Consider the following 142,752-nt stretch of genomic DNA (forward strand, 5'->3'; position numbering starts at 1 on the left):
CGCCTCAGCCTGGCCCCACGGGAGCTCTGGAGCAGGGACTGTGCCGCAGGGTTGATCTCACCTTGGTTCACAGGTGCCATGTGGACAATGTTGGCTGTTGCCCTCCAGCACACACAGCAGCCAGGGGTGCAGTGACACAGGGCACCCGCAGACCTACAGTGTGCCCCTGGAACAACCAGGGCCTTCAAACATACCAACAGCCCATTTCAAGGCAAAAATGCATTCCCTCCAAAGGGTGTTGGTGGCTGGTCAGAGGAGGTATTATTGGTGTTAGGAGATAAGAAATCAACTCTAGAAAAGATGCTGCTTCTCCAGGATCTGGTGGTTTTGTTTGCAAGGATTTTCCTCAGTATTTTCTTAAGCAAAGCTTACTGGAAAATACTACAAGAGACTCATGGCAAAGACCGGGGAAAGGAAGGAGCAAGAGATGACTGAAGCTGATATTTTAGGCATGACTGGGAAGACAACAGTAACGGTAACAGAAATGGACCATGCTCAAGTCTTCTCTGTTTCTCAGATGCTCCATAGATTCATTTCTGACCAACCAAGGGACCCGATCCTGGGGCCATCAATTCACCATTCCCTCCCAACAGCATCATTAAAAACCATCACAACAAAGTGCTGACAAATCCCCATCACTTCCCATTATAAACCTTAAAACCATAAGATTCAACCTCTTTATTGCTACATAGAAATGTCCATACCTCAAATCTCATTTTCTCTGGGCAAGGGTGAGCTATTTATTGACGTTTTCACAAACCTTTGCTTGACAGAAAATTTTTAAAGAATCATTCAAATAAAATGCCAGATCCAGGAAGAAAGAACCATTTTACCCATCAACACCAGTAATGTCTCCCCCAACCATCCACCCATACGTGGCTGGGCACATCCCTTTCTAGCTTGGAACTGGACAGGTGTGCAACATGAAGGCACAACAGTTCGCTTCAGGTGACTGAAGGCCAGGTGTGCAGGCAGGTGGGCTCTCGTCTTTTTTCCCTTGAGAGTCCATCACTGAGCACAAGAACAGCCTAGCTCATCACAAAACTGTTTTCCACCTAAGTGATGCTTCATGACAGTGGGCTGTCTCCGGGGGCTCCTCTTCTGCACGGCTTGTTTACAAAACAAGATCCCCTATGAGACTGTTCGGTTGCCGCTGGTCAATAAAAAGAGCATCAACCCCACCATCATCTAATCTTTGAAGGTTTTCATTAAAATTATTGATTACTACCCACTGTTGTAAAACAATATTGCTATTTCTTGAATAAATGCCACTTTTAGAACCTGTGGTTTCCACTTCATATTTTTATTATAAATTTTTCAAATCCTTCTGATACGGATTTAACTTCTAAAAGCTATAGTCATTGAAAAACAACCAACACAGAGGAATGAAGATAAATAAATAATTCAGGACCCAGATGTCATTTGCCTTTGCCTCTGTCTGATAACAGCTGGGGCTGTTTTCCTCGTCTTCATTCCTCTGACAAATGAGCCTCCGCCGTCTGTTCCAGGGAGGGGAACGGAATGCATGATTCAGGTCTCCCATCTCATTTGTCTCCCGCCTCGTGGAACCAGAGGCCCCTTTTGTTTTCCAGTAATCCCTGATTAAATAATATTCCCCCTGCAACACTCCTTCTTCAGTCTCTACCAGGGGAGACCAACCTTCGCTGAGGCACTTGGAGTCCCAGACGCGTTATTTAATGACCCTGGCTGATAGGCCTGCAGAGAAATGCTTCAGAAAAGTTTCTGGATGGATGATAATCAAGAGCTGCAGACTCTCAGGGGCTGGGGGCTAAGAAGCCATGTCCAGCCAGGGAACCCAGGAGGCCCCACCTGGTTCCTTCTGAGTCCCTCCCCTCAGCCCTGAGGCTGACCAGTTACTATAGCAACCAAGTCAGCACTGCATCCCATCTCCCAAGTGACATCAGGCCTCTCAGTTCCTTTTGTTTTTCAATTGAGACAAGGTCTCACTATGTTTCCTAGGCTGGACTTGAACTCCTGGGCTCCAGTGATCTTCCCGCCTCAGCCTTCCAAGGTGCTGGACTACAGATGCCACCACGCCTGACTCAGCCTCAGTTCTTGGAGTGTGGGCAATCTGGGAAGAAGAAAAGGTCCCCACCACTGTCCTTTCCTAGAACTGCAACTAAAGCCCCCTCTTATCCTTCAAAATGTCCCCCTATTTCTCCCTGGTGATTTTCCTCCATGAACCACCTATGTGTTTTGTACTTCTAGATACTGAAATCATTTCAGTATCCCCAGTGACTGTGTAAGCTCTGATTCATTGCACCCCTGCAATTGTTCCTGAGTTTAAGTGGGCCCTAAAAATAGCTCTATTTTTCCATCTAACATGCCATTTCCATTTTTCCCTCCTACTATAAGGAAAAATGAAACAGAAGAACCTACAGAAAGAGTAGAACACAGCGAGTATATTGGCTGATGCAAACAACACAAATAACCCTCAGAAAAACACATGACGTGATATGAGCATGATGGCTGCCATTTATGAAGAGCTTCCTCTAAGCCAGGTGCATAACAGATTGGGCTCCTTTGCTTCTCACTGTATCCGTCCACAGACACAAGGTCAAGCTGGGTCAACCATTCCTGGGACTTGGTTTTCCATCTGCAATCAGATCCCCAAATCTATACTTTCAGCCCCAAGCCCACCCACGCTCCCATCCTAGTGCCAAATGGCCTTTTCCACTTGACATCCCAAACTCACCCCCAGCCAGTATTCCAAATTGCATCCACCTTGTTCCCATTTCACCACTGTGCACAGAATGGCTCAAGCGATGACTCTGGGTTCCTATTCATTCTTCCCTCTCCCCACTACCCGCAATCAGTCCCCAAGTCTCATGATTCTCTCCCTGGTCACATCGTACCTGTGTTCTGCACCCTCAGTGCTACTGCGTTCAATAAGGCCCTTGCAGGCCTGGCACAGTGGCTCACGCCTGTAATCCTAGCACTCTGGGAGGCTGAGGCGGGAGGATCACTTGAGCTCAGGAATTTGAGACCAGCCTGAGCAAAAGCGAGACCCCGTCTCTACTAAAAATAGAAAAAATTAGCCAGGCATGGTGGCACATGCCTATAGTCCCAGCTACTTGGGAGGCTGAGGCAGTAGGATCACTTGAGCCCAGGACTTTGAGGTTGCTGTGAGCTAGGCTGATGCTACGGCACTCGCCTGGGCAACAGAGTGAGACTCTGTTTCAAAAAAAAAAAAGAATGAATGAATGAATAAATAAATAAAATAAAGCCCTTGCACTGGTCTTCAATTTATCTTCCTGCCTCCATCTGATGCCCCCAAAGCACCCTCTGTGGTGCCAGGGCTAGTCAGGCCACAGAACTGGTGGCAGATGGTAACTTCCAAAGATGGCCAATCTGTATCCCATCCCACACGCCCTTTGTAGAATGTGATGTCAACATTCCTCCCACCAGGACGGGGTCTTACATAGAACTGCCTCAACTGACAGAATAGAGAAGAAGGGACACTTCCAAGGCCAGGTATGATGAATGCTTATTTTTTGGCCACTGTTTGGGGGTAATTTGTTCACAGCCATAGTATCTGGAACCTAACTCAGCTGCATGAAACCCATCACCAATCCTTGTCCTCCCCAGATGACACTTCAGCCAGGCTGCCCAGGCCCTCTGCAGAATGACCTCCATCCATCTGCCCTGCCCTGACTCTTGTGGCAACTCACCTCTGTTCCTGACCTCCCCCTGCAGGTCCCCATGCACACTGCCTAGTCCTTCTTCTCCCTGTGCCTTCACCCTGCCACCTGGTAAGACCCAGCCTGGGAGGCACATTCTCCATGGCCACGTCCTCTTGCCCCCCACACATGTGCCCATGTCCCCATGCACACACACATGCAAACATGTGCACACTGCCCCAGAGAGAAGGCACACTCCTGCCCTGGGCCCCCTCCACTCTCCAGGCCCGCCCTGCCCAGGCAGCAAGCATGGTCGCCCATTGTACCAAGTAGCTCTCAGAGGACAGGAATGGCCCTCTGCTGTGTTTCCACCGAGCAGGGTGCAAGTGGCAGGTAGCAAGTCCTGCAGTGTTTAAAGAATGGATGAACGCACACTAACTTCTGCGTCTCATGCTGCGACTGTGACTTGCCACTCAAAGCCCACCTCAAGCATCACCTTCTTGACAAGTCAGAGCCAGCCCCTTCCTCCTGACATCCTCCATATAGTGGGGGGGTTCCTCTCATAGACTTGGGAGTCAGATCTGCCACATCCTCCCCCGATCCATTTCTACAACCCCAAAGTTGCCACCACTGGCACCTGGAACTCTCTCTGGCTCTCAGCATGATCTGCCAGGTACAGGGCGGGAAGCACTGGTAGAAGGGCCCACATCCCAGGACTGGACCTCAACCAGCAACAGATGAGGAGCTGGCAGTTAGTGCCCAGCTTCTCCACCCTCCAGTGTCTGAGGGGCGTGCCACACCTTCTCACAGAATCCCCCAGTGGGGCCGGCCCAGTGGTCCCAGTGGATAACCAGAGGTTACCTGCTCATCACACACTGACTTGCCTTCTTTCTCTTCCATGTCTTGCCTCCCCTTTCCCTACTGGTGACTCTTAGGATCACCTGCAAAATAAAGGTCAGAAAGTCCATTTTAAGTTAGGGAGTCCATTCTGAGGTCAAGGGGTCCATTCTGAGGTCAGGGAGTCCATTCTGAGGTCAAGGGGTTCATTCTGAGGTCAGGGAGTCCATTCCTAAATCATGGAGCCAATTCCTAGGTCAGGGAGTCCATTCTGAGGTCAAGAAGTATATTCCTATATCTGGGAGTCCTGTCTTAGGTCAGGGAGTCCATTCTGAGGTCAAGAAGTATATTCCTATATCTGGGAGTCCTGTCTTAGGTCAGGGAGTCCATTCTGAGGTCAGACAGGCCCAATCTAAAACACAGTCCTTGGCTGGAATCCCAACAAGCCACTTAGTAGCTGACTGGGCTTCAGCAAGTCACTTAACATGTTCCAAGCTGCGAGGTCCCGAGCAGGCTGTGGAGTTCTCTGTTGCAGGCACATGGCACCCAGCTGCTCCTTCACCCCTCCCAAGTACAGCTCCCAAGAGCACCTCCCTGACAAACCCTGACATGCAAATCTCTACCTCAGGGTGTGTTTTCAGGGGACCCTACCTGAGACAGACCTCATGATGCTGCTGTGACCATCCAAGACAGAGGAGCCATGGTAGAAAAGCCCTGGAAAATGTTCCACCATTAGCAGTATTATTTTTTGCATTGTCAACACCCTCACCATTAGTGTCCTGTGCCCTGGACTCTGGCCTATGTGTCCTCACCCCCCCCCATTGTCTCCTGCAGCCCTCTGTCCCTCACTCCTCCATGATGTGTCACTTTATAGATTAAAAGGTCCCTAATGGTCCAAAAACTGATTGTGGCTTCCCCAGTGCCTAGGGGGATTCAGAAGGACCAGGGCAGCAGTTTGGCCTCTGCAGCCATGTCTGGATTTCACTTTTGGCTCCTTCAGGCTGTGCTGGTGACTCAGGAGTTGGCCACAAAATAGCAGCAGCCACCAGTGTGACACAGGCTGGCCTGAGGGCTAGGACCCAATCCACTGAGTCACAGGTAACAAAAGGGGGTGAGCTGGATGATCGGCCTCCCCTCTTTTACCCCTTTAGGCCGGGGAGGGGTGTGGGCATTCTGAAAGGACTCCCTTGCTTTCAATCTCTTTTAACTGGTGGTGTCAAGAGGAAATTTTTCTAAAAAAAATTGAGCTGGGCCAACTTGCCACTCAGGCAGTGTTTCTTAGAGCCTTTTGTTCTCCAAGATAAAATCTACTGATGAGTGGTCCAGCCACATCAGACACGTCACAGCCTGCTGCCAAGGGATGCCGTGGAGCTGCCTGGCCCAGGGTCCATGCTGAATCCACGAGTGTCCTCTGGTACACTGTGACCTCACAGGGCAGCCTCCTCCCAGGGGAGACCTCCATGCCAGCCTCCTTGTGGGGCCACCCATCGGAGGCGATGGCTATGAGTCCCACCTAGAGCCTCTGCTCTTTCTCTACGGGCTGGAACAGAGCAGCAGCTCCACTCATCTCATCCTCAAGGTCTCTGCTCTCTCTCACTTCATACTTCCTCCACCCAAATCCAGCCCCCCTGCTGGATCTTGAGAGGATACCCGTTTTTACATGCCACAGAGCTCATCTCAGCACACTGCTCTTCCTCAGTGCCTCCTGGGGTCACTTTGGTTGGGCCTACCCACCACGCATCCAACCCTTTATCTGGGATCTCAGTTGACTCCACCGCTCTCAGAGGTGGGCACAAGACTGGGCCTCGCCAACCAAATTGCTCCATGCGTCATCACAGCTCAGTGCCAGTGCAGTCATTCAGCCTATGTAGCAAATACACATTGGAGCTGGCTGAAAGCTCACTCACTGTATGTCTGACAGTTACTGCTAGATGTCACTGGGGCCTCGCTCAGCTCCTCCCCAATGGACCTGTTCATGTCTGCTTCCCAGCTGGCCTGGTTCAGGCCTCCTCACAGCATGGTAGCTGGGTCCAAGGGTGCGCAGAGAGAGAGAAAGAGAGAGAGAGAGAGCACGCACGAATAATTCAGCCAGGTGGAAGCCATATCACCTTTTATGACCCGGCCTGGGAACTCATATCTGCCCAGATTCAAGGGGAGGGGACATAGACACCACCTCTCTGTGGGAGCAGCATCATTCATGTTGGAAGAGCAGGTGGTCTGTGAAATCTATAATAATGTGGCCATCTTTGGGCAACGCAATCTGCCACCACAGTCACGAGAGACAAGAAGCAGGTAACAACAGTAACATGCAGTCAGTGCCTACCTGAGGCTGGGCACCGAGTGTGCCAGGTTCTGCACAAACTTCACACAGACATAGCAACCCTTTGATCTGACAACCAGTGCCATGGGTTCTATGTTCTCCCCTTTGTGTAGATGGTGGACTTGAGGCAGGTTAATTAACTCACCCAAGATCATTCAGCTAGTAAATGACAGAGCCAGGATTGGAACCCAGGCTGCTCAGCTCCAGAGGTTTCTATAGACCTAACCATGTTCTCGTGGATTCTGAGAAGAAATTACATCCATTACATATAAAAAAGGAACACTAGGAAATGTAGAATAGAACAGAATAATAGGAAAAAAGGACCAGCGCAAGAACATAAAATCATGAAAGAAATCTTAGAAAATATGAAATTGGCAAAAAAACTAAACAAATAATAAATCAATAGAAAGGATACAAAATAAAATTGTCTGTCTGTTGTTTTTAATTCCCAGGGCATAGGCAACAGAGAGAGTGACCAAAATTACAAGAGAAAAGAAAGGAGATAAAAAGTAGATGAGAGAAAGTCATCCAAAAAAATAGAATAACATCTGCAGAGATAAAGAAAACCCATCCGGACTGGAAAGGTCCAAGGATCCATAAGGAACGGCTCCAGGAGTAAGGGGCGTTTCAAGCAATGAGCGGGATACTGGCAAATCTGGTCAACTGGTGGATTTGAGTAAGGCACATTATTATTTTGTCAACAGCAAAAGCAACAAAGATAAAAACAATAAGAAGTTGATAAATCAAGCAATTGAATTACAAGCTCATTATTTAGGATTACAGAAGTTAACTGCCAAAATAGCAAAACACAGCAACAGTTCGATGTCCCCAGGGACCCGGGCTGGGTGGGAAGCAAAGGGCAGGATAAGACACACCTGCTTTTCCTTGGAAACCCATCTCGACTCCTGGATAACTACACCACAAGCGGGAACTTTGGCTTAAAGTTTTTAGTTAAATTAAAGACAGCCTCTGCTTTAACACAGGGTGGAGCCCAGAGAAGTCACCAGACAGAGGAGAGAAACACCTGGCCCTGCGCTGACGGCTTGGACTTCTCCACCCCATGGAGCCGGCCCCCCAGGGGAAACGGGGTGCGAGGCTGGGGAAGATTGGGGCACGGCCAGTTCTCAGGGTCAGGCACCTCTTTGACCCCCAACAAAGACGAGCTTCCTCGCTGCCCTGAGCATCTTCCAGGGCCCACGGCTGGGAGCAGGAAGACGAGACTGTTCTGCCTCCTCCAATCACCCTCTGACCTCGTAGGGAAGAGCTGCGGGATCTTTGTGAGGGGCAGTATCTTCTCAAAACTCCCTCCCCCCATGTGTCAGTGGGCAAAGGGCAGGTGAGAACTGGCTGCCAGGAGCCCTGAGCCAGCGTCCAGAGCTGATCCTGCCACCCACCCATCATGTTGTCCCCTTATACGCTGTTCACCTACTGCCTCGGAACCACCCCGGGGACAAAGTTCCAGTGTCAACCATCTGACCAAAATGCTCGTCAAGAAGCATTGAGACAGCACCTCAGAGATTCTAAACAGCACCAAACACTTAAAAGCTCTGCTGCTTTGAGAAGGCAGAAACATCTACTTTCCCAAAAGGTTTCTAAATTCCCATCCCAGGAAAACACACACACACACAGCCCCTCTGAGAAGCCACCCATCAAGACAAAACAGATATCCTTGGGCTTATTAACATTTCCAAAAGTCTGACCTAGGGAAGGAAGCTTTCCTTTCTTGATCCTGTCTCTAACGGGAGGAAGGCGGCTCTTTTCCAAGGCTAGACCACCCTCGTGTGGCTATTTCTCTGAATAGCAACCCAGAATCGAAGAGCAGGAAAGATCCAGACAGCTTCAAAAAAGGGAACACCACACTCAATAGCCAAGCCTGAACTAATTGCCAGAAGAGTGTGAAATAATATTAAATACTTGATTTCATTAAATACACCTGCAGCACTTTTCAACCCTGGCTACTTTTATCTTGCAGTCAAGAGCAGTGTAGCCACAGAGCAGCAGCATCCCTGCAACTGGTCAGAAATGCAAGCTCCGGGCCGGGCGCGGTGGCTCACGCCTGTAATCCTAGCACTCTGGGAGGCCGAGGTGGGTGGATTGCTCTAGCTCAGGAGTTCGAGACCAGCCTGAGCAAGAGGAAGACCCCGTCTCTACTACAATTAGAAAGAAATTAGCTGGACGACTAAAAATATATACAGAAAAAATTAGCCAGGCATGGTGGCACGTGCCTGTAGTCGCAGCTACTTGGGAGGCTGAGGCAGGAGGATCGCTTGAGCCCAGGTGTTTGAGGTTGCTATGAGCTACGCTGATACCATGGCACTCTAGCCTGGGCAACAGAGAGAGACTCTGTCTCAAAAAAAAAGAAAGGAAAGAAAGGAAAGAAAGGAAGAAAGAAAGAAAGAAGGAAGGAAGGAAGGAAGGAAGGAAGGAAGGAAGGAAGGAAGGAAGGAAGGAAGGAAGGAAGGAAGGAAGGAAGGAAGGAAGGAAAGAAGGAAGGAAGGAAGGAAGGAGAAAAGAAAGGAAAAGAGAAAAGAAAGAAAAGAAAAGAAAAGAAGTGCAAGCTCTGGCCTCGCCCAGGGCCTGCTGCATCACAGCTCTGAGGCCAAGGCCCCGGCATTTGGGTGTCAGCAAGTCCTCCAGTGGACTCTGACACACTCCCTCTCATCTGAGAACTGCTGGCAACAGTTAGGTTTATTACTGCCTGTCACTGCCTGATAGCCAAGGCACTGCCCCTTCAAGGGACCAGGAAAACTGGCGATTCTCCAGAAGTTTCAATACCGAGGGACAGTCTTGCTCCTGGGCTTGGGTGGGGTCCCTAGCAGCTCCTGAGACCAGTACTGAAGTGCAAGCCACTCACCTGGGGGGTGATCCCAGGAGCACCTGCTGGGTCCCCGTGGGGACGTGAGACAGGGCAGGGAGGAGCCATACGGAGTCAGCACTGGGGGTGCCTGGGCTCCATCCCCGGGGAGCGCTGGGCTGGTGTAAGGCAAGTCCCAGAGATGTCTCGCCTGTGGCACAGAAGCCGGGGTATTCACCCTCCAACTAGCCCCTGTCCCTGTTGAGGGCAGCTCTTGGGATTCTAGCTCAGGCATTCCTGCCCTGCTCTGGGTAAGGTCCGAGTCTGTGGCCAGAGAACCCCTGTCCAGGAAGGAAAGTGTAGAGGTGCTTCCGCTGCCTGCTCTGCCCAGCTCCCCAGGTGGCCGGGGAGAAGGGAAGCTCTTGCAGCTCACTGCTGAGTTCCCAAGACTATGTGATTCCTCATTCAAAGCCCACTCATCCAAGGCCTCTCTCGAGTCCCCTCTTCCCTGGACATCTTGGTGTCCCCAGGGTGGGAGCTGCCTCTCTGGACACACAGCGCAGCCCACAAATCAATTCATCATGCAACAACTCTGCTGACTCAGCAAAGCAGGGGCCAGCCTCAACCCTGCATGGCCTGCTGTGCCCCCACCTCAGGTGGGGAAGTAGGACCCTTCCACAAATGACTAAAACTAAACTAAAACAAATGCCATAAAACGTTCAGAGAGGGGAACATCATAGTTCCTGAAAGTGGGGATGGCGGCAAAGAGAAGGTGGCGTCTGAACTCACCCTGAAGGATGGAGGGAACTCGCTGTGCAGAAATGGGGACAGGGTGCTCAAGGCAGAGGAATGATGTGAGCAGGAGGCTTGGAGAGAGGGCAGCCTGAGGCCTGGGCAGGCAACGAGGATTTGGTGTGGCTGAAACATGGGAGAGGGGGAGAGGAATGGTGGGAACCCCACTCACGGGTCTAGGACAAGGGGAGAGACATTACAGGCTGAGAGCCATGCCCTGGGCAAATTCCTTTGAGAAGCATGCTTGGATTCAGGATTAGAAAAGCCAGAATCCCAGTTAGGAGAGGAGGGTCAGAGGACACGCAGGTGGCGTGTGCAGGCGGCCCATGAGCTGAGCCTTGGGGGAAGGGGGATCTTTTTTTCTATTTAATAATTTATTGAAGTTCACATAACATAAAATAAACCACATAGTGGTCCATAAACTGAACAATTCAGTGGCATTTAGTAATTTCATAATATTGTTTACCCTCTATCCAAAACATTTCAAACATTTCGATCATTTCAAAGTAAAACCTGTACCCATCAAGCTGTTTCCCCTCCCTGCCCTATCCCCTGGCAAATACCAGTCTGCATTCTGTCTCTACAGATTCGCCTATTCTGGATGTTTCACATAAATGGAATCATACAATAGGTGACTTTTGTGTCTGGCTTCTTTCCCTTAGCATGTTGTCAGGGTTCATCCACATTGTACCATGTACCAGTATTTTTTTTTTTTTATTTGAGACAGAGTCTCACTCTGCTGCCCGGGCTACAGTGCAGTGGTGTCATCATAGCTCACTGTAACCTCAAATTCCTGGGCTCAAGTGATCCTCCTGCCTCAGCCTCCTGAATAGCTGAGACTACAGGCACATGCCACAACACTTGGCTAATTTTTCTATTTTTAGTAGAGACAGGGTATCACTCTTGCTCGGGCTGGTATCCAACTCCTGAGCTCAAGCAATCCTCCTGCCTCAGCCTCTCAGAGTGCTAGGATTACAGGCGTGAGCTAGTATTCCATTTTTTATGACTGAATAATATTCCATCGTATGGATATATCACATTTTGTTTATCCATTTATCCATTGGACATTTGGATTGTTTTCAACTTTTGGCTATTATGAACACTCATGAACGAATACTTGTTGGAGTACCAGTTTTCAATTATTTTGGGTATTTATCTAGAAGCAGAATTGCTGGGTCATATAGTAACTCTACATTTAGTTTTTTGAGCAGTTGCCCTGCTGTCTTCCACAATGACTACACCACTTTACATTCCTACCAGCGGTGTATGAGGATTCCAATTTCTTCCCATCCTCACCGACACTTGTTTTTTTCCATTTTTTCACTCTAGCCATCCTAAGGTTGTGGAGTAGCACCTCATTGGGGGTTTGATTTGCATGTCTAGCAAAGGACATTCTTCATAGAGGAAACTAAGCAGAGCAGGCCATTTTACAAGGCCATCTTTCCCTGAGGACATCACATTTATAAATGGCATGCCCTCAGCTGCAAGTTTGGCTCACTGAAGTCAGAGGTCACAAGACATCTTACTTTTCCTCTGTGTCATCAGCTTTGGCTTAATAAGGTACACAGCCCCTCCCCAACCAGATCTGCTTGCATGGGTGGGTGTCTGATGGAACAGCCACCTTAGAGTCACCAAGTGGTCGCCTGTGAAGGACCTGAGTGTGCTGGGCCATGCAGGGGCTGCTTGTGTAGCCACTTACGATGCCTACTGTGGTTCACACCATCAGCGCCTGCCCAAGGCCTGGGACTTCCATTTTTAGTGGGTTCCAGCTGATTTCCAAATGCCTAACGGCCTTTTTCCCCACGGGTCTGGGAAAAAAAGCTTCTGCACCCCTCCTGCCAGACAAGAAAAGGACACCCTCCCCAGCAGCCCTCAACTCTTATGAGTCGGTGTGTAAATACCCCAGCTCCCTTACCCATAATTCTGAAGCATGTTTTCTACGCTGAGTTTCATAACATGATTAGGCTGCAGTCACCCAGTGATAGCTGCCTGAGTAATCCACCTACCCTTCCTCTGTCTCAACTCCCCACATCCCTATACCTTAAAAGACCAATGACTTGCATCGAATCCCTACTCCAAGTCTGCTTCTTAGAAAATCCAAACTAAAACATGAACTTCACACACATTAACTCATAAAACCTGCTTAGAAGCCAAGAAATAAGACTGTCCGTGAGAGTTAAAAGCAAGACATTGATTGGGGGAGACATATGCAACGGCGTCTTTAAGAGAAAGGAGGCCCCTGGCCACACATGAGCTCTGATGTAAATGAACGGATTGAGGTTATCTACTACCAGAGCATGGGAACACACAAAAAGAGGGCTGAAGTAATTCATAGGGCAAATGTGGGCAGGGCTGGTGGGAGGGAGCTGTGGGCTCCCTGTGGGGTATCTGATCTACCTGGTGACACTTTCCTTACTGGGAACACAGATCCTTCAGGCCCTGTTAGCACTGGGGCCATGACCATCTATGTGTTTCCTTGTCCTGCCTTGCAGCAGCTCCGCTGCTCCTGCTCACAGAGAGACCATGCTATTGAGTCCCTGGGAAGCTGGTTCTGGCCATAGCTGAACCAACCAACATCCTGCTCTGAAGTGCACCCTTGTGCCCTGATTCCTGTGACTCTTTCTCTGGCCAACAGAGATTTTTCAGAGATTAAGACGGAGCCAACCTCAGGATTGTGGTGGCATCACCTCATGTGTTCAAGGTTCCTTTAGCAGCAAGTGGCAAACCCAGTTCATAGTGACATAAATTTAAAAGGAGGTACTGTCAGCACTAGCCTCTACCCTGGAGCCTTGGGGCAGGACTGCAGCAGGGACTTGGAGAAGGACAGTAATGAGTAAAAAGTCTGGCTCTCTTAATGCAAAGCAGACCATAAGAAATTTAGTGGGTTAACAGGACAACGATCGTTTCTCTTGCTCACAAACCTATCACCTGCAATGCAGGCAGGAGTCAGCAGGGCAGGCTCATTTCTGCCCAAACAAAAGATCGGAGGGTCTATTTCCAATGTGACCACAGCTGACAATTGGGTGCTGGCTTTGATCACAGCACAGTGCTGGGTTCCAAGGACGTGCACACCTAAAGACAGTGGCACAGGCTGTTTCTCCTTTTATAGACCAACCTCAGCAGCTAAGCAGCACCATTTCCTCTGAGCTCACATAGTCACCAGGCTTCCTGGTCCAAGGCAGAGGATGACTCAATACCCTCTCCTGATGAGGGGGTGGTAAGGTGAGGTTCTGCAAGAGCAGGTGGGACTGGAAATATTTTTGTGGCCATTTTTGGAAAATATAATGTGCCATAATAAGGAACAAAAAACCACCAGGCATCAAGGCAGTCACATGGGAGTGTGTGCATGTGTGTGAATGCACGTGTGTGAGTGTGTGAATGTGAGTGTGCATGCGTGAGCGTCTCAGCCCAGCTCTCCCCTCTCTCCCCGCTCTTTCTGGTCACACGGCCTTTGCCTCTGCTTCCTTCTGTCCTGTCTGTGCTCACGGCCACAGCTCAGCTCCTCAGCTTTGAGCCTGTTCTTCCTGCCTTCCCAGAATCCCTTGCCCCTTCCTTTGGGAGCAGCACCCCCACCTCATTTCCTTTGGGAAACTTCCCAGTGAGTCTTTCCCTCAGTCTTCCTGGCCAGCAGGTGGTGGCACATGGCTGGAGTTGCGTCAATCCAACTCTCTCTCCTGGGAATTGGACAGGCGTGGAGAATCTCAGGGGCTGGAAGCTGGTAACAGCTCCATCCGTAGAACACAGCTCTGGAAGCACCTGCTGCCCAGGCCTTGTTCCCAAACCCCAGTATTTAGTTACACAGAAGTTCTGCAGCCATATCTGACCCCTTCCGCAACTCCAGATGACTGGGTGCTGAGCTGGGGAGAGGGCTATCTGGGATAGCAATGATCCTTATAACCTTCTCAGACAAAGGACACCATCTCAGACTGGGCAAATGCTCTAGAAGGTGCCTCCTCGATGCACTCCCGTTTAATGTCTACGGTGTTCACACCGCCATGTTACAGACACAGTAACCAAGTGACAGAGAAGGCAGAGCTCAGATTTCACAAAACACTGTCTGACCCTATAGGTTGTGATTCCCCCTAGGCCCTTAGAGTTCCCCTAAAAGTCAGGTACCCAACTGACCTTCCAAAAATGCAGCCCTAATTCACCCTGACCTAGCAGCAGCTCAGACAATCCTGATGAGGCAGAGAGACTGAGAGGTGTGTTTTTTGTGGCACTGCTTTAGAGACACAACTGCTCAGCCATCGCTGTAGATCAACTGGCTCCAAGTCACGCAGCCTCTCATGGCAAACAAATGCTGTTAAGCTTCTGCCCTGGGGAACAACACTGACAGTGGGGGGGGGGAAGCTCAACCCTGTGTTTATGGAGTTAAAGATCCTTAAGTCAGGCCATGGTCAGAGCTGCCAGGGACTCTGCCTGTATGACCAGATGCACCCTTCCTCACTGGACGGACTCCATGCTGCAAATGGGACCACTGGCTCCATGGTTGCTTAAGCTACTGGGCTCATCTTCAGAAGGTGCCCATGTGATTTGGTGACAAATCCTACCAATTTGTCAATACACTTGTCCCAGTTTAAAAGCCAATTGTTGGAAGGATTGTTGGCAAATAAGGAAGTTGCTGTCCATGCAAAATTATTCAAAGCACAATTCTGCTCTCTGGATGCTACTTCGTGCTCAGACCCGAGTGAAGAACTTTCCGTGCATTGTTCCTTGGCTCCTCACAAGCGCTGGAGGAGATGGATATTATCATTGCCTCCATTCCATAGAGGACGCAGCTGAGCCCCAGAAAGGATAACTCACTTGCCACAGTCACCCTGCCAATACTCCAAGCCACGCTAGTTAAGTTGCAAGTAACTTTATGCTTATGACCCACTTTAGTATAAAAAATAAAGGGGATTTCTTGGCATTTGTAACTGGAAAGTCTAAACTCAAGAGCTGATTTGATTCCCAACACAGTCATCAAGGGTCTGATTTCTTCTCATCTTTCCTGTCTGCTTTTATTGGCAAGGGGTTCCCCCTCAGGGTAGCAAGATGGCTGCAGCAGCACCATCCACACAACAAGGTCCAAAAGGGAAAAGAGAAGAAGCTCCTTTCCCAGAATCCCCCAGCAAACACCTTTTCCCGGCTCAGTGATCCTAAATGAACTTCCCACCACCCTCAGCTGTGCTCAGGGCATACAGTGCCAGTGGTGTGCCCCTTAGAGCCAGGGGCAGGTCTCTAACCTCCCTAAACCCTAGGAACACAGAGGATATAAAAGCTCGTGTTGCCACCAACAAAAGGGAGAGTGAATGCTGGGCAGGGTGCATCACTACTGGAAGGTTGTGGAGCAATGATTTGAACCCAGGCCTATCTACTCATTCCAGTCAGGCACAATTTTAGATGCTGGAGACACAAGCCTAAAAGGTCCCTGCCCTCCTACCCTTCTACTGCAGGCTCTGCTGCCTCTCAAGCTCTACATTTTTAAAAGGATTTGGAGCTGGAAAGATGTTCTCCTAACCAGCTTTTGTAGGTTTGAATTGATTCTGTGACTCCAGGGTCACTCAATTCCTGTCTCTTAGCCTCGTCATCTATAAAATCAGGAATAACAATACCTCCCCCAAAGAGTTATACAAAGGAAATGAAAAGGGCTTAGGTGGGAAATGAGGAAATCCTTAAAAGCAGCACAATACCCAACCTACTGGACAGGCGGTAAGTCAACTCTCATTTCCTTTCCATTGATGCTGTCATTTGGAATTTTGTACAGTAAATCCTAATATCACTACCACGGGGTCTATAAAGCCATTTTAGTGTGACTACTACTCCAAAGATGCTCATTCACCCTCTCTACTCAGCCTCCAATTTGTCTTTTTAATAATCCAAACTTTCCACCTACTTAACTGAAGTGGGGGAGTGGCCTAAATAATCCACCCAGTATTTAAACTTGTCCTGAAATCTGAGGCCAAGTGTTCTCAGGAATGCAAGTAAAGGGAGCCAGAAGGGCACCAAGAAAGTATAGGTTAAACTACATTTAATCTAGCCACACTCAGAAGGTTCTCCTGGCTTTGCAATGAATCATTCAGCCTCAGACCAGCAGATGGAGCTGAGAATTCTGTGTCTGAAGAAATCAAGTTATCAACTTTTTGAGATTTACACTTTACAGTTTCTCAAGTGTCCACACGAAATGGTTCCTTTCTGTTGAGCCTGTTGTTCCTAACAGTCAGTAAAATTTCAGCCCTCATTCCACAACAGCTGAAATACAGCTCCTTTGGACGCTTAAGAACAGAATCACACCACCAACCTATCTCTGGGCCAGAGCTGGAACCCCTCAATTCACAGGACACCAGACGGTAGACTGCCATAGTTTCCCTTTGGCATCCTTCTGTCAGTTTCCAGCCTTACCCACATCCTCAACCTCACCATCACGTCTTCTCTCACTTTCAGTTATTACGCTTCCATTTGATTAAAGTTGGTTTCCCTCTGTGTCCATTAAGATGTCAACTCTAAAAGGCTTAACCTACAAAGAATATGATCGGCTCAGGTGCTTGACTGTGAAGACCTCCGCAGGGGCTCGGCCGACCTCCCGGAACAGTGGAGTTAAACATCCCCGGCGCCCCCCGCGGGACCTCCTGGCGCCCCACATGCTGTGGCTGATTGAAAGCCTTAGTGGGATCAGTCTGCTGTTTCTCGTGCTATTCTGCGGCTGTTTCCCGTGACTGCATCAAGTTGTTAAATTTCATGACTCTTCTCACTAAAATCACTCCAATACAGGTGAATGGGAGGCAACCACCCCTTCCCCACCCATTGCACGACCTCCACCATGCTAAGTAGAGCCGACCCCAACCCCAGTTCCGGAGGCGGAACCTGGGAGCTGTCATTCAATCACGGATCCCACCTAGCCAATCGCGCTGGAGTCTGTAACCTAGTTGGACCAATGAAAACTCGAGCGAGGACCCGCCGGGGTCTTCTGGGAAGGTGCTACTCCGGAAGCCGCCGCCTCCGCCGAGCCACACCTGGGCGGAGCTAGCCTCCGGGCCCGCCAGCCTGCTGACTGACCGAGCTGCCAGTCACCGGGAGGCGGAAGCGGGCAGGGCCGGGGCGCTCGCGTCTGTGCGGACCCCGGCTGGCCGCGCGCGGGAACCGGCGTAAGAACGCCGTAACGTCCCCGGGCTCAGGAGCCCTGGCGACCGGGCGGAGCGTCCCGGGAGGAAGAGAAGAGGAGAAGGGCGGCTTGTCCCGCGTCCCCGCCGAAGCCTCGGCAGACCCACCCCGTGACCCGGGCCGGCCCCCCTGTGGAACTGTGGCCCGCGCCGCGGCCGGCGCCGCCCTGAACGTCACCGCGTAGGTAGGTCGCCGCCCCGCCCGGCAGCCGGGGACTCACGGCCTGCGCCGAGGGCCCATGAGACAGCCCACGTGCATCCTCCACGCCCTCCCGGCATTGTCAAGAATGGGACGCGGGTTTGCCATTTGTCCACGAGGTACCCTTGCGGTCTGCATTAGGGTTTTGCTTGTGCAAAAGGCGTGGCAGCAGATTTGTTTTTTGAGGAGGAGAGGAGCATCCGCGCACGGAGCAGTTTTCGGGCGGGAAAGTGGCCGGGAAGAGCGTGCTTCTGTCAAGTGTTTGAGGAAAAGCGACTCTGCCAGAAATGAGGCCTGCGCAGCTGCGGCAGCTTCTCTGGTCCCGCTCCAGAACTCCACGGTGTGGGCCGCAGAGAGAAAGGGGCGATCTTTACAGCCTCTTATTTACTCCACTTATTTCACAGTCTTACTCTTTCTCTTTCTGATTTGACAGACACGGACAGGCCATTAGTCCTGTAGGTAACTGAGAACCAGAAGTGGGGGTGGTCATTTTATCGGGTATGGGGGGCGTGCCGGATTGTTAGATTGCGGGACGCAAAATGCGAGCTGGGAGCAGGGCTGGAGAAGAGGGGCGTCTCTGAAACGGAACTGAGGTGATGAGGTGCTCCGGGAGGGAGAGAGGAGTGACGGGGAGGTCGGGTGCTTAGGAATTCCAGCGAGAGAGAAATGGGGCCCCTGGAAGGAATTTCCAAGCCAGCAGTCCTGGAGTTGTGTTCCTAAAGACTTGATTTCAAAAGTGCAGGAACTTATAAAATAAGCAAGTAAAAGGACAGCATAGTTTTGACAAAATTTTCAGGACCCCTCGTGTTCTTACAGGTGATAAATCGGGAGTGTACTTACTTTCGTGGCCTTGGTCCAGCTCTAAGTTTCCCTTTTCTGGTTTGTAAAACTGTTACAGTATTAACCTCCTTATCCATTTGTGATGAGGTTTAAGTGAGATAATGTATGTAAAGCACTTAGCAAAAACAATCAGCCCTCCTTATGCCTGGGTTCTGCATCTGTGGATTCAACCAAATGGATTGGAAATATTCAGAAAAAAAAATAATTCGTCTGTACTGAACATGTACAGATTTTGTCATTATTTTCTAAACATTATAGTATAACAACTATTCAGATGGCCTTTACATTGTATTAGATATTATAAGTAATCTAGAGATGATTTAACACATTAATGGCCATGAGAGTTGTATTTAACTCCCTCTAGTTTTGACCCCAGGGCCATGTGAAGGATATATAAAATCTTGATGTTCTTATTGTTATAATTAGTATTGACAATTTAATTCTAAAGATGTGGATTAAATGAATAGAAGTCAATAAATTTAGTTTTTCTACGTATGTTTACCTTTAAATTACAGTTGAAGTTTTTATTCCATTTTCATAATAAAACAGTGTGGCCCCAAGAAAAAGTCTCTGATTTTTCTTGTGTGGCCATCAATGTGTAAAGTATATGGGAGGATGTGCATAGGTTATAGGCAAATACTGCACCGTTTTATATCAGGGACTTGAGCATCTGCGGATGTTGGTGTCTTTGTGAGGTCCTTGAACCAATCCCCCACGAATATCAAGGGACACCTGTACCCAGTTCAGAGTGTTTATTGAGGCTTAACTTTGAGGTCCTTGCAGGGAGTGGAAAGACCAGCATCTGAGATTGCCTCTGTCTAGGACCAGGCTTCCTCCCAGCTCCTCGCTGGAGGCAGTGCTACCATCTTTGTCAGCCCCTAAGAGTACCCCTTTTCCAGCCCTGTGTGGACTCTTATCTTTTTCATAAGCTGGTATTTAAGGAAGGAAATGGGACATTTCAGCTGAAATTGAAAGTCTTGAATTCTTTCTCTTGTGGCATTATAGCTCCATGGGATTTATCTGGTGGATGGGTATTAGCACCCACAGAAGCTAGGTGTCGTCCCTTCTAATTCACACTCATCTACCAGGTTTGCTTCTTATAGCTTATCATGGGGATTATGGCCACTGTTTTGGTCCTGTCCTCATGGCTTTTGTTGTTCTACCCTCTTAAGAAGCCTGCCTTCCCTTTGCCCTCCCAGTCCCTGTTGGGTCTCTCATGACAGGCTTTCCCAGACTCACCAGCTGACGAGCATATTTCATTGGTCCAACTGGCCTTTATTGGGCTGATGGCCCCTCTTTCCTTCAACTTGGTCCACTATCTTTACTCAGGGGCAGTCACACCTGTTCCAAGCTTCCAGGAAAGGGTGGCCTTCCTAGTCAAATGTACTCTATTTTATAATAGGAGATTTTTAAAATTTGTAGTACAGTTGGCTCTCCTTATCTGCATGGTGCTGGTTCCAGGATCCTTCATGGATACCAAATCCCATACATGCTCAAGTTCCTCATATAAAATGGCATAGTACAGTTGGCCCTCTGTATCTGTGGGTTTTGATCCACAATTGGTTGGTTCCCCCAATGTGAAACCCAATAGAGAGGGCCAACTGTAGTATGAACATGTAGGTATCAAGTTTTAACTGAGCACTTCATGCACACTTTCTCATCTAATTCTCATATTACAACTATGCCACAGTGGTGATATTCCCTTTTTACAGTGAACAAACAGAGGCTTTTACAGTTTGTTACTGTTTTGCCACTGGTAGGAAAGGAAGATTGTTGCATCATCAGAGCAGAATGAACTTTGGCATTCACATGTGTTCTTTTCTTCCTACAGCCCCTGGCTCCCCAAATCAGAGGAAACACCCTAGTGGAGGTCTGTGTCCACAGAACCAGAGATGGCGTCCGTGGATTTCAAGACCTATGTGGATCAGGCCTGCAGAGCTGCTGAAGAGTTTGTCAACGTCTACTACACCACCATGGATAAGCGGAGGCGTTTGCTCTCCCGCCTGTACATGGGCACAGCCACCCTGGTTTGGAATGGAAATGCCGTTTCAGGACAAGAATCCTTGAGTGAGTTTTTTGAAATGTTGCCTTCCAGTGAGTTCCAGATTAATGTGGTAGACTGCCAGCCTGTTCATGATGAAGCCACGCCAAGCCAAACCACAGTCCTCGTTGTGATCTGTGGAACAGTGAAGTTTGAGGGCAACAAACAGCGGGACTTCAACCAGAACTTCATCCTGACCACCCAGGCCTCTCCCAGCAACACCATGTGGAAGATTGCAAGCGATTGCTTCCGGTTCCAGGACTGGGCCAGCTAGTAGGAGCAACAAAAGCTGCTATGCTTCAGCCCCAGCTCCGTAGAGACACTCACATCTCAAATCTCGGATGTAGGGTTCACACATTCATTTCAGTGTTGCGGGGACACTGCAGACTACACTGTGCTAAGGCTGAACTCTTTGGACGTTGCTCAAGTTCTAGGAGTACACTTGTTTGTCGTAGTTTCCTTTTAAAAGTAGTAAACTTTTCTATTTTTCTATTTGCCCAGTGGAGACCTTGATTCTGGAAATTCTGACAAATAATATAATAATACAAATGTTGCTACTTCCCTTTGCCTGATGTTTTGACTAGGTTTTGAGGAGGGAGGAGAAAAAGGAGGATTAAGGGCAAAAAGCTCCTGCAGAGGTGTGAGGTCCAGGGCTGAGCACCTACCCTAAACACAGGCATGCACACAGGTGACCTGGAGCTGTGGTTCACAGCTCTCTGCACATTAGACTCCCTTGGGATACTGAAAATTACCTATGCCCAGGACACACTCCAGACCAACTATGCCCAAAGTTCTGAGGGTAGTACTGGGCATTAGCATTTTTCCAAAGCGGCCTAGTTGTCTTAATGCGTAATTCACCTTGAGGTACATCAGAATCACCTAACAGATATCTGGGCCATACCTTAGTACCTTAGCTGTGAGTTAAATGATGTGAACAGATGAAAGACTAAAAAGTTAGCTAATAACTGCTTATAAATGAAGCAGTCATATTAAACTCTCTTATAAAGAGAAAGTGAGCCTGGGCAACATAGACCCCCATCTCTAAAAAAAATTTTAAAAATGAACCAGGTGTGATGGTGTGTGCCTGTAGTCCCAGCTACTCAGGAGGCTGAGGCAGGAGGATTGCTTGAGCCTAGAAGTTCAATGCTGCAGTGAACTATGACTGCATCACTGCGTGACAGCAACACTCTGTCTCTAAAAATAAATAATAAAAGAGAGAAAGTGACCGAGCATTGATCCTAAGAGGAAGAAGCACTGGGGTAGTGGGGGTGGGGAGCTCATCAGAATCAGAAGCTACTTTTATGGGCCCTAGAGGCCAACCCTAATTGCATTTCTCCAATGTAAAGAAAGAATAGAAAACCCCGTAGAAGGTTCCATCATCCTTGAACCAATAGATGACATCTTGTAACCCTGTGCCTTCCCCAGACTTTGATAAGAGTGCTAGGTTTGGGGTAGGGAATCAGGAGATAAGACATTGAAACGGGAAATTAGGTAAATTCAGTTTCTAAGTTCCATTTAAAGAGTGGCCAAAGGAGTTATACTGACTTGTGCATAGCAGGCTGAGACAAGCAGTTCAGCTGAGACATTAGTAAAATGTGCGTGAGGTGCCAAAGTGAGGCTCCAAACCAAGATGTAGAATTGTCTGAGAAGCCACACTGTCCAGCAGGAAGACCTGCAAGGAAGGAGAGAGGAGTGGGTGGGGAGGACCCGCAGAGAGTGGTTTGGAGGGAGATGCTGCTGGGTTTTGAATCTCAGCCCCTCCCAAGGGGCAAGTGGGGACACCGCCTTCCTTACCTCAAGCCTGGATAGCACTCCTTCCTGGACTCTCTGAATCACATTGGCCAGAGATGCCTGAGGACAACAGGCTTCTTAACCCCACCCCACATTAAATTAGCAGGAACAGGTGTGTACCCTCCCAGCTTGCAACAGGCCAAATGCAGAAGATTGATTTCCCAGTGTCCGGGAATATCTGGAATTGAGTTAACATGGTTCACAAGGACTTCTCAGCTGTGCTCACTGTCCATTTCACACACCCCTGCCCCTCCCCCATTTCTCTTCAGCCAAAATCCTCCAAGCCACTGTCCCCTTCTCCCCGAGGCCCTGGCTCCTGCCCCTCTCACCACTGCCCAGACCAACCTACCTCTGCCCTGCCAGAGTGGCCTTGCTTAAACCCAAACCAAAGAAACCAACAGACCTTGCTGTCACCTCCTCCTGGCCACTGGGTCACCCCTGAGCTGAGGAGCAGGCCCAGGGACCTCGAGAAGTGAACTCAGAGAGTGAAGCGCAGAGAAAGGGAGATGTCTTCTCTTTTTTCTATGTGACAACCTTTTTTTTGTTTGTTTTGGACCAGAAAAAAAAATGCACTTGACATTCTTTTTGAGGTTAGTCCTTATTGTACTTTTACCCCAAATCATGTATCTTCATTTGTGTAATCTCTATTTTGACTTCTTTATTGTTATATCTTAGCCGAATTTATAAACCTTGATTCTGCTGTAATCTGTATTTCACTTCAGGAAAGACAAGATATTTTAAAAGGTCGCCATGCTGCCTTGTTGGAAAACTGCTGAAAACAGTAAGAGTAAAATTCGTATTTTGCCCGGTTGTCCTTATGCTCAGCAGTGACAGAGACAAGGACAGAGAAACTGGACTCACATGCAGGCTTCCGGGGCTCCCCGGGACCCGACACTCCTCCCTGGCTCCTCTTGCGTCTCCACCCCCACCCCCCCTGGTCGCGTGGGGTCTCTGCCCTGGAGGGACTACGCAGCAGGAAGCTCCTAAGGATCTGTCCTGAAGACGGGGGCTTTGGGAGCACAGCTTTGTGTCCCCAATGCTGGAGGGCTGGAGGCACACCTCCAGCCAGAATTCTTGGCCACAGAACAAAACCTTTAAAAATGCCCAGCGCAGGCCGGTGTCTGTCCTCCCCGCCCCTGCCCTTCTCCCTCTTGTCCCTTGTTGGAGGAGGAGCGGGGGCGGGGGAAGGAGGAGGAGGGAGGGGAAGGAAGGGGACGGCGGGTCGCGGGGGCCCTCCCACCTCTCTAGGCAGTTGGGGCGGGGCTGCGCCCGGGCATCACCTCCGGGGTCGCTGCTGGCAGAGGATGCGGCACCCAGGGAGGACCCAGGGCCGCCTGTCCCCAGGCCCGGCGCCCGCGTCTGTGCCGCTGGCTTCCCGCGCCCACGGCTCCCCACCGGCGCCTGCCACGCGAACAAAACGCGTAATCCAGACCTTGCTTGCAGGGGTCACGTTCTGGCCCGGGCGACCACCGCACGACGAATAAGGACAATGGGTGATGTCTGTGAAGGACGAAATGGAGCAGACTCAGGGACAGGGCGGCCGAGGAGTGTCACTTTGAACAAGAGCCTGGGAAGCCATTGTGAGAAGGCGAATTTTGAGGGAACACTCAAGGGCGGGCGGGCGCAGCCTGGGACAACTGGGCCGGATCTCCAGGCAGAGGGAACGGCCAGTGCAAAGGCCAGGTGCGAAAAGGGAGGGCAAGTGAAGGAGGGAGGACGACAGCGTGGACCTAGAGGACCGGGGACGGTCCTGCTTCCTACCCTTCGAGTCTGGGTCAGAACCCCACATGGGCAGGCCCGGTGAGGGGACTATGCGCTGCGTCCCGAGTCCCCACCTATCGACTGCAAGAGGCGGGATAGGTGCACTCTGTCCACGCCCCGACCACTGGGAAAGGCGGGACAGGTGTGTGCCCGCCCTAGCCTCCTGCCGGCCACCTGGAAAGGCAAGAAAGACAAGTGTGCAGGGCTCATTCATTCTTCCTACACATCCAGACCAAGTGGCTACGGAGCAGGTACTGGCCAGGTGGCTGGTCTCTGCAGGCGGGGGTTCCCACCTGAGGAAAACTCAATGTCCCCTGCCATTCTGTCCAACGTGCTGTCCCCCAAGGTCCAGTCCCTAGGCCACAGCACCCCCAAGGCAGCCTTTCCCAAGGAGAGCCCCACCCAGCTAGGGAGGGCGTGGTGATTGGAGCAGGCCAGCGGGAGCCAGGCAGGGGCCCTGGGCCCAAGTAGGGCAGGTGCACTTGGCAGTAGTAGGGAAGGGCCCTGTTTCAACCCCAGTTCTCCCCCTACCTCCATCATTCCTGAGATTACATGACAGTCAGGCAAAGGTTTTCAGGAAGCTGGGAACGAAGTTCTGAATTTTAGAAATGTTTCCCACTCCCACCCTTTGTCTTAATCCCAGCAATAGAATACCTTGAAATAAATTCTTTCTATGATGTTTATATTTGAAGCCTGTCAAAACAAATGAAAGGGAATAAGATTTATAAATCTGGTTTAGAAAATTAATTATAAGGCAGATCGAGCTGAAGAGTTTACTGGTGGTTCTTTTTTTTTTTTTTCAACTTTTTGTAAAGTTCAAATTATTCTATCTCAAAAGTTTATTTTATTTATTTATTGAGACAAAGTCTCACTCTGTCACCCTGGGTATAGTGCCCTGGCATCAGCCCAGCTCACAGCAACCTCAAACTCCTGGGCTCAAGCGATCCTCCTGCCTCAGCCTCTCTAGTAGCGGGGACTACAGGCATGCGCCACCATGCCCAGCTAATTTTTCTATTTTTAGTAGAGATGAGGCCTTGCTCTTGCTCAGGCTGGTCTCGAACTCCTGAGTTCAAGTGATCCTCCTGCCTCAGCTTCCTGAGTAGCTAGGATTACAGGCGTGAGCCACCATGCCTGGCCTCTACCTCAAAAGTTTAAAAAATCAATTGTGCTGAGGAGTGATCACAAACAACAACCAGTTCCAGTTTTTTTGTTTTTTGTTTTTTTTTAATACTGGCCCAAGTCCACAAACCTTATGCTATGTATTAAGGGAAGAGGAGGCATTCCTCTTCTCTGTGTTTCACCCTCTTTAGTTCACTGCACCTTCCAGGTCCTCGAGGGGTGACAACAAGATCTGTTGGTTTCTTTGGTTTGGGTTTGATGAAGGCCACTCTGGCAGGGGAAGGGGTGGGCAGCAGGAGCAGAGGGCAGAGGTGGGTTGATCTGAGGAGGGGTGAGGCCCTGACAGGGTGGAGTAGGAGGGGAGGAGGAGAAGGCAGAGTGGCTTGGAAGATTTGGGCTAAAGAGAAATGGGGGAGGCAGCAGAGGGGATTGAAATGGACAACGAGCAAAGCTGAGAGGTGTGTGTGAACCATGTTAACTGAAGTCAGCATAAGAGCCTTGTGACCTTGGCCCTGTCACTGGCCTTCTCTGGGTTTCAATTTTCTATTTTATAAAATAGGGCTAAGGCTGGGCGCGGTGGCTCATGCCTGTAATCCTAGCACTCTGGGAGGCTGAGGCAGGTGGATCGTTTGAGCTCAGGAGTTCGAGACCAGCCTGAGCAAGAGCGAGACTCTGTCTCTACTAAAAACAGAAAGAAATTATATGCACAACTAAAAATATATATAGAAAAAATTAGCTGGGCATGGTGGCATATGCCTGTAGTCCCAGTTACTCGGGAGGCTGAGGCAGAAGGATTGCTTGAGCCCAGGAGTTTGAGGTTGCTGTGAGCTAGGCTGACGCCATGGCACTCTAGCCCAGGCAACAGAACCAGACTCTGTCTCAAAAAAAAAAAAAAAAAAAATGAGCATTCTGTTGGTCCCATCAAGTCACCTGACCTAGTTCCTCGTCAACAGATGTGGACATGGATGCTGCCTCTTGTAGGAGAAGCTGAAATACTTGGCAAAGGGGGTGTACACACCTGATGTGAGGAATGGAGACCATCAACCATCAATATAACCTACTCCAACCCCTAATGCATTCCTTGGGTACAAGATGGGAAGGGTTTACTTTAGGAGTGTGACTCTGCAACTGAGACTTCACAGTACTAGAGGATCCTACTAAGTTCCCCAAGAATCACTTGAAGATGAGTTTATTCTCTCAGGTTAAGAGGAAGAGTCTGGTCAGAGCTGCTTTTAACTGCTTTGGTCAGCCTGTAACACCAGCCCTGCCTCTCCTACAACCTTGCCAAATTAGGGCCCTGTCTCTCCTTTGTAAAGAGCAAACAAAACTGCAGAAGGTTGCTTTGCCCTTAAGACACGTGGGTGGGACTAGGTGAGATGAGGGACCTAGGGTGCAAAAGTTAAGGGTGCACTGCTCTCAGGGCCATGCAGGCACAGGGTCAGCACATAAACCTGAGCTAGCACACCTCTTTTAACTGTGTGCCTTAAGCCAGGCATGGTGGCTCACATGTGCAATCCCAGCACTTAGGGAGGCCAAGGTGGGAGGATCACTTAAGCTCAGGAGTTAAAGACCAGCCTGAGCAAGAGTGAGACCTGTGTCTACTAAAAATAGAAAAAATTAGTCAGGCGTGGTGGTGGGCACCTGTAGTTTTAGCTACTGGAGAGGCTGAGGCAGGAGGATCGCTTGAGCCTCGGAGTGTAAGGTTGCAGTGAGCTATGATGACACCACTGCACTCTAGCCCAGGTAACAGAGTGAGACCTTATGTCAAAAAAAAAAAAAAAGTGTGCCTTAGGTGTGCCACTCACCTCACCCTAATGTCAGCCTTGTTTAGACAACAGAAGCAATCCTGTGACCACTCACTGCCACGTCCATGTAACAGGTGGGAAATGGGTTGGGCTTGAACGTGGGCGTGGTAATGGTAGTGGAAGGAAGCTTGTGAAGAAAGTTGTTCATAGTATCCTGAAGGATGTCGGTGAATTGGGGAACATATTTGCTACACAGGACAAAGCCATTTAAAGGGCTTCCAGTTGGGCTTGGTGGCATAAGCCTGTGATCCCAGCTACTCTGGAGGCTGAAGCTAGAGGACTGCTTGAGCCTAAGAGTTCAAGGATACACTGAGCTATGATTGGGCCACTGCACTTGAGCCTGGGCACAAGAGGGAGACCTAGACTCTAATTAATTAATAATAAAAAGGTTCTATGAATCAGTAAAAGGCTTAATAAAGTAGAAAATTTGGAAAGGGACTCATGCATACAGTTACAGAAATATAGACTACTGTCTGACATCAGCAGGCTCTCTCTCTCTCTCTCTCTCTCTCTCTCTCTCCATATATATATATGCTTTTTTTTTTTTTTTTGAGACAGGGTCTCACTCCGTCACCCCGGCTAGAGTGTAGTGGCATCATCATAGCTTACCCTAACCTCACTTTTAAAAGGCATGTTACAAAGGAGGACCGTGATGGATGCTGTGCCAATTTCCCTGGAATCCCACTTTGTTGCAGGTTTTCAGGGGATTGAACACGTGCTCTTCTAACGGGTGGATGGACATCCTAATGGGTCCCACTCAGTCAGAGTAATCCTGTTGCCCTTGCAACAGTGGCTGGTTCAGGGACCTGGGCCAAGCAATCAGAAATGAAGAGCATAGACAAAAAGAAAATTGGGTTCTTGGTGGCTTTGATGTGCACAGGACTAATCCAACCCAGGCCTATGTGCCCATCCTCTGGGTCTTATGGTTAAGGGAGCCAATGTTAACTCCCTTCTAACATGTAGGACAGTTTGATGGACCTTTCTAAAACTTGCAAAGTTGTACAACTGATATGAATCATCACTTTTCACTTATCCTAGTGATAATGGACCAAAACATTTCTCTGTTGCCAGGATCCAGAAAAAGGAACATTGCTGCTCAGTTGCTGGGGGGTGTTGATTGGCACAAACTCTTCTGAGGGCAAGTGACATTTTTTAACTTATAAAGCAAAGGTATTTCTTTCTTATGGTTATGGAAGCTGAGAAGTCCAAGGTCAAGGGGCCACACTGGTGAGAGTCCTCTTGCTGTTGGGGACTCTCTGCAGGGTCCAAAGACAGCACAGGGGATCATGTGGTGAGGGGGCTAAGCATGCTAGCTCAGATCTCTCTTCCTTTTCTTATAAAGTCCCACTGCCTTCTCTGGGCGATAACTCATTAACCCATTCCTGAAGGCAGAGCCCTCAAGACCCAATCACCTCTTAAAGGCCCCACCCCTCAATAGTGCCACATTGGGGATTAAGTTTCAAGGTGAGTTTTGGAGTGGACAAACATTCATGCCATTGTAAGGATCAAAACAGTGACTACTCATTGTAAGCTCAATGTAAGGTCACCTACTATTATTACAATTTAGGGAGCTGAGTTCATGGCTATCAATTTGTTGAGTTAGGTGTGAAATTTAGTTCACACAAGGAAGCATGTGGGAAGGAGGGAGCTCCTTATCTCCCTTCAGGAGTGAGGGCTGGCTTTCTAATTCAGTTTCTAATTCTTAGTTTCCTAAAGTAAATCTGGTCTAAGCTCTTCCCCTTAGAGGGCTCTGCAGCCAACGCAGGAAGCATAACAATTTCACACCAGTGTCTGCAGATCAGCCTCAAAAGCAGAAGGGAACCGGAAAAGCAGAGGCTGACTGTGACCTCAGCAAATGCAACATGGACTCCTGCGGCCAAGATCAAGCAACATTTAAAAGTCACATGCCCTGGCCCCTGCAATTCTATTTCTATGTATATTCTACAGATGCATGTGACCACATATTCATACCACAATCTTTATACAAGATCATTCTCCGTAGCATTCTTTGTGATAACAAAATAGTGAAAGAGCCCAAATTGTCCACCAATAAGAGATTTTTTAAACAAATTATATTTCCCATAGGAGAGATTATTGTCCAGTTTTGAAAACAGGGGCAGAACTTTATGTGATATGAGTGACATAAAACAATCTTTGAGATTCATTGGTAGTCAGAATAGCAAAGTTCAAACTCTTTGTAGAATATTAACAATGACAGGCAGCCCAAACAACATCTCAAGAACTGCTCAAGGTACTTTGCACTATTTTCAACCTCATTTGACACATGAGGTAATTAATTTAGGAGTTTTTTTTTTTTTTTTTTTTTAAAGATGACATTCCAATAGGCTTACTATGTATGCATGGACTTTCTGGAAGGATTGGCAAAAACTTAAAGATACCTATCTTTTGGAATTAGCTTGTAGGATTTTAATGTGCAGACAAGGCATTTGCTGTTGTATGTTTTCCTTGACTCTTCATTTCTTATACAGTGTGCACATCTTGCTACTTCAATTAAAATCTCTTTAAAGAATTAGGACTGTGTTTTTGGAACCAGAAACGAAGGGCATTCTGGTTGCCAGGAGTGGCGTCACTACGTACGGAACAGCGCAACCCGAGTCTGACCGGAGCAATGGAGAAGTCTTCACGTAGATCTTTCATTGAAACATATTAGGGTGTTACAAACATATATACATCTTAAGAATCACCAACGAAACTTGTGAGAAATGGTTTATCTTAAAGTTGAGATAATCTGCCCAAATGTAAGGCAAGTAAAGGCGTGTAATGTGCTAAAACTCAAACTCTCGAGTTGCTCCCCAAGCTGCCCTAAATATGCTTAAGTTGACCTGGAATTTAACCTATTTTGCAGCATTTTGGAGCCTTGGAATGTGCACGTTAGAAAAACCACTCAGGAGAATGAGGCGATGTCCTTTATCTGTTAGCGCCCACACCCCTACCGGGGCGCCCTCTCCCCACCCGGATTCGGGGAGCGGGGCCTGAACCCCTCTGCGGGCTGCTCTTCCCTCGCTTAGGCGCTGAGGCCCCCACGACCCGGATGCCGGGCCCTAAGCGGCTCTCGGAACCCAGAGCGCCCTGCGGACAGCTCCCGCCCGCCGGACTGCCCGAGGGTGCGGGGCCCAGCCGAGTGGGAACGTTGGGGGGTTGACAGCTCCTCTGCACAGGAGCGGGGTGAAGCCACAACCCCAAGCTCCGCCGACCATCAGCCGAAGACCGGGAGGGCGAGGGTCCCCGCCGCCTCAACAAACACATGGCCGCAGGTCCCCGCCTCAGGGATGACGGCGGACGTCTTTACCCTGTGACCTCTCAGGACCAACAGGAAGACTCGCCCTGCCTGCTGGAAACAGCGGCAGCGCGCCCCACGTGACTGCGGCGCCCCAGCTCCGCCCTCCGTCTCCAAGGAGCCCCGGAAGGAGCCAGCCCTGCCGCCCTGGCTGGGCGGGGCTGGACTCCAGGGCAGCCAATGGGCGGCGAGGATGACGGAGCCTGAGCCGCCGGGCCCCGCCTGCTTGGCGCCGGCAGGTGGGGGCCGGCCGTGCACCCAGTGGGCGGGGCGTTGGGGTGGCGCGTGTTTTTGCATTCCTCCTAGTGCAGTTTAGAATTTGATACATTTCTCATGAAGTGATTGGCACTTAGGTTGATTCCACACCTTTGCAATTGTGAATTGTGCATAGTAAAAGAGAAAGCACAGAAAAAATTTCATACATTTCTTTCCAGTCTATTTCTATAGATTTGTTTTTAAATCGGATCAGACATACGTAAAATATTGTAGCCGTCTTTACTAATAATACGGTAAGCATTTCCCCAAGCTATTAAACAATTTTTAAAATGTTAGTTTAATGACCATATATTTTAGTGCATGAATATATCATGAATTATTCAGCCATCTCCTTATGGGTTTCCAAAGTTTTACTAATACACGTGCACTGCACTGATTGCCCTTAGGTAAAAATTGCTCACTCCTGTTTACTTCCTCAGGATGGCTAAAGGGTAGGAACAGTTACGTGGTCATTTAATATTTAATTTTTTTCCCTAACTGCCCTGAGATTGCATTTCTCCTGCAGAGTTTTGTGGCATCAAACATTACGTTTAACTTTTTTTGTCAGTTTGATATAGATACTGTTTTATCATTGTTTCTGTAATATTTCATTGTCGGTGAAGTCTGCCATTCACACTCAAGTGAATTGTCTTTTTTCATATTCTTTGCTGGTTTTGTATTGGGCTGTTGGTGTTTTTTCCTTATTGATTTCCAGAGGTTCTTTGAATAAGCTTGATGTAATTTCCACCTTAAAACCTGATCGTGTTTGTTAAGTCCCTGTAGCATTTCTAAAGGGAATTGAATATACAAGTTGTGATAATCATATGCTGTTTCTTCACTTGGTGAGGCATTAAAGCTATTTTCACACCTAACTAAAGCAGTCCTTTCAGCACTAAAACACTAGCTAATGTAATCATAACGCTGAACCCTAGCTGCTCTTTTTCAGGCATTTTACTTTTATGTCTGCTTAGACTTCTAATACTTTCTAAATACGTAACCCCTGGGAACCAGGCCAATCTGGTTCAACTTTCATGCAACAAAATTGTGAGTTGTTTTTCAGTTACCACCTGATTGCAAGCTATGTAACCTGAGCATGCCCAGATGAACCAAGCATGCAACCATGGGCAGAACCTAAGTGCAGGGACCAAGGAACAACACCAAATTAAGAAGCTAGAACTTCATGGCAGGATCCATAATCCAGTCATACTGAGCTCTGGTATCACCCCCATCATATGATCCAATCAGATCATGCCTCATTACTCTCTGCCTATAAAACTTGTTCCAGCCCAAAGCTCAGGGAGACAAATTTGAGAATTTTCCCCTGTCTCCTTGCCAGTTGACTTACAATAAAGCTTTTTTCTTTTCACAAAAGCCAGTGCCATGGTATTAGCCTCTATGTGCATTGGGCAGTGAGCCCTTGCTTCATAGCAAACATTTCATGGTCTAGTAAAACTGCACATTGGTTTGAGCTTGGAGGATGGAAAGACATCAGAAAGTGACATCACTTAGCATAATGTTTTCAATGTCCATCCATGTTGTAGCATGTATCAGAATTTCATTCCCTTTTTACGTTAAATAATATTCCATTGTATGATTAACCAACCTTAAGCAGTAGTAAGCCTTGGCCTAGTCATAGAATTTTCTCAATTTTTAAACACTTAAAAAAATAGCCAACTCATTTATATCTGTTTTTCAGATAAGCTGAGACTATGGCCCTCTCTTACCTCTAACGGATGGGCTTCTGGAAGCCTGTGAATACTTTGAAATTGTGTGCAAAATTGCATATATGTTTCTTTTTTTGTTTTGGAAAGGCAGTCCATAATTGTCCATTAAGTTCTGACAGGGTTGTGCATAAACTTAAAAAGCTGGTGTTGATTCCTAGATATGGCTACTGTGATCGTAAGGTGACTACATGGATTCCTCCTGATGATGGCAAAGACAGCCCCTTCCCCTGCCTCTTAGGCTCCACAGAACATCTGGAGTGTCACACACAGCAGGTGCCTTTAATGCATTTCTCTGGCATTAAGGAAATGAAACAGAGGTGGATGACAGGTGTTTTATTTCTTCTTATTCATTGCATCTGAATGGAATTTGGCCAGGACAAGCAGGAAATGCTCATTTCAAATGTAGTTGTCTCCAACTTGGCCTTGCTTAGGATGGCTCAATAGGTCCCATATCCCAAATCATCATACACACGAGAGCACCAAGAGGCAAGGCTATCAATCAGACAGATGAGCTGTCAGCCAAAGGAATGAAGAGGTTGCAGAAGACGAGAAAGCCTGGGTGTTCCATGGCATCTGTTTTGAAGTTTCCAGGGAACTGAGTACACTGAAGGCACTAGCAGCCCATCAGCCTGGGATCCCATGCAGAAGACAGATGAGTGGCTGGCCATTCATTTATTCATTCATTCATTTAACAAATATTTATAGGGCTCCATCCTGGTTAGGGAGCTGGGGTCGGCACTCCTAGGGAGGAGACAATTGAATGGAGTCTGAGGTCACATGTAGGAATTAACTGGGGGAATCAGAATGGAGTGTGCAAATGGCCTGTGGCTAAGGGTTGTGCAGCCACTGCTGGACCTGAGCCGTGGCCAGGGGAGTGTAGAGGTGAGAGATGCTGGTGCAGTCAGGCAGGTGAAGGCGGACCTGGCAGGCTCTTGCAAGAAGCCCCATGGTGCCTGCAAGGTGTCTGACAAACCACAATTCTCAGTGATCACTTTTGGATTCATGCAATGGAAAGATGTGGGACTTTTAGAATATTATCTAATCATACCCTCTCTCTAATTCCCTTTTGATTTTCCACCCAATTTGACAAGAGACACCTCCCTTGTTCTGCTGTAGCGGGGAGGCAGTCTGGCCTGGGCAGAGCTGGTGCTATGGAGGTTTAAATCCTTGCTCTGTGCTTGCTCCTTGCACTGTGTGCTAAATTTGTTAATCTCCCTGTACCTCTGCTTTCTCAGCTGTAAAATGGATATAATAATACTACCCCCTCTTAGAGTTTTGTGAGAAGAAATGAGTAATGTGCTTCGAATGGTGCCTCACCCATTGTGAGCATGAAACACCTTTTTGTTCTTATTTACATTATAAATTATAATTAACACAAGACTGGGAACTGGTTTGGAGGAAGTTGCAGGGAGGCGATGTGTTTGCAGGAGGAAGGGGGCGGGGGCGTCTTAGATGCAGAGAGGAAGAGGAGCAGTCCTAGATTCCAGAGTCAATTCTTAGCACAGGTATCTGGGACAAACCCCATCCTCTCGGAACGCAGATAGCATCAAGACATCTTCCTGAGAAAAGGGACTGAGAAAGTGACTGCCCAATGAACTGCAGGGTACAGCCAGGGCAGGAGGAGAGAGGAAGAGGCGACAGGTGTGGGAGAGAAACGAGAGAGCTTATATGAGCAGGATGGAGTTGTTCTGAAATGACCAGAGGTCAACCATATTTCTTAGCTGCAACAAAGGTGGTAGAGATTATATTAATATATGGGTTTTTCTGGATCAGAAGCTAGAAATTAGGGCAGGGGACAGTTGGTCAAACTTGCCTGTCATTCACTGTGGACAGCAGCTGACCCTCTTTCCTAGCATCTCGGACTTCTGTTTACAGCCAGTGAGGGAAGGTGTGTGCAAGTCACCTGTCATGGTGGCACAGTGGCCCTGGCAGGGCCCAGTAGAAGCTGCAAAGCAGTAATGAGGAAATTGTGGCTGTGCTGAGCAAGTGACTTGTGCTCAAGGACACACGGCTACCAGGGAAAGCACTGCTTCGAGTAGAGGTTCTGGGCTCCACATGTCCGTGCTCTTTTCCACGACACCACACTGCACCTACAACGGTGACTTCTTTTTGCTTTTAATTGATTTGAGAACTCAGATCCCTAAAAAAAAAGAGCTAAATTACGGTCGTTAAAATTATTTTCAATTGCTCCCATTCTTCTGGTTATTTCTTTTTGTCTCCTCACAGACAGAATGGAGAGATAGAAACTCCTCCTGAGGCTGGAAGCTGCTGTCTGCAGGCTTCTGAGTGCCACGCTCCCTGTGTAAGCTGGGCCACCGTTGTGCCCTGGCCCAGTGAGCTGTTCGCCTGGGTCCACAAAGCATCCTGGCTGCTTCAAACATTACTTTAAGGGCCTTTGTTTCAGACATGAGATGTCAGGCATTAAGAAATACGCTATTGTAGATGACATTCGCACAGAGAAATGTACCTCGTTTCTGGAATTTGCCTACACTACAGAAATTGAGACTGAACCAGAAAAATTGCACTGAATGAGACAGGTATCCCAGAGACAGGAGGGCAAGGATTACAGGACATTTGTGAAGAAATGCAGGAAGGATGCCAGGCTGAGATTTGAGCTTGGGTTTGCAGCAGCAGGTATGTGAAAGTAGTACAGCCTCATGGGTCTCGGGTCCAGGGATGGAAAAATTAGCCTGAGAGATTCTTCACCAACTGTAATGTCTCCAGGGAAGAGAAAACTGTGAGATGTGTACAAGTAGAGAGCTTGTCGGCAGGGAGCCAGCTCTTGGCTGGGTGCCCAGCGCACCCCGATCTGAATGGCACAGTGGGACCCAGTGTGGAAACAGGAGTGGAGGCAGGCAGGAGGCAGCCACAAACACACTGGACAGAGTTGCCCTTCCCTTTGGGGGAAGCCCGCTTAAGTCCCGTAACTGAACTCTCAGGTTGGGATGAAGAACCAGCTCCCTCTTGGAGAACACTAACAGGAAAACACAGGTGTGAGGGGAGGCTGGCTGTCCTCTCAACTCTCACCAGGGAGAATGCCCACAGGATCAAGGTCCTCCTCTGCCCAGAGCTCTCTGACAAGATGGTGTCAAGTGTCCTGTCCTCCAGGTCATGAAAAGAATAAAACTCCCCCAGGCAGGTCTCTCCTGTGACACAGTATGGTTTATTTGAACCCACGCCAGTGAGAAGCCCCATGTATGTATAGCTATTGTCCTGCCAGTTTTCCAGAGTGATCTGCCTACAATACTGAAGTAGGGGACAGCACTGGGTGTTGGGGGTGGGAGGTAAGGAGAGAGAAAAATAGGGAGAGTTTTAAGAAGGATTTGTCCTGTAAAATTTGGATTCAGTCAAGAAGCTCCACTCAAGAATCCAGAAGGCCACATGCAGCCCCCAAGGCCACAGGTTCCCCACCGCTGGTTGGCTTACTGCTGGAATTGCTTAGTGAAGAACCACCAAAAGAGATAAGATAAAACATTTAAATGGCAAATAAAAAATATTTGTTCAATCATCAGAGAGCTGATATTTATGATTTTAGGATTTGCCTGCTGGATTCATCTATTTGTGAACATTACCGTTGGTAAATCAATGAATTATTAACTAATATTGCATTTATTTTTGAGAAGTTGAGCTTGTACCATTCACTTGAAAATAAATAGAAAAAAAATCTGATTTTAATAAAAAATTTTATTAAAATTTCTATATTGTAGAATAAGTTCAGTAAAAAGAAAACCTCTTCCATTTATAACAATATTTGAATGCAGTATAATGTACTCATATGGGAAAGTTTGACATTTATTTTAAAATCTGTTGGCTTAGGAACTTTTGGGCGTAAGAATTAATTGGCAGCATAGGTTTAATAGGATTTCTGTCCTGAGAGTCTATCTTAGTGCAAAGAATTTTCAGATAGGATCAGAAAGTGACAGTTAAAACAGGGGAAGCGCAAAGAGAACAGCACAAGGTGAAGATGTTTAGAGGATATGGGACAAAGGAGTCTGCCCTGGAATAAGACAAGAGACTCGAAAAATGGAGGGGGAAAATTCCAATTCATTAGTGAGAAATTTTATTTTTCTGTGTAATTCACTCTTCATTATTTATATAAAGAAGACTGCTACTTCTCAATATTTCTGCTGCTAAATTTATGGCTGCCTTTATACTTTTCTTTACCTGTTGACTCTCCTCACAAATTCTAGGTGGGGATCATGTATTTCCTTGCATGCTTCTTAGAAAACTGTAACCAGTTCTCCCTGGTCTGTCTCTGGATAATTTTCATGTCTCCTTTGTTCTGATGTTCTGCAATTTCATTACATTTTATCTAGATGTGAATTTACTTTTATCTGTCTCAAATGTGACAATTTTTATCTTTTTTCAATTCTGCAAAATTAGCCGTTATGTTTGAATATTGCCACTCAGTCTCTATTTTTTTCTTCTTAAATTATGCATATATTAGACTTTTTTATTTTCTCCTGCATCTTTCTCAATCTCTTATTTTTTTTATAATTTTTTCATCCTATCACTGGAGCTTTTAATGTCAGTGAATATATTTTAATGTTCAGAAGTTTTAATTTAGTCCTTTTTCATCTCTGCTTGCTTTTTCTTCTCATTCTAGTAGGTTTAAATCCTTTTAAGTAATGAAAAAAAATATTTATTTTATAATCTCTTTAGAGTTTTAGTATCTGAGGTTCTTAGAAGTCTAACCTACTGTTTGCTATAGTGCTGCCTTCCCATTCATTCATGGAAGCCTATTCTTCTTGTGTTTTGCAATTTTGGGTTGTCAGTTCATCTACAAAAAACTGAGCCCTCCGAAACCTGAGCTGGAGTGTGCCCCTCCCTCCAGAGCATTTTACATTTGCTTCTACGGGTGCCCCTGGGATATTTCTGGCCAGAGACCAGGTTTTATGCTAATGTTCACCATCATAAAACTAGGAAAAAAATAAAATATTGTAAAACTTCTGGAGAGAGAAGTATTTTCTGAGCTCAGAATCAACAGAAGAAACACAAAAGACTGACTAGTCATCAAAAACTTAAAAAATTCTCTGTCAAAAGAAAAAATATATACAATAATTAAGATAGTGTGGTACTGACATTAAGGACAGTTACATAGATCAATTGAATAGGATTTGAGAGTCCAGAAATAAATCCTTATATTTAAGGTTAAAAAATTTTTAAGAAGGGTACCAAAACAGTTTGATGGAGAACAACAGTCTTTTCAACAAATGGTGCTGGACCAACTGGATCATCACATCCAAAACAATTAAGTGGGATTGCTACCCCAGACCATGTATAAAAATTATCTCAGAATGGATAGATCAAAGACCCAAATATATGAGCTAAAACCGTAAAACTTTTAGGAGAAAGCATAGGAGCACATCTTCATAACCTTGAATTAGGCAATGGTTTCTTAAATATGACACCAAAAGCACAAGCAACAAAAAATAAATTGGACTTCATCAAAATTTTAAAAAATCTTGTGCTTCAAAGGACAAGGTTGTCTTTTCACAAATGAAAGTGAAAAGAAAACCTACAGAATTACAGAAAATATTTACAAATCAAGTATCTGATAAGGGACTAGAATATAAAAAATATAACAGAATATAAAATCTAGAATATAAATGTAAAATATAAATATCTAGAATATAAAAAAACTTACAATAAAAAGACAACCCAATTTAAAAATGGGCAAAAGATCTGAATATAAATTTCTTCAAAAGAAACATACAAATGGCCAAACACTTACGTAAATAAGGATGCAGATCACCTTTTTGTATTTTAAAACAAAATCATGAAGTAAAAAAAAGTTTCTGGGCCTGCTAGAGTCACAGGCGAAAAACAGTATTAGTTCCAATTTCTTGAAATCATGGAATACAGATATGAAGAGTCTGCCTAAGCAAAGAGGACTATCACTACTCAATTTTCAACTATTTATTAAGCACCTACTGTGTGTAGGAAGCTGGCTCCTTTGGGGAAATATAATTAAAGAAACAATCTCCCAACCCAGAAATCCTCTCCACAGAGGTAGTAAAGAACTTAAAAAAATTTTTTTTGGTCTGTTTTGTTTTTATTGGAGATGGGGTCTTGCTATGTTGCCCAGGCTAGTCTTTGAATGGGCCTCAAACAATCCTCCTGCCTCAGCCTCCTGAGTGAGCAGCCAGGATTACAAGCATGCACCACTGTGCCCCACACCACTTTTTAATTGAATAAGCATTAAACTAGAATGTGATGACATCACAGGCAATCCACTAAGAGACTGCAAAGTCAGAAATCTCACTCTTTTGTATAGCCAAGCAGATACAATCTACTACATACACGTTTTCAAGATAAAACAGTAATGAGTTCCAAAGTAAGATAACTTGTCAGTTCTATTCATAATACATCTAGTTAATTCTCTCTTTATCTGGTAATTGGGGTGATTCTCAGTTCCAAAGCAAAAATTAACTTCTCATACCTTTGTGACAGCACATAGTTTTCCAACTTGGAGGAAGGGGTCCACTGGAGTTAGTTAGGCTCTTAGCCTCCCACCCAAACTGGGAGACAGCAGTACTATCTACCTTCATATCTGATTTCAAAGAGATGGCTCCCAAGTCCTAGAGAAAGGCATTTCTAGGTCTTAAAGGGGACAAAAAGGCCAGCTAGTCTTCAAAAGGATTTATACACATTTCAAAGAGGAGAAAGTACTTAACAGTTATTATCAGTTTTCTAAAGTAAATATTCAAAGAAAAAGGAAGGTAAAAAAATCCCTTATATTCAACAGAAAGAATTAAACCTCTCATTTTTAATTTGTATTTGCCCTTACTCTCCCCAACCATTACCAATACAACCTATTGATAAGACAAGGCTGAGTTTATTGCTGGCTGCACTAAGGGACAACAGGACCTGGCAAAGTTTTGGCAGTGGCCCGGAGCAGGAAAGCAAGCTCAGCTTTACTGAGAACTGCAAGTGTAATTTAAGGCAGGTCTTGCAAGGCGGAGTTTTAGTTAACATTGAGTAAGGATTGGTGAAGATACCAAGACTCCGCTCCAAAGGATTCAAGGAATTTTAGGGCTTGTGCTGTGTTTTCCACTCAAGAGTGGATGTGTCTCTGGGTAAGTTCCCTAAGGAACAAACCATCCTCCTGGGCCGGAGACTCCCAGAAAGATAAAGTCCTCAATAAAGACAGCAGGGCGCGGTTCCGGCCCCCGGCGCGCCAGATCCCGCAGCAGAGCCGGGACAGTGCGGGGAGCAGAAACGCCGCGGTGCCACGCCCGGCCGGTTCTCCGCAGCAGCCGTCAGAGACCGGTCGCCAGGGAGCCCGTGCCTCGCCCGAGCCCGCCGGTGCAGCGCCTGCCTTTCCACGACGGTCCTCCGTGTGGCCGCGGCGCCCTTTGGATGCGGCTCGTCCTCATAAACCCGCGCAGTTCCTAGTAGGAAACCAGCCACGCGTAGCACCCCGGCTGCCGGCCAGGAAGTTGCCAGGGCCTAGGGACCACGAGCCAGGAATGGACAGAAATGTGACCACGCGAGTCAGACGCTCACGTGACCTTCTGGGACAGGCCCCGCCCCCACCGTAGCATGCCGCAGGGCAGTCGTCGTTGGCTTCTGCGCAAGCGCACGCCTTGCCTCGCGACGGGTGACGCAATTCAGCCAGACCTGTTGGTCCCGCGGCTCCAGTGTACGTCAGATCACGTAACTCTGCCCGGCAGGCCTGCGCAGCCTAACGTGCGCGCGCAGGCCCTTCCCGGCCCCGCGAGGGGCGGAGCTGGGCGGGGGAAGGGCGGGGCCTGCGGTGGCCAATCGGCGGCGCCCGCGCCGGGGGCCGTGCCCCGCCCAGCCGGGCTGGCAGTTCCTACCAGCCTGGTCCAGCGGACATCGGCGGCGGCGGCGGCGGCGGGGACGCCGGCGGGGAGGTGAGTGCGCGACTCGCAGGGCCTGGCCCAATTCCTCGCCTCTCGCCGCCGCCTCCGGGTTGTCCGCACGTGCCGGCTGTTACGAGGAGCGGCGGGCTCGGGGATATGGGGGTTGGGGGCGGCCCGGGGCTCGAGGGACAGGCCGGATCCACGCGGCCCCCGATGCCCCAGTCGGGGAGGCAGCACGTCCGGCCGAGGAGGGGCTTGACTCTAGTTGCAGCAGTTTGTTCTCCGTGTCGTCTTCCGAGGGGCCGAGGGGCGCAGGGGGCGGCGAGGTGGCTGCGGCGGGGGCTCGGGCCGGGCGGGGGCGGTGCCGTCAGAGCAGCGGAGGTCCGCAGCTGCTCCCTGTGGCTGTGGACGGGGCTGCGGAGAGCACGTCTCCGCGGAGGGCCCTGGCCCTGCGAGCCCCGGGGACTCGAGGGGCTGCCTACGTTAGTACAGATGCTCCGCGCACTGGATGGCGGCCGGAATGCCAATGAGCGACAGTGGGGCACGCAGCTGTCACTGGGTGCAGATAGCCCTGTCGCCATGATCAATGCCCGCTGTGGTAGCCAGGCAAAATAGGAAATCGTGCTCAGAACCCGCTTTGTTGATTGCCTGAGAAGTCACTGCCCTGCTGCCTGTACGAAGGCCCTCTTGGCAGAGGTTTGGGGAAGTCGAGGCCTGTGGTGAGTATAGGCATCAGGCTGAGAGAGCCCTCTGTGGCCTTTTCTTCCCAGGCGGGGCCTGGGATCACTGACAGTCCTCCCTCTCCCCTCCATATAGCCTTTACTCTAGCTTTGTGAGTATTCTCACAAAGTTTACTGTGGAGTATCCTTCTGGTGACGTTGCTCCAGTTTCCTAGGTATTAGTTTTCTAGTTGACCTCTCAAGGAACAGTCTTTTTCAAGTTTGGGGGGACTGGTGGCTGTGGGGAGCAGTATCATTCATGGCACTAGAGAAGGCGAGAGGGGTGGGACTGGTTTTCAGGAAAGATAATGACAAGTTTTGTTCTAGACATACTTGATCCGAGGTGACAGCTAGGATCTGGCTGAAGGAGGAGAGAAGGAAGGCAGGTGCTTGGAATGGGTGGAGGCTTTGGAATCAAAGTGAATTGGAAGAGGAAGGTAAATTCAGGAGCAGAAGGTCAGGGAGAAAGCACATATTCAGCGAGTCTGTGGAGAGGGCAGAGCTAGCAAAGCAGAAGAAATGAAGATGGGGTGGGGTATCATGGAGGCCAAGGAGAGGAGGCCTGGGGTGTGGTGGGTGTAATTGGCATGCCCACTGCACTGGGAGGAGGGGTAATGGTAGCTCTTTGCATTTGATGAGGCTGAGGTGAGGGGTTTGTTGAGATGTTTGGGTTGAATGCAGAGTCCCACCAGGCCCAGGCTCAAGTCTGAGCCAGCCACTTGCTGTTACCTAGTTAGTTCCTCACCTGGGGAATGGGCATCACAATAGCACCTCCACCTGTGCGAAGGAGGCCAATAACAACTAGCCAGCAGGCTTCAGGCTCAGCTGTATGCATTTGATGTGCTGCACTCATGGAAGCCTCACAACAACCAGCCAGCCTTCTTCAGAGGAGAGAACAGGGTCAGAGAAATTAAGTTACTTACTCAAAGTAGCACAGCCTGTAAAAGCTGTGGAACTTGCATTCAGTAGAGTAACAGTTATTCAAATTGTGAGGTGTTTGGGGTGTTGGAAATGGTGATGGATTGAGGAGGACTTTCTGGGAAGTTTTCCTCATGCAAAGTAGTTGTTTATTTAGTTGGTGGTTTTCAAAGGCAGAAATGATTCTCTAAGGTTTTCAGTTTGCTCCCGGATGGTGTCAGCCGTGTGTTTCATTTTAACTATCTGGTTTCCTGATCAGAGAATTAGACATTATTGTTGCCATAAATTCTATTAGAGTTGTGGGGTCTATGTCTGTAAGCAAATTAGTAACCTTGATAAACAAATCACTGATTTAATGTCTTTCACTAATCATAGCTTTAATCATTTGTGTTTATAATTGGAGAAAATCTTAGCAATATTCTACTTTTTCATCCAAATATTATCCTACGAAAGTGCATCAGGAACTTCACTTCAGAAAACTGTTAAGAAGTAAAATGTGATTTGAATACTTGCACGAGAAAGCTAGGTTGTTAATGAGTTTATATCTTCTCAAGTACTGAAGTAATCCTCATCATTTTTATTTTATTTTATTTCTATGGTTCATGGATGAGATAATTCTTGTTTTTGTTTTCAAAGCTGTCTTTAGAAAGAAGAAAGATGGAAAGTGGTGCAGTTCTGCTGGAATCCAAATCCTCACCATTGAACCTTCTGCATGAAATGCACGAGCTTCGGCTTCTCGGTCACCTGTGTGACGTGACAGTCAGCGTGGAGTATCAGGGCGTCCGCGAAGACTTCATGGCCCACAAAGCAGTGCTGGCAGCCACCAGCAAGTTTTTTAAGGAAATGTTCCTTAATGACAAGAGTGTGGATGGTACTAGGACTAACGTCTACTTAAATGAAGTGCAGGTTGTTGACTTTGCTTCATTTCTTGAGTTTGTCTACACGGCAAAGGTACAGGTGGAAGAAGATCGGGTGCAGCGAATGCTGGAAATGGCTGAAAAGCTGAAATGTTTGGACTTATCAGAAACTTGTTTTCAATTAAAGAAACAGATGTTAGAGTCCGTACTTTTGGAGTTGCAAAATTTCTCAGAGTCTCAGGAGGTGGAAGCGGGCAGCGGCTCCCAAGTCGGTGTTGCTCCAGCGCCCAGGGCCACCGCGGCCACAGAGGATCTTCACTCCAATGGCCTTGCGGAGTCCTCAGACTCCTCAGTAGAGAGAGTCAGCAATGGCATGTCATCAGACATGCCACCGAGGAAGTCCAAGGAGAAACTAGACAAGAAGAAAGAGGTAGTTAAGCCTCCCTACCCTAAAATCAGGAGAGCTAGTGGAAGGCTGGCTGGAAGGAAGGTGTTTGTGGAGATCCCGAAAAAGAAATACACGAGAAGACTCCGAGAGCAGCAGAGAAGCGCAGAGGCTGAGGTGGCGGACTACAGGTGTCCGCAGGCCCAAAGCCCGGACAGTGTAGGGACGGAGGTGGAGCCAGTTGAAAAAAACGAGGGGTGCTGTGCAGGTGCTGAGGTAGAGGAAGTGTTGCAAAAAGCGGGGGTGGAGGAGGAAGAGGAGGAGGAAGAGGACGAAGAGGGGGAGAAGAAGAAGAGCAACTTCAAGTGCACCATCTGCGAGAAGGCGTTTCTGTACGAGAAGAGCTTCCTGAAGCACACCAAACACCACCACGGGGTAGCCACGGAGGTGGTGTACCGCTGCGACACCTGCGGCCAGACTTTCGCCAACCGCTGCAACCTGAAGAGCCACCAGCGCCACGTGCACAGCAGCGAGCGCCACTTCCCCTGCGAGCTGTGCGGCAAGAAGTTCAAGCGCAAGAAGGACGTGAAGCGGCACGTGGTGCAGGTGCACGAGGGCGGCGGCGAGCGGCACCGCTGCGGCCAGTGCGGCAAGGGCCTGAGCTCCAAGACGGCGCTGCGGCTGCACGAGCGCACGCACACGGGCGACCGGCCCTATGGCTGCACCGAGTGCGGGGCCAAGTTCTCGCAGCCGTCGGCGCTCAAGACCCACATGAGGTACGTCGTCTCGGAGCCACCCAGAGCTGGCTTTGCCTACGGTGTGGCTGGCTTGTGTACAGGGACTGTCTTTCTAGAAGTGCCTGTGGAGAAATTGAGCTTGGCCTGGGATTTGGCCCTGGTGGCCACATCTCTGGGTGTCTCACTTCATTTGTCCCCTCCAAACTTTGGGTGACTACTCCGAGACAGCTTTAAGCTCTCTTTCCAGGTAGAGAGCTGTGAGAGATGGCTCTTCTTCACCTTCTCAGAAGCCCCTAAGTGTTGTCCTCCTAGGACATGTCCTTTTAGCTCAGGCCTGCTCAGGTGGAGCTGCCCTCCTGCAGCAGAGGGCTGGACAGTGGCTTCCCCACAAGGCCCGCCTGCCTGTGCTGCAGCCCAGGGCTGTCCCCTCCTTGTGACGTTCACAGTTCCTGCCATGGTTGAGGAAGAGTGGGGCCGAATTACTTTTCTCTTTTCCTGACTCTTCATTGAGAACTTGGGTTCTGTGACCATCTGGGTCCTATAATCCCATTAAAGATCTCAGTGAGATGCCATTGAGGGTTTGAGGACACGTCTCTGGTCATATCTGTTCTCAGGGCTTGGAAAATGTGCCCTCTGGTAAGTGGAAACTCCAGAATCAGGATGGACAATATTTTCTGTTTGTTAATAGGTTTTGAACTGTAGGTGTGTGGTGTTCAGTTTTAAAATAAGTTTCATTATAGTTCTCAGTATTAACGCTTGAAATTCCAACAAGCAGTTTTCTACTCTGTTCTAGACTCTGTTTCTAGGCCAGTCTTTGGGGAGGTAGCATGGTGTTCATCATCTTTTATTCTATATAATTAACGTTAAAAATACTTAGGAAGTGCTCAGTAAATGACAGTCGATTGCTACTTCACAGTAGTTGTGAAATTAAAATGCTTAGGCACACTCCTCAGAAACCAGATTTCTTCAGCATTTTGAGAACAGTTCTCTTTTCAGGAACTGGTTATGTCATATTAGGAAGTGATAGCAAAATTTTTGATCATGTGGCACTTTGTCAACAATAGATCCATCCTAAGGTGTTTGTGGGTGATGGTATGAGAAAGCTTTACAAATGTTAGTGCTCTTGAGTGTTTTAAACAATCTGAAAAGGCATGGCCTCTGCATGTGCCTTACAGCATAAACAGTGAGGCTCCTGAGCAGATGTGGAAGAATGTTTAGGAAATGTGTAGAAACCCATTTTCTTTTGGGATGGAGATAATGGGCCCCAGACCTGTCACTTTTGTCATTCTCATTAGGTCTCTTGGAGTAAACAAGTTTTGCAGGATAGAGTGGAAATTGTTTTGCAAAGTGAGCTTTGAAATACTTTCTAAGTGATCATCTGAATGTTGTACTTTCAGGATTCATACAGGGGAAAAACCTTTTGTCTGTGATGAATGTGGTGCAAGATTCACTCAGAACCACATGCTGATTTATCATAAAAGGTGTCACACAGGTAAATATTCCTGCTGTTGTGATTGAATGTCTTTCCTAGCTGTAGAAGGAAACTGCTTGATTAATTTAGAAGGTGGCATCTACCAAGGTGGTGCAGTTAAAGCCATGCTCTAGCTTTTCCATCTAGTAAGCTAGCAAAAATGAATGAAAACACATCCATTGCCTCCCATGCTGGTGTGCGTGTGGCTGTGGCTTTTACACCACCGGGCAGTAGGATCTGGCTTGTGGGTCTTAGGTATCAAGAGGTATGAAACAGTTTCTACTGTCTTAGCCAAAAATTCCATTTCCAGGAATCTCTTCTAAAGAAATTGTCTAAAATATGGGAAAAGCTATATGCCATTATCCCTCTTCTTGCTATTTTTTATTAACAAAGAATTGGAAACAACCTGATTGTCCAACCACACAAAAGTGGTTCAGTAAACTCTGGTAAATCACCCCCTGGCTTGTGAACTGGCCATTCAGAGTAAGGGCTCTGAACGGTATGAAAAACCATCTGTGCTTGGATGTGGATTTAAAAATGCACAATTAAGCATACAGTTCATCACAACTGTATTGAAAACCTGCATGTAAAAGACCCGTATAAAAGGTGGTAGGTTTATCTCATTTATATTTTCCAAAATCTTTGTGATATGATTTTATTATATGAGGGAGAAAATTTGACTTTATTTTGGTTCAGCACAGTAACCCTGAGGTTGAGAATCTTGTTGTATACAATACAGAAGTGTACAGAATCTAAGTATTCTAATTCTGTAATGCTAACACACTTCCCTTTTTACTTGCATTTTTTGCCCTCACTTCTAAGCACTGTCATACAGGCCTCAAGTTCAAATGCAGGCAAGACAGAGAGGAAGTGTTTAATTATGTGAATTACAACTACAGAATGAGCATAATTGGTATCTAATAGAAGCTTAGGGTTGGGGACAATGTCAGGTTATAGTGAAAGATTGGGTTAAAATTGGTCAACTGATGAGAATAGTCATGTGTTAATATTTTATTAAAGCCAGTATTTTGATGTTTGTGAAATCAGGGGCACACCTAATAATTCGATGACTCTGATTTATGAGATTGAAACCTTTCTTTTGTCCTGCAGTCCGATCAAGTTGATTGGACTCGTTGCTCTAGAACAATTGTACGTGTGTGTCTGTTGTACATTCCCTCTCCTCTGAAGAGGGACTTTCATTCTGGCAAAGACCCACAGACGTGCTCCTTTGAAAATAACCCGAAAATCCCTCCAAACAGAAGTTGTGAAATTACTTTCTTGTTTGGAATAACTAAATTTCTAAAATGTGAGCCAGCTGAACAATTCCTCTTTGAATCAGTTTAACGGAGTTTTTCTTGGGTTTTCCAAGGACATTTTACACCAACTTTCAGCAAGTAGCAATCACCTTACATGAATAAATGTTGTGTAATGGTTTTGACTAGAAAATGTGAGATGCTGCCAGCCAAGGCACTTTTGAGGAGCTTATGTGGTTTTTAAGAGTACAGACCTATTCTTTCCACGTGCTTGTAACGCCTATATTGTTTCTAACATTATTATTTCATCTTTTCGTATAGGTGAAAGACCATTCATGTGTGAAACATGTGGCAAAAGTTTTGCTTCCAAGGAGTACTTAAAACACCACAATAGAATACATACTGGATCCAAACCCTTTAAATGTGAAGTATGTTTCAGGACTTTCGCCCAGCGGAATTCACTTTACCAGCATATTAAAGTCCATACAGGTATGGCTGGAATGTCCCAGGGAAGGGAGTTCAGTTTGCCAAAAAAAAATATCTCGAAGGTTTTAGACTTACTAGAAAAATATTTGGAATGAAGCGTTAGTAGAAAACTTTAGTCAAACTTTTTATGACATAATAACATATTATTACTTCTGAATGTCTTATCTCTGGCTCTGAGAAACTGAAAAATAGAACTATTTATGTGTGTAAACGGGAGACAGCCAGTCCCATTGCTACTTGGAGTTTTTATTGAAAAGGACAGAAAGCTTACCCATGGTATGAATGTTGGAATACAGATGTGGATATGTGAACATTTTAACATTTTCACAGTATGACTAGGGATAATCTATACATGTTAGTATACACACACACATGCACACAAATTTGGTTATTAGAGGATTTGGAATTTTGTCCTCCGTTACTGGAGGAGTCTATAGATGTAATACCTACTGCAGGCACGGGCTGTGGCCTGTTTTTGGTATAAGCCATAAACTCTTGGTATTGTAGGGACAGTAGATTTGTGCCTCCCCAGCACAGCTTTCCTTATGTTGAAATGCTGAGGCTTCCCGGAGCCTTGCAACAGCGTCATTCTGAGTGTATTCAGGATTAAACACAAGAAGTCAAAGAGACCCACCAGCAGTCTCCTCTCCCCCTGCCGCAGGGGAGCGTCCCTACTGCTGTGACCAGTGCGGCAAGCAGTTCACCCAGCTCAACGCCCTGCAGCGCCACCGCCGCATCCACACCGGGGAGAGGCCATTCATGTGCAACGCCTGCGGACGGACGTTCACCGACAAGTCCACCCTCCGGCGGCACACCTCGGTAAGCAACGGGGTGGCTTGTTCCAGAAAGAAAACAGTTGGCCTTAGATACACAGAACCCCCAATAGAAACTCCTACCATTCCACAAGGTGAGTAGAGGAGACAACAGGTATTTTCTGTTGAGTGAGTACATTCGGGGTGAATACAGTGGAAAATTAGGCCCTAAGGAAAGCACACTCCATGAAACATACTTTCTGACAGTGAGGGTCTGGGGTAGGCCAGTATTTGACAGCCAGTGAAGGGGGTTTCACTGCAGTGGAAACCAGACTGAAGTTGGAGAGGGACTGTTGTTTTAAAAGTTGCACTGGTTCAGAGACACGTTTGGTGACTTTTGTTTTGTGTTCGATTTGTAGATACACGATAAGAATACTCCATGGAAGTCTTTCCTTGTTATTGTAGATGGCTCGCCCAAGAATGATGAAGGGCACAAGACTGAACAGCCTGATGAAGAATATGCATCGTCCAAACTCTCGGATAAATTGCTGTCTTTTGCAGAAAATGGCCATTTCCACAACCTGGCTGCAGTCCAAGGCACTGTCCCCACCATGCACGAGAACAGTTCTGCAGACACAGCCTGCAAGTCGGACAACTCCGTAGTGTCCCAGGATGCCCTGCTGGCCACCACCATCAGTGAGCTCAGCGAGCTGGCTCCACAGACAGGCTCGATGGCCACACAGCTTCACTCTCTGACTAACATGGAATAGAGCTCGAAGTTACATGCCAGGAAGGTCCCATCCTGTTAGTCATTGTCTGTGTGTGATAGCTGGACTCAAGATGGTGTCGGGGCTAAGAAAAATAACTGTCCGTGTGCAAAGTTGTGGGCAAGAATGGCCTCTGCAGATTTTCCTGAACTTCTGCTAACTTGCACGGCTTTATCACAGCATTTTAAAAGCTTTCCCTTAACAATCCCGATCTGCATGATCTCAACTACACTTTATCAACAAACAAGCCAGTGAACATAACCTCACGTAATTCTGGTGCAGGTTGTGTGTGTTAATCATTCTAGTGCTTATCTATCTTGATGTTTAGACAACTGCTTGTCTTCATTGCAGAGTACAGAGCATTGATTCAGCTCATGAAATTGCCGTTAATGGTCTTCCTGGTCTCTCAGCCTGCCTTATATTTCCACATGGGTTTACTTCTCTGATACCTACAAGGTATTTTTTTTACCAAGCTGAAATAAAACTGGGGCCACATATTTTCAGCTTTTCTTCCCTTTTGAATTGAAGCAAATCAGATTTGCTGTGGGACCCCTGAATAGGACTGAAGAAATGGATTATTACAGGCATTACTCCCCACCCCCATACATGGGCACTAAAAAAAGTATGACATATTGAACACTTGCAGAAGTGCTTAGAATGATCTCTACTCACAGCACATAATGCAGCTAAGAAATTTGCCATAAGTCAATTTATGAAATGAGGCTGTTCAGTTTCAGTCATTAAAAAATCAGATTAGGTAAAAGCTGTCCTACCAAAGAGTCTAGCAAAACAGTATAGTATTTTTTGCAAAGAGGTGTGAAAAATTAAGCAAGAGGGTACAGAGCACTCGAACATTTGTGTAGTCATTTTATTTGCAAATGAGGTGATTGTGGCAAATCTTAGAACATTGTGTATTAGTATTTTTGCCAGGTTTTTCTGACTTGATTTCTGTAATGTACAGAATCCCAGACTGCCTCATTTCCACAGAGATTGAAATAGGCAAGTATTGCCCATGTCTGTTTCCTTGGGAGCATGTGAGAATATAGCAGAAGGGACCAAAAACCTCAGCACAGTTACCTCTGATTATGCCTTAAAGAGTAGATTGTGAAGAACCAGTAACTGTCTCAAGTGCTCCTTTGGCTGTTTCATGCAGGACTTAATTATCACTTAAAAAAATTCACAACTGAATGGGGACAGTGGTTTACACCTGTAATTCCAGGGCTTTGGGACGTGGTGGTGGGAGGATTGCTTGAGCCAGGAGTTTGAGACTAGCCTGGGCAACATAGCAAGACCCCATCTCTATACAAAATAAAAAAATTAGCCTGGCATAGTGGCACATGCCTGTAGTTGTAGCTACTTGAGAGGCTGAGGTGGGAGGGTTGCTGGAGCCCAGGAGCTTGAGGCTGCAGTGAGCTATGATCGTGCCACTGTGCTCCAGCCTGGGTGACAGAGACCCTGTCTCTGAAAAAAAAAAAAAAAAAAATTGCAATGAAAAGATGATTCTGCTATATTTGCTAAATGTGACATTTGGTTCCTGGGCCTTGGGTATGTGCCACATGCTTGTTGTGAAATGCTTTGATTTACATGTAACCCTTAAACATAATGATTTAAAAAGAAAACCTTGAGGAGAATTGTTTTGTTCACTAGTTGCTTTTGTTCTCCTACATTTTTAATTTATTAAATTTGCTGTGAAAACACTTTGATTTTCTAAGAGGGAGGTACTTTGTCGTAAGTTCCAGGATGAAGATATAGCTGTATGAAGTGAGAAACTTGATGAGGGAAGACTTTCTTCCTAAGTGCTTATTTTGTTTTAACTTATGTTAAATAGTGAAACCACTACGGGGTGTTCAGGCACTTGATAACATGTTTCACACCTGCTCTTGAAGGTCACAGTACTGAATTACTTCAAATGCAGTTAAGCAACATCATTGTATCCTAGTTGTGTTTACAGGACAAATACGTAGCAACTGTCACACAGCCATTTTAATCTTGGTAAGAGGAGACAACCTGCCCAGATAATGTACTGTTTTATGGAATAAAGTCACTTGGATGAGAAGGAGTTTAAACAATAGATTATTTTGTTACCTACTGGAAGAATTTTTGTCTTGAATTTGTTTCTTTAGAAGTTCTAAAAAAAAAATTGTTAGTGTTAATAAATATCTGCTTTGTAAAAGTAGTTTTGCAATTCTATTTTTATTATAATTTAGGCTCTGCAGAAATAAGCTTCTCAATTAAAACAAGTATAATATGCCTAATTACATGAATAATGAAATTTAAAATCAGGGATGCCAGTCTTTATCTCCTACAGTCCAAGGGTCAGACCTGTGGAACTGCTTGCATCCCAGTTAGCGTCCAGCAGCGGCAGCTCGGGAGAAGAGAAATGCCACCCTCTGCTCACGCACAGGCGGCAGCCGGGCCTGTGTGCCTGAGTGCAGTGGAGCTCTCTGCCAGTTTCTTCAATGTAATGTTAAATTAGGCCTCAGAGAGACAACTTTTACTATATACATTTCTCTGTCCCCTTCCTGGGAAGTTAAGTCTGTCCTTGAGAACAGAGAAGCCTGCAAACCCCGGAGGAGACTGGTTACAGAAGACCATGTGCGGCTTCTTGTTCCTCCCAATCCAAGCACAGCTGAGGGGAAGGCCGGCCACCTGTCTATCCCAGGTGAGCATTGGGGAAAGTGCCCTGGTGCTGGCATACTGCTCTCAGAGCCTTAATGAAGGCCATTTAGGAGGCGACTTAGTGCCTCCCAATCATTTTGAGCAAAATACTTTTAGGCCAAATGCCAAAGGGCTCTGAAGCCTTTGGTTTTGCCTTACCTTTTGTTGCACGGAGTTTGAAAAAATGAGCCATGTGGTAGGGAAGACCTTTATTAAAGATGATTTTAATAGAGATGTGGTTTTGCTTTGGTGATTATCCAATCAAATTTAAGTCTGTTGTAATTTAATTTTAACCTGCTAAATGTTTAAATCTTGTCACACCAGGGAGTTCAACATATTTTGGAAATCAAATGGATGCTTGTCCATTTAACTAAACGTGATGGTATTCATGTGCTTAGGAGTAACATGATTTCAGGTTGGGGGAGGGCGCTCGTGCAAAGGACCATGGTTCACAGGCAGCTGGACGGGGCAGATGTGACTGAGAAGGCCACACACGGGTCAGAGGGCCACCTAGCACATCACCCTACCTGAGCCTCAAATCATCCTCTGGCCATCTGTACGGGGACTCTTACCAATGCTGACAAAACCAGGCTTTGAACCCACCAGGTGACTTCTCTTTCTGTTAGGAAACTGAGACGAGACATCTGAAGGATTAGACCTTGAATGATCAACTTCTCAGAATTCCTAGACTGGGATGGCATATTCCACTATTTTTAAAAATCTGCAGGCCTTACGGCGGGCTCTGCTGCCAGCGCTACCTTGGCTGGTTGTCAGCTGATCCAGGCCTGTGGCGACAGTGCACCCTGAGCACCAGCCCCGCCATGCTGGGAGCGTCGGGCTGGGCTGCCTGTGGTCTCCCAGCTTTCTCAGTCGTGGAGCCAGGCAGCCCTGCGATTCTCCGTGGGTGCAGTTAACAGCATTTTGAAGTACAGCGGTTAGATTCTTGGAGGAACGTCTGGGGATGTGTACAAAAAGTGATTTGTCATACTGCATTCCCCCCTAGCATTAGAGAAAAGGGATTTTAATACTAAAGTTGGTGAAAGTGACACCAAATTTGGCAGTCATTGCTATCCAAAACGGGGGAAGAGAGTAAGTGAAAATATTTTCTCTCACCTTAATCTCACCCTAAACCCATCAGTACCTTTTCCAAACCCTTATATTTGCTGTTCCTACTTTGTGAAGAATGCAGAAATATAACTGAAGTTCTTTTTAACTTTTTAGCAATGCCTAGATGAAAAAATTTTTCCCTTTGTGGTAAAAGTATCTATTCTTACCATTTTTATTTTTATTTTTGAGGCAGAGTCTCACTCTGTTACCTGGGCTAGACTGCCATGGCATCAGCCTGGCTCACAGCAACCTCAAACTCCTGGGCTCAAGCGATCCTACTTCCTCAGCCTCCCGAAGTAGCTGGGACTACAGGCATGTGCCACCATGCACGGCTAATTTTTTCTATATATATTTTTAGTTGTCCAGATAATTTCTATTTTTAGTAGAGATGGGGTCTCGCTCTTGCTCAGGCTGGTCTCGAACTCCTAAGCTCAAACGATCCACCCGCCTCAGCCTCCCAGAGTGTTAGGATTACAGGCATGAGCCACCATGCCCAGCCCTCAGCATTTTTAAATTTAAATATTTCATTGTACGAAAACTCTTACATTCCTTTTTAAAAACACAAGTATGCAGACTTCCCCTGGAAGGTGTGTCCTCTTAATAGCTAGGGAGATTTTCTCCCCAAGAGGTCAATGCTGAATAATGTGTGGAAATAATTTCAACACTTTAAACAAGATGCTACATAGTACATCTGTACTGTCAAGACTATATAGATAATGAGGGAATATCAAAAAAACTAACATTAAAAATTGGCTTTGAGTTACTTAGAGAGTCGTCAGTATGCTTTACGACCTGAAATCAATGCTATGACAGGATGACAGGACCAGCCAGCCTATATTACCCGACATGGGTCCTCCCCAGAACTTCAGGCCCCCGTGGTCACTGGGCTTGACCCTTCCCCAGCAGCACCTGCTGCCCCTGTACAGATACCTGCAAAATTACAATAGTGGCCCACACTGCCCAGATAGTTGGGTGGCACTTTCTCGGGGGAAGGGAGTGGCAGGCTTCAGGGTTCCTCGCCTCCCATCACCCAACAGTCTTCCAGCAACCACTACTTCCTCAACTCTGCAAGTAACTGTGGAGCCTGACCAATACGAGGAAGTGATGAGAATGCGAGCTCTGCAGAGTTATGCACGTTAGTGGACTGGATCTACAGATGCAACCTGGGTTTCCTGCTAACCCCGCAGTCTGCAAAGCCATTAAACTGCCCTGAACTCCCATCAAGTGACTGAGGTTCAAACAGCCTAGAGAATATTAATGTGCGATGCCTTAAACTTAATGGGAAAAACTTCAAGAAAGGGAAGCTACTTTTGTTTGACCTGTGTAAATTTGGCAAGACTAGGCAAAATATTACTTATAATTTCCATTTTATTTACCGTACAGGTTCAAATAAAACAAACATACTCTTTCTGCTAAGGTAGATTTATTGGTACATGGTTAGTTTTCATAATGTAATCCCTTGCCGGAGAGCAACTCAGGACTCCGCAGGGCAGGAAACCTGCTGCTGGTCACAGCTCACTCGGCAGTGGGCAGGTCACAGGGGCATGCTGTGCTGCCAGATCCTCCAGAGAAAGTCACAAAGGTTTGTATTTGGACATTTTAAATGCACAAAATCAGAGGAAACAATAAATGTACAAGGCTGGTGCATATACTTTGGTTACAGTGACACCACCACACACGGTCACAACTGTGCAAAAATACTGTTTTCAAATCATTAAATAAAAACAAGGAACTTACACAAGCTATAAAAATGTTGCCACAAAAAGCAAAGCTTTCCTGTAAGAAATTTTAACTGACTTTGACAATGAACCAACCCCACACTTCTAAAGTACAAGACCAGTACCATAAATATTCATTATGTTTTATTCATAAATCGTATCTACAAATCTTGAAGACCTGACTCACAGGCATCTGGAAACATGGCGCTGCCCTACGTCCATGGGACACTGAAAGGAATTAAGTTTGTACACTGTTGTCTGGGCATTTCTCTCATCCTCCTTTTAAACTTTGGCAGGTCTATTCTAGTCATTACAATTACTTTTATTCTTTTCATATGAAATACTATAGATAAAAACTAATTCTTAACCCAGGCCCCAGTCCCAGTGTTTATTTGAATACAAAGAAGCAACTCTCTGACGTATGTTACGCGAACACTGTTAAAAAAATCTCTTCTTCAGACAGCTGTCTGTTAGAGGATTGTGATGAAAGATAAACAGAATTGCCCTAAAAGAAATGATTTGGTTTATACTTTAAGTGGTCAGACTACAAGAGTCTTTTAACAAGTAGAAACAAACTTTTTAAATTAGTGATGCAACAAGCACGTTGGCTGGCCCGTTTAAATGCTCCCCTATTGGAACAGACTTCAAACTGGAAGACTCAAGCTGCAGAACCACTCCCCATGCCCCATTTTCACAAAGGTGTATTTGGCTGGTTGTAGAATATATTAGGTATAGCAACAAGAAACCACTTTTTTCTCTGATCATTTTTCACAAGAGAGTCTAAGAGGGAGTGAAGAAGCACCAACTGGGCACCATTCCAGATCTGATCTTCAGTGACAGTCAAGCTTTCATTTAAGAATCCCAGACCTTGGAAGGAAGGAAGGATTCTCATCAGATTCTAGGGCCCATGGCCAGAGTGTCCTCATCTTTTGGCCCATTCCCTCCATCCCAGTGGATACTGACATTATGGATCTTTCTGCTTTACCAGCCCACCTCACAAAAACCACCACCATAACTATGGCCATGAGTCCTCACGGTCACCTGGTGTGAAACCTCTACAATCTTGCCTTAGCTGGCCCTTTCAGCTTCATCTCCTGCTACTTTCTCTTTCATCCTAGACTGACCTATTCACCATTCCTCAAATCCCCCTCACTCGGCCCTTGGCCTGAGCACACCCAATCTACTTCTGCCCAACAAAATCCTACTAATCCCAGTCGAGGGCCATCCAAAAATGAAAACACCATTCCAATACTACTTACTACCTGACATGACATGGGAAATTTCAGTATCTGTCATTAATGACAGCATCACAATTTAGAAAGAACCACAGGTTATGTCCGGCAACAAATGTACAACATTTGTATCTTTTTTTTTTGAGATGAGGTCTCCCTGCGTTGCCCAGGTTAGTCTCAAACTCCTGGGCTCAAACGATCCTCCCACCTCAGCCTCCTGAGTAGCTGGAATTACAGGTGCATGCCACTGCATCCTGCTTTTAATAAATGCATGTCAAAAACAAATCATTTAACTATAAAATACACACAGAGGAAATTCAGGAAATAAGACCATGTCTAAAGTACAATATCAGCATATAAAATAATAGGATCAAGTTTACAAATCAAGAGAGCATACATATTTATGTAATCAGAAATAAACAGGACAAAGCTCAACACACAAGCTAAGAGGAAGATCAAGTCCCCTTGGAAGCAGTTAGGGTTCTTGCCCAGTTGGTCAAAATGTAAACTCCTGTACCATAGTTACCCCACCTAACCCATCAAATTCAATAAATGAATAAATTAATTACATACATTCTCAAGCTTGACTTATATAATCTATCCAGCCCTGATCAAAACTTATATGACCATGGCACAGAAGACACCAGCTCAGTGTGGCAAAGTGTATGAACATGAAAATAAAGAGCAGGATGTGCCAATTAAAACACTCATATGCAAATATGAAGAAAGGGCTCTCTACTCCAACTAAAAGTGGAAACTATCTCCAGGGAAAGGGAAAATTCCATTTCCAACAGATCTTATGATTTATGTGTGTGCATGTGTGAGTGTGGGTATAAGTATAAATCAATCGAATCCACCTTGACATTCATCCACACACACAAGTGCTGCTAGGAAGCGCTTTTCCTCACAATGTAAGTGATGACGACAGACCCTGGCTGCTCTAAATTTCTGTCATGCACATACACGTTAGCATAACAGAACAATATGAAAAACAAAGAAACTTGTCACTAATACCATCAAAATAATCACAGGAAAACAAAAACATAAATGATTTCTAATGAAGTTATAAACTCATTCCTAATAATTGTCCTAAAAGTAAACACACGCATTTAAAGAATATATCCAGATGCCAACATATAGAGAAAATGCAAAGCATCTATTAGAACTGGGTTGGGTACTCCAGTCCAAGGAAAAGAACATCAAAACACGTGGCAACATTAAACATGGGCTCTGCAAATATCGAAGTAATAGGAATGAGATTCTGAAGTAATTCTCAGAAAACCCGGGGGGTTATGATAAGCACAAAACAGCCCATCACAACCACAGACTAACAGAGGCCTCCCCTTCATCCGTTCCACAGCAACACAGACACGGTGAGCTGAAACAACACACGGGCCATTTGGCTCATATGCAACAAAATTAAGCCACTGAATGAGCATCCCATAAAGATCACTTAGCCCTACGACAAAACTAAAGAGGAGTTAGCTACATGCCACAAAGATAGAGACATTTCATTTTAGGTCTCCGTCTCCTTCTCCATCCCCTTGGATGGACTTTTTGATACGAAGCAACATGGTGGTTAGCCACTGATCCAAGCGAGATATTGAGTCAAATTCCTTCACCTAGTGTAAGGAAAGAGGAACAGGAATTATTGCATGGAAATACATTCAAAACACAAAATAACTGTACCCTAAACTGCATTTATAGTAATAATCCACCAACTTTCTTCATTAGAAATTGTTCACTCCAGTTTATAACTTTCTTCCTTAAAAGTTGTTTATTTTTTCATTATCCTGCTACTGTTTTAATGGTACTAGTGACAAGTTCCTGGGGTTTTGATATTGTATTGGTGAATGTGTGTATGAGAAAAATTCATAACACCCATTAAAACTGGAACAGTGCATTTAATGTGACAGAGGAAACTGGACACTGTGTAAGAATTAGAAAGGAATGTGGTAAATTAATATTCATTGAACGTGGAAAAACATAACTGCAGAATTAGAATGTGTGGAAGCAGAATTCCTTTAACACATTTCAATGCATTACCAAAGAATAAATTTACAATAGGATGAAAATGACTTGGCAAAAAAGTTATTAATAAATAGGAAAATATTCCTTTCTACTATCACTTCAGAGACATGATGAACATGTGAATGGCAGTTATTAAGCAATCTGCTTGAATCTAAACATAAGATGGCAAAAGATGGTAAAACAAAAAAAAGATGAGTATAAAGGAAAAAAATTTTCATTTATCTTAAGCCACAAATATAGCAAACTCTACTTGGTTTCTACATTTTAAATTGTATTTTTAACTAATTTTACTTTATACTTCTTTACAGATCATACTGTTTTTGTTTTTTGTGTTTTTGATCATAGCCCACTGTAGCCTTGAACTCCTGGGCTCAAGAGATCCTCAGCTTCTGAGTAGCTGGGACTACAGGTGCATGCCACCATGCCTGGCTTCGATCAGATTATTTTCAAAAGAAAATATTAAAATGACAAATCATAAAAGTATATATGTGATATTTGCTCTTGAACTAGCCTGAAAGCTAAATTAGTTTTGAGTGTAAGGAAACAGCGCTGAATACAACTGGCATTTTAGCATGGCTAATGCAACTGTCTAATTTGTAGGAGATATTAAAACATGACCTTTGGAAAATACAATGTAGGTACGCTAGAATAATATTCAAATAAATGTTCAGAATTTACACAATGAAAGGGAAAAGATATTTCTATAACTTAAGTCTTCACAGAATGTAATAGATCCCAAAGGCAGAACTTACTGCTTCAGTATAAGCTTCACTGTTCTGTTCTTCATGAGCCTCTAGAAGTTTCTGGTAGCATAAAAATATGAAAAAATTAGTTTTGTAACATGAAAAAGTCCTATTTCTGAATGGATACTTTAAACACAGAAACAGCCTTCGTATCACATTAACTGATATTGCCGAATATCTCACACAATGGGGGAAACATTCAAATGCAAGTCAAGATCCAAGTCAGGAATCTAGCTTTTTTTCACTAATATTTCTGAACTGCCTGTTTCAGAACACAATGCTGTGTTGCTGACTCTAGTGACATTTGAACACATATAGCACAAGGGAAGGAAAATACCGGGTCTCCTCAGCAGACTTTACAGATGAAAACTCCATTGTAAATCCATTTCCACTTAGGAATTGTTACCTGATAGAAAAAGGCTCTTCAAAGTTCTAATATTACTTACTTTCAATAATTTACATTCTCTTGAATCCGTAAATGCTGGAAACATTTCCTCATACTTCTCAAGAGCAAGCTGAGAAAGAAAAATCACTCGTCAATGTCAGACTTTCTGAACTAGGAAACAAAGCTTTTAACATCATATTAGCTTCAAGAAGAACTATCTACATCCTATGTTAGTGTTTAAGAAGTAGGCTGTTAAATCCAACAACAGAATCAGTACAGGAAACCCATTTATTTTGAATTTTCAATTTCAATTAAGAGTGATTTCTAAACCCATTTTTCTAAGTTAGGCCTCTTAGAGAAGGCAATGTGAAAGAAAATTAATTCTAAAAACTCACAGACCAGGTTTCTGTGTTCATCATTAAATGGAGAAGCTCTTCCTTAACACTGTCCAGATTACAAATAAATCACATTTAGATTCCTGCTTGAGGTTGGAGGAAAGAACACTTTTTGTCTTGGGGGGTTTAACCCTGCTCTTCCGACTCTCGACACTGACCACTGCGCCCGCCCTACCTCTGTCTCTCATCTCCCAGCTTCCGCTTCTCCCCAGGCCCAATTCCAACTCCATTTCTGAGTAGTGTTTTTTTTTCTTTCAAGGTATGTTAATCTACCTTTATTGTCTCCCCCTTAGTTCCCTAATTTCTTTCTCTCTTTTTTGGGGGGATGAAGTCTTGCTCTGCTACCCAGGCTGGAGTGCAGTGGCACCATCACAGCTCACTGCAGCCTCGGACTCCTGAGCTCAAGTGATCCTCCCACCTGGCCTCCCAAAGCGCTGGGATTACAGGCTTGAGCCACCGTGCCCAGACCCCTAATTTCTTTAAAGCAAACTACTAAAGGAAATGTGGCTACCCAAAAACTTTAAAAGAATAGCTTTGGCAGCTGTTAAAAGATTACAGCTGGGACATATATCACAGAATTATTATTACTTTGAATGAACCCAATTTAGTCTTGCTACTAAAACCCAAACGAAATGACATCAAGAACAGCAGAGTACGTGCGTGAGGGCTGTTCACAGAGGACTCCTTACCTTGGCATTCAACTCGTCCACTATGAAGTGACAGAGGGCTGCTTTGAAGAAGTAATCCTTTGCACTGTACTTCAACAAAGGATTATCCATTGTGTTTGCCCCAACCTAGGCACAGAAAACAGTTAAATTTAAAAGATTTACCTTCTTATATTAGGCAAAACAATTCTTATCTGTTGCCTTTTAGAAAATACTTACATATCTTATGTTAGTTTAGCTGTGAGATACATTCTTTTAACCCAACACCATATAGTAGAAAATCTTACTAGACAAGAATATTAAATATACAAAGTGCTAACCTGTTGAAAATAATCTGGAAGACTTCTGCCTCCAGAAAGATGGAGGAGACATCCTTTCCCCTCTTCCTCCCACTAAGCACAACTAAGACCATTTAATATAAAACAAATGTCTATGAGTGGTGGACAAAAGAGGGAAGACCAGCTAGGGACTTTAAGGCCCAAGGCAAAACATGATGGTAGGCTCCCGGGTTTTCTTTTTTCTTCCTATACCTATAGCATGGAAGTGAAGAACCAGCAACCCAGAAATGCCAGTAGGTGCAGACCAAAAAAGAGAACAGACAGAAGCCTGCTCTCTCTAGCCAGAGGACTAGGAAAGGGGCAGCCTAGCAAGAAAGAAAACATTTAAATAGTACCTCTCTGCTCCAGCCAAATACAACAGAAAAATGACCTGCTCCCATATCATCAAGGCTAAGAAGGGAGTCGTGGTGCCCATTCTTGCAGGACTGTAAGGAGGAGTCCAGCACCCCGGCCAAGGTGGCCTCAGGGAGGGCCAAACAGGGAGCTGAGGCTTTATCCTGCCCTCCACCCTGCCACTGAGGCAGTGCAGACCACACTAGGAGTTTGGATTCCACCTGCATCCCGCAGGAACAAGGTGCCCCTCCATCTCCCAGCCGGGAGGTGTCAGAAGTGGTCTAGTGGAGGGTGAAGACTTTCATCATCACCAAATGAAAACAACAACAACCCCCGCATGGTGTTGGTGGACACCAGGTAGGGAGCTGGGATGCCTGCCTCTGCCTAGGGGTAACCAGGCCCCCTCAGATGTCAGTGGAGGCCTAGTGGGGAGCTTGAACTTCCACCTCTACCTGGTAGTAATGAAGCAACACCTCAACTTTCCCCAGCCAGATGAGTGTCATAGAAGGCCAGCCAAAAGAAAAGGTTTAAATGAGATCGAGGGTCTCATAACCTAATGTGAAAATGCCTTGTTTTCAACCAAAAAGCATTTGTAATAGCAAAAACACAGGAAGATCTCAAGTTGAATAAAAAAGACAATAGGTGACAATTCCGAGATGATAGAAACGTTAGAATTATCTAACAAAGATTTTAAAGGAGCCCTCATAAAAATGCTTCAAGAAGCAATTATGAAAACACTTGAAACTAATGAGAAAACAGAAAGCATCAACAAAGAAAAAGTCACTGTGAAAAAACCAAAAGATATAAAGAAAAACAAAATGAAAAATTTAGAACCGAGAAACACGATAACATACATCAAAAGTAGGTGGGCTCAACAGCAGAAAGGATGGGGCAGAGGAAAGAATCGGTGAACTGGAAGACAGAACAATAGAAATTACTCAGTCTGAACAACAGAGAGAAGACTAACTTAAAAATGAACACAGCATCACGGACTTAAGGGACTATAAAACAAGGTCTAACTTTTCTGTCATCTGAGTTCTAGAAGGGGAGGAGAAGGAGAAACGGGCTGAAAAAGCACTTGAAGAACTAATTGCTAAAGAATTCTCAAATTTGGCAAGAAACATAAATCTACAGATTCTAGAAGTTTAGTAAAACCCAAATAGAATAAAATCAAATATATTCATATAAGATATGTTATGATTAAACTTCTAAAAACTGAAGACAAAGAAAAAAATTATGAAAGTGGACAGAGAACAACACCTTACCTACAGGGGAAAAACAACTTGAATGACAACAAACTTCTCATCAAAATGTATGGAGGCCATAAATTACACTTTTCTTTTTAAATTAAAGGAAAATAATTATCAATTTAGAATTGTACACCCAGGGAAGATACACTTCAGGAATGAAGGGGAAATCAAGAGATTTCCAGACGAAAGAAAATTAAGAGAATGTGCTGCCAGCAGACTTACCTTAAAAAAATGGCAAAATGATGTTCTCTGAGTAGAAAGGAAATAATAAAAAAATGAATCTTGGAAGATCAGGAAGGAAGAAAGAACATGGTAAGCAAAAATATGGGTAAATGCAATGGGCTTTCCTTATCTACTTGAGTTTTTAAAATTACGTTTGATGGCTGAAGCAAAAATTCTGACTAATATAGTTCTAAATGTATGTAGAGGAAACATTTAAGACAACTGAACGGGGAAAGTAAAGTGAGGTAGGATTTCTGTATTTCACCAGAACTGATAAAATGATGATACCATTGGTTTATGACAAGTTATGTAAATGTCAAGTAATACCTAGAGCAAGCACTAAAAAATCTATTCAAAGAGCTATACAGCTGACCATCGAACAACACGGGTTTGAATTGCACAGGTCCACTTATACATGGATTTTTTTCAACTAAATGAGGATTGAAAATAAAGTATTTGAGGGAATGAGAAATCCAAGTAAACAGAGGGTAAATACACAATTTTCCATGTATGCAGGTTCCACAGGGCTGATCATGGGACTTGAGTATGTTTGGATTTTGGTATATGAAGGAGGTCCTGGAACTAGTCCTCTACGGTACTGAGAAACAACTGTACTCAAAAAACACTACAGAAATCAAGTAACCCAAAAAAATTCTGGAAAAAGAAAACATAAATTAAAAGCAAAGCAAAAATAGAAAGAAAAAAAATGGCAGAATTAAGCCCTAATATGTCAATAATTACATTAAATGGGAATGATCTAAATATACCAATTTGACAGGATTGGCAGAGTGATTAAAAAACAGGACCCAACTATAAGAAACTCAAGAAAATCATTTTAGTTATAATGATACAGACAGATTGAAAGAAAAATAATAGAAAAACATATAAACATTAATAAAAGAAAACAGGAGAAGGTAATAAAGTAGATAGAGTTAAAGAAAATTACTAGAGACAGAGAACATTATATAATGATAAAAGGGTAGATCCATCAAAGAGAACAGCAATCCAAAGCTGCAAAATATGTAAAGAAAGACTGCCAGAATGAAAGGAGAAATAGAGAAACTCACACTTCTAGTTGGAGGGTTCAACACCCAACTCTCAACAATGGATAGAAATACAAAGAAAATTGGCAAGTATATTAAAGAACTCAACAATGCCATCAAGCAACAGGAGCTAATCAACATTTATAGAACATATCATACCACAACAGAAGGACCATAAAATACATACCAAGACAGACCATATTCTGGTCCATAAAACAAACCTCTTTACCAATTTTTAAGAATTAAAATCACAGAGTATATTCTCTCACCACAGTGGAATCAAATTAGAAATCAAAAACAGAAAGATTACAGGAAAATCGCCAGCAAACACATGGAAATTAAATAAAACACTTCTAAATAATCCATGGATCAATGAAGTCTCAAGGGAAATCAACAAATGCAATGAACCAAATTAAAATCAAAGTAATAATGTAACAAAATTGTGAAATACAGTCAATTGAGTGCCAAAAGGGTAAGTGATAGTACTAAAAATGCATACATAACACAGAAGAAAATCAGTAAGCTAAGCTTCCACCTCAAGTACCTGGAAAAAGAAGAACAAAACAAATCCAAAGAAAGCAGAAGGGAGGAATAATAATGAAAACAGAAATCAATGAAAATAGAAAAACAGAGAAAATCACTGTATTCTACCAAATACTGAAGGAAAAATTAACACCAATCCTTTACATACTCTTCCAAAAAAATAGAAGAGAAACGAACACTTCACTTCCTAACTCACTCTGAGGCCAGGGTTACCTTGATTTAAAAACCAGACAAAGATACAACAAGAAAAGAAAACTAATGATCAATGTCCCTTATGAATATATACATGTAAAATCTTCAACAAAATATTAGCAAACCAATTCTGGCACTTACAAAAAAGGATTACGTACCATGACTGTGCAGTAAAAGATTAATCTTACCCAAAGAGAGGTCTGGCTTTTGCCTGTGGCTCCTGGGAAGTAATCTCTAAACCCTTGGAATGTCCAACCCATGGAGGGGTGGAGAATAAGGTTAACCACAAGTGTGGTCCACCATGTCTATGTTACTGAGCCCCACTGGGTTCACATGAGCTTCCATGGTTGACAATACTCTATGTGTATTTTCACACGTCTGTTGGGAGAAGTGTGTGCTGTCTACACAACCTCACTGGGAGAGGACACCTGCAAGCTCCATAGTGGGAACTCTCCTGGACCCTGCCCTCTTAGCCTCTCCTTTGATTGTTTTTAATCTATATCCTTTTGGCTGCAATAAACCACAACTGTGAGAATAACAGCTTTCAGTGAGTCCTTCTTACAAATTGTCAAACTGTGGGCATTCTTGGGGGCTCCCAAAATTTGCAAGACCAAGTAGGATTTATTCCAGGAATGTAAAGTTGGTTCAACATACAAAAAAATCAATCAATGTAATACACTGTATTAATGGAATAAAGGTCAAAAATCATATGCTCAGCTCAATAGATGCAAAAAAGCATTTGACAAAATCCAACACTCTTTGTTAATAAAAACACTCAACAAACAACAAAGAGAAGGGGACTTCCTCAAACTGATAGAGCTATTTACAAAAAACCCACAGCTAATACACACTTAATGGTGAAAGACTGAAAGCTTTTCCTATAAGACCAGGAAGAAGACAAGGATGTCTGCTCTTATCACTTCTATTCAACACCATACTAGTTGTTCTAGCCAGGGCAAATGATAAGAAAATGAAGTAAAAAGCATTCAGACTGGAGATGAAAAAGTAAAGCTTCCAGATGACACTTATATGTAGAAAATCCTAAGGAACCCACAGAAAAATCTATTAGAGCTAATAAACAAGTTCAGCAAGGTTGTAGGATACAATATTGATAAACAAAATTGAATCACATTTCTATACATTAGCAATTAACAACCTCAAAAAGAAATTAAGAAAACAATTCTATTTGTAATAGCATTAAAAAGAATAAAACATTTTGGAGTATATTTCACTAATGTACAAAACTTGTACACTTAAAACTACAAAACATCATTGAACAAAATTAAAGAAGATCTAAATAAATGGAAAAACATCCTGTATTCATAGACTGTCGGACTTAGTACTGTTAGGATGGCTACACTCTGTGATGGTTAATTTTATGTGTCAACTCAGGTGGGCCACAGGGTGTCCAAATATTTAGAGTTATTCTGGGTGTATCTGTGCAGGTGTTTCTGAATGAGATTAACAACTGCATCAGTAAGAATGAGTAAAGCAGACTGCCCTCCCCACTGTGGGTGGGTCTCATCCAATTCATTGAAAGGCTGAATAAAACAAAAGGTTAAGTAAGGGAGAATTAATGCCTGACTGTCTTAGAGAGCTGGGACACTGGTTTTCTCCTGCTTTCATACTCAGACTCAGACTAGAACTTACACCACCAGCTCTCCTGGTTCTCAGGCCTTTGGACTTGATATACCATCAGTTCTCTTGGATCTTCAGTTTGCCCACTGCAGCTCTTAAGACTTCTCAGCCTCCAGATCAGGCATGGTGGATCACGCCTATAATCCTAGCACTCTGGGAGGCCAAGGTGGGAAGATTGCTTGAGCTCAGGGGTTCAAGACCAGCCTGAGCAAGAGTGAGACCCCATCCCTACTAAAAAATATAAAGAAATTTGGCCAGACAACTAAAAATATATATAAAAAATAAATAATTAGCCAGACGTAGTGGTACACGCCTGTAGTCCCAGCTACTCAGGAGGCTGAGGCAGGAGGATCGCTTGAGCCCAGGAGTTTGAGGTTGCTGTGAGCTAAGCTCACACCACGGCACTCTACCAGGCAACAGAGCAAGATTCTGTCTGGGAAAAAAAAAAAGACTTCTCAGCCTCCATAATCAAGTGAGTCAATTCCTTACAATCCTTACCTTTCTCTCTCTTTACACACAAACACACACACACACCTCCCATTGGTTCTGTTTCTCTGGAAAACTTGACTCTTCAAATTGTTCTATACATTCAATACCATCTCTGTTAAATTCCAAACTGGCTTCTTTGCAAGGATTACCAAGCTGATCCTAATATTCATATGAACCTTGAAAAAGAATAAAATCACATTTCCTGATTTCAAAACTTTTCTGTCTCATTTTCTTTTTTCTTTGGGAGACAGGGTCTTTCTCTGTCGTCCACAGGCTAGAATGCAGTGGCATGATCACAGCTCACTGAAACTTCAAACTCCTGGACTCAAGCAATCCTCCCACTTCAGCCTCCCCAGTAGGTGGACCACAATGTCTGGTTAACTTAAATTTTTTTTTTTTTTTGGTAGAGACAGCATCTTGCTGTGTTGCCCAGGTTGGTCTCAAACTTCTGGCCTCAAGCAATCCTCCTGCCTCGGCTTTCCAAAGTGCTGGGATTATAGCTGTGAGCTACTCCACCCGGCCCTGATTTCAAAATTTTACACAAAGCTACAGTAATCAAAACAGTATAACACTGGTAAGAAGATAGATAAATAGATCAATTGAAAAGAGCGCCCAGAAATAAACCCTCTCATACTGGTGAAATAATTTTCATCAAGGGTCCCAATACCATTCAATAGTGAAAAGACAGTCTATTCAACAAACAGTGCTGGAAAAACTGGATCTCCATATACAAAAGAATAAAGTTGAACCCTTACCTGATACCATATACAAAAATTAAAATGGAAAAAGACCTAAATCTAAGAACTAAAACTATAAAACTCTTAGAACAAAAAAGGGTTAGATTTGGCAATAATTTCTTGGCTATGAAAACAAAAGCACACACAATCCAAGAAAAAATAGACAAATTGGAAATCATGAAAATTAACAATGTCTGTGCATCAAAGGACACTAATAACAGAGTAAAAAGGAAACCCACAGATTAGAAGAAAACATTTGCAAACCACATATATGATAAGGGATTTATATCCAAAATATATAAAGAATTCCTAAAATTTACCACCAAAAATAATCCAATTAAAAACTGGGGAAAGAACTGAAATAGACATTTCTCTAATGAAGATACAAAATCAACCAATAAACACATGAAAAGATGCTCAACATCACGAATTGTTAGTGAGCTGTAAATTAAAAACACAGTGAAGCCAGGTGTGGTGGCACGTGCCTGTAGTCCCAGTGACTTGGGAGGCAAGACAACACTTCACACTCATTAAAGTAACTATTATTTAAAAAAAAACCCAGAAAACAGTAAGTGTTGGTAAGGATGTGGAGAAACTAGAACCTTGCGCGTTGCTGGTGGGCAGATAAAATAGTGCAGCCACTGTGAAAAAGTTTGGCAGTTCATCAAAAAGTTGCAACATGGCCCAGCAATTGCAATTCCATTCCTAGGTATATAACTAAGAGAACTGAAAACATACTCCCACAAAAACATTAACAAAACCCAAATGGCCTTCAGTTGATAAATGGATAAACAGAGTATTACCCAGACAGGAAAAGCAGTGAAGTACTGATACATATGACAACGTGGATAATCCTTTTTTTTTTAATAAGCGAGTCCAACATCGTTGTGGGGGAGACAATGTTAAATCAGCTTAACAATAACCCACAACCCTCAGACCAACTCAATAATCCTTGAGAGCAATATGCTATCAAAAGAGTCCAGTCACAAAAGGCCACATATTGTATGACTCCATACATGTTAAAGGTTCAGAATAGGCGATCTACAGAGACAGAAAGCAGATTGTGTTTTCCATGGACTGGGAGAAGGGGAGAACGGGGCACTGGGTTTCTTTTGGGGGTGATGAAAATGTTCTAGAATTAGGTAGCAGCAGTGGTTATACAACTTTGTGAATACACTAAAAAGTACTGAATTGTACTCATTAAAAGGATGAATTACATGACGTGTGAATTATATCTCAATGCAAAAAATTAAGTAAGTTTAATTTAAAAAAATAATTCAGAATGACTTCTGAGGAGACACCAGTATCCTCACCTGCTCATAGATCTCGATGGCTTTCTGGTACTGCTCAAGCTGGGCGGCATATGCTGCCACCTTCAGCAGACACTTGTTAGCTGAGCTGAAATCAAGAACCAGAGCAGAGTAAATAACAGGCCAATGGAAAAATAAAGGATGTGCACATGGGCCCCAGTACACCTTCATTTGACACAGTCAAATATACTCAGAGTATAAAGATCTGTCTTTTATCACATGTAATAAAACCCATTAAATTATATTAGAAAAATAATACTTGCCTATTGGATTCTTCTCCTTTGTAATAATCAGCAGATTGTTCATAATGTGCAATAGCCTGAAAATACATGCATATTTTATTCAGGAACAATTCATTTGTAGAGTTGTATTTAAAAACTACATTTGCATAAGTATTTTTCCTATAAATAAACCTGTTCAACAGCAAACTCTTCACAACCCAGCCTACTTCATTCAAGGAATATTAAGAAAGTATACACCTCTGGAACCCTCTTGGTGGCAGAATGCTTGCTGTCTATCAAAATCTGTTCTCCCTGCCCCCACTCCCAACCTCCCCAGCAAATGCCCAGCTACACTATTTGATCAGCTTCTACCACAGTTAGGGGCAGCCTGTGACTAGTTCTCTCCACGGAATGTAGACAGATATGTTGTGGGCCACATCCAGGCTTAGGCCATACATCTTACTTTGAATCCTTCTCCGGACCTTTTCCAGTTCCCATGAGCTAGAATGGCAAAGACCAAGTCCTGTGACATTGAAAACCACAAACTGAAGATGGCAGAACTCTGTCAGTTGGGTCCCTAAATAACTAAGAAGGGCAGAATGTACCCCCAACCCCAGTGTCCCCACCACTGCTAAACCCACAAAAGCTACACTTTGTTGTTATTTTACAGAGATATGAAGCCCTGTTACACTTTAGGTCTGACTTGCAGCATAGACTACCCTCACTAATACCTGCAGTGTCATCTAGAGTAACGGTGTTGGCTTCAATCTAAAATGTGAGGCACTCAATTAACAGTCAAGTGGACAGGGAACAGAGGTTACAAGCCAGAAAGCTAGAAGCCCTTGTCATGCTGTGGCAGAAGATTTAGTGAAATCAAGCATGTGACAATTTAGAAGGCAGAACACGTGGCTACTGGAGCTGACAACTCTATATGAAATAGCTAAGAGTCACCTGATAGTGTTTATTGCTGTTTTCAGGAAGGTTTTATGAGTGCTGAACTCTGGAAAGAATTAGCTGGTTTGCAGGTAGTTATGAAAGGGAATAGACAAAGTCCAGAAATAAAGGCCTTATAACACTGGACAAATCAACAGTTTCTTTACCCCAAATTATAAGAGATTATCTCTTATAATAAATAAATATTTTAGGTTTTGTAGGCCATACAATCTCTGTTGCAATGACTTAGCTCTCTGGTAGCATGGAGGCAGCCATAAACGATACATAAATGAAGAAGTGTGGCTATGTTCCAATAAAACTTTATTTACAGAAAATGAAATTTCAATTTCATATAATTTTTATGTGTCACAAAATGTTTTTCTCTCAATGATTAAAAAATATAAAAAAAATTCTTTGCTCTCAGGCATACAGAAACAGGGGGTAGGTGTGCAGACCTCTGCCTTAACTTTCCAAGTTTTCTCAGTAAGCCAAAAAGAGGGAGCTAGTGCTAAGCAAAAATCAGATTAAAGTTGCTCCCTTCCCACTCAGGCCCATTAGTTGAATGGCTTCAAGGCAGCCCCTAATGAGTCAAGAGACAGGCACAGAAACAAGAAAACAAATAAAACCAAACAGGCTATGGAACTACGCTAAAAAACCACTTTGGTGGTTGTCACTGGCACAGGGAGCCCCTGAGCCACCAGCTCCCTTCAGGTGGCGCTGGCAATGACTAAGAGAGCAGAATCAGAGCCATGTGAGGCCACAGGCTCAGTGGCAAAGCCGGCATCAGGCTGGTCTCTGGACGGCAGAGCACTTCCTAGAACATTCACCTTGAGCAGTTCTGTGAAAAACAGACACTTGTACTGCATTCAAATGATTATATTTTAGGTCTACTGTTTCAGCTACTTAGCCCACCCTAACTAATATGCTCCCTAAACCATATATTTTCTCAGAATTATTTATAATAGGAGAAAAACTGGCAACAATTTAAGTGGTCAAATATAATGGGCTACTGTGGTATGATTAAAGGTAATGGATGGAAAGTATTCATATGGAAAATTCTTCATGAAATATTAAATTTAAAAATGTAGCTATAAAAGAGTAAGTACACTATGGTCCTCTTCTTGCAAACAGATAGTCACAGAAACAGTCTGGAAGAAAATATTCCTTTGGAACACTTCTCAGAGCTGTCAGGTACACACGTGGGATTAGCTGATGACCATACATCTTCTCCCACTGCAGTGTGAGCTCTGTGAGGGCCGACTGTTCTGCTCCCCATCACACCCCCAGGCCTAGCAACCTGCCTACCATAGTAGTAGGCGCCCAATAAACAGATGCTAAGTGGATGAACACAAACTGCATTGAAAATGAACATCCCATATGAAACTACTGCCAGTATCTTGATTAATTTGGAATGTCCAGGAAAGAAAAGTTTTTCAGTGAATTTATGATTAATCAAAAATAACTTCCTTTGAACTGGCCTCATTCTGAAAAGGGTTTAGCACCCTTTCCCATTGTAATACATGGCGTAAGGTATGAGAACTTCACCAAATCTTTCTATAAAGAGTATAGGATTATATAACTTCATTCCAGGGCAGAGAACGTAGCTACCTATCTTCCTAGTTATTAAAGCACCAGAACTTAACTATAAGGTTAGCTTGAACCATATGTAACTACTATTTTTTTTTAAAAAGCTGAACATTGACAATTTTGTCTACCTTGATACTTATTAAATAATGGCACTGCCCATCAAAATGTTAGAAATGTAAACTATAAGCTACACTTATCGCAGCAAAAGAAAAATTTTAAACCCTGTTTTCAATAATGCTAGTTAAACTAATCATCAAATTCCACAGTTTTCCCAAGTTTTGTCAGAGACTGGACTTGAAAGGAAACCACATCCACTGGGTTAATAGAGAAGTTTCAGAGAAAAGAGACTGGCCACAGGTTATCTCTAGATGTTCACATATACTTTGGAATTTTAACAAATAGTGAAAGTTAACAGGCACAAGCAGACCCTTACATACCACAAATCATCTCATTCTGGTAATTTCAAGGACTACAATAAATATCAAAAGCAGACACAATCACCAATAACAACAGCATACATAAGAACACAGACATTATGACCAGTTTATTATCCTACTATTTAAGTAGACTGCCAAAGGGGTCACGACATTCTTTCTTGGGGAACCTAGATGAGGTTCCCCAAGAACCTCATACATGGAGAATATATGGGGTCCTGAAGTGAAAAACAAGGCCACAATGACTGCACGGTCATCGGTACCTTAAAGAAAATCCAACTTCCAGGGTTCAAGCTTAACAGACCATCCTGCAGGTGAAAGAGCCTTACATAGCCTTAAAGTGGGATCAATTCTTTCACAACAAACACCCCTAGACGGGACCTAACATGAACCTGCCACATACACCTATCTTATGCCACAACTAACAGTGTTAAATCAGGTTCTCCCAGGGATAAAACAGAAATGAGTCATAGTTCCTCTGGATCATTTAAAAGACCATCTAAAGTGTACCCATTTGTTATTTGGTTCAGTGTTTTACTTCATGAAGTAAAAGTAGTAATATAAGCTTATAAAACGTCACACTTCACTGTTCACTAATCAAAATCTGTGAATGAGTCATAGAACAGACACTGGGCAGTAGTACTAAAAGGGAAGAAATTCATCTGTAACAAACCAGATAGAAGGTACTTTTGGTGCAACCGATTTTTCAAACTTCACACACCACTGACGATCAGTTGGTGAGTCCAACTAGGGAAGAGAAGGTAACGATGTTTCTAAACACAAGAGCCCAAATGTCAGGGACCATAACAAGCTAACCCTGAGGGTTCATTGATATTCTGCTTTTAAAAGAATATGCCGCATCAATGAGAGAAGGTACCATCTACTGGCCAATTCACAGAATGGCAGGAACACCATGAGGTAATGGGGTTTCAGAAGCTGCCATGACAAATCACCATTTTTTTTAAAAATAAAAGGAAAAAAGCAGTGTGCCTCAGGTCATTTTACCCACCCTCAATTTTATGGATACCCATGTGCTGGAGTAGTTGCCTAAGACCACGCCCTGGTGGCAGAGAAGGCGCTGCACTGCGGGCTCCTTCCCCGTGTGCTCCTCTGACCGCTGTGGGAGAGCAAGCTGGCACAGCAGCCTCTGCTGGCAAAGGTGCTCCACGCACAGTGCTCGTCCCAAGACTCGTTCAACCTCAGTAAACGTACCATGCCCATCTCAGACACCCTGACCCATGCATCCCCACTCCTGTCCCATCATCCATCTCATACCAGGGAACAAAGGAGGTCCCAGGTTCAGCTCCGTCATCTTCCTTCAGAATATACAGACAACCTTCCAAAGAGATGGTTCACACACACACGCCAATGCACAGGGTGGCCCTCACTTGATCAAGAGGCTCAGAGGTATTCCCAGAAAAGCATGACAATTATATATATGCATATACATATATATATATATTTTAAAAAAACAGCCAAATAATGAACTTTATGTAACAAGCATGAGCAAATTTTATGCTGAATAACCAGAAGGTGGCATCAGCATGAAGTCAGAGTGTGAGCGTTAACAACGCCAATCCAACTTTAGCACTGCCTAAGAGATGCTTCTCTGAATCAAGATTCCATCTGCTATGGCAGAGGTAGTCATTTGTTTATTTGACAAATACTTATTTAGAGCTTACTATGTCCCAGAGTTCTGGGCTCTTCGGACACATCAGTAAAACAGAGGCAAAGCTCCCTGTGGACACAGGTGCCCATTCAGGGGAGGGAGAGAGATGAACACCAGGAATGAGGAGCAAGCATATCCCAGGACATGGTGGGAGGCGACAAATGCAGTAAGAGAGAAAAAGCTGAGTGAGGTGTGTGGGGGGGTCTGGTATGGATTCCTGAGGAGCTGAGGTTTTAATTTTAACTATTAATAGGTGGCCATGATAAACCTCATGGAAGAGGTGATAAATGAGCAAAAACTGAAGGACAGGGGAAGCTGACCGTGCAGACTTGAAGGATGTGAGGAGTCAGCCAAGGGGACATTAGGGGAAGAGCCCTGCAGACAGAGGGGACAGCAGTGCAAAGGTCCTGTGTTCACCTAGCACATGTGAGCAGAGCATGGAGGCCAGGGTGGCTGAAGCAGGGTATGTGAGGAGAGGACAGGAAAAGGACAGAGAAGAGGTCCTACAGGTGTAGGAGCGTGTGGAGCGGGGGCTGTGGGGAGCAACTCAGTGGGGCCATGAAGGCTCTGCAAGGCTCTGACTGTTCCTCTAAAGGAAGAGGGTGCCAACAAAAGGTAATGAGCCGTGGAGAAACAGAATCTGATACACTGCTCACAAAGATCACTCTGGCTGCTCTGTGGCATGGGAGTGTGGGGCGGGCAGGGTGGGGGAAGCAGGGAGTAGAAGCAGGCGGAGGCTTTTGCGGGGATCAAGCACAAGCTGGGAGACAAGGAGGCAGTGACAAGTGCTGAGACTTGGGAGCAGGGAGGACAGTGCCCACAGAAACTGCTCACAGGTCAGATGTAGAGAAAGAGAGAAAGACAAGGAAGCCTGCAGTTTTGCAGGGGTGGGTGGGGGGCCCTGGGGGTGCTTGAGATCAGAATCCAGTCTCAGACATGCTGGGTTGGAGACAGCTGCTTGATACAAATGGAGAGGTCAGCAGGCAGGTGGACACAGAAATCTGGAGCTTGGAGAAAGGTCTGGGCTGCAGTCAGATTTGTGAGTTGCTGGATGACAGATGATACTTAAGGGTGTGATGGCTGAGTGAGTACAGAGGTGAGCTCTTACGTTTCCTTCCCAGGGTGCTCAGTGATAGAGCTGAAGATTTTTTTGGTAATACTAATGTTCTGACATGAATCAAAGAGAGAGCTCTCATGTCTTAGATGCTTCCTCCAAGAAAGTAGCTGGACTACTTAGCCAGCCAGGCCCTGAAAGCCTTCAAGCGAAGCCATCTCTGATCACTCTGCACCACTCAGACTTGACGGGGAAAGAAGAGTTCTCAAGTCAACTTGTCTACATGCTTCACTCATGAGGAACCGTGCCCGTTGCTTACCTTCTCAATGTCCACAAGTTCAGTCTCATAGATCTCTGCAATAGTGATATGGTGCTTGGCTGCGATTGTAAACCTCCCCTGGGGAAAAAACAAAAATCAGTCACTCGCCCACTTTACCTATTTGAATGCCAATCAGTTTGGGAACAGGAAAAAAAAAAAAAAAAGAACACAACTTGAAGCCATCTCAAAGGACTCCACCCCACAGCCGCTCAAGCAATGCAATGTCTTACCATGTCTGTGTAAATGTCGATGGCTGCATTTAAGCAGTTGATAGCCTCTGAAGCGTATGCATTTAAGAAAAACAATGAAAAATCCATTCAGTCAAAGAGGGTTCAGGTGAGCCTGTCTTCATGGCTGTTATTAGAACATTGATGAGGTATAATTTTGGGGTGGAGGGTGGGCAGGTTAGTTAGTGAGAAGCAAACAAATCATGCATAAGCCCAAAGTCATCAGCATGGCTTTGCTCCCAGCAGCTACAGTGTAATTTGGGGAATTGGAGGTGGAGTAATATTGGCTCAGTTTCTCTTAACCTTAAAGTGAGGACTCCAACTGCAACGTGAAATACTGCATTATAAAGAAAACAAAACCATGGAGGTTGTCACCAACACTGATGAATTTTGTCCGCTACAATATAGATGTAAATATATTCTTCATTAATACCATGTATATATACTAATTTTGGAAGATGGTATCCATGACACAAGAAGAATCACTTTAATAGATTCTACTCTTCATAAAGCCAAAAGTAAAAGCACTTTGAAATGCCTGTTCAGACAACTCTTAAGAAAAGTCAACATTTTTTATAATGTTCAAAGATGCTAACTTTTGGTATATTAATATATCCATAAAAGAAATAAAAAATTGAATAGACAATAATGCTAATAAATTATATTAATTTTTTTAAACACTGAGCCAAAAACTTCTATCATAAAATAGTGGTATTTATAATGGTAGCTTATAGCTGACAGCTCCAAATTTATTGCTTTTGGTTTAAAAGAGGAAGCAAAGTGAAAAGGCCTAACTGAAGAATTAGAAATGTAAATAGATTAACAAAAATTAAAGCAATTTCTCTCTAAACTCTATAAAAAAGTGGATTCTTTGTTATAGCTATAAAAATACAGAAACATAAAGAGGAAACTAGCCTATCTATAATCCCACTCAAATTCACTTGTTAGTATTTGGATGCATTTTTCCTTCCAATGTTTTTTTGTTTGCTTGTTTGTTTTTTGAGACAGAGTCTTGCTCTGTCACCCCAGCTAGAGTGCAGTGGCATCATTATAGCTCACTGTAACCTCGAAATCCTGGGCTCAAGCTATCCTCCTGCCTCGGCTACCTTGAGTAACTAGGCCTACAGATGCATGCCACCACACTCAGCTAATTTTTTCTATTTTTGGTAGAGATGGGGTCTCACTCTTGCTCAGGCTGGTCTGGTCTTAAATTCCTGACCTGAAACAATCCTCCTGTCTCGGCCTCCCAGAGTGCTAGGAGCCATCACACCTGGTCCTTCCAGTGTTTTTTAAAATACATTTCTACTTGCACAAAATTTTTTCTGAAATTGAGATCATACAATATCCAGTTTCATGTGGCTCTTTAATTACCATGAGAACATTTTTCAGGTCACTGAAGATTCCTTGAAACCAGGGATTTTAATGCTTGTATCATATTCCAAAATACTGATGTATTATAATTTTACCATTCTACTCTAATTGCTCATGTAGGCTATGTCCAGTTTTTCACTTTTGGAAATAAACTGTGATTAATCTTTATACAAAATCCTTTGAAGAAATCTTATTTCCTTATGATATATTTATAAAAGTTGGGATTTTCTATGTTAAACAAAATAAACTGCTAAAAGCAAAAGGGAGATGCAAAGCTCTCTATGCACATGTGTGGGAGGGAAGAAATTAATGCTTTTAATTGCTAAGTACATTATTCTAACTAAAAAAAAATAACAATTGCAAAATGTTTAAATAACCAATTTCATTCTTCCCTCAAAATGAATACTTTGAAAAACACTTTTAAGAAAATGGATACCGTATGAATAAGAGACTTTTAAACCATCAGATATTATAAACTCCCATTAACTGGATCTTAAAACTCATTATGTATTTAGAAGGGAACATCAGAATTTCTTTTTATGATCAATATATATTTTCACAAAATTAAGATACAAGAAGTCTTAGATAAAATTAAAGGTAACTTCCAAAAAAATTCCCTACAATTCAACATAAATGGAGTTTGAGAAAATGATGTTGACAACTAAAGAACCAAGATTAAATTTAACATACTTTCTCCTTACAAAAGCCCTTAAATGATTAAAGAAGAAAAATTCCTAAAGTCACCAAAATTTCTTTATTTTTCCAAAACACAAAACCTCCTTTTTACCAGGATACAAAAAGGACACCAGCATCGACCTTAAGGTTGAAGGAAACACTGTCTAGCCAGTTACACAGAGAGGGATGTGCTGCGTGCCCTGCCCGTCTTACCTTGCGGGTCTGCCTTTTTGTAAGCGTTCCCAGCGTCCACAAAGCTGGTTGCAGAGTCATGTTTGCTCTGAAGCTGCATGTGGAGCTTGGCTGCCTGACAAAATGCGTTTCCTGCAGCTGAGGAAGAAGACACTACAATTAAACAAAGAGGAACAGGTCCCCCCACAGAATGGCCCATGCTCTAAGTGCTGGACCTACCTAGAAAAGTTACATCCCACTGAAAAGACACATTCCAGTCAGAAGCACATATAAATATGGTCAAGTGCATATTGGGTTTATATAATAATAGCCAGAATCAAGTCAAACAGCAATGAAAGCTTCTCCACTTCAGCCCCAGGAGACCCTCCAAAGTGCTTCTGGGCACCAAGCCTCCCTTCTCTGCCCAGGCCATTCAATATCAATAGCTAAATTCTGGGCTGCTCAATTTTAATCCACAAATATACAATAAACACTAATTAGGGCATCAAGCTACAAGTAATTAATGAAATGTAAAATACTGAGCTCAAGGATAGTTATTTGCTCATTTTTCTATCTTATAGTATCTACTGGACTTAGTTGTCACTGTGGAAAAAATCGCTAATAATGGAGAAAATAAGTTTCTTGAGTAAAAATCAGATCCACAATTTTGAAATACAAAACAGTCTAAAAACTCAAAGTTTTTTCTTCAGTTTACTGCAAAACCTGACGGAATTTTTTTTTCCCCACACCTTGATCTCAGACCTAACTGAAATCTATATGAGGTTTAGTCTGTTTCATCCCATTTAGTGTGAGAATTTGCACGTTTCCCTGCAGAAGCACTGATAGGTCTGGTTGTGGGGTACTGCCCAGGTCTCCAGATATATGAACTAAATTTTTTTTCAGAAAAGGTTTTGAATCAGGGATTTTCTGGAGTGGGAGAATGAGCAAAGGATCCCTAGCAGAGGAGTCGCATGAACAAGGCACACGTACTTGAAGGTAAGAAAAAGCTAGAAGTGGAAGCCAGTGACAAGCCTGTCCCAACTGGAGGAGGGCAACGGAAATCAAGGCTGAAGATGCATCAGGCCAGTTCCAGGAGGGTTTAAGCGTCAACATGAGGAACTTGCTGAGTTCAGAGAATGCAACAAGGCAGAGTGCTTCTGAGAAATGAGTCAAGTGCAGGATAGATAGATGAGGTAGACACAAGCTTAGGAAAGTCTGAAATAGGGACGTCAGTACGATAGGAATGGAGAGGAAAGAATCTGTCCCACTAGGAAAAGCATGATTAAGAGTATAACAAAACCTTTAGGTTCTGAAAAAAACAAAACTTTAGTCATGAAGCAGTACCCACTGCTGATACTAAACATTTGCTTTAAATATCTCTGTGAGAAATAAAACATCCAATTCTGCTAAAGCTTCACCTGAGTCTCTAGAGGTAACCACATAATTTCCATGTGGGTTTCTTGAACTTTCAGCCAAGGGAAAAGAGGCAGTACAAACTCTGGAGAAAGCTTGTCCAGGTTCAACTCTTGCTCTATGCCTCAGTTTCTGATAAAAAAAATATCCAGGCAGTTTGGAAAATGTTTAACCACCAGTATGACATGGATATTGCTAAATGTTGGTATCCCCCAAAATTTCTATCGTTGGAGCCTAATATCCAATATTCAACGCGTATTAAGAGGTGGGGCCCTTCGGGGAAATGATTAAGTCATCATGGCTCCACCCTCACGAATGCGATTAGCGCCTTTATAAAAGAGGTTGAAGGGAGCTTCCTTGCTCCCTTCAGCCATGTGAGGATGCAGCAAGAAGGCACCACCTCAGAAGCAGAAAGCAAGCCATCACCAGACACTGACTCTGCTGGTGCCTTGATCTGGGACTACCAACCTCCAGACCTGTGAGCAATTTCTTCTCTTTATAAATTACCCAGTCTAAGGTATTTTGTTATAGCAGCAGGAGTACACTAAGACAGACACTAAATAATCAGAGTGGGTGCTGGTCCCGGGGTTGTTGGCCACTGGTGAATCATGAGAGGCTGGGGTCCTGAGGAGGGGCCAAGGCCAGCCACTGCCAGGTATAGTGAGGCAGGCATCTGGGGTACTTGGGGCAGCAGCTAACCACCAAGTGGCAGTTTAGGATATATCAGCTGAACAGTAGCTTTGGTGAGCTCTGCTTCAGAAGAATGTAGTAGTAACTTTGACCTCCCAAGGAAAGTGCTAAGAAGGACCTGAGTCAGGTTATACACACGTTGGCCACTTTCACTATTATATGCAAATCTAGCCATTGACCACACCTATGGTTTGGCATCTTTAAATGCCATCATTTCTTAACAACCTACATTCTCCCTCTCCTGTCAGCATTTCATTTCTGACAGTTTATCTATGTTTCCTACCCCAGAACCAATCATGATTCATCCTTTTCTTGCCGAGCTGTAATACCACAACATCCAGGCTCTCTTGGGCTACCTCATTTTCCCAGACAACAGTAAGTGCTTTAGTTTTATATTTTCATGTTCCTACCTTTTAAAAGTAGCAGCTGGCTTACTTTTTCACTCTGAGTACTCACTCCAATCACTGCTAATAAATACCAGCTCAGTTTCTCCGAACTCGGAAATATCGTTAAAAGAGGATATGTTAAACTAAATGGCCTCTGGGAAGTCATGCAACTTCTCAGGCTTAATTTCCTCACCTATAAAATTGGTCTAATACCCATCAACATAATCTCCCAAAAGGTGAGTATCAAACAAATTAGCGTAACCATTATAAAAGAACTTTTAAAACTATAAAGAGATGCAATGGTGCTATGATCACCACCACTGCAACATGGACATAGTTTCAAAGAGTCTAATATTTATTCATTCACTCAACACATGTACTTAGCAGCTACTATGTTGCAGGTACTACCCCGGAGGTACAGCAGAGATAAAACACACAACATCCTGGCCTTCCAGGGTTTACATCCTAATGAGGGCCACCATATAATTAAACAAATATAAATGAATAAAACACTATGTAATTTATTTATTTATTTTAATTTTAATTTTTTTTTGAGACAGAGTCTTGCTCTGTTGCCCGGGCTAGAGTGCTGTGGCATCAGCCTAGCTCACAGCAACCTCAAAGTCCTGGGCTCAAGCGATCCTCTTGTCTCAGACTCCCAAGTAGCTGGGACTACAGGCATGTGCCACCACGCCAAGCTAATTTTTTCTATTTTTTGTTGCCTGGCTAATTTCTTTTTATTTTCAGTTGTGATGGGGCTCTCACTCTTGCTGAGGCTGGTCTCAAACTCCTGACCTCAAGCAATCCTCCCACCTTGGCCTCCCAGAGTGCTAGGATTACAGGCATGAGCTACCATGCCCAGCCTATAATTTATTTTTGCTAGATGGTGATAAGGAAATGGAGAATGTTGCTATTTTTTTAGAAAAAGGGGACGACCTCACTAAGAAGATGACTCTTGAAGGGCCTGAAGGAAGCAGGGAACCAGCCACATTCTGCACATTCTGTTGGGGGAAAGTGTGCAGACAGAGGGAACAGCACATGCAAAGGCTCTGAGGTAGGAGCTGGGCACACAAAGGGGAGTGGTAGGAGATGAGGTCAGAGAAAGGAAGGGGACAGTCCTTGAAAGCCACTGTTAGGAAGTCAGCTCTCATCTGGATTGATATGACCAGACATAACTTGTTATGTTGCTTCATTAAAACAGACTGGGAAAGCACAGAAGCCATGGAGATGTCAGGAAGCTAGACGGAGGGCATCACCCCAGGCAACAGATTATTTTGGGGAAGAGGAGAGGACACACAAAGCCTCCTTAGTTATATAAATGATAAGTGGCCTCTCTGAAGTGGAATTTCCAAAGGTTAGAATATCTGATCACCAGACACAATAAATAATAAGTGGTCTCTTTAGGTAAGATCAATTTTCACCTATGATTATAGGATCTGAACAAAACAAAAAATCGGATGATGAGATAAAACTATTTTCTCTTCCATTGTGAAAAATAAAATATAATTCGGATATAAGTGCATTTAGACAGGTTGGTCAACAGAGTTAGACCTTGACTCAAAACAAACAAACAAAAAAAAAAACAAACCAAAAGATTTTTTTTAACTAAATAAAGTCTTACCTAAAACTAAACTTATAAAAAAAACTTTAGAGCCAGAGGAAACCTTTCAGATTCATCTAGTTCAAAAGTATTTTCTCCTTTGAAATGATTTTAAAGTATATGCCTTAAAAGCAAATGGGGAAACGGCTTGTAGAGGACGAGGGACCCACTTTCCATCCCGCAGCAGCTGTGAGCTACATCCCGAGACCCACGTCCCCTGCTCCAGTCAAAGTGGTCTCTATCTTCACAACAGAAATACCCCATCACCAAGCCACGTAAAGTCTCTTTGCCACGAGGAGGTGAATAAATTTCTCTCTGAAATCAGTGTTAGAAAGAGCCAGCCCCTCTCAGATCAATGAAAAGAATAATCCTGTGGATTTTGTTATGTGAGATCTCACTGGCTAGAAAGCATTACTTGAAAAAATAATGAGTCTTCTTGAGGTTTATGTAAACCCCTCACCCCACTGTCACGGTTCTCAGTGAAATCACAGTTATCTCAGAGCAGGGAATGGTTAGAAATTCTCAACCAATGTTCAGGTAAAGTAAACAAGGCATTTCTATTTATCCCACTAGCTTTCAATGAGTTTTACTCCAACTTTCATTCCTTACGGCACTGTATTTATTTGAGCACACTAGTAAGAAGCAAAGATTATGCTTTCTAATTCCAAGTAATTTTAACTCTAAAAGTTACCACATACCTACTGTATTAGGTGGTTTATAGAGATTAAGACAGACATTGTCCCTGTGCTTGAATTTAAGTCAGGCTTTTAAATTTAGTTCTTTCAGAGCACGCTCTCCTTTAGTTCCCATCCACAGCGGCCACATGAGTTATTCAGTATCATCAACTGTCTCTGGGGCCAAGAGTCTCATTCTTTTAGGGAATACAGTCATTTCCTCCTTCAAAGTGATTTTGAAGTACTTGCCTGAAGAGCAAACAAACAAAAACTTTGTACATACCACTCCAATTTTTAGCCATCTTGAACATATTTGCAGCTCTGGTGTACATTTCACATGCCTCTTCTATTCTTGTGTTTCCACTGAGAAAAATTTAAAAATGAGGTTATGTTTATTTGAACAACCGTCCCCATCCCTAATCCTCCCTCCATCAAATAATAAACATTTAATGAACACTTACTATGTGTCAGACAAGCATTACAGAATCTTAACAGCTGTTCAGAGGAGATGATCTTACTATTTCCATTTTCCAGATGAGGAAACCAAGGCAAACAATATCAAAGTAACTAGCCCAAGGTCACACAGCAAGGATACCACAGAACTAAGACTCAAATACAGATCTGGCTGACCCCAGAACCCTACACCCTTAACCAGAGTCCTTCCCATGTATGAAAACTGAAGTTTTATATCAGTCTGAGTAGTGAGAAGTAAGTTTTTTCGAAGATTATATTGTGAAGGATAAAGACAATTTTACCTTGTTATTTTCCAAGAGTCTAGCACTGTTTATTCAGTCTTAAAAATAAAAACAAAACCTAAAGCCAGATCTTATGAGAAAGTGCCACGCTGTTCTACACTTGCATTATCTGTCAGCTCTGCCAGTGGCAAGCCCTTCTCCAATGTGAAAGAGGCTTCAGGATCCAACCCTACACCCTGTGTAGAAATGCATTTTACAACATTCTGGGAGAAGGACACTCCAATGCTGCTTGCATACATACAGTTCTGGACAGTTTTCACCAGGCAGCTGATTCCACTGAGAGATAGCTTTAGCTATTTAGAAATTTCTTCTTACATAAAAGTCAAAATAATCCTCATAAATTCCCCAGAGTTTCCTAATCCAACCTAGCTTTTACTAAGCTAAGGCCCCTCTATGAAAGATATTTACCAGTCTTATCTATCTAGATAATATCTAGATATTATCTATCTAGATAATAAACATAAAATGGCCAGCAGAAAAACAAGGTGCAGTAGACTGTAACTGTGCAATACACATAGTAAGGAACTCAGTGGCATTATGGACATAAAGACTCAGAGACAGGAGAGGTCAAGGCTGACACCTGACGACCGGGCACAGTATAAACACATGAACATGAGTAAGTGCACACACATATGCCAGGAACTCCAAGCTCCAGCAAAGGAGCATGCAGCTCTGTGTCAACACAAGGCCTAGTGCAGAGTCAAGTCTGGGCATATAGTGAGGCCCAGGTATGACTCAGACCCTAGGCAATAACTACTAACAGTTTGACCCTGGGCTAGTTCTTTACTCCTTTGCACCTAGGTTTCTGCATGTGTAAACTGACGGCAATATTATCTATACCTTTGAGTTATTATGAGAATCAAAAGAAATAACTCATATATAGTTGTCAATGCAGAGCTTGACTCAATCAGTATGGTTATTATAACCTAATCCATGTATTGAAGGCATAAAAGCCTCTGGGAATCAATATACATAAGGAATTTATATCTAGACCATTTTGTTCTTTGTGAACTCTTACAACTTAATAATAAAAAGACTAATCACCCAATTAAAAAATGGGTAAAGGATCTGAATTGATACTTCTCCAAAGAAGATATATTACACATCAAAAGATACTCAACATCATTAGCCATCAGAGAAATGTAAATCAAAACCACATGTGTGATATTATTTGGGTCTTGCTAGGATGGCTAGAATCAAAAGACAGGCAACAGCAAGTGTTACGGAGGACATGGAGAAACTGGAACCCTAGGAGTAATGCAAAATGTTGCAGTTACTTGAAAAATGAGTTAGCAGTTGCTCAAAAGGTTAAACATAAAGTTACCATATAACCCAGCAATTCCACTCCTAGGTACACACCCAAGAGAAATGAAAACATATGTTCACACAAAAACTTGTATGTGAATGTTCACAGCAGCATTAATCATTAATAACCAAAAAGTGGAAACAACCCAATGTCCATAAACTGTTGAACAGATTAATAAAATGTGGTATACACAGACAATGGAATATTATTGGGCAATAAAAAGAATAAAGTACCAATATATGTTAAGACATGGTTGAGCCCTGAAAACATGCAAAGCAAAAGAAGTCAGACACAATATGATTCCATTAATATGAGAGATCTAGATTTAGGCAAATCTACAGAAACAGAAAACAGATCAGCAGTTGCCTAGTGCTATGTTTGAATGCTTTCGTCCTCTCCAAAATTCAAACTGAAACTTAACCCTTAATGCAACAGTGTTGGGAGGTGGAGCCTAATGGGAGGTGTTTAGGTCATAAGGGCTCTGCCTTCATGAATTGATTAAAGCTTCTATAAAAACAGCTTGTGAGAGTGGGCTCTCTTTCACTTTTCTGCCATATGAAGACACACAATCATTCCAGCTTCCCCTTCCATTTTCTGCCATGTGAGGCCACAGCAAGAAGGCCCTCACCAGACACCAGATGCTGGCAACCTGATCTTGGACTTTCCAACCTCCAGAACTGTGAGAAATAAATTTCTGTTCTTTATAAATCACCCAGTCTTGAGTGTTGTGTTATAGGAGATGCAAAGTGGATTGGTACCTAGAGCTGGTAGTGTTGGGGGAAAACGGGGAGGTGGGGAGAAATGAAAGCTAAGGGGTTTCTTTTTGGGGTGATGAAGATGTTCTAAAATTGTGATGGTTGCATAGGCCTATGAATATGCTAAAAACCACTGAGTTATACACTTTAAATGGGTGAATTGAAATGATGTGTGAATAAAGCTGCCTCCCCCAAATCAAAAACAAACAAAAATAACCCCTGAGAGCTATGTCACACAGTGAATGACAGGATGGCAATAAGCTACACCACAAATGAAGTGTCGGAATAAGCAAAGATTTCTCTCACATCTTCATGTCTCTTTTTCTCTACTTCAAATCTACATTTTTTTTTTCAAACAATTAGTTAACAGGTTCCCCCGATGGAAAATTCCTAACATGAGAACGTTCTCAACCTTAGCTATAGCTCCTTTGGAGCTAACAAAGGCTTGTCACTTTCTTGTGTCTTGTTTTTCTAAAGAATACCAGGCATCTTGAACTGTAATTATAGTGCAATCATTCTTATTAAAGGTTTCCAAATAAAACTAGCTTAATTAAAAAGTACTTTATCCTCTTATTTTCAAAGACAGATACAGCTAGGAGTAGCAGAACTCCCACCTTATGCTAGGTTTTCTGCTAGATATTTCCACGTCATGCCATTTTCATTATTACAACAACCATGGAAGATACTACCTCCATTTGACAGGACAGAAAACAGTATCTGGACATCAATGGATCCCCAGAGTCATCTAGCCAAGATCAGTGGTGTCTGACACTTGACTTCAAGTTCAGTGATCTTTATAAAAATACTGCATGCACCTCACTATACTATGAGACTCTTACCTCTCCTGAACCAGAATTACCAAAAGTATTCGCACTTTAAAAACACCAGTGAAAACTCATTTGTCATAAATAGAAAATAACTTTAAAACTTCATGAAAAATATACTTCTGAAATTATTCAAAATGTTTATTATATATGAAAGTTAATTTGTATAAGTTTTAAGAACAAATATTCAGAATTTACTTTCAAATAATCCATCTGTTATCCAGAGTCCCCATAGTGGGGTACAAGATCCCAGAAAACGGAAACAAGATTTTGTGAGGGGAGAATCTATGTTATAAAGTGATATAACGTAAGGACATGGTACTAAATTGACATTAAGAAGGTTAAATTGAGCTAAATTAACTCAATGGTATTAATGATATTAATGGTATTAATGATCAATGGCATTTTTGGTATTATAGGGTTCTGACCTTGAAGAAGAAAACGTTTTCTCCACCACGAAAGACAACACGGACCCATCTGCACAAGAATCACTGCCACCTGGCAACCCCAGCAGAAACATCCCCCCTCAGATCCAGGGGCAAGGCAGACTGCCTCCTCTTCTTGACCTTACTTATTCAGGAAATATTTATTGAGATCAATATGCACCAGGAAACACTAAGGAAAAAAATTTCCTGCCTACAAGGAAGTCAGAATGCTGAGGAAAGAATATCAAACTTCAGGCCTGGAAGAGGTCTGAGAGAAAGATCAATGCCACCACATTCCACGTTCCACTGCGGAAACGTGGTCAAAGCCACCACTTGTCCCACTAGGAACCAGCGAACAGCAGAGCCCTGAAAACCAATTAATCCTCAAATAATCTAAAGTCTTGATTTTTCTCCATCCCGAATAATAACTATTTAGGAGCTCTGTAAAACACTGGCAACTATAGTACATACTATTTTAAAACTGGGTGGGAGGAGGGAGACATTGAAGAAGAACCATGGAAACTAATAGCACGCACATCACGAGATGTACCCGAAAGAAGAAGGTGACAACTGCTGAGGTAGTTATAAAGCTGCCTCTAAAATCACAAGATATTAGAGTAGAAGTAGCACAAAAAGTGACAGAGATCGTGCTGTGAGGCTGTGCACGCATAAGTGGAGGTAAAATTCAGCTCTATTGTCAGGATGCCCTGAGGAGGTGTCAAGACCTGTCAACAGACTGAAAGCAGGGATTACTGTTAGTGCCCAGGACCCTGCGGGGGAATCCACCGAACAGGACAGCTCTTCTTGCTGTTTACCAGCAGTACCTCTTTAGCCACCAGCCTGACGCTCTGCGGAAAGGGACAGCACCAGGCCTGCCACCCAGGCCGCCTAACAATGCTGATGACAGAAGAAACTGTCCACACTATAGTTTCTAAAAAGTTTCCCCACATGTCCCACAACAAGCCAATACAGAAAGTATCCAGAAAAGGAGAGGAAAATTCATAATCTGTTTACAAGTGGCTCTGCCATACAGAGCTATTTCCTTTGTGATAAAAATTTATTTTTACCTGATGCTTCATTTCTATAATCTCCACAGATACTAAAAACTTGGGTTTTTCTAGATAAACTTAACCCTTCTAAACTGATTTTATTTCTGGGCTTAACATATTTTGAAACAAACCAATTTCTTTCATGGGATGTAAAAAGTAGAGCCCTCTGCAACAGAAGAGATGGAGAGGCCCTGGGGGGACACAAAACAGCTAGAAGAGGTTTTTGAATGTTCTCAATACAAAGCAATGATAAATGCATGAGGTGACAGATCTGTTAACTGCCCTGATATGATCATTATACAACACACACATGTATTGAAACATCAAATTGTAGCCCTATAAACATACACAATTACGTGTCAATTAAAAAATATTAAAAAATTGTTTTAAAAAGGCAGGAGGGAGATAACCTCCTGAATGCTAATTTGAATTCTTACACCAAAAGGCTGCATTTGAAAGATCCTTTGTTTCTGCATAAACCAGTAATACAGAGCCCAAAGTACAATGGAAAAGTCCAGTGAATGCTGTCATTCCCAGGAGCAGTCAGGCCCCTCTCTTGGCCTTGGAGACAAAGAGAAATTCCACCAGGCAAGCCCAGCAAGGGGAGTGCTGTCTCAGTCCTCTGCCTGGGCTCTTGGATTCAATTTTCTGAGATCTTTTCACTTTATTTTTGCTTAATTAAGAAAAAATAATCATAGATTCTCAGACATCAGAAACCATCTGAGACATTTAAGGACTGTGACCAAAGTATCTGTGTTTAAGCATAATTTCCTTAAATAACGTTTATGAGAACAGGTACAACAAGGAAAGCTAGCTGGACTTTATTTTTGCAATAGTCCCAATGCCTCAATTTGGTATAGGGAGTAGTCACCTTTTTTATAAAGGGGAAATAGGTATAGATTGGATTCATTAATAAAGCAAAGCTAAGATATTCAAAGACATAAGAAAGCTAAGAATAGTAACTAGTGGATAAACTCAAATGATTGTTATACACAACCTGACTTGCCAAAAGCAGTTTTTAAACTAAATTTCACCCTTTATAAAAATTTAATCTTTAAAAAGTACTGATGAGACTTGTGATTCCCAAAGGATAACGGTAGTTGCTCAAAGACAAATTTGTCCATACATCCTCCAAAAACCACACAGATCAATAAAGAACAAATGCAACCACCCATAATTCATGCCTACAGCAAAAGTAGGAGACAGAATTGAGCAAGCATCTGTTTAAATATAATTGGGGAAATAAAAATCCAAAACTAGCAGAGCCAGCAACACAGCCTGTGCTGGAGTGAGAAGGGAGCCCGTGCACAGCAGAGGGGAGTGTGGCAGGACCTGGCGATGGTGGTCCAGGCAGGAACTCCCAGCAAGGAAGGGCCCCGCCAGGGTGGGGAAGCACAGAGACCAGGGTAAGACCTGGCAGGTTAGAGCACTGCAGCTGGGAACTGCACAGAGAGCCATGGCCAGAGGCAGCAGTCACTAGAAGACAATGCTTCTGGGAGAGAAGGAGGCAACTTAGAAGAAAGAGGCAGTTCTAAGGACTAAGGAGGCTTGGCAGTAAAAGGAAAGAAGGCAAGTGGCAGAAATAAATTAAATAAATTAGACTTTCTGAAACAAAAAGGTATCACAGAAATGGAAGTCACACTACCTACCCCTTCACAACACCATTCATTAAAGAAACTGCACTTAATAGCATCAACACAAGACAGCATGCAAACTAAGAAACCTGTGAAGTCACCCAAACCGCTCATCTTGTCACAGAAACATGTGCTACTGTGGGCCCAAAAAACTCTATGACTCTCTAAACTAAACAGAAAAGGGAAGCAGCAACCATACAAAGCTACTATTTAAGAAGCAAGAATAAAAACTTTGCAGCTGACAAATATGCTCCCCAAAACAACCACAAGGCAGACGAAAACAACAATCCCATGATTTTAAAATTATTAAAAGAACCCTTGCAGATATGCAAGTAAGTCAGAAATTTAAAAACTCACAAAAACTAAGATGATGAACTTTTGTTTCAAATTCTAGAAGGAAAGAAAGAAAAAGACAATATGATCTCAGAAATAAAATCTTTGTTATAATATATCTAAGGGGAGAATAGATTTTACTGACAACGAGGAGAAAAATGAAAACAGCCAAGAGAATGAAAATGAAGAGAAAAGGGTTGGAGAAAAAATGAGAGGACAGGCAGAGAGCCAATACCCATGTGACTGGAGTCCTAAAGAGGGGAAGGAAAAAAACACCGATTTTTACAATAACAATATCAGAAAATTTTCTAGAAACAAAAGAAGACCTGAATCTAAATACTGAACAGGCCTACTGTGTACTGGGAATACTGACCCAGAATAGTCTACTACGAAACACACTGGTAAGACTATAAGATTTTATAAAGAGAAAAACTCTGGGCTTCCAGGTAAGAAGGCAAAGTTACATACAAAAATAAGAAAATCAGATTAGTCTCCAACTTCAACAGCAACATGCAAAGCAAGACAACAGTGGAGCAACATTTTTCAAAAAACTTACAGGGGAAAAAAAATGTGAGTCAAAGACTATACAGCCAAGCCATCCATCAAGAACATTAACGTAAGCCAGGACTGAAGGGATAATGTATTAACTTCCAACCAAGTAGATGACTAGGGAACGGAGGTGAAATGATGGGGTGGAGGCACTGAATACATTTTGTTATAGATCTAAAATTAAAAAGTAGGGAAAAGGATAGAAACATTAAGTACAAATAGCTAAAAAAACCCACACACACACATTGGAGAAAAAGGGAAATACAACATGCTCACTGAGAGGCACATAGATAGTCGGTGTTTTTCACAGCAAATAAAATAATAGGTGCTTAAGTAAGAAAAAAGAGCTAAAGACATTAAAAGATTTATAGCATAAAGGTAAGCAGCTGAACAAAATTACAAGCCTTCCTAAAGAAAAAGAGATCACACGAAGAAAAATAGCAATTAAAACAGATATATAGTAAATATAACATAAAGTAGTATGACAGAGTTAGGAACTAATCATATTCATATAATTTCCAGATTTGCTCACAAAACAAAACCCAACTCTGTGCTCAATATAGGAGACACAACTAAAATAAAGCTATACTGAAAGGCTTAAAATAAACAGATAGTCAAAAGTATACCAAATATATAAACCAACTTTTGTTAGATTTGTCACAACAATAAATAACCCCGACATCTCCCAAAGGCTTCTCTTGCTCACTTTACCTGTTACTGCAGGTTGATTGTGGCTGCTGGATCTTTCTGGAATGCAACCCGTATCTAGTATGTACTCTTCTCATTTTCTCACAGAAGTAAAAAAGCCATGGTAGAAGCACAGGGTGGCCCCTGCACATCTGCTCCGATGGAGCATGCATCCCTTCCACTCATACTTCATCAGTCTACTCAAAGTCAGTCACATGGCCATGATTGGCTCAATGGGGAGGGGGATGATAGGCAGCAGGCAGAATGTATGATCCTCTTACATAATACAGTCCTAAAGCAGGCAAACGCAAGCAATAAGAAAACAGAGATTTCTATCCTGAAATCAGACAAAATACACTTTGGGCTCAAAAGCATTAAATGAAATAAAGTAGTTAACCTCAAAATGCTAAAGACACTCATGATGAAATAATATTAGTTGTGAATATCTATGTGCCAAAACACAGTAGCTACCTTTATAAAGCAGAAACTATAACAGATACAAGAGGATAGAAATACACTTATGAGAGAAGACATTAATGCACATCTCTTAGTCCAAAGCAGATCAAGTGAACAAAAAATAAATACAGACATGAAAGACTCAGACAATAAAATCAACAACTTGATCTTACGGATCTCTATCAAACCCTGACAAGAGAATATCCCCCTTTTTCTTAAGTGCACATGGACCATTCACAAACACCAACTATACATTAGGTGACAAAGAAAATCTCAGTAAGTTCTCTGATCATAATGATATAAAACTAGAAAGTAATAATAATATACAAAAAAGACCCTTTCACCCGAAATAAAACCCCTAAACAACTCTTGGATCAAAGGGGAAATAAACAAAAATGAAAACACTACATACCAGGATCTATGGGATACAACTGAAGCAGTTTTACGGGAAAATTCACAGCCCTGAATATTTGGATCCATACAAATAACGAACATGGCCAATGAACAACCCCCTACCCCCAAAGAGGCAGGGGGAAAAGCAAAAGAAAGCCAAAGAATGCTGAAAGAAAGCAATAAAGGTACAAGCAGAAATTAATAAGGCAGAAAACATAAAACCAGTAGAACTAAACTAATAAATCAAAATACTGGTTGTCTGGAGAAAAGGAATCAAGGAGAAAAGAGGAAAAGCACAAATACAAAAATAAGAAGTGACAAGAAGGAAATAACTACTGAAACAGAACATTTTTAAAAGTCATAAAAAAATACTTTGCACAACTCTGCAAATAAATTTTTTTAAAACTTAGATGAAATGAATAATTTCTTAGGAAAATACAATTTATTAAAACTGACCTCAGTAAAGATAGAAAGTTTAAACATTCCAAATTCCAGAGGAAAAAAGAGAAAGTTATCAAAGAAATATCCAACAAAAGTCCCAATGGTTTCACTATAAATAGATTCTTCTTAAAACCTTCAAAGACCAGAGCCTAGGAAAAAAAGAAAAACTTCCAAATTCTTTTTATGAGGCAACTATAACATCAATACTGCAACCTAATAAAGACTATGCAAAAACAAATTTTAAAATCAAAAAAGCTAAATAAGATATGTAAAAACAGAATCTAATAGAGCCCATTAAAAAATACATTATAATCCAGAGAAGTTTATTCCAGCAATGCAAGGACAGTACAATATGAGGCCTCATATTCACTAATTAACGTATTAGTAACTCTAAGGAGAAAAATCATGTTTATCTCCACAGATATTGAAAAGGCCTTCAAAGTACAATACTAATCCCTAATAAAAACACCAAATAAAACTGGAATTGACAGATACTTCCTTACCAAGAAAAAAGATATCTTAATTTAAGAATGCATTGATTTATTAATTTCTTAGATTTTAATTGTTATTATTTACAATAAACTCCATTTAAATACAGAAATAGTTAACATTATGAAATTCTACTTCCAAGTTTCCTTACTGTGAACTGCTATCACTCACTGAAAATCTCTGAAGGTGCAAAAGCTTTACTGATTTTACCATCCAACCAAATGAACACAGTGTGAAAGTCTAAGAACAGTATACAAAGCCTATTATAACTAGGGTGATTCTGTGTCCCAGTTGCATGGACGCTCTTGGTTTATATCCATTTTCTTGGCATCTTAAAAATATCCCAGTTTGAACAATATATTCACAGCCACTCTCTTAAGTCACAGAAAACATATGAAAATTTCTTAAGGTATAAAATAATTATTTTGATTAACTTAGAGAATTATTCATTATAGAGAATTATACGTTTAAAATAAGCCATTTTTATATAAAATGTCATATTTAGAGATTGAGATATAACTAAGTAAAATTAGGAAGTAAAGGGTGAAATGCAAGACCATGTAAGTTATGATAAATCCCTCGTCATTTTTAGCAGAATCAATAGACACTGTCTAAAATTCAGAAATCAGGAAGTAAAAGTACTCTAAAATTACTTGGAATTATGATAGTAATCATCAGCAGAACTAAAAAGAGATAAAAATGGTTACTTTTAGTTAAAAATGGAGTGAGAGTAAGAAGGAAGACTTAAGGAGAATTTTACTTTTCAACTGAAACTCCTCTATACTCCTTATACTTTTCTACCATGTGTAGCTACTATGTTTATAATAAACAAATATTTAAATAAAACATAGAAGAAAGTGACTTGAACTCTCCTTCACTTGGTATGTCTTTGCTCTTGAAAACCAGATAAGAATAAAAGAAAAATCAGCATTTGTATTAGCATGCTAATACGTCAGCATTGATATATTTACGCTCTCTACCAATATTCACCAAGTGATTACTGCATGCCACAAGCTGGGTGAAGTGTTGGGCAGTGGCAACAAAATAGGACAGACCCAAAGAGCCACATACCATCACTGGGTCCTCCTTAACTCTTTTAAACAACTCTGCACAAGGCTCACAAGAATGAGAGAATATATGGTGAACACTGCAAAAATGCAAACAGAAAAAGGCCAATCAGGTAATAGTTTACCACTGATACCAAACTATAACTTGACCTAAATTTAGAAAACTAAATGACAATGCTCAACAATCCGATAACTCTGTGTGCAACTGAATAAGCATTCTGGTATCTCATTCAATCCTTGTAACACTGAAAAGTAGATTCAGTCCCTCTGCTCATTTGAAACCTAAAAAAAAAAGAAGTTCTGAGTGTGATTGACTTGGCTGTGGTCACCAAATGAGAGAACTAGAGCCTCTATTTGGTTTTCCCATATATAATAATACATATTATTTCTTATATATTATATAATATATAAAATGATTAATATATAGATTATTCTATTTCTTATAAGAAATATACATATAGATATCTATTTATTACACTATACCAACTGTCTCTGTAAGTAAATCTGAGCCTAATCATTTTTTTAAAAGTTCAATCTGCATTTGAATATCAACTGTAACTGAGGAAGACCTAAATGCTTTATACATACTATCACATATTTCAGCAAAACTTAGACATAATCTTTGTTGAAATTAAGCTAAGTGAAGAATACTGATAATTAACAGCCTACAATGCTTAACAAATATTCCTAATTTTCACAAATAGCTAATAAATTATATGTTCATGATTATTTCCAGATAACCTAATAGGGTCTTTCATTAAAAGGTCAATGTAAACATTGACACTGCCAGATTTATAAGCTCTTTTATAAGCTCTGAAACTAAGGAACATTGAAATGCAAGGGAAGACAGCATTAACCACCAAAAACATCTTCCCATTGTCACTCGTAAAACACTACTTTCTTCGATGTGCATCATGTAGGTTATCCCTCAATCTGTGGTCTCCTAGCAACAAAATGGAGAGGACAGTAAGAGGCTTTTGCGATTCAAAACTATCTTACATGCCAGACTCAGGCCAGTTTTAGATCATACCAGCAGTTCATTAACATTATAAATTAGAATTTGAAATTAACCACAAAATTCAACAGCTCATCTCTGACAATGAACTAAATGACAGTACAACTCTTTTGGTAGTAGTTTTATTATAGGTGCCATACTACACCCATCAGAAGAAGTAAGGTTCAATTTAATTCCACCTACAAAAACACCTCACTGTTTAACTGGCAGTTAAACAGAAAAATAGAACACCAGTGACAGTGGTTTCCTGCAATGTTTGCGTCCCGTCAGGTCTCTTCTTGGTGAGGGGGTCTGCAGGGGGCACAGCATGGAACAAACATTGACACCTTGCCTACCAACCAGACAAGGCATGGGACTTGAGCTTTGCACACACAAGAAATGTTTGACATTTTCTCATGAATATACATATATATTTTCATCTAATTTTATGCAAGCAACAAAAAAGCAAGAGCTATAGAGTAGTACTGAGAATACAGTACTGCCACAAAACCAGTGTGGGTGGTGGATAAACACTGAGAGGAAGAGGCTTTAATCAGCAGTTAGGACATTGAGAATGTCTGTCATATGAAATATCTGCAATATGCCAAGCACTTTTTAATAGCTGCCACATGCTCAGAAACACCTGTCCCCTTTAAAGCACTAGCAGGTCAGCTCTTAAATATGTGAGCTCTGTATGTGTGTTTTGTTAATTTTGTGTTATGTTAATTCAGGAGTCTGACATAGAAATAGACTACACTATGTTTTAAACAAAGGATTACATGTGGACCATTAGAAATGAAAATGAGGAAACTCTACAACTACGGGGACGGGGGTCGGGGGTGAGTAACACATATTCCAGTTTAGAAAGGTAATGACAGGTACAAGCGATGCCACACATAAGGTAGGAATGTAAACATCTAAAATATAAAAATGATATAAAAACTTAGTCTTTCCATTGTTTACTCACAGAGATACTAGGTCTAATCTTTAGCTTCAAATAATTACATAACATTATTAAAACTCACAGATCTCTAAGTATTCATCTTCCCCTAAGCTCTCCTGGAACCAAATATTACTAGAAATAATACAGTCTGGCTAAAGGCTCTTTCAGATATTTTATTTTATTAAAAGACCAGTGACCCAGTCTAAAAGGTCTTTGGCTCTGAAATCCTGGAAAAGTCACTTAATCTGTCTGGCCACTGCTTCCTTGATAAATAGAGTTGACAATTTTGATGAATATGCTAATTAATATCTCATAATCACCATCTCCAACATCCATGCCTCTAAATATTTTACAAACATAAACCCACTGAGATCTCATAAATTATGAGATGCACTATTTTTAACCTCATTTTATACCACAGGAAACTGAGGACAGAGAGGCTAAGTAACTTGCCCTAGGTCTCAAAGCTAGGATAATAAGCTGACCTGTTGTATCCATGTTAGACCTAGGATGCAATAACTTCTGTGCAAAGTGAGTGTAAATGGTGAAGATGAAAGACTTCCTATATGTCCTCCTGTCAATGACACAGGGTAGCAGCAATCAAAAAGGAGACATTTCTTTAAAAACAAAAAGGCTTTTCAAAATCCTTTTAGGTTTACTGGCTGAAGGTTTGGCCTAGTTTCCTAAAAACAACAACAAAACACTTCACCAAAAGGAGTATTCCCCTGAGACAAGCATCAAGTGCTGTCATGCTTTTTCCTCTGCGAGTTTCAGACTCTCTCCTGGGGAAGCACTTTTTGACTTGAAATACATTGTGACATTAAGATCACCTCCTGGCATGAGGTATTATGACATTAAATTGTATCTGAATGAATTTTAAATGTTTTGTGAATCAGAGAAAGTGGTTTGATGGCAGCATGGAGTATTAGACGTCACTCCTTATGTATTCTCGTAAGTTTTAAGTGGAAACAAAAATTATAATTCATAGTTGCATCTTCAAGCTATACATCACATGAGAAATTTAGAAACCAGGTGTGACAAATGCCCTCTGACAGGTTCCAGAGGACAGGGACCCTTATCTTTATGCATCTTTGCAGCCCACGTTTCTGGGCACTGCATGAAACCTGCCCTTAAGCATTTCCTAAAGACGTATCAATAACGGTAAAGTATTAAAATTTATAGCCAAAAGAATGAAGTTGGCAAAACAAGCCAAGAGCCCACTACCTGTGTTTTCTGAACTAAGAGAAAAAAAAAATTGTGTCTAATAAAGGAATGGTTAAATATGTATCACTGGTCATTCTAGGGAAAAAAATCTGCTCTTGATGACAGTGAAGGATCTTTCATTTTCAAAAGGAAAAAGCGAAACAAGCACACACGAAATTCTGCCTCTCTCATCATAAACAGCTGAATCATTCACATATTTAACAGTCCAGAATTCTTCCACAAGCTGTCACTGTAGGCTCCGGTTTCTGACAGTCCGAATTCAAAACCCTCCCTGGGAGATCATGGAAGAACCACAGGAATTAACGGATTCCCGAAAGACGCAGACTTAAACAGGAGCTGCGTTACCTTTAATCAAACCAGAGGCCCTGTCTACACGTTCATCTCTGGCGAAGGAAAAATACTACTGCGCTGAAAAAATGTATTTGTTTATCCAAAGAATATTTACTAAATGTCTACTAGGCGCAAGGGCCCTGGCGCGAGGCCAACAGGCACAAGATCCCACGCACCAGCGAAGCCCACCGCCCGCGGGGCGCCCCCAGAAGCCAGTGCCAGACGCCGGGGCGGGGTCTCCCGCACGCGCCCCGCCGGCGCCACCCTGGCGTGCCCCACCCCCACAGGGGTCTTCCCAGCGCTGCGGGCTCCAACGTGACGAAATGAACAAATTCAACTCGCCCGGGCGGCCGGGGCCCTAAGCACGCCCCGCGGGCAGGACTCGGGGCTCCGCTGACCGGCGAGGCCGTCGGACCCCCGCCCCAACGAGGGGCCAGCGTCCGGCCCGACGGGCTGGGGGCCCTAGGGGTTCCCTGAAGGGCGCGAGGGGCTAAGAGACCCTGAGAGGTTGTGGAGAGCCCAGGGGGGCGTGTTGGGGGCTCTGGAGGGCGCGCGACGGCTGGGGGACGCTGGGGCGTTCTGGGGAACCCAGGGCGCGCTGGGGGCCCCAGGGAATCTCTGGAAGGTGCGTGGGGGTTGAGGGCCCCTGGGAGGTTGTAGGGTTTCCAGGGTAGACCTGGGGGCTTGGGGGGGTTGTCTAGAGCGGGTGGGGGCTGAGGGACCCTGGGAGGTTGTGGGGTTTCCAGGGTAGAGCTGGGGGCTTGGGGGGGGTTGTCTAGAGCGGGTGGGGGCTGAGGGCCCCTGGGAGGTTGTGGGGTTTCCAGGGTAGAGCTGGGGGCTTGGGGGGGGTTGTCTAGAGCGGGTGGGGGCTGAGGGCCCCTGGGAGGTTGTGGGGTTTCCGGGGGCGCTGGGGCCCGGGGGAGTCTCTGGAGTGCCGGTGGGGGCTGAGGGACCTTGGAAGGATGTGGGGTTTCCAGAGGGGCGCTGGGGGTCCTGGAGGGGGCGTCTCTGGAGGGCAGGTGGGAACTAAGGGACCCTGGGAAGTTGGGAGGTTTCCAGGGGGCGGCTGGGGGGTTGGTCTCTGGGGGGCAGGCGGGGGCTGGGGGCCCCTAGGTGTGCTCTGCGTGACGCAGGGGATCCGTGGGAGACTCCGGCGGTACAGCCGGCGGGGAAGGGGGCCGAGTACGGAGACCCCCTAGGGCACGCGCGGTCTGGCTCTCACCCAAACAGCCCTCGGAGGAAGGAGTGGGAGGCCTTGACTCGCTTCTCGGCCTCCGCCATCAGCTGCACCGCCTCGCGCTCCTTCCCGGCGCTGTCCATGTTGCCCGCCGCGGCCGCCGCAGCCCCTCAGCCGGCCAGCTGCGCGCCCCGGGCGCCCCGCCCTCCCTGCTCGGCCGCGGTGCGCAGGCGCGGCGCGCGGCCCGTCGGGACCTGTAGTGCGGGCGCGCCCGGCGGCGGGAGGCCCGAGCGTGCCCGCCGTTCCCGGGAAGCCGCGGAGCTCCGGGCCGCCGGCTCCCGGGGCTTCGGCGCGCGGAGCGGGACCTCTGGGGGGGCCCTGCGCAGAGGTGCGCTTTAATCTTTCAAGTATGCGGAAGTGGAAGATGACCCGTGGCTTCCAGTAAAGATCACCTAAAATACGCAGCATCCGGAATCCCTGCTCGATACGACTGACATGGCAATGGGATGGATGAAGGAACAGAGGTAACGTTGGATGAAACGCTCAACCGCATGCAAGTTCTGCAAAAGGGACTCTGTGCAGCCGCCGGAAGCAATGGCATCACATGGTTGATACCACCCACTAAAAAAGGAGCAACAGCTGGCAAAGGAGCCATTTTTCTAATCTCCAAAAGCAACACGTTTAAGAATATATCATCTTCCCCAATATAAATTCAGTTATTTTTAAGCCTCCCTAAACCGCAACTTTCCGTTGGTCCTCTTTTCCTTGGTTATAAATGAGTTGCGTATATGTAATATATGCATAATGCACGCTCTTTATTGACTGAATTATGTTCAGTGGATGTGAGCCATCGAGCACGCTTATCCTTTACATAATGCTGGCCATAGCGGGTGGATCTTCTGGGGCAAAATTCCTGCCTGCCAGGAAGACATCCAGTCTCCTAGGAGAAGTATCCATAGATAGACAGAATCCTGTGCCAGCAACTTCAAGGCCTGTCCCAGAGAGAGTTATTTTTGAATAGAGTGTCTAGACCATTTTTGCTTGGCAGTGCTAACATAAAAACCAATGCCAAATGAGAATTTATGAAGATCTCAAACTATTGATAAATACACTGTGGACACTGGCATGCAAAATTATCTAAGAAAATGAAGCCTGTCTTTACGGAGCAAAGTAAGAGGGATCAAACTCCTAGAAGGAAGGGTTAGTAAGGCATAAGTCACAGAGTTCATACATTGCAGGACACTGTAGAGATAGAGGGAAATCTGAGCTCTTCTTGCAGAGTTTATTTATGATACTACTGTTGACTTAAAAGATATGAGATCTATATATTTGGAGAGAAGATTTTATTTCTTCTAACGGGTTACAGCACGCAAGGTGGCCATTCTGACAGGCTGGGAAGCCTAGCCTCCAGCAGAGCCCAGAAGCAGGCACTTCTAGGAAGGGAGGGGAAGACAGGAGTTTAAACTGAAAGGTTTAGCCAAGTACACATATTCAATAGGTTACAGGAGGAGCTATGAATATTCATGAAGGTGGTCCTAACATATGCACATAGAATAAACATGCATCCCATGTTCACCTAAGGGTGGAGACTTAACATTTAAATGTGTTACAATGTTATAAGTAGCCCCTATATGTCAAAAGGTCTTTTCAGGGCACAAAGGCACTCAAGTATGTATCCTCTGTAAACTGGCCAGAACCAGTCCATGGTCTGTGGTCTTCTTACTGAAATCAGTCTCTTATCCAACCAAAACTGTAGTTACGGCTTATAGAACAGGGGGTGGGGTCAGCATCTGGCAGTGAATAAGCTGGAATTGTTTTAATACATCATGAGGCTTCTTTAGCTGCTAGAGAAACCTAAAAACCTTGTGGCAGTTAGAACCTACTTTATTCTTTAAGTGTAGGGATGTGTGATTTAACCCTTGCCCTACATGGCCTCAGGTCCTGTTTATAATTTGGTATCTTAGTGCCACAAAGAGTCTATTCTGTCAGTCTTATGATCTCTATTTTAATGTTAATGCCGGTCAGTTGTGTCTAAATTCCAAAAGTGAGGGGGTTATAATTGGATGTGTCCAACATCCTATCCTGTCATGGCTGGGAGCTCAGTTTTAAGATGTTTTGGGGGTCCCCTTGTCCAAGAGGGGGTCCGTTCAGTAGGTTGGGTGGCTTAGGATTTTATTTTTAGTTTACACTACATGCATTATTTTAACTTTGAAAAGCTGATTTGTTTGTTTTGGGGGGATGAAGGAGGCAAGAAATTCGAGGTGACAGCAGCAGAGGAGAGAGAAAAACTGCAAAGAGTGGACATAAGCATTTGAAAAGTAAGCAGTCTATGGGGATTTAATGGAGAGGGACTAACTCAAAAACTTCTAAGTGCATTAGAGTGTTGATTAAAGCAGTTCTCAAACCTGGCTCAATGCAGAAGCTCGAAGGGATGTTCAGGAAATACTGATTCCTATGCCACTAGCTTTTGATATTTAGACCCCAACTCCAGGAGTTGGGGTTTAGAAAGTGTACATTCTTGAAAGAACTCTTTACCCCTATTTTAAAGCACACAGTTCTAGATTCTCAAATCTGTAATCAGCTAAAAAGGAGCTGGAATGGACTGTCTCCTCTATACTGGAACTTGCAACTAAGAGTGGCAGGGATGTATCTTGATACTTTTGGTAGTTTCTGATGATTTCCCTCATTCTCTTCTTCCTCACAGTACCATTCTTCACCCAGTTGACACCAAAGTGGGAGAAAACTTCAAATCTTAATTGCTGGAGCAAGTGTTTCTTCTCCCAGAGGCTAGGAGAGTGGAGGGGGGAGGGCAGAGAGACCAACCTCACAGTGTAAGGTCTGAGTAGAGGTACAGATGAGGAATCCGTGAAGCAAGAGGGAAAAGAAAAGGAGAACTGTCCCTAGTGCAAACCTGGAGTAGGAGCTGTCCTGGAGAAGAGCCAAAGAACCCATTGCCTACACCTGTGCTGTCTAGGATAGGGCCATTTAAATTTAAATTAAACAATATTAAATAAAATGTAAAATTCCATTTGTCAGCCACAGTAGCCACTTTCTCTCTTTTCCTTCCTTCCTTCCTTCCTTCCTTCCTTCCTCTTTCTTTCCTTCCTTCCTTCTTCCCTCCTTCCCTTCCTTCCTTCCTTTCTTTTTCTTTCTTTTTAAAAACCACTTCTCACCTGAAAAAGTAGCCACATTTCAAGCACTCAATAGCCACATGTAGCTAGTGACCACTAAAAGAGTTAAAAATATCACCTAGCATATTGACTATTTAAGATAGAGACTTGAAAAACAATAGGTCAAGAAGATTACTTTTACCTTCTTCCTTTTTTTTTTTTTTAACATATAGCATACACACTAGACACTTTGACCTTCTTGTTGCTTAAAAGCCAGAGATAAAATTCCCATGAGAAAAGTGTTCTCCCTATACTGGAAAAAAAGCAATATTCTGACTGTGGAAAAACCAAAATGCCAAAATATTTAAAGAGATTTATTCTGAGCCAATATGAGTTACTGCAGCCTGAGGAAACACAGTTTCAGGGGGTCCTGAGAAAGTGCACCCAAGGTGGTCAGGTTATGGTTTGGTTTTATACATTTCAGGGAGACGGAAAATGCAGGTAAAATCATAAATCAATACATGGGAGGTATACATTGGTTTGGCCCAAAAAGGTGGGACATCTCAAAGTGGGGGCTTATAATTTATAGGTGGGTTTAGGGATTCTTTAGTTGGCAATTGGTTGAAAGAGTTAAGCTTTGTTTAAAAACTTGAGGTCAGTAGAAAGGAATGCTTGAGTTAAGGGGGTCTGTTATCATTCAAGTGAAGCCATGCCAGAGTCAAATTGGAAAACAAGCTACAATATACTGGGTGAAAAGATCTATTTAGCAAGATTGTATGGCTTGTAGGGTATGATTTTCCCCAGGTTCCTTAGAAAGGAATTTGACCAAGGGAAAAAAGTCAAGAGTTCAGGCTTCAATTCTTACCATCAAAGAAAGGAAGTTGAGGCCAAGAGAGTTCTGTACAAACAAACCCTGTTAATCTAACCCTTATCTTCCTAGACACTTCTCTACCCAATTAACTACCATAGCCCAAGCCTCTTTGCCTTATCACATTTTCAAAGTTTGTTATTCTTTGTCCAATTCAATATATAAGTAGTAGACTCTAACTGCTTCTTTGGGCTTTTCTTTCATTGTGACGGCTCCCAAGCCACGTCAAACTAATATTAAATGCATGTGTCTTCTTTTCTCCTGTTAATCTGTCTTATGTCAATTTAAATCTTGGACTCAGGCAGGACCCAATGAGGATGGAGGTGGAGTCTTGCCTCCCTACACTACCACATCGGACTGCACAGTTAGAGAACATTTTTATTATTGCACAGTCCCAGTGGATGGCACTGGCCTGAGTGCACCTTGCCTTTCAGCAGCTCCGGACATGTGTAACAACAAAGGAAAAAGGCATCAGGCAGTTCTGAGAAGATGGAGCAGGAAAGGAGGAGCCTGCACCCTGAACAAGGCTGAACCAACAGAACCTGCTGGCCTCTCCCTGTGAGCAGATGGACACCTGGACACTCAGAATTCCAGACACAGAAAACTGGACTGGAGTGTCTAGTGTCCATCCACTTTCCCCAAGAAATGGCCCAGCAAGGGAGGACTGAAGCCGTTTGAGAACACCAGCTCCAAGAGAGGCAGGGTCAGAAAAGGACCCATATGGAGAAAAGGTGAGGTTATCTGTACGTGTTCATAGAAGGGGAGAGCGTACCAGGCAAAGATCTGTATCAAAAGTTATGGGACATCATTTCTGCTTCACTGAAGCAAATTGAGAAGCCTTGTGCACATTGAGGGCAAGGGGAATTAGATGCCATCTCTTGATGGGAGGGTCTGCAAGGATTTGCAGACATTTTAAAACCACCCCAGTTAAGTTAGGGAGTCAGTCCTCACCTTGGTCCGCTCTGGTTGCATTGACAAAGTTGCAAAGCTGGAGCTCCCAGGCCGAGAAGCAGCCCTCACCTCATGTGGCCCCTGCTGCCCTGAGGGGCCCTGCCCACGTCTTCAGCTGCCTCCTCCAATGACAGCTCAGCCTTGGTCCTACCTGCAATAGTACAAGTGGCTCTGAGTGTGAGCAGTGTGCCCTGCTTCAGCAGGCAGGGAAGAAAGGGCTCCATTCCAGCAGCCTCTTCATCCCAAATCTTTCAAGGGATGCATTAATGAAAATAAATGTCCTCCATCTCTGTGGATGAGGTTGTGCAACTTTAAGGGCAGAATTAAATTGTTCTATTTACAGTGGTTCTTTTCATTTCCTCATACACTTGGAAAATCCAAGAGCATTTGAATGACAAATTTCAGAGGGACAATTAGAAAAGTATCTTTTGTGAATTTTTAATAAGTTTTTAAACATTAGTTTATATGTGTGTGTGTTTGTGTGTGTGGAGGGGGTGACATTTCACATTGTGTCAAAATTGTCACAAATTTTCTCAAATGTATCTTTGTTAATCTTATTTAACGTTTTCTTAAAAAATTACTCTATAAAATTTAGATCAAAAAATTAGAAAAGGTAAATATACACAAATATCTGTTAAGGGAAACAAAAAATGGTAAATTAAGTTAATATAAATGCTTATGAGAAAATACGTATTATTGTCATTATTTAATGTTATTTTTTTCATTAGTTGATGTGAAAGTCTACTTACAAGTTTTGAAATTAACTTGATCCTTTTAAATATGGCAAATGAGCATAAGACAAAGATGATAACTTTTATTTATATGATATATTTTAAGACCTTTCTCATCTATGCTTAGTAAAATTCTTCTCAAAGTTATGGTTCTGAGCTGCAAATACAATTACTTAAAGGAAAAAATGGTTTATTTCCCACATACCCTTTGAATTCCCTTCATACTATTATTTAATGTTAAGAGAAATTTTAGGAAAAAAGATATTCATTCATAATTCTACCTATCCAATGAGACTGTTTTCATGTTTCATATATATATATATATACACACACATATATATGTGTGTGTGTTCCTATCTAATCTTTATCCATAAAACTTACAAACATGTAGATATTAGGATGTATGTTTATAGTTTGTATTTTTTGTTTATGAAACATGTTTTCCGTGTTGCTGTAAGTCTTTATAATTGATTGTTAATGGCCGATAATTGAATGAATCAAATTTTACGTAACCTTTTCCCACTGTGGCATATGAGTTGCTTCAAATTTAGCTCCTTTGATTCAAGTCTGTCCTAAGAAGTGAGTTTTCCCATAACTGGACCACGCGGCCCAGGCCTGCTTAGGGGATGGTGCCAGCATCTCCTCCTCATCAGTCAGGAGGAACTGAGTCTTTACAACCTACTCTGCATAGCAGTAACTGGCTTTGAAAATCCAGTCAATCCTTGTTATTCATGGATTCTACGTTTGCAAATTTACCTCCTTGCTAAAATTTACTTGTAATCCTAAAATCAATACTTGTGGTGCTTTCGTGGTCATTCATGTACACTCCCTGAGTGGCAAAAGAATGCGTGAGTGGTCTGACACATATGTTACCCACTGAGGCCAACACAGTGACACTCTGCCTTCTTGGTCCAGCTCTCACGCTGTTAAGTGTCCTTTTTTCAACCTGTTTAGTCCCACGTTTTTGCATTTTTGTGCTTTTCTTATTGGTGAGCTTGCTTTTTAAAATGGCCACCAAACATAGTGCTGAAGTGCTGTCTGGTGTCCCTAAGCACAGAAGGCTGCCATGTGCCTGATGGAGCAAGTGTGTGTCAGATAAACTTCATCCAGATATGCGTTATAGTGCTGTGAGCCACAAGTTTGAGAGTAATGAAGCAACAATATGTATTGAAGAAGGTACCTCCGCGCTTCATTGTGTGAGGCCAGTATAACCTTGAGACACAAGGTTATAGAAAAGAACAATATGAGAAAGAACAATCATAGGTCAGTTTCACTCTCGAACATAGATACAAAAATTCTGAACAAAACATTAACAAACATACTGTGCGCAAAAATCTAAATGGATTATGGACATCCAAAACATTAAAACTTTCAGAAGAAAATACAGGAAAGTAGCTTTATGACCTTGATTTCCTAAATGAGACATCAAAAATGCAAGCGAGAAGAGAGAAAATCAATACATTCTCTCCATTAAGGTTACTATTTTTTACACCAACGTGCCATAAATAAAATGAAAAGACAAGCCACAACCAGAAAAAGATGTTGCAACACATATACTCAAAAAAGACTTTATTAAGGGTAAAGAAATCTTACAAATCAATGAAAGAGAAACCACCAGATGGAGAAATGGGCAAAGGACTTGAAGACTTAAAGATTTCAGCAAACCTTTGGCCCTTTTCAGCTTTTTGTTGCTGATTGCTTCAGGGGGACGGTCATCTTCTCACAGAAAAACAGGAAGATAGCAGGAGAAAGCAGGAGTGCCACAGCCTGTAGAACCTGCCTGCGTTTTATTTGCTTTCAAAATGGGACCTGATGTCTATTTAAATGCAGTGTCTGGTTAGGAGCTGGCAAATCAATATTGCATCGTGGAAAACATCTGCAGAAAGGAGCCCAAAGGCTGGATAGGAGGATGACTTGCCAACAAGCCCCATCCACCAGGAAGATGACCTGCCGGGAGGATGGTGTCCTTGTCCATCTCACATCCCCAGGTGGAAGTCTTACACACACAGGGAGAATGCACAGCCTCTGTGACACGCTCCGACTTTCAGAGCCTTGTGATTGCTCAGGTTTCTCAGTCTGGAAAGAGAAACTGTACGCTGAGGCTCTTTGGAGCAAAGCCAGTTCGCAGCCATCTGTAGCACCACCTTCTCGTTGCTGACATTCTGTGCGCCTGCTGCTGGCCTGCTCCTGGGACCAGAGGGCATTTCCAGCCAAGGTCACCCTGTCCTTCTGCCGATGCCCATGGGAGTGGGCGCTGCTTCCTGCAGCCGTGCCTGGGAGAGCCCTCGAGCAGGCACTCAGACTGCCGACTGCTCCTGCTTGGGCCATCTCTGAGACCCCGGCAGCGGGGGGGCGGGGTCTCAGATAAATTTGCTTCCTGACCAGGTTATATCCAGGCCAGTAGCCAGCCTAGAACCGAATTATTTAGGGGACAAAAAACAGCTTATCAAATAATGCTACATTAAATTAAAAAAAAAAGGAGAGTGGAGAGAAGAAACCAACTGTGTTTATAAGGGCTTATTTGTTCCTCCAGAGTGAGGAGCAGATTCCAGATACCAGATGTATGTTCTTGAAGACAGTGTCCCACTGTGACCCTTCTCCCAGCACCGATGCCGTGTTTACCAGAGAGTGAGTGAGTAAAAGCTACAGCCAGGAAACTCCCTTGTCTGCAGGCTCCTCAGGCCGCACAAGCAGAGCCTTACTGCCTGCAGTGACAACACACTTCATCCCTTTGCTTGTTTTCTGCTTATTTTCTTCTGGGGACTGGACTGATAAATCCCAAGTCTGGTTGTCTACAGTCAAAAACAGGAAGCTGTGTAGCTCATAGAGGCCCCCAGGACCCACACCATGTCACCCACGCAGCACCCAGCCCCAGGGTGACTTAAGATGAGTCCCATCCACTTGCCACCATAACTGGTCCAGCAGTGGCCTGTTCCCAGCTCACGAGACAGGAGGCCAGGTTTGCAAGGCTGTTGGGAACGACTTCCTCTTTCTTATGAGACAACTCCCAAACAGGCTGTCTGTCTTCCTCTGGGTGGCAGCAGATGATAAGGTGGCCAGGGCACATGCAGGTGGGAGGGACTTTGGCGCAGGCCTCATTGTTCTCAGTCTTGCACCTATGGGGCTTTGGCCAAGGGCAGCCCTTTCTCCTTTAGTGCTCCAAGCATCAGCCATGAAAAGGGGTGCAGTGGGGGCAGGAGACCTCCTATGGAGCATCTATTCCATAGGAAGCACTGTGTTTAGTTCATCCACTCACCCGTCCACCCATCCTCCCATCCATCCATTAATCCATCCATCCAAACTGCTTTATTGAAATACATTGACGTACAATAAGTTGCACATATTTAAAATGCACAATTTGATGAGTTTTGACATATGTATGCACCCATGGAATCATCGCTACAGTCTATGCAATGAACTATCCATCACCTAAAGCTTTCTCATGCCCCTTTGCAGTCCCTCCTGGTCCTCTGTATTCCATGGACATACACAGACCTCATATTTCCTATTGTTCCAAGATATAATCAGGGCTCGTATTTCCCCCTTCTTTCATCAATGAAAACAAGGCTCCTATTTGTCATGTTTTCTGGGAACATACCCAGGAATCCTAATTTACCCTTATTCCATGGGAATACTCAGGCCCCTACTTGCCTAGTATTCCTTGGCAGTAACCAGGCAACAAGTAGGTCCTCCCTTTCCCCTTGTTCTGTAGACATAACCAGGGCCATGGATTTACCCAGGGCCTTTATTTTTGTTATTTCATGGACGTAACCAGGTTCCCTATTTTCCCCTTTCCATGGAACTATCCAGAGACCTTACTTTGCCCTAGTCCATGGACATGACCAGCTCCCTGTCTCCCCCTATTAAATGGACATGATCAGGCCCTCGTTTCTTCTTCATTCCATGGACATGACCAGGGTATCCTGTTTCTCCTTTAGTACTATACCTGACCAGAGCATTCATTTTTTTTTTATTATTATTCCATTATTTGTCAGGGTCCCAGTTTTCTTCTTATTTCTAGATATCTAGGGCTTCTGTTTCCCATTATTCCATGGAAACAATCAGACCTCATACTTTTTTCTATTTCATGGACATTATCAGTCTTAATATTTTCCTCTTCCTGTATGTGCACAACTAGGTCCCTTATTCTCCCTCTTTCATGTACATAGCTAGGTTTCTTCTCATGACACATGGGCATGTCCAGGGCCCCTGCAGTCACCTTGTCATGTGGACACAGTCAGGGGCCCCTTCCTTCTCCTTCCCACGGACTGGACTAGGGTCCCTTATCCCACATTCACACCCAAGCCTCACTTTCCCCGTATTCTGTGAACACGAGGAGGCAACTATTTTCCCCTATTTTTATGACATGAACAGGACCTATTTCCCCCTTCTCCAGAGACATAGCCAAGCCCCTCAACTGCTTTTTATCTCATGGCCATTAAGACCCCTGGGTTCTTTTTATTCCATGAGCATGGCCAGTCTCCACGTTTCCTCTCATGGACATAATCAGGCCAGCAGGCTTCTCTTACTTCATGGCCATAATCAGGAATCCTGCTTTCCTATTGTTACATGAAAACAAACAGGTCCTCTATTTTGTCCTTGTTCCATGGACATAACCAGGCACCCTATTTTCGCCTCACTGCATGAAAAAAATCAGGCTTAATATTTTCTCCTTTGCATGGGTTTCACCAGGCTCAATATTTTCCTCTTAATTTGTAGCCAGGCCTCTTATTTTCACCATATTATGTGGACACGTCCAATATTCCTCATGTTCCGCGGGCACGACAGGGCCCTTTATTCTCCCCTTATTTTATGTACATTAAATTGCTCTGTATTTCCCCTTATTCCGTGGCTGTCACCAGGCCAGCAATTTCTCCTTTATTCCGTGGTTTTTACCAAGTCCCCTGTTTTCCCTTTATGCTGAGGACCTTGCTGGAATCCTGTTTTCTCCCCATTCTATGTCCATGTAAGGAGATAGGAAGGCTAGTGGTGTTCTTTGGCTTGTGGCAGCAAACTCCATCTCTGCCTCCACCGTTGCCCAGCCAAGGTGGAGACGGGAGTTCTCCTGCCAGAGGGGCCTAGCACGCCCCTTCTTATCTCCTTCTGTGGGGTACCCACGTCTGTGTTTTCCTTTTCTCCCCCGGACATTACCAGTGACACTTTCGTTTTCATGGACATAACCAACTCCCATATTTCTTCTCTTTTTTTTTTTTTTTTTTTGAGGCAGAGTCCCACTTTCTCACCCTGGCTAGAATGCCGTGGCGTCAGCCTAGCTCACAGCAACCTCAAACTCCTGGGCTCAAGCGATCCTTCTGGCTCAGCTTCCCGAGTAGCTGGGACTACAGGCATGCACCACCATGCCCAGCTAATTTTTTCTATATATATTTTTAGTTGTCCAGCTAATTTCTTTCTATTTTTAGTAGAGATGGGATCTCGCTCTTGCTCAGGCTGGTCTCGAACTCCTGAGCTCAAATGATCCACCCACCTTGGCCTCCCAGAGCGCTAGGATTACAGGCGTGAGCCACCGTGCCCAGCCCAACTCCCATATTTCTTAAGCAGATTTTTTTTAATGCTTTTTGCCCCATGTTCATGGGTTTTCTAATATGGCCCACGGAACATTAGTTTTCTTCTCTAAGGTCTTTGGTCTGATGAGCGTATGCCAGATTTCCAGGGCAGGCTGAGATTGTCCAGGTCTGAGCAATCTCACGTATTACTCAGAATGCTTATTTATCTGTTCTACAGGGACACTTTGCATCTCAAAGTCAGGGAATTCAACAGATGCCACCTCCACTAGCTGGACAATTCCCAAGAAGGCAGGTTCTGAGGTCAGGGGAGGATGTTGTGTTGGGTCCTTGCAGGGTTGTCATGGTGGAGCATGGCCTGAGTTCTGGGGCAGGAGGGGACCAACAGACCATGGCCTCAATTAAACATGTGGGGTCAGAGTCATGGAAGAATCAGGAAGATGTTCGTGAGCACCCACCAATGCCTGACTGGGGAGCAAGTTCTTTGCCTACATCTGTTTAGTCTCTACCACAATTCATGATGAGTATTTTTCTCCATTCTCATATTATAGATGAAGAAACTGAGACTTAGGGAGATTAAGTAACTCTCCCAGGGTCACCAGCAAAGGACTTGAAACCAGGACAGTTGGTTTCTAAGGCTTGCACTGCCCCTACCACAGCATGATACTTCTCACAGACCAATGTTTTATATATTTGGTTTTGGATATTTTAACTTTTATTTTGAAATAATTTCAGACTTACAAAAAGGTTGCAAAAATAGCAGAAAGTGTTCTCATATGCCCTTCATATGCCCTTCCCACTTCCCCAAATGTTAACATCGCAATACAATGGCGAAAACTTAGGAAGTTAACATCTGTACAATACTATTAACTAATCTACAGGTTTTATTTACATTTCATTGATTTTCTGATTAATGTTCTTTTTCTGGTAGGATCCCAGTTAGGATCTCACCTTAACAAATGTTTTAAAAATAGGGCGTTCTTATGGGCTTCTGTGTGCAGAGGACACCTCACCTTCAGGGCTCTGCAGGATTAATTTCTGTATAAGGCCCACAGCTTCTTCCTCCCCCATAGGGAGGCTGGGGGATTACATCACAAAGCTCCACTGGGGTGACAACAAGACAGCAAAAGCTAGTGCAGAGCCTGCAGGTACAGTGGGATCCAGCAGGCAGGATCAGTGGAGAATAGCCAGCAGGTGAGTAAGGAGAACCTGCCTCTAGAGGAAGCACAGGGAACACGTGATGGCTTGGTAAGACAGTTGGATCCCAAGGTAGGTAAGTGGAACGTACTGCCCCTCGTTCCTAGTTACAGAGTCCTTATATTTCGGTTCAAAGGTTTCCTTCTCCTCCTTCCCATAAAGGGAATCCCTCTGTCCATGACACAGCTCTTATTGCAGAGCACTGTATGGGTCTGTTCTGGGGGCTTCCTTCCCTGCTAGGGGTGAGGGCAGGAAGAGGGTCTAGCACACTTTGGCAGGGGTTTAGAAGTTCCGCTTGCCTGGATCACCAAAGAACTGAATGGGTGTCATGAATGGGCGGAAAACGAACTGACTAATGAGTGGGCTGGGGGGGCCCGCAGGGATATTTCCCTGGCTGGTCTTCAGTCAGGGTTTCGAAGGACAAGGTTCAGGTCTCAGTCTCTGTCTAAATTGCAGGCAAGCCATCTCCCAGGAAAGCCTGCGTTGACAAGGGTTGCCGTGGACAAGTGAGCGAGCTGCTGTCTGGCACCACCTGCAGCTGGACAGGTGGCTTCTGAGGCTGCAGAGATGGGGGTCGGATGCTGGAGGAACCTCCTGGTGGTGCTGGTTGCCCTGATCCTGGCAGCCAAGCTGGGTCACTTCCAAAGGTGGGAGGGCTTCCAGGAGAAGCCCATGAGCAAGAAAAACATGGATCCAACGCTCAACTTCTTCATTGAATCCTACAACAATGCCAGCAATGACACCTACTTATTTCAAGTCCAGGAGCTACTTAGAAGTCAGATGCAGGTTTGTGACTTGATTTCTCCAGGCACTGGCAGGACCCCCCATTCTTGCGCATTCAGACACACGGGGCTTCCTTTACGGTTCCCAAGAGAACCAGTCGATGGTGACTGCAAGTGGGGAGCAGCTTCACTTGGAATGGGCACGTTTTAAAGTTGTTCAGGTCCCAGAATTTCCTTAGTTGTGCTTCGAAAATGCTGGTGTAAGGACTGGAGGGCACCCTAACTCCATCACTCTTAGCCAGAGGCAAAAATATCCACTGAGGTTCTCAATTGTTCTTGCCTGGGAAGAACTACCTTCCATTCTGACATTGGGTGAGTGACAGCACATGAGGATGACTTTGTTTTCTCTAGAGGTCCCATTTAGCAAAATACAAACATTCTCTGTAGGTTCCCCCCACCAACAATATTTCTTCAATGTCCAAGTTTGTAAAATATAAGACTGGATTTTCTGTGTTCTCCAGAAACTCAGAATTATGCAGAGGGTTTATTTTTTGTGGGGGGAGGTGGACTTGTGGGGAGTGAGGGATATACTTCAACCAGATCACCTCCTCTTTTGTTTGACATATAAAATTTCTCTGAACTGTATCAATTGAAGGATGACAGACGGAAGAAAATTTGAGAGCCACTTTTATTGATCCAACCTCCTTCCCTCAAGGTCAGATAGTAAATTATACAGTCGTCCTTCCATATCCGTGGGGGACTGGTTCCAGGACACCCCCACCCTGATAACAAACCTGCAGAGGCTCCAGTCCTTTATACAAAATGGTGTGTGTTTTATAAACTATGCACATCCTTCTGTATACTCTGAATCATCTCTAGATTGCTTATAATACCTGGTACCATGTAAATGCTATGTGAATAGTTCACAGGGAATAATGGCAAGAACAAAATGTACATGTTCAGTGCAGACACAACCATCCATTTTTCTTCCTGAATATTTTTGATCCACGGTTGGTTGGATTCAAGACGTGGAACCCAGGAATACAGAGGGCTGACTGTATATGTTAAGGCAGAGGCAATACTGTGTCTTAGTTCAATTAGCCAGATTTTGGGAAAAACAACTGGCTAGGGAATAGGGTCTCTGACCAGAGAGAAGGACAACTGTAACTGGAAAACCAGCAAAGCGGGAGGGCACATGGGGGGTAGGGTGACACAGACACTGGCCTCATCACGGCCGAGGTGTCCGGCGGGTCCCGGCTCAGTTAGGCACTTTTACTGTGAGGTGGCTGGGTCGCTCATTTGGCTTGTCCTTGATCAGTTTCCGAAGCATAAATCTGAGACTCCAAGGAGGCTCGTCTTGTGAAGTCAACCCATTATCATTAACAGTTAACTGTTAAAGAAGAGTTTATGAGCAAACTTTTGATATCATTCAAGTTGATAAGTGGACAGAGTGAGCCTGCCCCTTGGTGATCTTGGCATGGGTCTCTGGGCAGCCCCACACCCAGACATAATTGTGTCTGTCCACATACCTCACAGAGGGGTGCAGGAGGCAGGACGGGTGGGCTGCCTGTGCCTGGGCTCTTGGTCAAGTGACATCTAGACTCTCCAGGTCTCAGTTTCCTCCCCTGCAAGGTGAATCAGAATTGGAGGGAAGTACTTAGCACAGTGCTGACATCTAGTAGCATTTGTAAAGATATTTGCTGTTATTAGGACTATTCTTATTATTATTTAACAATCAAGTCTAATAATGAATAAGAAAATACTCTGCATACTGGGATGTTAGTTAACTTTATGATCGTTGTGTTAGTTTTTTCATACGTACAGAGTATGCTGACGGTCAGTGTGACCGTGCTGCTCTGCCCTGAAGTTTTCTTTCTTTTTCTTTTCTTTTTTGTTTTTTTGAGATGAGTCTCACTTGATCACCCCAGGTAGAGTGCAGTGGCATCAGCATCATCATAGCTCACTGCAACCTCAAACTTCTGGGCTCAAGCCATCCCTGCCTCAGCCTCCTGAGTAGCTGAGACTACAGGGTGTACTAATTTTTCTATTTTTAGTAGAGACAGGTCTTGCTCTTGCTCAGGCTGGTCTTGAACTCCTCAGCTCAAGCGATCCTCCTGCCTCTGCCTCCCAGAGTGCTAGGATTATAGGCGTGAGCCACCGCGCCCGGCCTGCCCTGAAGTTTTCTAAGGGTGTAGTCTTCCCAGGAACAGCGTGGGCACTCTCTGCCTCTGTCACCACCACAGAGAGGACCAAGCCATCTCATTTGGTTCAACTGCTGACATTTGGGCACAGCAGCAGGGCCTTCCAGGAGCTTCTTGCTTCACCAGGACAGGATTCTCTAGTGCACATTTACCTGGGGGAGTCCAGCTCAGTTCCTGAGTTTCTCTGCTGCTGGGTGTGGGACGTACCTTCAACCTCTCCAGTGTTCACAGGCCCATACTTGGTCATGAGTGAAGGAAGAAAATCACACCCACAGGAAAGGCCCTGCCCTGTATTCTCTGTGGCTTACACATCCACCACGCCCCCTTCCTTCATCCTCACACACCCCAGGAGGAAATCAGCGTTATTCTTCCCATTTTCTAGATGAGGAAACTGAGATTGAGGGAGGCGGAGGGGACTTGTCCAAGGTGACAGAGTCTGCAGGGGATAGAGCTGGATTTCCAGCACAATTCTTCTGGTTTCTGTTCTGTTGCTCTCCTAGCTCCCTTGCTGCTTCAGAGTAATGTTTCTGATGCTTTGCTAAGACATTTAATAATTTATAATTATTAAAATAATTATGTAATTGAAGAAACGGAGGCTGCTAAGTAATTTGCTCATGGCCATAGCGTCAGTAAAAGGGAAATGGGTGCCCTAAATCAATTTGAGTCCCAAATGCATGCTTTTAGCTCAACTGCAGTCCTTCAGGTTAGTAGGGGAGGAGGGGGGGGAGGGGAGGACACGGCTGAGGGCCTGGGAGGGCAGGGCTGAGAGCTGGCTGTCTGCCTCAGGAGACCCATGCTGAGACCTGGCAGTGGCAACTCAGCTTGATGTTCCCTCCCTTGTCCTGAGGGCGGAAAGGAGATGGCTGAGAAGCTCCCTGTGGCTGCCACAGCACAGTCCAGAGCACAGGCATGGGGTTGGGGGGGCAGCGGCCTTAACTGCCATTGTGTCCCCTCCAGCCGGGAGGGGAGAAGGGAGCTGTTTTTGGCGGACAAGTGGACAAGGACTGTGGCTCTGGGGGCTTTACTCTGAGTCCTAGCTTCTGCAGGAGAGAACCAGCCAGTGGATGCTCGGAGCCAAACTGACAGTGCGATTGCTTCTCGGCAGCTGACAACAGGAGTGGAGTACATGGTCACTGTGAGGATTGCCCGGACCACATGCAAGAAGAATGACACAAAGTATCCTTCCTGCCCCCTGCAGAGAAAGAAGCTGAAAAAGGTGTGTGGTGGGGCCATCCGAACGGGGCTTCTGACCTAATAGGGAAGAGGGAACACTTTGAAAAGCACTACCTGGACATTGGCACCTCTTCCAGCTGTATGGCTGGGACCCACTAGGTCCCAGCCCCGGGGCTGTCTGACACTTCCCGAGGCTCCTGGAGGAGGAAGGAAGGCTTTTTACTTGGACAGTCTCACCAGCCCACGCTGGCACAGCCCTGGACCCAGGCCTCCCGCTTCTGGACTCCTCTCCCACCCAGCCTGGGCCTTCAGGGTGAAAGTGGTGTTTCCTTCTCCTTGGGATCCTTGTTCTGGTCTTGGCTGTCACTCTACAGGTCTCTGAGGACGTCCAACTTTTTCCTTGTATTTTTCTGTTTTTCCTGGTCCTTTTTTTTCTGAGACAGGGTCTCACTCTGTCACCTGGGCTAGAGTCCAGTGGCATCATCATAGCTCACTGTAACCTCACATTCCTGGGCTCAAGCGATCCTCCTGCCTCAGCCTCTCCAGTGGCTGGGCCTATAGGTGCACGCCACCACACCTGACTAATTTTTTCTATTTTCAATAGATACAGGTTTCACTCTTGCTCAGTCTGGTCTTGAACTCCTGGGCTCAAGCAATCCTCCCCCTTTGGCCTCCCAGAATGTTAGGAATAGGCATGAGCGACCGCCCCTGGCCTTCCTGGTCCCTTGATAGCACTCCCTGCAAGCTGGCAGATACCAAGGTCTCTCCCTATGCCTGGGAGTAGGTGTGGGGGGGGCAGGGGACAATGCCGTTGGCACTCAGTGTCCTGCCTGCCCTTCATCCCAGGGTCCTGCTAGGCTGCGGGCTCCGGGCGCACCTGTGTGGGTCCCGCAGGCTGTGGGTGCACTTGCTGGGTGGGATGAACCCAGGGTGATGTTCCTATTCTGGCTGGCCTCCCTCCCGCCCCCACGTGTCTCTGTGGGCAGCTTCTCCTGTGCCCACATGGTCAGTGAGCAGCCACGGTGACGGCTCCAGATTCCCAAGCCAGGCCTGAGGAGCAGGAGCTTTTTAAAAAAAACATTTCCCCCAAAGCTGATTGTCCGTTTTCTTTCTTCTTCCATTTTCAGAGTTTGATTTGCAACTCTTTGATATACACCGTGCCCTGGATAAAATATTACCAGCTCTGGAACAACTCTTGCCAGGAGGACTGAGGGTTCACGCAAAGTCCTTCGACAGGGTCTCAGATGGCCGCCCTGTGCACTGGCTGTTATAAAATTGTAAAGAACCTTGTCTTCCTCACTGGGGTCTTGATACACACACACACACACACACACACACACACACACACACACACACACCTCAGCACACACCGAGAGCCACACTCACACTCTCACCACGCATGTGCACACACACTTGCACACCTGCTCACACTCACCCATCTACTTGCTCATACTGAGATCTCACACACTCACACTCACTCCCATACACATTCGGCGGTCTTTAAGGGCTCGCGCTATTTGAACAGAATGTTGATAATCTTTGGGGAAACTTCATCATTCCTTTTACCTCGGCCCATCTCTCTATGGCTTTTCTGGACCCAGGCACATCCCTGACCTCTGGCCAGGTGTGCAGGAGCCCCGGTTCTTTCTCTGACACGCGCAGCACTGTGGCTCACGCATGTCTTTGTGAGTGTGTCTTACGTTCTGAGGACCAAACCCAGGTTGGGTGACCCGCTAGGAGAACTCACAGGACTCAGGGTATGTCATGGCTGTCATTTATTACAGTGAAAGGATATAAAGCAAACTCAGCAAAGGGAAAAGATGCACGCGCAAAATCCAGGGAAGAGCAGGCGGAGCTTCCAGAGTCTGTTCCCAGTGCCATCACGCAGGACATGCTAATTCCCCCAGCAGCAAGCTGTGACATATGTGAAATGTCATCCACCAGGAAAGCTCATTAAGACTCAGGTCTTTGTTGGGGGCTGGTCATGTAGGCAGCCTCTGCCTGGCACCTGCCCAAATTCCAGACTCCCGGTGTGGACGGGTGTTCAGCACCAGCCCCATCGCTGGGACAGACAGTGCAGACACTCTAAGTCCCTCCTATCATGCGGGGAAAGTTTTCTATCAGCGTAAGGGACTGTTTGCCATCCAAGTCCCCAGACTCCAGCCATGGCCGCCATTGCCATTCACCTTTCTAAGGACAGCAGTTCAGGCTGCCTTGTGAAGTCTTTTCCACACAGAGTCACTGAGCCTCCCATGTTCTCATTGCTGCTGAAATGAGACCTTTGCTTTCTCCCCTCCTGTGACCCGCAGTTGAGTAGAGAAGATGCACACTAGACCAGAAATGGGGCATGGTCGTGGGCGGAGGGTGTACTGAGTGTACCCTCGACTGTTCGGCCTCTTCCCAGGCACCAGTGCAGCCAGCACAGTCATCCTGGCAACCTGGGAGGCTGTACTAGAGGAGGAGCATGAACTCACAAGCAAGAGTCTGCCAGAAGGGCCCGAGAGAGAAGAGAGCAGGGAGGAAAAGAGTTAAAGTTGGTGACTTTCCTGAGGGGTGGGGGGAAAGCCAGAAAGCATCCAGTTCTGCAAATCTAATGGCATTGAGGGCTGGCTGGGCACCTGACACTGGCCTGCTGCCCTCATCGTCTCATTTGTCATCCTGACAACCCTATGAAACAGCAACCTTTGGGCAAGGAGCCTCCAAAGGTAACCTCTGTCCAGATTCTAACATCCCGGCTTAGTTTGGCATATGGGTTGGATTTTTGGAAAAGGATGCATACAACATATATTCTTTCGTTTCTGACTTCTTTCATTCAGCATGTCGATGCTGATGTTTGCACTTGCAGTTCACTTTTATTTTGGTGTAGAATTCCCTTGTGTAAACAAATATACCATAGATTATTTATCCATTGTATTGATAATGTACTTTGGGGTAGTTTTCAGCTTCTAAGGATAATAACTATTAACAATAAACATATTTGTATGTGTGTAATGGACATGGACGTGGGTGGAGGCATACACGTGTTTCTGTTGGGTACACGCCTGCTGGAAATTGGTTGATAATAGGATGTGCATATGTTCAGCCTTTAGCTATTTTTGCTCAAGACCTTTTAATATGTTTTCTGTTTTACTTATTTTGCCTTTCTAATATTACTTACTGATTGAAATCGTATTCAGCCTCTAGGTTCTTACTTTTTATATTTACATAATCTAATTGCTCAATTTCTATCTTTATGCAATTTCACATTGACAACGTCTTCTTTTTATAATGTTTTACCAAACTTTACAGCACAGCTTTGAATTTTTAAAAGTGAACTCTCCCCACCCCACCCACCCACCTTACTTTTATAATTGATGAACAGGAGGGGTCGGCATAAGCACGCACCCATGGCAGGAGTGGGGCATTGATTGGGGGCTGATTGAGTATACAAGAGCAGCTCAACAGAGATCTCCGTGATGGACTAGCTCCGTGTCTTCACTGTGGTGGTAGTTACACGAATGTACACACGGGGCTAAATGGCATGCACGCACACTGTACCAATGTCAATTTCCTGGCTCTGACATTTTCCTATAATGACATAAGATGTAAGCATTAGGGGGAACTAGATGAAGGATACAGGGGACTTCTCTGTTCTACCTTTGTAACTTCCTGTGACTATATACTTACTAAAAAAGTACAAAACAAGACAATATTGTCTGAGAAGCCAAGAGATTAATGAGCACAAATGTTCCACCTTCTCTTTTCTTTCTCCCCAAGGATAATAATCCCTTCCTTGGGGCCATAATAGCCAAGATGCCAGAAGAGTATTGAATGTTGATTAATATTAAATTACCACTGCTACTGACAGTATCCCTACTAATCGTTAATATTTATTTGAATACCTGCTTTGTGTTAGACATGGAGTTAAGCAATTTCTATGCATTATCATCATTAATCTTTAGAACTACCACAAGAAGTAGGTACTGTCATTCTCAGTGAAAGATGAGGAAATTGCAGTTTTGCGTTATCCCAGACATTTGACAGAGGGGAGTCCCACCTGGACCCTGCCTGAGACAGGGTCCTGAGCATTCCAGAACTTTTGTAGGGAGAATAAAAGCCAAAAAAAATTGTTCTTTCAAAGCTCCCAGCTATTTGCAATTGGTGGAGACTCGACATGGCTACTCTGCCTCTCAGTTCACAAGTGTGACGGTATCAGGCTGGCGCTCTGACTAGATTCTTCAGATCTTACCCTTTCTGTGCACACTAGCTCCACTTCCAAATGCCAGCGCCTGCGCCCCTTTATCTGTGGCCTCTCTCTGCTGGTTTCTCTGCCCTGGAGCCACCCTGGGCCAGCAGTACTAGGAAATTAATTTCCCCTAGGAGCCACTCTCGGCCACTACTGACTAGACCATTTGGATAAATGCTCCAACTCTCTCTCCCCTCGGGTAGACAAATGCTTTGTGTGTGTGTGTGTGTGTGTGTGTGTGTGTGTGTATTTTCTATGGTGTCCCCAGAGTTTGTCAGTGTTATTAAACCCCAGGGCTTTTGCCTGAGCTCTTGGGGATGAGCTCTTCCCCCTCACTTAGTGGGTGTGAGTGAGGGCAGACGTGACCCAGTGAGCTGCTGGCAGCCTTCCTGACACCACCGTGTGGAGGAGGTGGAGTAGGACGAGCCTGGTGACATTGTCTGAAATCCTGGATCAAGCCGTTGGTGCCATCCATGGGCAGAGAGCCCCCTTTACGGCACTCTGGGCTCCTCCCTTCCTCAATCGTTCCTCTCCTGGTGGCATTAATATGATTGGTCTGTTTGGGAAGAGCAAAGTGGGCATTCTTGTCCACATCCTCCTCCTTCCTACAGGGGCACATATTTTCCTTTGCTCCTCCAGGAGAAGAGGGGTCATGGACAGACCTATTCTGGTCCAATGTTGCTGGCACAAGGGGGCGGAGGTCTAATTCTGGAGCTTGGAATTAGAAAGTGCACTTGCCTACAAAAATACGGCACGTCTCTCAACTTAGTTCTTATCCTAACAAGGGCCTCATCTTAGTTCTTTGTATTATTGCTCCTCATTTCACACTTTAGGCAAGGAGGGGGTTGTGCTCCAGTGGCCCCTCAGAGATGCCATCATCGGCCATTCTTGCAAATATCTCTTGGCTGTTCAGTTCCTTAGAGCATCTGCCCTCCTCCTTATTCTCCTTTGCCTCATCTTCCCCATTTAAAAAGCAAAAGAATCCTACTGGATATGAGGGTGGGATTGAAGTTCTGCTTTCATGCGGGTGTAGGCTATAAGGCAGGGACTTATTCAGGTCACCTCATTTGGACTCTGAAGCTCCCCTGGCCCAGCAGCCCTTCAGATTGTATTGCTATGAGCTGAAGAATTTGGAAAAATAGAAATAAAAGGGGGTGGAATCATGATCTTAAGAGAACAGTTGACAAACATTTACTGTTTGTGTGAGGATTATCGCTCATTGCAGGAGACTCTCGGCCGCAGGTGAGCACAGGCGTGTGCTCAAGGACATCTAGCTATTGATGCATTTTTTTTTTCTTAATTTTGTACTTTTCAAACCAGGGCATAGCAAACACTGAGAAGTTGCACATGATTTGCTAAAACAAACAAACAAACAAACAAACGAAAAACATCATTTAAAAAATATGCAAGGTAAAACTTAAAAGGGGAAAGAAAAGGATATGAGACACGAGGATGAGGAAAAGGACACCACCTCACTGCCCCTCCAATCCAGATCTGGTTCGATATTTATTCTTATTTCAGCCACCTGATGGCAGTACTACTAGGATCTTTCCCAAAAATGTCCTGTTTGTGGTCAGATTTGGAAAGTAGTAATAATGTGGCCGCCCAGGCCATATTGACCATGAGAACTACTGATTCTTTTCTTTCCCTCTTCATTTTTACTCATATGGGGTTTTCTGGGTTTGTTTTTTTACTTCAAGCCTTTCAGTACCTGGCCTCTGTTGGCTTCATTTATCCATCCATCCATCCACCCATCCTTCCAACCAACCATTTATCCTTCCATTTATGTACCCATCTGTCCCCCATCTATTAATTCATTTGTCCATCTGTCCTTCCAGCCATCCACCCATCTACCCATCTATCCACCCATCCATCTCCATTCATCCATCCATCCATCCATCCTTCCATCCATCCATCCTTGCTTCCCACCCTCCTTCCTTCACGTGTCTATCAATCTGTCTATTGCAGTATCTCTCCTTTCTTTCTCTTTATTCTCTCCTAAATTTACCTTGTTTTTACTTCCCTCTTCTCCCATAATGAAAAATCCTTACTGTAAACATGTTTTGTGGATTATTGATTATCATTTCTTTGTGTGATTTTGTTTTCCTGTTCTTCACTGGAAAGCTTGGGGTGGTAGGTGGGAGGCTTAAGTATTTATGCTTCTCTTAAAATAGGATTGAAGACACTAAGTCCACCAATTCAATCTCTCAAGTCAAAAACTCCTTTAATCTTATTTTGCTATTATCTTCAATTATTCTTTTTGTAGATTTCATGCTTTTGTTAAGGGAAAAACCAAAGAAGTCTACCTTGCTAGATTTTGAAGAATTATCCTTGTAGAAAGTGAGGACAAAGCCTATGGATGGGCACATTTTTTCTGTGCTGAGAACACCCAGGCCATTGTGACTACGTGACCATATAATTTATGAACCAAACCAGGACATGTTATAAGCAACAGGGATGTTGTTAATATTATACTTCTTAGTGTAACCTTAGGGATAAATCAGAACTATTCCAGGCAAGGTGGGACATCCAGTCATGGTTGTAATTCATTTGAGGAAAGTCAAGAGATTTGCAGGGCTTGTAGGACTTGTGATGTTCACGGCCCCTCTGTATGTGGGCCCACCCTGACTGTGCATGGTGCAGTTTGCTGGTGTGGGCTGGGGTCTGCCCAGCCTCCCCCCAAGAGGCCAGCTCTGGGCCGGGATGAAGTATGAGGGGCCTGAGCTGCCTCTGGGGGAGGGGGCTCCTCAGCACATTACACACGTGCAGGTTGGTTCCCCTCAAGCCACCCTCACCACCAGCCAGATCATCTCGGAACTCGTTTTCTCATCTCCTCCTTCTCCTGACCAAACACCGCTGGATGAAAGCGCTAGAGGGCAGGAGCCCAGAGGCTGCGCGCCCTCGTTATGCTGACGTTCAAACACATAGCCCGTGCACTCATGGGCTGCTAAAATAGTGTCAGTAATTTGCTGCCTCCCTGGCCCCGAGTGTCCTCCTGCAACCCGGCTACCTCACCTCTTCCCCTGGACCCCTTCAACCTTCTGATAACCCTTCCAGCAATAAAGAAGCAGCGCCCTGGCCGGCTCCACCTTCACTGTTCCTTCCTGGTGAAGGAGGTATTATTCGTGCATTCTTTTCAGGCAAGTTTGGATACATCCCAAATAATTCTACCCTGTCTCATCCTAAACTCACAGAAAACCTCATTGAAAAGTGAATTCTCTAAGATAAAGTGGCTTTACCCAGTACCTTGTGAAGCTCCCCTTCCTGGGGGGCGCAGTTGGTCGTCTCTAGCTTTAGGCAGGTGGTCCGCCGGATGTCCAGGTTAAAGTGATACTCCATGTGGTCAGTTATCTGCAGGCAGCAAGCGGCAAGCTCTAGCCCGACCTTTTCTCTCTGCCTCGCAGCTTCTGTGCGCAGGACTCCTAGTCCTGGGCCGACTGGAGGGCTCCTCTCTCCCCTTCCTATCAGACTCTACGGTTCCTTCTCTCATTCAGAGAGAATTCACTGGAAGCCACTGGAAACACAATCTTTCTGTGGGCAAAGCCACCCCTTGGACAATACAAGTGATACTGATGGTTCCAGGCAGGGGTCTGTAAACTTTTTCTGAGAAAAGCTAGACAGTAAACATTTCTGGTTTTGTGGGCCACACACTCTGTGTTGCAACTGCTCAACTCAGCCACTGTAGCATGAAAGCAGCCGGACAACACGTTAATACATGCACCTGGTATGGCTGGGTTACAATGACACTGTTTACAATAGTGCTTTGGCCCTTGGGATGCAATTTGCTGATGACCACTGGTCTTGGGTTTCATTTAAGTGACTTAGCTTTATTCACCCTAGTGAATTTATGTTTCACTTAAAATGCCCACTTTAAACTAAATGAGGCTGCATGTCACTGGAGTGGGACTTTCCCCTGTGCAGCAGTGGCCCCTTGACATAGGCATATAGTGAGGGAGAGGGAGGAAGTCACACTGACCTGCTTCTGGATCTTCAGGACTCGGAAGATCCTGAAATTGTACTTGTCATCACTTTCCTTGTTATACTCGTCCATGACAAACTGCAAGGTGTCCTTCATGTAGTTAGACTCTGCAGGCACTTCCTCGATACTTATAAAGGTTTTCTTCCCTGCTTGGTAGGTGAGGGCCACCAGAGTCACCAGAATGGGCAGCAGGGGCCGTGGGGCCTGCCAGGGCCTGGCCATTGTCCCTCAGTTGGGGAGGAACAGGAAGAGCCCCCTCTTTACCCCCCAGGGCCAGTTGGATCACACTGACCCTACCTGTCCCGGGCGGATTTAAGGGCTGCCTGTGCTGGACACCCACGGCTCTCCCCTCCTTCTCCTCCACCTCCCTCTTTGTCTGCAGCTGGACTCGGAGGAGAGCAGCAAGGACACATTGCAATGTCTGCCCAGCTCACTCCCACTTTCATTCTTTTTGCATAAGTCCATGTCTCTCGTCTCTCTCTCTCTCTCTCTCTCTCTCTCTCTCTCTCTCTCTCTCTCACACACACACACACACACACACACACACACACACACACGCCCATTTCTTCTATTTCCAAGGCTGCTCCCTCAGTGACACATGGCCTTCTGTGGACCCAAGACCTCTGCCCACTGAGTTCACCTGAGCAGGGGCCTCGGGAGGTCCGAGGACGGAGCAGGCGTAGGTGAGCCGTGGGGCAGGGTCCTGGGGGCTCTGTCTGTCCTAGACGCCTCCTCCCCTGCTGGGCTCCTGGAGATCACTCTGGGCAATTGCCCTCCCCCCAAGGACAAAGAAGCAGGGGGACCCAAGAAAAGTGTGAAATGGGAGAGTCTTACTTACCTCTGACATGGATGACACGTGAGTGTCGCCAAATTGTGGAGTGGCCTCAGCTCGACTGGCAGAAGTTTTAGAGGCAGAGGAAGTGGAGAAGCAGCAGGGGTGGAGGCTCTGCCTCTGCAGGTGTGAGGCACTGAGAGCCTTCTGGCTGGTCACTCTTGTCTCCTATGACAAGTCCCCATGGGAGTGCCCAGGCTTGGCATCCAAGTGGAGAAGGAAGAAGGCAGTGGAGGTGGCGCTCAGGTCTGGTGGCACTCAGTGAGGTGTCGGCATGATGCAGTTATCACGTGCTGTCACTAAGAAGCCTTTCATGGTGATATTTGGAAAGGTGCAAGGAAAAGATGTGGAGTGATGGCTCCTGTGTGAGGAGGATGTCGTGAGCTCAGCTACGAGGTCCCCGAGGGCCAACAGCTATTTGAGTGCTTCCATTAGTGGTCAGCCAGGTCCCCAGGGGAGGTCAGCAAGGAGGAAGCAGTGTCCCTTTCCTGACACGCCTGCCCAGCCTTCCCACAGCCGCTTACACACCAACACCCACACTCACACCACAGCACATAGACACACGCCTGCACACAGACACACACCTATACATACGTTTCAAACACTGTTGGCAGAAATACAAACTGAAGAAGTCTAAACAGAAGCGATGCTGTAAGCACGGGCTGTCTCTTGAGTGTGTTTCTTGCTTGCTAGGCCACTGGGAACCTCTGAAGACCTCACAGCAAGCCACGGTCATGACCAAACTGGTTTTGGTGTGCACACAGAGGCCACAGTGGGCAGCACAGGGGCACTTAGGATAGTACATGAGTCCAGATGGACTCAGGGAAGAATGGGCCGGCAGGTGGCATGGGAATGCAGTGTGGGGGAAAAAGACTTTATTCATTCATTCATTCTGGTGTTCATGCATTCATTCACTCAACATATTTTTTGAGCCAGACCCGGAGGACACAGCTATAAATAAGACCAAGTCCTGCTCCATGCACTTCCATGCCACTGATCTTAGAGAGGTGTTCTGAAGAATGACCCAGTGGGACCTCGTGACTGCTGACTGGGCACAGAGGATGAGCCAAAGGAGAGGACCAAAGCTTAACCCTTGTGCAAGTGCACGTGAGTGCGTTTGCATGTGTGAAATAGGACATAGACATATCTATTACACCTGTGTTGCAGAATTGCTGGAAGACTAGAAGTAGTGCACGTATGTAAGCATCCAGCACTTGGCGGGGCAGGGCATGGGGCAGGTAGGGCTCAGAAAGAATCCCTCCTGCAAATGCCTGCTGGGGGTCTGCCCGTGGATCCCCTCCTGTGTGTGCTTATCACTGCACAGATCTGGCAGTGTTCACTTTCGACCTCAGTGGGCAGCTGGTCTGCGTTCACCATGATCAACTCAAACACACCTTGGCAGCTCCCTCAGGTCCCAGGTAACACGGTGAGAGGACAGCACCACAGAGCCGGCTAGGAGACCGAGGGGCAGGTCCTCCACTGGGCTGCACTGGCAGCGTTTCCTCTTGACTGGTCTCACTGGCATCCTGTGTGTTCTCTTCCTGTCGCCCACTCACCTTCCTGGCCCTGCGTGAACAGGTGAGCAGTGTGTAGAACACCACATCCTGCCTGACCTCTTAATCCTGTATTTATTCCCTCTGATTTTTCTTCTTGTTATCTTCTCCTTACTCCCCCACTGGCTGGAATACAAGGTCTCCTGCAAGCCCAAAATCTCAGCTTCTTCCTCTGTGTTCATAATTCTTTTCTTTCCTTCTTTTTAAAAATTATATATATATATTTAATATATAGAGACAAGGTCTCACTCTTGCTCAGGCTGGTCTCAAACTCCTGAGCTCAAAAATCCACCTGCCTTGGCTTCCCAGGGTGCTAGGATTACACCTTGGGAAACGCAGGGACCTCCTCTGAGAAGCTGGTGGAAACCGTGGCCCACTCCCCAGAAAATGAAGGGTGTGGTCCTCATGGGGAATGGGCTCCACTTGGGGTACAGTCGCAGCTCAGCTTGATGTTCACTTCCCACTGTCCCTTCAGATGGATTCCACTGTGCTCTGTCCCTGTGACCTTTCAAGTGACTCCCAAACAATATGGTCTCAATTTAGTTATTAAAATGCCAATCCACATCAGACCCCAGGAGCCTTGACCAGGCAGCTCTTTGATCCGCCCATGTGTCTCCAGAGGGTCCAGTTATATGATGCTGTCCCTAGAGGCCTGATCGACTGATGGACAAAAAACCTTTGTCAGGATCACAGAGGACCTCAGAAGCAGCAGCTGAACACAGCATGTCCCTACCTGCTCTTTGATGCTTAAATCTTCTGTCCTGGTCTCCATGGTGAGGACTTGGGCTGCAGACACTGCTCACTGCCCCTGGGAGACACATGGTGGTGATGGACACTCGGTCTGATGTGGAACAGTCTCAGCTCTGTCCTGCCAAACTCAGAGCAAGACTTGGAGGGGAAGGTGGGGGAGTGGGGGAAACTGAGGGTGAGAAAGGCAGTGACTTTCAATGCTGTGGGGTAAAAGGCATTCTCTTTGCTTCAAATGGGGGGACAAGAATTGAAGTTCACTGCCTTCAGGGATGTGGTAAATATCCCAGTATTTCAGGTGAGAACATGAAGGACTGTGTCCTAGGAGTAAAAGTGAACTGAAAATAGACCATTTTCAGAAGCCCAGCTTTGAATTTTTAAAGAATTGAAAGACAGCTATTAACAACCTAGAATTCTATAGCCACAAAAATATTCTTCAAAATGAAGGCAAATAAAAACATTTTCAAAAAATCAAAAAGGAGTAAAACTTCAAAAATTTACAAAGATGGAAATGGTTTGGAGTATGTGCTTTGGTCACAGTAGACAATTATAAAAAAACATAATTTGAAAACCTCTAACTGCCTATAAATTTAACAGTATATTTCTAAATAATTCATAGGTTGAAGAAGAAATCAAAAAGAAAATAAGAAAATTCTTTGAATTGAAAGATAATAAACATACGACATATAAAAACTTCTGGGATACACCCAAAGCAGGGCTTAGAGGAAAATTTATAGTCTTAAATTCACATATTAGAAATACTTGGGGGACAGTTGAAGAGAAAGGAGGAAGACTTGGCTAACCCCCTATGACAGGGACTCCCATACAAGTATACTCATGTAGCGAGGAGATAGCTTTTGGGAAAAGCTAAAAGTTATATAAACAAAATCCAATCAAAAATAAATACTAAAAAATGTGCTTTTGAGGGGGAAAAGGAAATGATCTCAGGTGGAAGAAAAGTAATGTGGAAGGAATGATGCACAGCAGAAGGATAAATATATTGGTACATCCAAGTGAATAGTGAAGATATAAAGCAACAATAATATTGTTTTATTGGCTTTGAAATATGTAGAATTTAAATACATAACAATAATAACATACAAGGTAGAAGGGGGAGGGGCAAAGGAGTAATAGTGTCCTAAGATTTTTCCACCACCTTTCAAGTGGTGAATGTACTAATCTGTGGTAGATTCGAGTCAATGATGCTCATTACAACCGCTAGAGTTACTCCGAAGAGTAAAAGAAGGGAAAACTAAACAAAAGCCACTGAGGGAAAGAAATGGAATAATACAAAGATCTTGAATAACGCCAAAAAGAATGCAAGAAAAGCAAAAAGAAGGAACAGAGACAAATGAGATGAACATAAAACAAATAGTAACATGGTAGATTTGAACCCAAGCATATCAGCAATAGTAATACTAGTCATCAGTAATTGGTAATACGAGTAATTGTAAATGGAACAAATGCTGCAAATAAAAGACCCTTAGACTGGTTTAAAAAAACAACTATTTGCTGCTTACAAAGACACATATTAATTAAGATACCGTTTCAGAATAATAATATGAAGATATATTGTGAAAATACTAATCAGAACAATGCAGATGTAGCTAATCTGACATCAAAGACTTCAGAGCAAGAGGTGTAACTTGGGATAAAAAAGTACATTCATAATGACAACAGGGTCAGCCACCAAGAAGGCATAACAATTCTATTTGTGTAAGCACTTAATGAAATCCTCTCAAAATACATAAAGCAAGGATTGTCAGAAAAAAAGAATAGACAAAAATCACAATCATAATTATAGTGAGAGATTTTAACACATCCTTAAGTAACTGGCAGAAAAAACCAAAACCAAATCTAACACCAAACCAAACAAAACTCAATAAAACAAAATGAAGTAAAAAGAGTAAATCTATGGAAAGTTTCCACAAAACGGCCTTACTGAGATAAATAGATATCTAACTCTACACCTAAAAAATAGAGAACATACATCCTTTTCAAGAGCACAAAGAACATTGATATTCTGGACAAAAAACTAAATCTCGGCAAACTTAAAGAAGAGAAATAATGACAGCTATTCTTTGGCTATAGTTGACTTGAGTTAGAAGTTGATAAGAGAAAAGATGATTAGTTGGAAATTAAACAGCACAGCTACAATAACCCACAGGTCAACAAAGAAGTCTCAGTGGAAATAAGAACAGGTTTTGAAGTGAGGAGAAACTAATCCTTGGTGTGTCAGACTGGGAGGAAGAGGGCAGATGTACTTCTGGCAGGGAGGGTCAGGCAGTGGGAGAAAGGCCTCTCGTGGACACGCTCCCCTCCCCCACTGCTGGCTGCACGCCATGCTTCCTGGGCCCAGCTGGTGGTGTGGGCTCCGCCAAGGTCATGAGCAGGCTTGGCAACTGCCTCCGCTCCCCGGGAATGAGCTCTCCGGAGTTCCTGGAGGTTCCCTTGTCCCTGGTAATCCTTGCCTACACCGCAGAAGGACAAGCCGGGTGGACACGAGGCCCCCACAGTGGGGCTGCAGCTGCAGGAGGGAGCAGCCTTGCAAAGGTGCAGGCAGCATGCATGGTGCACCCATGCCTGCGGTCCCCAGGCTATGTGACCTCCCGCGCTGCCTTCTGTTTGGAGATGACAGGAGGGACACAGCAGGGGAGTGGGGAGAGGCACTGGACAGAGGCGCCGGTCACAGGGAGGTGGTCAGCAGCTCAGGGCCCCTAGTGGGGAGGGCCTCATGTGGCCCGGAGCTGGGAAGGACGTCACCAGCGGCAGCTGCCACTGCCTCCTCCACTGAGTTACCCCAGGTCCCAGTGTTGACACTGAGGACAGCCATGCTTCAGAAGGTGCTCCTGCTTGGGGGGCTCATTGTGTTGGGCACCCATCTCTGCAACATTCATAAAGAATTTGTAGACATCAGTAAGAACCTCGATTATTTTGTGGCATCGGTGCAGTTTGCCGTGGCTCGGTTCAACGACAGCACTATGGAAGAGTACACATACACGTTGCTAGAGGTCGGGAGAGCCCAGCAAAAGGTGAGTGGCATCATTTTGTGCATTCCCAGAGCTCTCTTCCCAGATGAAGAGCCCTCAGTCTGGCACAATGTCAGCAGGGACTGGCTGCTGCCCGCTCCTGCAGACGGGGGCCTGTGGACCCTCCCTGCTGCACAGAGCTCACAGCTTTCTGCACCTTTGCCTATTTCTGTGACTATCTGCCCTTGCCTGGGTTGCACCCCAGCCCTGAGCTCTGGGCGGCTGCAGGGGCCCTTGGGCATTGAGGACTGGACTGCTGCTGCCCTACCCCAGCCATGGGGCCCCTGGGTAAGCTCAGTGTCCAGGGACCACGCAAAGGGGTTGGGTGTGCATGAGTGTTCTTGGTGTATGTTGGGGCATGAGTGTGTGTGTTCTTGGTGTGTTTGAGAGCATGAATGTGTGTGAGTGTGTTGTTGGTCTGTGTGGGGGCATGAGTGTGAGTGTGTTGACAATGTCTGTCAGGGCATGAATGTGCATGAGTGTGTTGGTCTGTGTGGGAGCATGAGTGTGTGAGTTTGCTGGTGTGTGTCAGCGTGTGAGTGTGCATGTTGTTGGTGTGTGTTGGTTCATGAGTATGTTGTCCATGTGTTTCAGAGCATGAATGTGTGTGAATGCATTATTGGTCTGTGTGGGAGAATGAGGGTGGGAGTTTGTTGTCGGTGTGTGTCAGGGTGTCAGTGTGTGTTGGTATGTACCGGGGCATGAGTGTGTGTTGTTGGTGTGTGTCAGGCATCAGTGTGTGAGTGTGTTGGTGTGTGTCAGGCATGAGTGTGTGTGAGTGTGTTGGTGTGTGTCAGTCACGAGTGTGTGTGACACACGTGTTGGTGTGTGTCAGGCATGATTGTGTGTGAGTGTGTTGGTGTGTGTCATGGCATGAGTGGGGACCATCACCTCCATGGACTGCTGAGCCCCAAACTCCCTCAACATTCTAGTCAATTTTCAGGACAGTGTTCCACCCCACGCAGACTTCCTGGCTACATTAGTTTCTCTCTCTGTTTGGGTTCTCTCTGAGTTTTCATGGGCCTCTACGTTAGGAAATGATATTAATTTTTCAAAACTTTTTATTAAAGCCTAAGAAACATACACAAGAGTGTGGTGCACACGTGCATTCACCTCAGTGCACATTTGCCAGATGAGCACTTTTGTGCAGGCAGCTCTCACGGGACACAGAACATTCCCAGCTCCCAGGAGCCTCGCTGTGATGCCATCTGAATTCTAGTCCCTGATGGGATCTTGGCATTCTGATTTTTAATCACAGGCATGAGTCTTACCCAGTTTCCTGCTCTATGTAGAAGGAATCATTCAGTGTGCACCTCTGTGTCTCACCCATGTGGCTCAGCCGTGCGTTGGGTTAGTCCATGCTGTCAGGTGTGGCCGTGGCATGAGCAGGCTCACTGCTGTGTGGGATCCCACTGTGTGGACGTGCCACGCCCTACATAGTCAGCCCCTGTCGATGTGACCGCCAGGCGTTAGCCACTGGGAAGAGCACTGCAGCCAAGATCCCAGTGTGTGTTTCAGGGGCACTGAATGGGCATCTTTCTGTAGACCCACAGAGAAACGGCACGGTGTATATATCCCTGTCTAAATGCACGTGCAGATTCCAGTCTTTTGCCCACTTTCAACTTGTTTCTCCTCCTGTTTTATTGATTTATGAAAACCAAATATTTAGCAACTGTTTGTATAATTTCTTCTTGACAGAAGTCAACAATGGTATTTTTAATCGATGTCGAATTGGGTCGCACAACTTGTAAAAAACATGATGAAGACATTGACAATTGCCCATTGCAAGACGGTGCAGGAGAGAAATCGGTGTGAGAACCAAATCAGCCCCAAAGCATCATGAATCTTCTAGGAATGAAAACAACATCCAGGGGACGTTTGGGAGGAGGCTCAGGAAAGTTGTCAGGGGTGATCCTGGGGCAGAACTAGGGCTCCTAACCCCTGTCCCTTGGGTCCCAGGGTTCCCCCACAGGCCACCTGCACATGCCCATGCCCTTCTCCTCTGGGTGGAGCCGTCTCTCTGGGTCCCAGCCCTGGACCTTCCTGAGACCTTTGAGGTCTGGGCAGATGATGCTCTCCCTGTGGTCCTCTTCTTTTGCTCGTGTTTAGTTTATATAGTCACCCAAGCTGTCCCTCCACTCCTTGTGTCACTAGGACATTTCTGGGTCAGTCTGAGCTCTGACACCATCATCCTATGACTGACAGCCAGGTGATCCATGAGATCCTGGAGCTTGGGCATGGGCTATGAGTGGACAGGATGCCTCAGGGGACAGGTGAGGGTCCCAGCCAGGAGCCCTTTCAGGAGTCCCCAGGCTCAGGTGGGAGGATTCAGCCACCTCTGCCCATGGTCCTGGTGGAGCCTTGGACTTCTCAGGCCCTGCCACTGGGTGACTGTTTTTGATTTTCATGTTTTGTAGTTTTAATGCATCTTGTCCCTACTGCGTGCCAAGTGCTTCAGATGTGTTACAGTTTTTCTTATTTTTGTGTTGCAATTATTTCATTTCAGGTTCGCTGCACTTTTGTCGTGGATGCCCGACCCTGGATTTCCCTGTTCTACCTCCTGAAAAGCACCTGTGAGCAGAAAACGTGATGATGGAGCCCACGGCTTTTCCCAGCAGAAGTCCCCTCTTCCTCTCCAATGTGACAGCCTGTAGTCCCAGGTCTGTGCAGCACCAGCAGAATTAAAGGCATCTCAGCACTTTCTGGGTCCCTGAGCAGTTTTGTGCTCTCCACACTGTGTGTCTGCTGTGGATGCTGCTGCCAGTGACACGCGATGGTGAATTTATTATCAGTATTGTTATTCCCTGGCTGCAGGTGCAGAGTATTGAATGAATCCAACTCCCCATTTGATGTGAGACAGTTCATGTACGAAACCACTAGTTGGTTTTGTGCTCATTCGTTCATTCTTCCATTCTTTCATTTGTTCATCCATTCATTCTTCAGTTTCTCTATGGCCCCCTCATCCCTCTACTCCAAAGGAATGCAGAACATTTTGTCAGCTACCTGTGTCCCCTCTGTTTCCATCTCACAGTGGGTGGCCCTTCTGCAGAGGGGCCAGGCCCACGCCCTGGGGTCAGGGAAAGTAACTGAAGCTGAGAGGAGGCTCTTCCCTCTGTGGACACCATAGGCTGCATGACTGACAAGGTCATCTTCTGTAGGGCTCAGATGACAGCCCAGAGGGTGGCAGCTCCACTCCCATGTTCCTATCTGTTTCTGATCTCTGAGTTCCCCATCCAGGGCCCAGCCTGGCCTCCACAGCTGTCAACAGCACTCCCTGGCCTGGGTACAGACCCCCACCCTGATGGGCAAGTCCCTCTGCTGGGTTCTTGGTGGGGGAGCAGCCTTGCGGGGGCACAGAGGTGGCAGTGTTGGGGGACAAGGGTGGGACAGAGAGACAGGGACAACATCATCTGGGGGAATCGTTCCAAATGGAGGAGTGAGGGGTCTTTCCTCCTCTATGCTGGGTTTCTGGGGACTTTGATTTGAATGTCCATTCGTCAAATGCCTACCTTTTTCCTGGCCAGCCCATTCCCATGAATGTGTCATAAGGGCTGAGAGGACAGAATTTGAGACCCAGCTCTGGGCAGCTCCAGTGGGCACAGAACAAGGACAGGGTCCTGAGCCAGCTTGGGCCTTTCGACCAGCTTGTGTGCAGAATTTGTCACAGCCTCCCACAGTTTGGGCATATTTTCATTACCAAGTGTATGTGTGTGGTTGGCGGAGCTGGACTATGCTGGCCCTTGGTTTTGAGAGCTGTCAGGCTCAGAGGGGTGGAGCTTTGTTCATGACCCCATGCCCACTGTTGTGGGACAAGGACAGCAGACCCTGGAGCTCTAGTCGGACTCACTCCCTGGTGGAAGCACCTTTACCTTCACCTCCCTGCTCCATCAGGAGTGCCGGGGGTCCTGCTCTGTTATACAGCATTCCAGTTGTGTCTTCTGCCTTGATCCACACAAAGCCCTCCTGGTTTCATTTTGCATTTCTCCTCGAGAACAGGGTTTACCCTTATCTATGGTATAAGAGAATATTTTGGCCTAATGTCAGAAATACATAAAGTCTCCATGTGATTGGCACTTGGTTCCAAGGGTCTAAGTAGTTTTTTAAGGATCTCCGGGTTTTAGAAATTGTGTTAATTGCCGTTAGCATATTTGTGGCCCATCTTTCCTCTGGTTCCAGCTCTCACAGGAATTCAGACCATGGCCCTACGGTGTATTTCACTGAGTTGATACTCAGAGGTCATAAGGGTCTTTGGTAGGGTTGGTAAATTTTGTGCCTGCCTCCCATTTTCATATGATGAACGCGAACTAGTAGATTTTGAATCATGTGTCAGTATTCAAGACCCGCCAGAATCCAGGCATCTGTGTTGTGTGACTGCGTTCTGGAGAAGCTTCTTCGCGTTCAGTCTAGTCATTAGTTGCCCCAAACCAGTGGGGAGCAAAAATATATTTGAATTTCGTAGTATACACAAGAAAGTTGATGCATAGTTCAAAAATTCTAGATTTCCATAAAACTCAAAATGTTTGCTATATTTCTTGGGATGCCCTAGAGTGAAGGAATATAATACAGCTGCCGACATCCCTCCTGAGACTGGGAACTAAGCGAAATCTCAGCACTGGAAGATCAAGGGAGGCTCCCAAGGAGGAAGCGAGGGCGGTGGAGGAGGAGGAGGAGGGAGGACTATGCTGCCTGCACAGTGCACGTTGTGACACTCTCACAGTGTGGTTCACGTCCCTTCACCCTCACCTCAGCCACCCCCTTTCATCTCAGGGCACTGGGCAGCTACTCTCGTGGGTGATCACTGGGGTTTTCTGAACTTGACCTCAGGGCTGAGTGAGTCCACACCCATATCGCCCATTACCCTTTGAACTCTTGGGTTTCGAATCCCACAGATCCATAGGCATCCCATAAAAGGACAAATCACAGGCACAGCAATATTTGCCACTGCCACTTGTTCTCTCCTTTTGGCGATGCTTCCCAAATATTATTCTTTGGCACAAAATTACCCACCACAGAAACTGCTGTGGTTTATTTCCTCCCTGTGCTCTCTTATGAGGCTACGTTGTCAGTGTAGGAACTTCATCAGAAGATCAAAGGGGCAAATCTATTCCCCAAACCGTCACAGTTATCACAAAGAGCTTCTCGCCTGGCCTCCAGCTGCCCCACGCCAGGTTCCATGGACCCTGCACGACCTTCCCATTCCTCTTCCAGTCTCCTGGCAGCACCCGACTTGCACAATTCTGCTCCTCTTTGATGATGATACCTATCGTCTCTGCGGCGGTCTGTGTTTTGCACAGATCTGTCCTATGGCTTATGTCCCTGTGCACAGCAGCCAGAAAAAGCTAAAATGTCATCCAAATCTGGCAAAGCCTCAAATTATCTCTATATTTTAAAGATGCAAAAGGTTCATTTTAAAATAAATACTAAAGGGAATTCTCTGGACACAAGGAAAACTGTCCCAAATACAGAAATAGTATGGCAGGAAGAAGGAAAGAACACTCAAAAGGGTAAATTTTGTGGATAAATCTAGATGATGTGCTGAGTGTAAGAAACCAATATTGTATTGGAGATTGTACAATATGTACAGGATTCGTATACATGAAAATAACAGCGCAGAGTTAGGAGAGAAGAACATGTAGCTAGAATGATGGCAATAGGCTGAATGCGCTAATTAAAATACAAATTCATCTGACTTTAAAAACCAAAAGAACACGAAAAGGAAATACATCTTAAATATAAGAATATAGAGATTTTGGAAAAATAAGGATGGCTTAAAGTATACTATGCCAACACTAACCAAACACCAGTGTGGGGGTACTAACATCACATACAACAAACTCTAAGATAAGAAGCATTGCATGAAATAAAGATTGATATTTTACTAAAGATATAACACATCTAAGTATGTATGCCCCATCTCAAAATATATAAAGCGAAAGTGGCAAGAACAAAAAAGAGAACTAATCAAATTCACAATCGTAGTGACAGAGTATAAAGCACAACTCCCAGAAACTGATGAAACTAAACCAACAAAAAAGAAATCAGTAAAGATATGGAGGTTCTGAACAACACAGGATCAAGGTGTCCTTCTGACTTCCATAGTCACTGAAAACCCCAGGTGATTTATTTTCTTTTCAAGTGCACATGTGACATTTTCAGAATTGATCAATTCTGTTCCAGAAAGCAATTTTCAACAAAATTCACAGGCATGGTGTCATCCAGACTGTGTTCTAGAACCACAGTGAAATTGAGCCAAAAGTCAATAACGAAGTGTTAACTAGAAACTTGCAGATCTCCGAAGAAGCCTCCCAGGTCCTTGCAAATCCTTCTCGTCCCCAGACCTGGCTCTCCATCTGCAGTGACCCAGAGATTGAGGCGGTGCAGTTGGAGGATGTGCTGCTAAGAGAGCGAACCCTTTGGAGGGATGCCTCTCTGGGAATGACAGCTCCAGGACGGAACCTTACACGTACCTTTCAGGTCCCACCACAGGCAACGCCAAAGCTTGGCCAGGGAGGCCTCATGGGGCAAGAAGCTGCCCTGCCCACACAGCCAGTCTGGGGCCGTCTCTGCAGGGAGCTGTAGTCAAGGACCCAAGCACTCCTCCCTTGGGGGTGCGAGTGCCCAATTGGGACCCTGCTGGGCCGGGACCTCCTCATGGATGAGAGCCACTGGGAAGCCCCTTTTCTCACTCTGAGTCGATTCTCAGTCCTCTCCTACCGTACACCCTTCTCCCTTGCCCTCCCTGGGCCCAGGGTCCTCTCTGGGTCATTTTCCCATGTATTCATTCTCTTTTCTCCCCCCACCCACTCCAATTCTCTGCCCCTTTTCTTCTTAGACAACCATTCTTAGGTCTTTTAGAGTATCTTCTACAGCTGCTGTTTTTGAACAATGGGTAGTATTGTTTTTTGTGTGTAATATTTGTGGAATTGTGTTACTTATCTACTTGGAACTTTTACATTTTTTTCAGGCAACATTCTCTTTGAAAAGATCCATTCTTGTTTCTACATGTCCCTCCAGGCCAGCTTCCAACTCTTGCACAGTGCTTTGGGGGCCCCTCACCCACTTTACCCTCCCTTCCTTCCATTCCCAAATTACTTCTGACTCCTTGCCATCAAATTTGCTGCAATTATCTTCTTCATTCAAAGTCCCTTGTGGATGTCCTTGAGAAATTCTTTGGACTGTACCCAGGAATGCACTTGCTGTGTCTCAGGGTTTGCAAGCTCTTGATTTGCCCTCCGGGATGGAGGTGCCAAGTCTTCCTTTCTACCAGCTGTGCAGCAGGTGCAGCTCCTACGTCCTGCATCCCTGTGACAGTCTCACCATTATCTAGCTTTCTAATTTTTTTTTTTTTGAGATAGAGTCTCTCTCTGTTGCCCTGGCTAGAGTGCAGTGGCATCATAGTAGCTCACTATAACCTCCAACTCCTGGCTCAAGTGATCCTCCTGCCTCAGCCTCCTGAGTCTCTGGGACTACAGGCACACATCACCATGCCCAGCTAATTTTTCTATATTTTGTAGAGATGGGGTCTCATGCTTGCTCAGCTGGTCTCGAACTTCTGAGCTCAAACGATCCTCCTGCCTCGGCCTCCCAGAGTGCTAGGATTATAGGCATGAGCCACCATGCCTGGCCTAACTTTCTAATTTTTAATAGGCTAATAGGGGAAAAGGAGTACCCATTTCACTGGTGATACTCATTTGCACTTCTTTGGTTAGTGATGGGTTTGAATATCTTTTGATAGGCTGCTCAAGCTCAGGAGTTTGAGACCAGCCTGAGCAAGAGTGAGACCCTGTCTCTATAAAAACAGAAAAATTAGCCAGACCTGTAGTTCCAGCTCTTAGATTTACCATCTGGAAATTACAGCCTCATAATATTAGCTTATTTATTTTTCAAGATTGCTCTCTCTCTCTCTCTCTCTCTTTTTTCTGATATCTTTGAGTTTCTTGAGTTTTCTAAGAAACTGCTATTCACAGTACAGTCTGTGGATTGGTGCCCAAGTGTTTGTTACCAGCCCGCTGTAAGATAAGTACGGAAATTGCGAGTAGAGACTGACAGACTTTCATAGCAATTTGATGTTATTGCAATATCCTGGCATGCGATTTTGTATTTTAAAAAGTATCCATATGCAATGGTTTGAAATTAAAAACAAAACCAAACAATGAAACTGGTCCTTTATAACAGAGATTTTGAGAAACAACTCTGTTGTCTATCAGGTTCACCTCCACACTGCTTTTCTGTTCTAGATGTTAACTTTTGTTAGTGCTAGACATAGCCAGTGTCTTTGTCTATACTGTCATCGGTCTATTGACTTTTGTTTATGGTGTCCTTTGTTGATCAGAAATCCTTAATTTGGTAGTTTTTAATGTTGGGTATGGCATTTTATGCTAAAGACTTTTAGAGTGTTCTTTTCATCTCTGCTTGTTTTTTGCATCTTGATCTGCCAATTTTAGGCTTCAGAACTATCAGATAAAAAATTGATCACTTATCTTTTGTCCTGCAGTTTTCTTTTTCTGTTAGGTATGTGTTAGGCATATAAATATTTTGATGACTGTATTTTTTGTCCTATTTTTTCTTTTGTCTGTTTTTGGTTCTATATTACTTTTCTATATTATGTAACAAATAACCACAAACTTAGCAGCTTAAAATAATACCCACTTGTGATCTCGGTTTCTCAGTTTTGTGAGTCAGGCTTCTCTGGGTCCTCTGCTCAGCATCTTGCCGCTGCAGTCCTGGTGTCAGCCAAGACCAAGGACTCAGACAAGGCTTGGGGTCCTCCTCCAAGCTCACATGAGAGTTTGTTTTAGGACACTCAGTTCTATTCCACTGATCTCTGTATCTATCTTTACGTCAGTACCATACTGTTTGGAATACTGTAGCATTACAGTAAATTTTGAGATTGGGAAGCATGAGTCCTCTAACTTTGCTCTTTTGCAAGACAGTTTTGCATGGTCTGAGTTCCTTGCTTTTCCATGGGGAATCGGTCCATGAAACTCCTCAATCTGCCATCCTTGAAGTGAAACTTCTCTCTAGACCCTCCTTTAAAGGACTCATTTGATTAGATAAGGTCCACCCAGGAACATCTCCCTTTATATTATCTCAAAGTTAACAGATTAGGTACCTTAATTATGTCTACAGTACCATCCGTCACCTTTGCCATAGAACCTAACCTAATCACAGGAATGATATTCCATCATACTCCTATGTCCTACCCACAATCAAGGGGAGAGGATTGCCCAGGATGTGTATCTCAGAGGGTATATCTTGGGGTCCTCTTAGAATTCTGCCTGCCATAGCTCCTTATGACTTTTTTTGCTGTAAGTTCTATTTTGCTATATATTAAGATTAATGCTCTATTTTTCTTTTTGCTCCATAGTTGCCTAAATGTTTTTCCATACTTTTATTTTTTATTTTTTGTGTCTTTTGGCTTAAGTGTGCCTTTTGTAGACACTATGCTGTAAGTCTTTTTTAAAAAATTCAATCTGCGAGTCTCACTGTTTTATTGAGTTACATTATGCTAGGTGTCCTCTATGCTATTTTCAATATTTTCCATTTACTGTATTTACTCATGTTATGTTTTTGCTCCTTCTTGATATCCTTTTCAGTGGATAAATAGTTGTTTCTTGCTGGTCCCACTCTGTTTTGTTCCTGTGGTCATTGCTCACTTATCTTCAGGGCCATTTTCATGCTCATTTCCCCCGTGCCTCCCAGCTCCTGCCAGGATGGTGAAGTAGCAGGGGCTGCCGGCTTCTTCCTGGAGTCAATGCTAGAGAGACTAGAAATGAGAAGGCAACCTGAATTCTAGTAACAAAGCGGAACAAAACAAAAACTACGTGAGACTCCTGAGTGCCTGGAGGCTACAGGTTTGCTCTTGTTTTGAAGTAATTATTATTTACCTTTTCACCATAGAAATTGGCAGCAAATTCCAAGACTGTAGGTACCAGGGCCCTGGGATAAGAACAGGGCAGTGCAAGATGTCTCTCGGCAAGAGGAGCTGATGAAAACCGGTGGGTCAAGAGTCCACTTTCAGGGAGATACGTGGCCCACCCAGATCTCCCGGAATGGTGGGGGTATGTGTTGAGACTAGTGGGATGTTGAGGTGGGGTGCGAGTATTTTGCATGTAGGACTTTGCAGGTGTGATTGAGGATCTGGGAATGGGGAGATTATCCTCGATTATATGGGTGGGCCCAGTGTAACTGCAAAGGTCCTTCTGAAAGGGAATCAAGAAGGTCAGCATCAGAGTCAGAGATGGAGATGGGATGATGGACGCAGCCGAGAGAGAGAGAGAGAGAGAGAGAGAGAGAGAGAGAGAGAGAGAGAGGCAGCATGAAAGAGAGATTTGAAGATTTTGTATATATATATAATTTTAGGAATTGGCTTAAGCAATAATTATGGAGGCTGAGAAGTCCCGCGATCCACCACCTGCAAGCTGGAGTGGCAGGAAAGCCAGTGGCGTGATTCAGTCTGAGTCTGAAGGCCCAAGACCCAGGAGCTCCAATGTCTGAGGGCAAGAGAACAAGAGAAGATGGACGCCCCAGCCCAAACAGGGAGGGTGTACTTGCCCTTCCTCCACCTTTTGGTTCTATTCCAGCCCTCAGTGGACTGAACGCTGCCCACCCACCCTGGTGAGGGCAGAGCTTCTTTACAGTCTGCCTATTCAAATGCTAATCTCTTCCAGAAACATTTCATAGACACACCCTCACGGAAATAATGTTTCACCGGCTATCTGAGCATCCCTTAGCCTAGTCAAGCTGACACTTTAATAAAATTAACCATCGTAGAGACCATGAGGGGAGGAATTTAGACAGCCTTGAGAAACTGGAAAGGTGAGGAAATACATTTTCCTTTAGAACTTCCAGAAAGAATGCAGCCCTGCCCATGCCTTGATTTTAGCCCAGTGAAAGCCACTGGACTTCTGACCTCCAGAACTGTAAGATAATAAATTTGTGTTGTTTTTAAGCAACTGCATTTGTGGTAATTTATTACAGCAGCCACAGAAAACTAATGTGGGTGGATTACAATATTGGGAGACTGCCTCCCCCCAAGATTACTTATTAAAAGGGGTTTGAAGATGAATCACTTATCGCCAAGTATTGCTTGGTAGAATGGCAGCAAAGGTGAGGGGTGATCAACTTTTTAGGGTCCCTAGGGTTTTATACTCTGTGGTTCATCACCTTTCCTTTCCTCGAACTCTCCCAGAGTAGAGCCTTAATTCAGATCAGAATTCCAGACAGAGCAACTGATACATCCTAATGAAACACAGGCTTACTGACCAAAACAAAAAAATACCTGAGGATAACTGAATACAGTTATTAGACTGATCCACGCGACATCACTATTTTTGTAGGTATCAGTCAAATATTGGCAATTCCCTATGGTTCAACTTAACACTCCCAATAGATGTGGGCAAACTATGGCCCATGGATCAATCTGGACAACTGCACATTTTTGTGAATAGTTTTATTGGAACAGAGACACACACATATTTATGTATCGTGTCTGGTTGCTCTCATGCTACAGAATAGAGTCATCATTACAGAGACCCCACAACCTACAGTGCATAAAACATCCTCTCTCTGCCCCTCACAGAAAACACTTGCCTGCCCTTGCTTTACCATGTACCATCTGAAGCAGAACAGTCAGAAAAGAATTTAAAATAGGCAAGGTAAAATGCTTAAAAAGATAAGGGAAGATTTTAGTAATATGAAAGAAAGGCAAAAGCTATGAAAGGAAGAACCAAGTGGAAATATTAGATATAAAAAATAACAGCTGAAATATAGAATTTAAGGGATGGATAGATAGAGCAGAGAAGGGGATAGGGTGGCAAGACAGACACAGAGAGGAACGGGACAGTGAGGTGACAGCCTGATGGGGCCTTCAGAAGGTAGCAGTAAAGGAGGGGGAGAAAGGAAAGACAAAAGTTGGCTGTGACACAGTGGGCAGGAGGCCCCGAGAGGTCCTCCGCTCGAGGGCACAGCAAGAGGCGGCCTGCTGTCTGTGGCCCTCTGAGAACTGCATGAACCAAAAGGCCAGAGGAGGGCAGGTGAGAGGTGCGCTCCCTGAGACAGGGCCCAGATGCTAGATTACATCACAGAGTGTGACCTCCCTACATTGTGTGGACTCAGAAGGTCAGGCTAGACCCGAGATCAGGACCCACAGAGCCACCTGAGCGGGGCACGGGCATGAGCGCAGAGTGCTGAAGGCCAAGAGAACCACAGCCGGGTGGGCGGGTCAGCGCCCACCGCCACAAGGGGGAAGAGGGAGCCGCGGCTGGAGCAGGCTGGGAAGTCTGCGGAGGGCTGGGGCCAGGAAACCTTGAGGACAGCAACAATTTTTGTGGTCACATTTTTTTACAGGACTGAGAATCAGGTAACAAAAGTGGGTGGTGACAGGCACGGGGTAGGTGTAGGTCTAAGTGAAAGGCAGTTCTCCCCAGAAACACAGACCGCATCCAGGGTAGGAAGGAGGATGCTGGTGGCAGAGACTCCTTTATTGGGTCCGTGGGTGGGTTTCCTTGGAGAAGGAAAAGGCTAAAGGGTGACCGTAATGGTTCTGTCTTGAATCCAGCTGGGCTGATGCTGAGAGAAGGCAGCGTGTGGCAGTAAGACCCTTGGATCTACAGTGGCGGCGGCAGCAGCGGCCACCCCACCCCACCCCACCCAACGCTACCTGCAGCTCCAGCCCCGAGAGGACCAGGAGGAGACTCACCTGTGCCTCCTGACTGAGGGACCATGAGCAGACCCTGGTGGCTCTCCCTGTTCCTCCTCACCCTTCCCATGGCCCTGGTGGCCGGCACAGACCCAAGGAAGAATGAGCTGACGACGGAGTTGAGGACATTTAAAACCATCAACACCACAAGCTCCAATGTGAAGCAGTGTCTGTGGTTTGCCATGCAAGAATACAACAAAGAGAGCGAGGACAAGTATATCTTCATGGTGGCCAGAGTGCTGCAGGCCCAGCTGCGGGTAAAGGTGTTTTCTTCATGTAGGAGGGCATTTGCAGATGGGGCACAGAGCGAAGCCAGACTGAGAGGGTGGGCACGTGAGAAAAGCACTGATGTACAAAAATCCTAAATATGTGAGTGCTTAAAAGTGTACCCACCCGCACAGTACCATAACAGCAATGCACGTGCAGAGCACTTTCTGTATATGCTTAGGCTGTTCTTCTAAGTACTTTGCATGTATTAACTCGTTTAACCGCAAAACTGCAAATCGAATGTTCATGTATTCGCTAAAGTGAGGAGACAAATCTAGCACTGTGCATATTTTCCAATTCTGCTGTCACAGGCAATATTTTAACCCATCCATGTGACATGGAATATGGGGTTGGACAGAGGCACAACATTTTTAAAATTTTTTAATTCCACTTTATTTAGTGGAAGTGGAGACAAACCAATTTTCTGTTTATAAAAACGTGGCCTTCTTCACAGAGCCCTGAGTTGCCCAACTCTAGGAGGCATTGCTTACTCGGATTCCAAGGGGCATGGTGCTCTCTGGAGTTTGAAACACAGTAGTCAGGGGGCCTGCCTGCTCTACTCCAAAAAAGGTGCCCATTGTTGGAACTCAGCTGACCATGAATACCAGCTTCAGTCAGTCGGGTGGTGGTGTGGTTTGTAATGACACCGTGAAAGGTGCAGGTTTGGGTTACAAAGATACTCAACCAATAGGTCATTGTTGGGGGGGTCATGGGAAAATGTGAGTTAAAAAAAAAGTGAACCGTGAAGGAGGCCGGGACCAAGAGTGCGGTGGTTAGGGATGCCCGCCACAGTGCTGGGACGCCATGGTTTGGTCCCTGGGTTGGCTGCTTGCTGGATACATAATAACTTAGTCTTTCTGCTCCCCAGTTTCCTTACTTGACAAAGAATGGGGGTGACAGCCTTACCCCATAAGGCGGGGGTGCGGAGTAACTGGCCTGTTGACTGTGAGGGCCCGAGGCTGGCACTCCGGAGGTCTGCCAGGAAGGTTATTGTATTCCTAGGAAGCTCTGTTGAGGGTCAGGTTCCCCTCCACAGTATTTTCAAGGTTCCCTAAGTACAAACCTAACTCCCAAACCCTGCTGGTACCTCTTGATGTTGTTGAACCAGCTTCTCCCCTTCAAGACAGGCCAGAGTCTCCTCTGTTAACTCTTTGGAGCTCGGCTAAGATCTAACACAGCCTTACTGACGCGTGGAGAGAGCAAAGTAAAGTGAGTCCAGGTGAACCTGGACTTGACTAGCAGACATCCCTTCATCTCCTACTGTAATCCGTTAACGCCAGATGAAAGCAGATTTAAAGGGATGGCATGACTAGCCTTAACTGCATTCCATCGTCAATGAATTCAGTAAACGCTGATTTCTTACTGTAAACCTACAGCTGTTCTACTCATTAAAGACTCAACAGAGGACAAGGCAGACGAATTCAGGCCTGCAGGGACTGTGTCCTGAGCTGGTGGCAGGGGCCTTGGGTGGGGAAACCCCAAAGGGTGGGAGATTTTACAGGAGGAGTCTGAGGGGTGTATATGAAAGGGATTGGGCAGGGGGGGCCAGTATGGCTGAGGGGGCTGTCATCTCATCAGGCCCAGGTGAACCTTAGCATCTCTAGCCCGGGAGAACTGATGGTCCTGCGGACCCCTTACTTCCCCCCATATCCTTCATAGAGCATACAGCATACCCCAAACTTTCAGATGGAAAATGGAATTCAGTCTTGCCTTCAAGGAGGCCCTAAACCGGAGAGGAGCCTGTTCCCCAAGTGTCTAGCTCCAGGTGGCTGCCGGAGTTGTCACTTGTCTCAGTGTGCAAAGGACTCCAGGCAGTGGGTATTCCAGGCTTTCGCCTACAGATACATCTGGGAGCAGGAAAGGGTGAAAAGGGGAGAGGAAGAGAGAGCAATTTTTGTGTTTGTCAATGCTTTTTTAAAAAAATAAGACTTTTTTGAATAAAATTGCACGATTGCTAATTGACAGGTCACACATTGTCTGGAATACATTATTGATGTTGAAATTGTCCGCAGCAATTGCAAAAAGATGTCAAGCAATAATGAAAGCTGTGCCGTTCAAAGAAACTCTAAACTGGAAAAGGTAGGTGACAAACCAACGGTCAGTGATGGCCTTGGCAGCTCTGAGCCCCAGA

At 44.7% G+C, this 142,752-nt stretch overlaps 7 protein-coding genes across 10 annotated transcripts in view; 5 read left to right on the forward strand and 2 right to left on the reverse strand.

Moving 5' to 3' along the window:
• The first annotated feature begins 17,421 nt into the window (after window positions 1-17,421).
• Window positions 17,422-21,170, forward strand: NXT1 (nuclear transport factor 2 like export factor 1). Of its 4 annotated transcripts, none has more exons than XM_045529095.1 (2): window positions 17,422-17,708; window positions 20,394-21,170. In XM_045529095.1, exon 2 carries the CDS (start codon window positions 20,455-20,457, stop codon window positions 20,875-20,877), a length of 423 nt encoding a protein of 140 aa, XP_045385051.1. In that variant the 5' UTR covers window positions 17,422-17,708; window positions 20,394-20,454; the 3' UTR covers window positions 20,878-21,170. The 4 variants fall into 4 exon arrangements, with proteins under 4 accessions (XP_045385051.1, XP_045385052.1, XP_045385054.1 ...); XM_045529096.1 differs by lacking the exon at window positions 17,422-17,708 and adding an exon at window positions 17,736-18,062; XM_045529098.1 differs by lacking the exon at window positions 17,422-17,708 and adding an exon at window positions 17,736-17,841.
• An 18,957-nt stretch (window positions 21,171-40,127) lies between these two features.
• GZF1 (GDNF inducible zinc finger protein 1) lies at window positions 40,128-49,027 on the forward strand. Its single transcript, XM_045529100.1, has 6 exons — window positions 40,128-40,236; window positions 42,459-43,840; window positions 45,199-45,293; window positions 46,847-47,014; window positions 47,673-47,830; window positions 48,183-49,027. Exons 2-6 carry the CDS (start codon window positions 42,480-42,482, stop codon window positions 48,531-48,533), a joined length of 2,133 nt encoding a protein of 710 aa, XP_045385056.1. The 5' UTR covers window positions 40,128-40,236; window positions 42,459-42,479; the 3' UTR covers window positions 48,534-49,027.
• A 4,674-nt stretch (window positions 49,028-53,701) lies between these two features.
• Window positions 53,702-97,048, reverse strand: NAPB (NSF attachment protein beta). Its single transcript, XM_045529101.1, has 11 exons — window positions 96,860-97,048; window positions 81,267-81,346; window positions 76,264-76,379; window positions 74,007-74,066; window positions 73,777-73,854; window positions 67,823-67,878; window positions 67,563-67,647; window positions 59,489-59,593; window positions 58,466-58,534; window positions 58,029-58,079; window positions 53,702-56,867 (listed from the first exon to the last, which is right to left on the reverse strand). Exons 1-11 carry the CDS (start codon window positions 96,955-96,957, stop codon window positions 56,757-56,759), a joined length of 909 nt encoding a protein of 302 aa, XP_045385057.1. The 5' UTR covers window positions 96,958-97,048; the 3' UTR covers window positions 53,702-56,756.
• Window positions 97,049-109,740: 12,692 nt separating this feature from the next.
• CSTL1 (cystatin like 1) lies at window positions 109,741-114,500 on the forward strand. Its single transcript, XM_045528415.1, has 3 exons — window positions 109,741-109,979; window positions 113,222-113,332; window positions 114,417-114,500. Exons 1-3 carry the CDS (start codon window positions 109,761-109,763, stop codon window positions 114,498-114,500), a joined length of 414 nt encoding a protein of 137 aa, XP_045384371.1. The 5' UTR covers window positions 109,741-109,760.
• Window positions 114,501-118,638: 4,138 nt separating this feature from the next.
• CST11 (cystatin 11) lies at window positions 118,639-121,880 on the reverse strand. The gene is made up of 3 exons (XM_045529102.1): window positions 121,491-121,880; window positions 120,761-120,865; window positions 118,639-118,869 (listed from the first exon to the last, which is right to left on the reverse strand). The coding sequence occupies exons 1-3, from the start codon at window positions 121,713-121,715 to the stop codon at window positions 118,789-118,791; spliced, it is 411 nt and encodes a 136-aa protein (XP_045385058.1). The 5' UTR covers window positions 121,716-121,880; the 3' UTR covers window positions 118,639-118,788.
• A 5,576-nt stretch (window positions 121,881-127,456) lies between these two features.
• Window positions 127,457-130,244, forward strand: LOC123622230 (cystatin-14-like). Its single transcript, XM_045528416.1, has 3 exons — window positions 127,457-127,657; window positions 129,353-129,463; window positions 130,161-130,244. Exons 1-3 carry the CDS (start codon window positions 127,457-127,459, stop codon window positions 130,242-130,244), a joined length of 396 nt encoding a protein of 131 aa, XP_045384372.1.
• Window positions 130,245-140,377: 10,133 nt separating this feature from the next.
• Window positions 140,378-142,752, forward strand: part of CST8 (cystatin 8) — a 5,856-nt gene continuing 3,481 nt past the window's right edge. The window contains exons 1-2 of the mRNA XM_045529103.1: window positions 140,378-140,611; window positions 142,587-142,700. Coding sequence (XP_045385059.1) covers window positions 140,378-140,611; window positions 142,587-142,700 — 348 coding nt within the window. The remainder of the gene's footprint in view (window positions 140,612-142,586; window positions 142,701-142,752) is intronic.

The sequence above is a fragment of the Lemur catta genome, chromosome 17 (genome assembly GCF_020740605.2).
Source record: "Lemur catta isolate mLemCat1 chromosome 17, mLemCat1.pri, whole genome shotgun sequence".
NCBI classification, from domain to species: Eukaryota; Metazoa; Chordata; class Mammalia; order Primates; family Lemuridae; genus Lemur; species Lemur catta.

Excerpts from the sequence above, each read along its gene's own strand:
- NXT1 (XM_045529095.1), top strand. The coding sequence starts at position 20,455 with ATGGCGTCCGTGGATTTCAAGACCTATGTGGATCAGGCCTGCAGAGCT.
- GZF1 (XM_045529100.1), top strand. The coding sequence starts at position 42,480 with ATGGAAAGTGGTGCAGTTCTGCTGGAATCCAAATCCTCACCATTGAAC. Across the intron at positions 43,841-45,198 it reads GCGCTCAAGACCCACATGAG|GATTCATACAGGGGAAAAAC; the intron begins GTACGTCGTCTC and ends TTGTACTTTCAG. Across the intron at positions 47,015-47,672 it reads GCATATTAAAGTCCATACAG|GGGAGCGTCCCTACTGCTGT; the intron begins GTATGGCTGGAA and ends CCCCTGCCGCAG.
- NAPB (XM_045529101.1), bottom strand. The coding sequence starts at position 96,957 with ATGGACAGCGCCGGGAAGGAGCGCGAGGCGGTGCAGCTGATGGCGGAG. Across the intron at positions 59,594-67,562 it reads CCATCGAGATCTATGAGCAG|GTTGGGGCAAACACAATGGA; the intron begins GTGAGGATACTG and ends TTCTGTGCCTAG. Across the intron at positions 58,535-59,488 it reads TGGACGAGTTGAATGCCAAG|CTTGCTCTTGAGAAGTATGA; the intron begins GTAAGGAGTCCT and ends TTTCTTTCTCAG.
- CSTL1 (XM_045528415.1), top strand. The coding sequence starts at position 109,761 with ATGGGGGTCGGATGCTGGAGGAACCTCCTGGTGGTGCTGGTTGCCCTG. Across the intron at positions 109,980-113,221 it reads TACTTAGAAGTCAGATGCAG|CTGACAACAGGAGTGGAGTA; the intron begins GTTTGTGACTTG and ends GCTTCTCGGCAG. Across the intron at positions 113,333-114,416 it reads AGAGAAAGAAGCTGAAAAAG|AGTTTGATTTGCAACTCTTT; the intron begins GTGTGTGGTGGG and ends TTCCATTTTCAG.
- CST11 (XM_045529102.1), bottom strand. The coding sequence starts at position 121,715 with ATGGCCAGGCCCTGGCAGGCCCCACGGCCCCTGCTGCCCATTCTGGTG. Across the intron at positions 120,866-121,490 it reads TCCTGAAGATCCAGAAGCAG|ATAACTGACCACATGGAGTA; the intron begins GTCAGTGTGACT and ends TGCTGCCTGCAG. Across the intron at positions 118,870-120,760 it reads AGGAAGGGGAGCTTCACAAG|CAAATCATGTGCAACTTCTC; the intron begins GTACTGGGTAAA and ends TGTTTGTTTTAG.
- LOC123622230 (XM_045528416.1), top strand. The coding sequence starts at position 127,457 with ATGCTTCAGAAGGTGCTCCTGCTTGGGGGGCTCATTGTGTTGGGCACC. Across the intron at positions 127,658-129,352 it reads TCGGGAGAGCCCAGCAAAAG|AAGTCAACAATGGTATTTTT; the intron begins GTGAGTGGCATC and ends TCTTCTTGACAG. Across the intron at positions 129,464-130,160 it reads ACGGTGCAGGAGAGAAATCG|GTTCGCTGCACTTTTGTCGT; the intron begins GTGTGAGAACCA and ends ATTTCATTTCAG.